Source organism: Oncorhynchus gorbuscha, linkage group LG25, assembly GCF_021184085.1.
Source record: "Oncorhynchus gorbuscha isolate QuinsamMale2020 ecotype Even-year linkage group LG25, OgorEven_v1.0, whole genome shotgun sequence".
Lineage (NCBI taxonomy): Eukaryota > Metazoa > Chordata > Actinopteri > Salmoniformes > Salmonidae > Oncorhynchus > Oncorhynchus gorbuscha.
In genome coordinates this window covers 29,899,101-30,014,841 of record NC_060197.1, presented here as the reverse complement: position 1 = coordinate 30,014,841, position 115,741 = coordinate 29,899,101, and the positions used below count along the sequence as shown (strand labels likewise).

Here is a 115,741-nt window from a genome sequence, read left to right as displayed (position 1 = left end):
CTTAAGATGCTTTAGGGAAACCGGACCCTGGTCACTTTTCCACCAAGTGTAAATGTGTGGGTGGTTTGAGAGGCATTTGACAATAACGGTGATGTGAGACAGAGACACTGATCAGCTGTAACTTGTAACTTTCCACTGCATTAGGCCTAATGCATCATTCTCTTTCTCTGCTTAAGACGAGCACCCAGCACTACACTTCTCTTCATCTGTTCATCTGGACGATAAATACCAGACCAATGCCCCTCAGTTAGATGTGAAAAGTATGTGAAGAATATAAACAAGCTAAAATGATTTCTCATACTCTAAGCATTCAACAAGATTACAACATCCAGATTCTCTCTCACTTTTCGTGAAATAAAAAACTATTTTCCTTCATGATAACCTCTGGCACCTCTGACCAATGCGCTCAATACATACTGTAACAACTTTAATCAGTATCAATGTGCAGAGTGATGTTTATTCATGTTTACATACAATAGCTGCATATACACAGGGATATGGCAAAAGCAAGTAGCATATTACATAAATCTACTGACGTTTGTCTTATATGTATCTATTTCCTGGTGGTGTGGATGATGATGAAGATGGTCAGACAGCAGAGGAGAACTCCAGTTATTGTGATGTTGAGAAGGATAAGGATTCCCAAGTCACCTTTTAAAATAAAATAACTTACTCAGTCACAGGCTGTTGAATAAGATGCTGGGTCCTGGAATCTGCACCTTTTCCAGAGCAATAAAATGTCAATTCAAGACCTCAATCTCAATCTAGTTCAGGTACTATACTGTAAAATACAGTAGATACAAAGTGTATTGTCAGAAAGAATATGTTTAAATCTTAAATACATAGGCATGATCCTCCCTTTCGTTTGAATAGTAAGTTTTACATTAATACAGCTGGCTCTACTGCTGCAAATAACTGAGAGTTGGCCAGGCAGAGTTTTGTCATTGCCCTCCTCTGTAGATAGAGCCCCATGATGTGTATACTGGTCGTGTATACTGGTCTGTCAGATGAGAGTGAGAGTCAGGGGGTTGGCGGTCTTACATGAATGGAGTGATGATCCACAGGCCTGATTGGGGTCCTCTATAAGTGTCAGTTAACGCCCATATCCTGCAGTTTGTTCTTCGTGGTCTAATTGACAATATAAAAGTTTACAGTGCCTCAACCACAGCGTGAGGTGACAGGAACGTGAAGACTGGAGCCAGTGGTGGCCTGATATTATTGGTTAGTAGCCATGACACCCAGACTTATCTGAAGGCTCTGATCATGAGCCAAAAGCCCTGTTTCTGAAAAAAATCAGTCTACTTTTGTAGCTGTAGCTACAGCCAGGCAAGGGTTAGGGTTAAGGTTAAGGTTAGGCTAGGTCTTTGGTTGGGGCTGGGGTTAGGGGTTATGGAATCGCTTTAGGGTAAGTGGATAACTAGTTGAACATCTATAAACCATCTGTAGGGGACTATCTAAATAATGCATAACCAGCACTAACTCTGATAGGCTGTAGCCTTGTGGTCTCCTATGAACTCAACCGAACCCAAACGCTTCCTCAAACATGTTAAACCTTGTGGTGTGTTTAACTGTTGGTCACTTACTTTGATGTGCACATATATTTAAGCACTTATCTTTTGATATTCCACATAAAATGCCTTTAAATGTGTCAGTTCAGCTTTCTGTAAATTTACATTGCTGTCCAATAACAAGAACCACACCCCCTACCAATGAAATCCCTCACTGTGATCTCAGAGTGAATGAAGAGGTGTTCTCTGATTCACAACCAGACAGATCAGAATAGATCTACACACAGAATGGCCAGTATAGGCCTACTATTTATTTATTTATTTTATCTTATACTTTTATAGCCTACTGGACTCATAGAGTCGGCAGGTAGCCTAGTGGTTAGAACGTTTGACTTGTAACCGAAAGGTTGTCATTCTGCCCCTGAACAAGGCAGTTAACCCACTGTTCCTAGGCCATCATTGAAAATAAGAATTTGTTCTTAACTGACTTGCCTAGTTAAATAGAGGTATTTTTTTTAAATAAACAGGGATCTTGTTGGCGCGAGTGACTCTTTGAACTTACAATGGCTAGCCCCAAGTCATTATATTTTTTTCTTGTGCTTTATGCTATTTGCCTCATGCTTTGTTGACTAACTTGCTTGTTTATCCAACCGTGGGACAGACTATGTTTGTTCCCACACTCGGGACTCTGACTCTTTATTGGTTACAAGGACTCTTGGCCTTCCATCCTTCCATTTGAGGCAAAAAGTACTGTTTGCATCCCAGGAGTCAGAATCAGGGCTTAACTATGACCCTGCTCTAGTCCAGAGCATGTGTTTTCACACAGTCCTTACGGGTCTCCAGAGTGACAGTATCAGGATAGACATGCAGCCTCTCCTGCTAGAGAGCAAAACATCAGATGAGGTTTTGCTAGAGAAGCTTAACATTGCTTGTGCTAATGAGATAGAAAGACGAAACAAAAAGCGGTTTAATGCCCCACAGCCTGCTACAAGTGTAAGTGTAGTCCAGTTAGAAGATACGCCATCTGCAAAGTGTCCTGTGAAGGAAGCCAAAGCTAAGATACCTGCAGAACTGTTAACATAGTTAGCTGAACTTAAGACAGGTGTAGCTTCTCTACAAGGTCTCAGTGCAGAGATTGCTCAGATTATGGAGACATTACAGCAGCCTATGTTTCAGTCACCGCCTTGTGCCTATGCCCCACCCCCAGTTAGGAGGCCAGATAGGGACCCCCAACCACCTGTTTCCCAGCAGCAGTATTACAGCAACTACAGTCGGTCCCAAGCACCTGACCCTGCGCAGCATCAATATGCACCTAACCGGTATACCAACCACTCTGCTCAAGCTCCAAGGAGGTGTTTTGTCTGCCAGCAGGCCAGAACAGATGCACGCTGCACACACTGCTTCCGATGTGGGAGTGGGGAACATTTTCAAGCTGGATGTAAAATCCGGGGAGCCAGACCATCAAGGGAGGCCCCTTTAAACGGAAACGGGTTACCGCTGAGGGACGAGTGTTAACCGTAGCTACCAAAAAGTCCCAGAAATGTGCAAATTGTGCCAGAGAAGATTCATTTGAGAACCTGAAACAATGTTCATCATGTAAAGAGACACTGTACTGTTCCAAAGTATGTCAAAACCAACATTGGACTAAACATAAGGAAAAATGCACTCACCTGAAAATTGACTCTACCAGTGAAAGGTTTTCCTGCACAGAGGAAAATGCCCACTCCTTACCATCCCTAGCTCAAGGTTGCCACCCCCGTAAGGTCACCTCGCTAGTCGGCAGACAGTGCCTTATTGAGTGTCACCTGAATCGCCACCACCTCCAAGCTCTATGGGACACAGGCTCTCAGGTATCGGTCATTGATGAACGATGGAAAGAGGAATCTCTCCCAAACGCAAGGCTGAGAGATGTTTCAGAAATCCTGGACTCACCTGATAATCTAAGGTTGACTGCAGCAAATGGGACTGAAATGCCGTACCTGGGATGGATTGAAACAACTTTTCGGCTAGCCTCTGAAACTGACCAAACAAAGGAACTAATCATCCCGGTGCTGGTAATGAAAGGCTGTCACCTATCTCATCCCATCAAAGACTAAACGATACAGTACAGTAAAAACAGCTTTCCCAAGCCTCAAAAGAAACAAGGTGAGAGCTTTTATACAGGCTGTTAGCGCAGAACAGACAGATGAATACACAGTGAAAACCAAGAAAGAGAAGGTTGCTGTACCAAAACACAGTAGCATTCAGATTGAGTGCCGTGTAGCTTCCCAGCCTTTCAAAGATGACATGACAATGCTTTTCCAGCCAGACCTGAACCCGCAGTGGCCAGATGACCTTGAGTTCTTTGACACACTAGTCAGAGTCAGGAAAGGTGTTTTTCCAGTTATCCTGCTTGATGTCTCTAACCCCACTGACCACGACATTGCCCTGCCAGGACGCACAATAATCGGTACAGTACAAACCATTATGACTGTGTTACCTGCCCAAGTCTTTGAAAAAACTGTCACCTCAGCCACAGTGAATCACACCAGTGTTCGAACCCCATGTACTGCTACTGAACAGTGGGATCCACCAGTAGGTTTAACTCACCTAACCGAAGAGCAGAGAGAGGTTGTTTGGCAAATGCTTAGAGAAGAGTGTCACTCCTTCTCCAGATCAGACAATGACATTGGCTGCATTGAACGATTGAAAATGACTATTTCTCTAAAGGACTCTGAACCAGTAAAGCGCACATACATGTCAGTGCCCAGACCACTGTATCAGGAGATGAAGGGTTATATTTATGACCTCATAGTCCGGGGCTGGGTTAGGAAGTCAAACTCTTCATATTCTTCACCTGTCGTGTGCGTTCGTAAGAAGGACGGGACCCTCCGGGTTGTGTATAGATTACAGAGACCTGAACAGATAGACACATCCCGACCGCCAGCCCATCCCTCGGGTCCAAGACATCATGGACAGTTTAGGTGGTAATTCCTGGTTCTCCCTCTTAGATCAGGGAAAAGCGTTTCACCAGGGGTTCATCTCTGAAGAAAGCAGACCACTGACAACATTTGTGACACCGTGGGGACTCTATGAGTGGATACGTATGCCATTCGGCCTCATGAACGCTCCTGCAGCTTTTCAGCGGTGTATGGAGGAGTGTTTGGAAGGGCTCCGGGATAACATCTGCATTCCTTATCTGGACGACACGCTAGTTTTCAGTAAAACATTCAACAGCCATGTGAATGATGTGCAAAAAGTTTTGCAGCGTCTCAGAGAGTCTGGCATTAAACTCAAACCAAGTAAGTGTGATCTCTTTAAACCCCAGGTCCGTTATTTGGGCAGAATAGTGTCTGCAGAGGGCAGCCGAGTTGACCCAGCCGATTTTGAAGCAGTAAGAGCATTGAAAGAAATCAGACCAGAGACTGTGGGCCAGCTCAGAAAAATGCTTGGTTTACTCACTTACTACAGACAGTACATCAAAGACTTTTCTAGGAGTGCCAGCTGCCTGTATGACCTCCTGAAAGCAGATTCAGAGAAATTACCTGACCACCCATGGAAAACAAAAACAAAGAAAGTAAGTCATGTGGTGCCCTCAAACAAGCCAATCCTGTGGACTGACCAGCATCAACAGGCACTTGAACAGCTGATTGAGTGTTTGCTTCACCCACCAGTTTTAGGTTTCCCTGATTTCACTCAGCCATTTGTTGTACACACTGATGCGTCACACCAAGGCTTGGGAGCAGTTCTTTATCAAAAGCAAGATGGGAAGCTTAGGGTCATTGCTTATGGCTCTCGAACCTTAACAGCAGCTGAGAAGAACTATCACTACCACTCAAGCAAGATAGAATTTCTAGCTCTAAAATGGGCAATCACTGATAAGTTCCATGACTATTTGTACTATGCTCCGACCTTCACTGTATACAGCGATAACAACCCGCTCTGCTACATTCTGTCTACTGCAAAACTGAACACAACCACTTCCTCTCTGATTTGGTCCTGCCGTACATACCTACACGTACGCTACGGTCACAAGACGCAGGCCTCCTAATTGTCCCTAGAATTTCTAAGCAAACAGCTGGAGGCAGGGCTTTCTCCTATAGAGCTCCATTTTTATGGAACGGTCTGCCTACCCATGTCAGAGACGCAAACTCGGTCTCAACCTTTAAGTCTTTACTGAAGACTCATCTCTTCAGTGGGTCATATGATTGAGTGTAGTCTGGCCCAGGAGTGGGAAGGTGAACGGAAAGGCTCTGGAGCAACGAACCGCCCTTGCTGTCTCTGCCTGGCCGGTTCCCCTTTTTCCACTGGGATTCTCTGCCTCTAACCCTGTTACGGGGGGCTGAGTCACTGGCTTGCTGGGGCTCTCTCGTGCCATCCCTGGGGGGGGTGCGTCACTTGGGTGGGTTGATACACTGTTGTGGTCGGCCTGTCTGGGTTTCCTCCCCCCCCCCCTTGGGTTGTACCGTGTCGGAGATCTTTGTGGGCTATACTCGGCCTTGTCTCAGGATGGTAAGTTGGTGGTTGAAGATTTCCCTCTAGTGGTGTGGGGGCTGTGCTTTGGCAAAGTGGGTGGGGTTATATCCTTCCTGTTTGGCCCTGTCCGGGGGTGTCCTCGGATGGGGCCACAGTGTCTCCTGACCCCTCCTGTCTCAGCCTCCAGTATTTATGCTGCAGTAGTTTATGTGTCGGGGGTCTAGGGTCAGTTTGTTTATCTGGAGTACTTCTCCTGTCCTATTCGGTGTCCTGTGTAAATCTAAGTGTGCGTTCTCTAATTCTCTCCTTCTCTCTTTCTTTCTCTCTCTCGGAGGACCTGAGCCCTAGGACCATGCCCCAGGACTACCTGACATGATGACTCCTTGCTGTCCCCAGTCCACCTGGCCATGCTGCTGCTCCAGTTTCAACTGGCCTGGGCCCTAGGACCATGTCCCAGGACTACCTGACATGAGGACTCCTTGCTGTCCCCAGTCCACCTGGCCATGCTCCTGCTCCAGTTTCAACTGTTCTGCCTTACTATTATTCAACCATGCTGGTCATTTATGAACATTTGAACATCTTGGCCACGTTCTGTTATAATCTCCACCCGGCACAGCCAGAAGAGGACTGGCCACCCCACATATGCTCTCTCTAATTCTCTCTTTCTTTCTCTCTCTTGGAGGACCTGAGCCCTAGGACCGTGCCCCGGGACTACCTGACATGATGGCTCCTTGCTGTCCCCAGTCCACCTGACTGTGCTGCTGCTCCAGTTTCAACTGTTCTGCCTTATTATTATTTGACCATGCTGGTCATTTATGAACATTTGAACATCTTGGTCATGTTCTGTTATAATCTCTACCCGGCACAGCCAGAAGAGGACTGGCCACCCCACATAGCCCGGTTCCTCTCTAGGTTTCTTCCTAGGTTTTGGCCTTTCTAGGGAGTTTTTCCTAGCCACCGTGCTTTTACACCTGCATTGTTTGCTGTTTGGGGTTTTAGGCTGGGTTTCTGTACAGCACTTTGAGATATCAGCTGATGTACGAAGGGCTATATAAATAAATTTGATTTGATTTGATTTGATTCCAGGTGGGTTGCAGACTTGGCTGATTTCCACTTTACAATAAAGTACAGGCTAGGCAGAGAGAACGGTGATGCAGATGCTTTGTCAAGGATGCCACTGGATGTAGTCACTGATGAGAGAATGTTCTGAGGAGCTTCCACCAGACACCATAGCCGCCACGATACAAGCAGTTCATGTACAGAAAGAGGCTGTTGTACCTTGGTCATTTTCAGCTGCATCTATGTCAGTATCAGCTGAAGGTGAGACAACCACTGCAACAACCAGCTCGTTCCCAAAAGATGGGATAAGAGAAGCACAAAAATGTGATCCGGTCATCCGTCCTGTGCTCAATTTCAAACTGTCGGGTTCCAAACCGCCAGTTAAAGAGAAAAAGAAATTCAGTCCAAAGACATTTACATTTACATTTAAGTCATTTAGCAGACGCTCTTATCCAGAGCGACAAAGACAAAATGCCTATTCAGAGAATGGGACAAATTGACAATAGACAGTGATGGCATTCTGTACAGAATCACTACAGCCCGCAAGCAGTTAGTTCTACCAGAGCAGTACAAAGGTAAAGTGATGGAAGAGTTGCACAATAACATGGGACACCAAGGTACTGACCGCACTGTATCACTAGTATGTGACCGCTTCTTCTGGCCATATATGCAATCTGACATCGAGCACTATGTGACTAAAACTTGTAGCTGTGTCAAGCAGAAAAAGCCAGCCCATGCAACAAGAGCTCCTCTGACAAACATTGTGACAACACAGCCATTTGAACTGGTATGTATAGACTTCCTTCATCTCGACAGATGCAAAGGGGGATATGAGTACATCCTCGTGATTGTTGATCATTTTACACGTTTCACTCAAGTCTACGCCACCACATCAAAGTCAGGTAAAACTGCTGCAAATCTCATCTTTAATGACTTTGCCCTGAAGTTTGGGTTCCCGTCCCGCATCCACCATGACCAAGGGGGAGAATTTGAAAATCAGTTGTTCCATCAGTTAACCTCTTCAGTCGACCCTCTACTTTTTCGAACATTCTGTTAAAAATCGCGCAACATTTCAGCGCCCTGCTACTCAGGCCAGGAATATAGTATATGTATATGATTAGTATGTGTGGATAGAAAACACTCAGACGTTTATAAAACTGGTTAAATCACGGCTGTGACTATAACAGAACGTGCGTTTCATCGAAAAGTGCAAGAAAATCTGATCACTGAAAATGGAAATAAATATCCTTGCGCCACTTCCAGGAATTGTTCAAAGTGAACCGAATTACATGAGGCCGAGGTTTCAGTGCCTACAGCTTCCACACGATGTCTAGAGTCTTGTCATTTGATTCAGCTTTGATTCTTGGTCAAACTGAATCAAGGGAATCGATTCCCTCCGGTCTCCGACCGGATGTTTTGGTCGAGCTCTCTCCAGACATCTTTTCAAAACCGAAAGCTATAGAAGTTACATCGCCTCCTGATTACTTTTATCGCTTATTAACGTGTACTAATACCTAAAGTTACATTACAAAAGTATTTCGAAGTGTTTTGTGAAAGTTTATCGTCGACTTTTTGAATTTAAAAAAATGACGTCACGTTATGAAACGCTATTTTTTTCAGTTTATCACACAGTCTTCATAGATCGATATCTAGGCTATATATGGACCTACAAAATAAAAAACGAAAAAAAGACCCAATAGTGATTATGGGACATCTAGGAGTGCCAACAAAGAAGATGGTCAAAGGTAATGAATGTTTTATATTTTATTTGTGCGGTTTGTGTAGCGACGACTATGCTAATTATTTTGTTTACGTCCCCTGCGGGTCTTTTGGGGTGTTACATGCTATCAGATAATAGCTTCTCATGCTTTCGCCGAAAAGCAATTAAAAAATCTGACTTGTTGCCTGGATTCACAACGAGTGTAGCTTTAATTCAATACCCTGCATGTGTATTTTAATGAACGTTTGAATTTTAACTAATACTATTAGCATTTAGCGTAGCGCATTTGCATTTCCAGAGCTCTAGATGGGACACCTGCGTGCCAGGTAGGAGCAAGAGGTTAAAGAAACTCAGTGGCATGGCGGGGTCCAGGACAACACCCTATCACCCGATGGGAAACGGTCAAGCGGAACGCATGAACAGAACATTGTTGCAAATGTTAAAGACACTAACTGAGACACAAAAGACAAATTGGAAGGAGTCTCTGAACAAACTGGTTACGCCTATAACTGCACCCGTTGCGAAGTGACTGGCTATTCACCATTTTATCTTCTGTTTGGGAGATCACCCAGGCTTCCAGTTGATATGCTCTTTGGATTGTGCACAGAGGCAGGTTCCAGTAACCAGCGAGAATATGTGGAGAACTGGAAACGAGGGATGGAAGAAGCATACACCATTGCAAATGAAAATGCTCAGAAATCCGCTGAAAGAAGTAAGAAGTTCTATGACTCTAAAGTTTGGAGTTCAGTGCTACAGCCTGCCGAGCGAGTTCTGATTAAAAACCTGACACCAAGAGGAGGACCAGGAAAACTCTGTAACTATTGGGAAGATACAATTCACACAGTGGTGAGACAAATGGGTTCAGACCTGCCGATTTATGAATTGAGACCAGAAAAGGGGACGCTCCAGGGTCTGCACAGAAACCTGCTCATGTCCTGTGACCACTTACCTTTTGAGACACAACCAGAAATGACCAAAGTGGACAAAAGTCAGAAAACGAGGAGACACCAGCCTGCATCACAGACTCTAGATTCTGATGAAGACAGTGGGGATGAATATGACCTTCATCATGAGCCGCTACAGGTTCCCACATCTCCTACAGTACCTGAGGAGAGGAATGCTGAACCAGCGAGAGAGTGAGAACACAGGCCCCCAACAGTGAAACAGACAGTTGCAGTGCCAGTCCCTGATACGCTACCAGCACAACCTCTTGTTGAAAAGCGTCTGGAGGAGACAACAACAGTTAAAGACCTGCCTGCTGAGGAGATTAACTTGCCTTAAGGAGATTAAGTGCCTTTCCTTCATATACTGATGCTGCTGAACCTGAGGAACCAGCCTACCAGATGCCACAAAGAGAGAGACACCCTCCAAGACGTATCACCTATGATCAGCTTGGTATCCCTTCCTGCTACAGTATACAGCCACAGTTGTTCCCTGTCTACTCTGCACCAGGACTGGTTCCATGGCTGCCATCACTACAGCAATGTTACTTTCAGCCACCTTACATGTATGGGTTTCAGCAAACATGAGGCTACAGAGTTGACATGTTTGACCATGGACTACTGTCTGATTTCACAGACTGTCGAAAGAGACCATTTGCAGACTATGCATATAGATCATTAAAATTGATGGACTGTTCATCAATAGTATGAGAAAATACTGCTTATGTTATATAGCTGGTCAACAGATATGGACTGTGAATATAACTTGTTAGTTATATTTGAACTGTGACCCTTGACCTCTGCTCAAGTACTACCTTACAGAAGAGGATTTTCTAGGTCCAGTGCATATGGACTTTTGAAGAAGACAATGTTGGTAATGTTGGGACAACATTTATTTTGTCGGGGAGAGTGTTACAGGTTAAAGGAAATATTCATAGCCTGTTATACATTAAAAAGTATTAGTAAGTTCATAGTATGTGAGGATCTTAAAACATCTAAGGTTAAAAAGATGCATTCAGTATTAGTTGATAGAGATTGATAACATTCATATAATTGTGTTAAAGTTAAAATCTGTCAAAGGGTACGAATTGTGAGAGTAATGTGTAAACGTTATATTGATTACTTTATTTTGTAGTGCCTAAAAGTGTTAATCTGTGATCTACGAAATGCTCTTAATCTATGAGCCGGAGATCGATTGCTCTGGTCTCCACCCATATTCCTGGGGAAAATCACGGTCTTTTCTCATTGAACTAAACGTTGAATTGAGAATACACCATATCACTCTCGTGATTATTTCTCCCCTGTTTTCAGGTACTTGATGATAAAAATAGTAATTTAAATGTTATAACTCGCTAACATGTCAAGAGTGTTTAAGATGTGTCTTAGTAACGTCTTGAGGAAGTCAGAGTTAAGTTTGAAGAGAGTAATATTAGCCCTGCTCGGTTGAAGTGAAGAATAGCATCGTACTGAGAGTAGCTGCCATCTTATGTCGATTGTGAATGAACATGTGCGTTGTTAGTAAGATATTTTGCTGTGTTATTTGTATAATGGTTTTTCTGTTGTTTTGTAATGTGTTACTTTTGTGAAATGATTGAAAAACGTTGAATTGAGAATACACCATATCACTCTCGTGATTATAACTCCCCTGTTTTCTCCCCTGCGTAACATAAACAGGTCAACATTTACAAGGCTGTAGGGCCAGACAGATTGCAAGGACTAGTACTCGAAGCATGCGCTGACCAACTGGCAAGTGTCTTCACTGACATTTTCAACCTGTCTCTGAATGAGTCTGTAATACCAACATGTTTCAAGCAGACCACCTTAGTCCCTGTGCCCAAGAACACTACGGTAACCTGCCTAAATGACTACCGACCCATAGCACTCACGTCTGTAGCCATGAAGTGCTTTGAAAGGCTGGTCATGGCTCACATCAACACAATTATCCCAGAAACCCTAGACCCACTCCAATTTGCATACCGCACCAACAGATCCACAGATTATGCAAGATCTATTGCACTCCACACTGCCCTTTCCCACCTTGACAAAAGGAACACATATGTGAGAATACTCTTCATTGACTACAGCTCAGCATTCAACACCATAGTGCCCTCAAAGCTCATCACCAAGCTAAGGACTCTGGGACTAAACACCTCCCTCTGCAACTGGATCCTGGACTTCCTGATGGCTGCCCCCAGGTGGTAAGGGTAGGTAACAACACGTCTGCCACGCTGATCCTCAACACAGGGGCCCCTCAGGGATGCGTGCTTAGCCCCCTCCTGTACTCCCTGTTTACTCTTGACTGCACGGCCAGGCACGACTCCAATACCATCATTACATTTTCCGATGACACAACAGTGTAAGCCTGATCACCGACAATTATGAGACAGCCAATTGGGAGGAGGTCAGAGCCCTGGCAGCGTGGTGCCAGGACAACAATCTCGCCCTCAATGTGAGCAAGACAAAGGAGCTGATCGTGGACTACAGGAAAAGGCGGGCCGAACAGGCCCCCATTAATATCGACGGGGCTGTAGTGGAGCGGGTCGAGAGTTTCAAGTTCCTTGGTGTCCACATCACCAACGAACTATCATGGTCCAAACACACCAAGACAGTTGTGAAGAGGGCACGACAACACTTTTTACCCCTCAGTAGACTGAAAAGATTTGGCATGGGTCCCCAGATCCTCAAAAAGTTCTACAGCTGCACCATCGAGAACATACTGACCAGTTGCATCACCGCCTGGTATGGCAACTGCTCGGCATCTGACCGTAAGGCGCTACAGAGGGTAGTGCGTACGGCCCAGTACATCACTGGGATTCTATACTAGGCGGTGTCAGAGGAAAGCCCACAAAATGGTCAAAGACTCTAATCACCCAAGTCATGGACTGTTTCTCTGCTACCGCATGGCAAGCGGTACCAGAACGCCAAGTCTAAGACCAAAAGGGTCCTTAACATCCTGAACAATTAATCAAATGGCCACCGAACTATTTACATTGATTTGTTATCTGCATAATGAATGTATTTGTTATGTGTCAATTAATGGGGAGGATGAGCTTTGTGTATGGAAAGTTACTGTGAGCGAAAAGGGGAACATAATGTATGTCCAAATTCTGTTGAGTATGGTGAACAGAAGGTCACTAAGCATCATGGAGAAGGTGGGTGTGACTTTTCTTCACAGATCAGAATCCTGGTCCTTCTCTCCATCATAAGAATTGCAGTTCTCCTCTGCTGTCTGACCATATTCATCATCATCTACACCACCAGGAAATAGAGTATTCACTGTCTGGCCAAGTTTCAAAGTCAAAAGACCCGCCAAGTTCTCCAATTTATCTTCGAAAATCAAATTTGAAAAGTTTAAATGAAGACCAAAAGGCTCCGTTTTGTTTTCATAAATGTTTAGAACATAGACCATTTTGATTTTGCAGTAGGAAATAGATAAAGCTAAGGCCAATGTCAGAAGAGGTTTTTATCACTATTAAAATTAAATTAAATTTAAAAAAAATAATATACACAATAAATCTAATGTTCTATTTCCTGTTGTTGTTAATATTGTCTGACCTTAGGCACCTTTTCTGAGATGTCGTGTCATTTCAAACATATTGGGACCTTGTGTAGAGGAGTGGCCAGTAAGAAACACATCACTTCCTGTTGTGACAGGAAGGAGCGGCTCAGTGTTGAGTGAGACCTGCTGAGGTGAAAATTACATGGTTCTCGATGACTATCACGGGGTGATGAAATGGCCTTTGTATGTTACACTCTGAAGGAGAGTATCTCTCTTATAGAAGTGCCATAAAATAAATGAATGCTTAGCACCTATGCATTTATATTTACTATCAATTTACTTATTGCTTTCTCTTTTTCAGTAATGATTAGTCTTGTCCCAGTAATAGTATGTTTCACCAGTCGTAATGTGCCTGCCAACAGATGCTATGGATGGTGAAGCACTTGTGGGGTTGGGGCTGAGGGACACCACCAGTAACTTTCCACTGTGCGTCATTATCTCCCTATTGAAAATGAACAACCTGGGCCACAGGATGTCTGGCATTCAGCTCTCACCACACCACTCAGTGCATCAAAACCACACATTTGCTTTTCACACCTCTCTTCATCTGTTCATCTGGTCGAAACACCAGACCCCGCTGCTCAATAAGATTAGTGTGTAAAGAAAACAAACAAGGCCATTTTCATTCTCAAGCATTCAGCAAGTGTACAAAGCCCACCTCTGACTCATTAACTCAATACATAATGACTTCAGTTTACAATGCTATTTATTCATGCTTACAATAGGTGCAAACACAGGGATTTGGCAAAAGCATATACAAAAAACGTACAAGCAATATGCTAGGTAATATATGCTAGGAAGACATATTCCCCTCCAGTCACTGTCCTTTGCTTTATCTATTTATTTGTGTTGTAGAGGAGGATGTAAATGATGAGGCAGCATAGGAGAACTCCATTTCTTATGATGGAGAGAGGGAACAGGATTCCTATCTGGGATGCAAAGTCACCACCCTCAAAGTCCAATGTGATCCCGTTCCCAAACAGTATCTCCCCACATGAGGTCACTGCCTAGTTTACATTTACATTTAAGTCATTTAGCAGACGCTCTTATCCAGAGCGACTTACAAATTGGTGCATTCACCTTATGACATCCAGTAGAACAGTCACTTCACAATAGTGCATCTAAATCTTAAAGGGGGGGGGGTGAGAAGGATAACTTATCCTATCCTAGGTATTCCTTAAAGAGGTGGGGTTTCAGGTGTCTCCGGAAGGTGGTGATTGACTCCGCTGTCCTGGCGTCGTGAGGGAGTTTGTTCCACCATTGGGGGGCCAGAGCAGCGAACAGTTTTGACTGGGCTGAGCGGGAACTGTACTAGTAGTAAGTCCCAGCATCAGAAAGGCTGAGGTTCCTCTTGGGGAGGTTGTAGACACAGCTCTGTGTAGGAGACCCAGCCTCAGGGCTCTTCTCACACTGATCACTCCTGCCTCCATGGGTGTAAATGATTCCTGGATGTGATTCACCTGTGTTCTCCTGCACAGGTCTCAGTGTGTATTGTACAGTTCAGAGTCACAGAGTCTCCTGGCTGGACTGTCTCAAACACAGCCTCCTGAACAACATGCTGGGTCTTGGTATGTGCACCGTTCATTGCACATAAAAACAGAAAGGTTCTACTGACTAAAAATATTGAATTAAATATTCATTATAAGATTATCATAAACAAAGATTCTGACAAGGCCACGTAATTGAACTTCTGAAATACTTATCCTCAAGAATCAGAAATATACCAGTCCCGGAATTCGTGGGGACATTGTCGCGTTCACGACAGTAATATATCCCCACGTCTGACACCATGGCATCTGAAATAGTCCTCACCGCAGCAAACCGAGGTTATTAAACTCCCAATTGAATGTAACTGTGTTGGAGGAAGCATAAAGACTTAGCATTAACATTGGAGCTTGTTCAACTGTCAGCTTACACCATTAGCGGTAGACTGTGGTTAGCATTTCAGAAATGAAGCGTTCTAAATGAACTGTTCCAGGGATGAAGGTCTTCCAAACATCAGTCTCAGTGACATCAGTATTACAGTTTTTTTCTGATTGCATAGGCATTATCTTTGAAACTATAGGCTATTTTTGCAAAACTCTACACAATAACCACAAAGCCTTACACCAAACCGGCAAATCATTGTACATCTCTTGCAAAAGCAAACAATTCATGCAAAACTCTTCAAACTCTTTTAAAAAATGTTGTTTTTGCGTCAGTACAGTACACACAAACAATCATTTGAATAAGCACACGAAGCACCAACTACTCACTGATAGTATAAATGAAAACACTTTAGCTTTTTCTGAGTGCAGGGCATAGCAGTTTCCCCATCCTCTCCTTCTCCCCCGTCCTATTTCAACTCTTTCTTATCCTCCTCTTCCTCCTCCTTGTCCTCCTCTAGTTCTCACCCCTCTGACTCTCTGTCCAACATTGGCCACCATTGTTGTCCAAACCAAATGTTTACATGTGGCCTATTTATAGTGGTCAAGCTCTGATTTGTAAGTGACTTCATTATCTAAAAGTGTTTTCACGTCAATGTGGAAAGGCAATATGCGAAATAGTGTAGCAATGTAGAGATCAATGTTTACAGTTTTGCTAGAAGTGTGTTATTAAACTGCACACTGGGTGTAAAGCAATCAGTTGTGTTTACAGTCTTGCAAAAAGTGTGTTATAGAATTGCAAACTGAGTGTAAAGCAGAGAACGAATGCATTGGCTACAAGTGTTAATGGTTTCAGGGATAGTGCTTCAAGAGTCACTGTTAGTGTTTAAGCATTCAGAAAAAAACTGTAATAAAGAATACACATATCATAGTTCAAGCATGTACTGTAACAAGTCCATAATAGTTACACGGTGAACACCATGAACACACAATATAAACAACATGACCAAAAGTATGTAGACACCTGCTCATCAAACATTTCCCAGCTAGCAATGAGGAATCGGCCCAGAAGCGGCCCTCTTCCGGGAGGCCGGAACTGATTGAATCGGCCCAGAATCGGGTGTCAACTCAGCCCGGAATCAAAATGAACAACTGCCCAGAATCAGCCCAAGTGCATCGGACTGTTTCTGTCTACCAGAATTCAGCCGACTTTTAAATAAATGTATACAAAATTACCCGATTCAGTCATTTTAAATATTACTATTATACATACAAATTATACCCATCCACAAAAAAAATTGTGTCGGAGGAAACACCATACACCTGGTGACCGTGCATGCGCCTAGCCTGCCACAGAAGTCTCTACAGCGCGATGGGACAAGGACAATTGTGCGTAACCTCATGGGTCTCCCAGTCACAGCCCGCAAGTGTCTTGAACCAGGATCTGTAGAAACGCAGTTTGCACTGTGAGGCAGTGTCTTAGACCGCTGGGCCCCTTGGGAGGTTCCATCCACAAAGTTGTAATGCTTATCAATTGACTTGCACAAAGTATAAAAATACTAAAAATACTAAATATGACTCAAAGAATTTCATTTAAATGTTAATTCTATTTTTTGATCACAGAAACAATGAGAAAAATATGGAAAAATAAATAATGAAATGTTAATTATATAAAACAGTCCGTGTAATCATCTGCCAGAGAGTAGCCCCAATCGGCCCGAGCCCCAAGTAATATATACATTTGGGCCAGATAACTCTCACCAGAATCGGCCCGAGCCCCTAGTAATATATACATTTGGGCCAGATAACTCTCACCGGAATCGGTCGTTGCACCAATTCATCCCAAAGGTGTTCGATGGGATTGTGGTCAAAGCTCTGTGCAGGCCAGTCAAGTTCTTCCACACCGATCTTGAGAAATAATTTTGGTGTGGACCTCGTTTTGTGCACAGGGGCATTGTCAGATGTTAATTTGAGCTGTATCCTGCACCTCTCAGATTTGACTTTGTTTGTTCCGGCACCTATTTGCCCGGATACCTCTCGCGGCATTAATTATTAATTCTTTCACTATTCGCACTGTAGACGTTCTAATAAAAGCGATCCGCGTTAAATCAAATTGCCCCCCAGAAAGACCATTATGTAAAAGTGCTGTAAATATTCTGTGTAATCATCCTATCCTGTCACACTGATTCCAGACCTGCTCTCTTCTTTGTACATAAGTTATGGGGAGGGCCAGCGTTGTAAGTAACTGATCTTGACACAGGTCTTGGTAGTGGTGGTCAGCTAGTGAAGAGGTCCCTACATAATCACATCACTTAGCGTAGGCTTAGTCGTCTCACTACTGAATTTGAATCGTGGGAAAACCCCCCCAAAAAATGGATAAGAAAAGACAATCGAGTTTGATGACAATTTTCAAGTAAAAAAATCCAGAGAAAGATGGTGAATCGAACCCAGAATGAGCCAGAGAACTGTTATTGCCGGAGGAGAGGAGTGAGGAGCAAACTGTTCCTGATGGTGATGCCTTAGCTAGCAGCACTGCTAATCTTGCCAGTTCAGCATCACCACTGGCACCTCCACTAGCTAGTAGGGCTGCTAGCGAGTCAGACTCAGCGGGAGATGGAGATGTGGGGGGGGGGTGGTCAGTGCATCCCCTGGTGAAGTGCTCGGAGCAGGTGTAATTTGCAATTCAAGTACAAGCAAACGTATAGTCCAGAAAAAAAGTTTTTAAAAAGTACAATAAAAGTTGGTAGAAACATGCCAAACGATGTTTAAAATCAATCCTCCGGTTGTTTTTGTTATAAATAATAAATCATATTTCAACCGGACAAAAGCTTTGTCAGTAGGAAAAGAGAAACAAGAAAGCCGTGTTCCCAATCAGGCGCATGGCTGATGAATGGAAATTTCCACTGGCCACTGATTGAAAGTGCTGTAACTCCCTCATTTTTCAGAGTAAAAGCCTGAAACAATGACTAAAGACTGGCCACATGTAGAGGAAGCCACAGAGCTTGTGAACTGGGTCCTAAGTCTTTGTATGCTGGATAGGCTTTCTATGGAAAAACAGCCTTTCAAAATAATAGTACTTCCTGGTTGGATTGTCCTCAGGTTTTCGCCTGCCATATCAGTTCTGTTATACTCACAGACATGATTCTAACAGTTCCGGAAGCTATAGAGTGTTGTCTATCCAAATATACTAATTATATGCATGTCCTATCATCTGGGCCTGAGTAGCATGCAGTTTAATATGGGCACGCTTTTCATCCAAAATTCTGAATGCTGCCCCCTACACTAGTGAAGTTAAATAATGGCATGTTAATAATGTTTACATATCTTAGATTACTCATATCACATGTATATACTGTATTTTACACCATCTATTGCACCTAGCCTATGCCACTCGGCCATCGCTCATCCATATGTACATATTCTCATTCACCCCTTTAGATTTGTGTGTATTAGGTTGTTGTTGGGGAATTGTTAGATATTACTGCACTGTCAGAACTAGAAGCACAAGCATTTCGCTACACTCGCATTAACATCTGCTGACCATGTGTATGTGACCAATAGAATTGGATTAATTTGATTTGAAGGTGGACTCCAATCAAGTTGTAGAAACATCTCAAGGATGATCAGTGGAAACAGGATGCACCTGAGCTCAATTTCAAGTCTCATAGCAAGGGGTCTGAATAAATTAGGTATTTCTGTTTTAAATTTGTAATACATTTGCAAAAAACTGTTTTTGCTTTGTCATTATCGAGCATTGTGTGTAGATTGATGAGGGGAAAGAATGAATAATCAATTTTAGAATAATAAAATGTGGGAAAGGGAAAGGGTCTTAATACTTTGTTAATGCACTTTATGTAAGTGTCACTTCTGCTTCCTGTAAATCGACATTGTGGTCCAATACCAACTACTACGCCCCCTACTACTTCCCCTACATTTTGACCTCACTGTGTTCTCAGGGTGAATTAAGAGATGTTTTCTGATTCTCAGCCAGACAGCGCAGAATAGATCTACAAACAGAATGACCAGAACCTTCCTACAAGCTTTACTGCTCTATGGATTGAGTAAGTAAGCTACTGCTAATTAACATCGAGACTAAAATTGATTGTATCATCTGTCCTAGAACCAAAGATGAGGTGATCAGAGTACATTGCATGATAACGTTTAGTGCACCACTTTTTTCTAACATGTACATGTGATATCACCGATTATAGTCAATAACGTAGGACTTTGTTCTTTGTGTTTCAGGTTTGGTCTCTGTTTTCGATTCTCAGTCTCAGACTATGGTGGTCCGTATTGGGGATACCATCTCCTTGCAGTGCTCCAATGTTACAAGGGTTGTGGGTAACACAGCCTGGTTCAAGCAAGTCAACGGATCAGAGCCTGTGTGTATCTCGTCTATGTACTTCTTTAATTCAACACCTGATCTCCACAATGCTTTTCAAAGGAGCCATTTGGAAATGTTCAGCAACAACACCACTATCTTTCTCAAAATCACACAAGTGGGAGTAGCTGACTGTGGTCTGTATTTCTGTGGATTGTTTCCACAGAGCCACATGTTCTTTGTCAACGCAACATATCTAAAAATTCAAGGTACGTTTTGAACAATTTATTTGGCTTTCGATACATTAGAAAATGTTTAGCAAGCTAATCACGAGTTATCATGAAACAAAGGCAAACCATTGCTGGTCATATTTTGTAGAATTCTATTTAGAAAAAAATACTTCTCTATTCTTACACATCTCAATGTTACAGGGCACAATGGAGGTGAGGAAAACCCAGAGTCATCTAAAGATGGTGAGTTTCTTTTTCTTTCTCATGCAGATTCAAAGCCATGTTTCAAAAAGGAATCAAAAAACACAAACATGTTTTTGCTCTGTCACAGACTGATTTGATTCCATTTAATGTATTAGGAGAGTGTAATGGAACTATCAGTCCTGTAGCAGAGGGTGATGACATAGCAGAGGATGATGATGGAACCATGTGCCTCCTTCCCCTGGTTGTGATCCTAGGTGTTGTGACTGCTGTTCTACTGATAGTCATCCTCATCCTGGTCCTCAAGATCAGACGAGACTCAAAAACACACAACACAGGTACAATGGAGGACCATAAACGTTTTCAACAAGGCGCATGTGTCAGATTTTAGATTCTAAATTGTGAAAAAACCACATGCACAGGATATTTCTCTCTGACCAAATGTACGGTAACACAGAGTAAAATGTATGTTTCAACAACTGTTTGTGTCCTGACCCAAAATATGATGTTCTTATTCAGATATCGGGGCTCAACTGCAGCCACAAAATAGCCAGGTAATAGAAACTGTTTTCGTTTTCATTAACAGTACTTGATTAGAGTTGTGTGTTTTGTTGAGATTTGTTTGACATGTGTAGTCTTATTATATGTTTTCTACACGTTCCGGATCAGGACCCAGATTCTCTGAACTACACAGCACTGAGTTTCTGTCAGAAGAGGTCCAGAAATAAGAAGACACCTAAAGGTCAAATGATGGAGATGGAGCCAAATGTTGTTTGTGCTGCGACAAGATAATGTCAAATGTTTTAATGTTGATATCAGTGTAGCACTGATGAAGAACGAATATAAACTTTAGAATATTTTTTTCCCTTGTAATATAGAATTTACTGATTGTTGTTGTGGTGCTCTGTAACCCAATAGAGCCCGCCAGCTTTTAGTCCTAAAAAACAGAAATGAGTTAGCAATGGCTCGTTGGTCAAAGCCTATGGGAAGATTAATGGGGTTTTTGGAGAGTTTTTGGATAAACAACAGAAATAAGGTCTGAGGTTAACTTAGGAGATTAGGAGATCTGATACATTTTGTTTAGTCAGTTAACATGACCTTTATGAATTATGAAGCCTTTATGTGCTTTTTTGGTTACATAAATGCTTCAAAATTCTTAAAGTGACGTAAGCTAATGACGATGATCTCACAGAACACAATCATATAAGATTTCCTAAACCTGTGTTATCCACAGACCTTATTTGCAGCGTTTATCCAAAACACTTACCAAACCCCATTTATTTCCCCATAAACTTTGATCCTCTTGAGACAGCAGCTATGGTTGGGGCTAGAGGTGCTACTACCGTGTTGTGCTGCTGCCATGTTCTTTCACTACCATGTTGTCGTCATGTTGTGTTGCTACCATGCTGTGTTGTTGTCTTTATGTATCTTTGTGTAGTGTTGTGGTGTCTCTCTTGTCATGATGTGTGTTTTGTCCAACATTTATTTTTAATCCCAGCCCTCGTCCCCTCAGGAAGCCTTTTGCCTCTAGGTAGGCCGTCATTGTAAATAAGAATTTGTTCTTAATTAAAACTTCTTACGGCTGAAATCCCGTTAACCTGTTGAGTGTAGGGGGCGGTATTTTGATGTTTGGATGAAAAACGTACCCAAATGAAACTGCCTATTTCTCAGGCCCAGAAGCTAGAATATGCATATAATTGTCGGATTAGGATAGAAAACACTCTAACGTTTCCAAAACTGTCAAAATATTGTCTGTGGGTATAACAGAACTGATATTGCAGGCGAAAACCTGAGGAAAATCCAACAAGGAAGAACCTAAGAGAAACAAATATTTTCCTTTCCCTATGGCTTACACATGGTGTGAACAGTCTTTAGACATAGTTTCAGCCTTTTATTTGGAAAAATGAGCGAGAATGATCACATTGCATCAGTGGGTGGCTTGGTGTCACCAGAGTTTTGCATGCTCAACAGCTTAGAGCAGACATTTTCTCTCTCTCTCCTATTGAAAAAGCTATGGTCCGGTTGAAATATTATCGATTATTTATTGTAAAAACAACCTGAGGATTGAATACTAAAAAATGTTTGACATGTTTCTACGAACTTTACGGATACTATTTGGAATTTTCGTCTGCCCCGTCGTGACTGCTCGAGCATGTGGATTTCTGAACAAAACGCACCAACCAAATAGAGGTATTTTGGATCTTTATCGAACAAAATGAACATTTATTGTGTAACTGGGAGTCTCGTGAGTGCAAACATCCTCAAAGGTAAGCGATTCATTTTATTACTTTTCTGACTTTCGTGACCAATCTACTTTGCTGCTAGCTGTTTGTAATATTTTGTCTGCTGAGAGAGATGTCCTTACATAAACTCTTGGTTTGCTTTCGCTGTAAAGCTTTTTTGAAATCTGACACACCAGGTGGATTAACAACAAGCTAAACTGTGTTTTGCTATATTGCACTTGTGATTTCATGAAAATTAAATATTTTTAGTAATTTCATTTGAATTTGGAGCTCTGCAATTTAGCGGATGTTGACTAAAATGATCCCGCTAACGGGATGGGTGCGCCAAGAAGTTTTAACGGGATCGATTTGACAACAGCCAGTGAAAGTACAGGGCGCCAAATTCAAACAACAGAAATCTCTTAATTAAAATTCCTCAATCATACAAGTATTATACACCATTTTAAAGATAAACATCTTGTTAATCCCACCACAGTGTCCGACTTCAAAAAGGCTTTACAACAAAAGCATACCATGCGATTATGTTAGGTCAGTGCCTAGTCACAGAAAAACACAGCCATTTTTCCAGCCAAAGAGAGAAGTCACAAAAAGCAGAAATAGAGATAAAATTAAACACTAAACACCTTTGATGGTCTTCATCAGATGACACTCATAGGACTTCATGTTACACAATACATGTATGTTTTGTTCGATAAAGTTCATATTTATATCCAAAAATCTCAGTTTACATTGACGCATTATGTTCAGTAATGTTTTGCTTCCAAAACATCTGGTAATTTTGCAGAGAGCCACATCAATTTACAGAAATACTCATCATAAATGTTGATGAAAATACAAGTGTTATGCATGGAATTAAAGATATACTTCTTCTTAATGCAACCGCTGTGTCAGATTTTTAAAAAGCTTTACAGTGAAAGCACAACATGGACTAATCTGAGTACAGTGCTCAGAGACCAAAACAAGCCATACAGATACCCGCCATGTTATGGAGTCAACAGAAGTCAGAAATAGCATTATAAATATTCACTTACTTACACTACTGACGATGCGCTCCCCAAATTTCACCACGCTCACTGTTCATTAACTCTTGGAAGTGCTTGCACAAAGGATAGTAACATCTCATCCTGTGTTCTTGGAATCTAACCTTAATGATCTTTATCGGAATGCACTCCCAGGAATCCCAGTTCCACAATAAATGTTTGTTTTGTTCAATAAAGTCCATAATTTATGTCCAAATACCTCCTTTTTTTTCACGCGTTTAGTTCACAAATCCAAATTCACAAGGCGCGAGCACTAGGTCCAGACGAAAAGTCAAAACAGTTCCATTACAGTTCGTAGAAACATGTCAAACGTTGTATAGAATCAATCTTTAGGATGTTTTTATCATAAATCTTCAATAATATTCCAACCGGACAATTCCTTTGTCTTTAGAAAGGAAAGGGAATGCAGCTCGCTCTCACGGCCGCGCGCGACTTAGCTCATGGCATTCCAGCCAGACCCCTTAGTCAAACAGCTCTTATTCGCTACCCGTTCACAGGAGAAGCCTGAAACATGGTTCTAAAGACTGTTGACAACTAGTGGAAGTCTTAGGAAGTGCAATCGGACTAAATTTACACTGTATATTGGATAGGCAAAGACTTGAAAACCTACAAACCTCAGATTTCCCACTTCCTGGTTGATTTTTTTCTCAGGTTTTTGCCTGCCATATGAGTTATGTTATACTCACAGACATCATTCAAAGAGTTTTAGAAACTTCAGAGTGTTTTCTATCCAAATGTACTAATAATATGCATATCTTAGCTTTTGGGCCTGAGTAGCACGCAGTTTACTCTGGGCACCTTATTCATCCAAGCTACTCAATACTGCCCCCCCATCCTGACTTGCCTAGTTAAATAAAGGTTAAATATATATCTATATATTTGTTTTAAATAGAGGAGGAGGGGAGCATTACTTCCTGTGCTGTGAATGACAGAAAGTAGCAGCTCAGTGTAGAGCGAGACCTGCTGAGGTGAACATCACTGGGTCTCTTCTAGTCTTGACAGAAAGATAGCAATCAATCTTAAAAACTATTATTTTGAATTTATCCTAAAACGTTTAACTTTAACTTTTTTTTAAATTAAAGATGACTTTGACATGGGTGAATATCTCTAAATCGGTATAAATAAGATTTTGGATGCGAACTGCAACAAAACTGGGTCCCTTTTGACCAAACTCATAATACCTGTAATGTATCTTGAAGGTGAAATAAACAATAAAATACATATTGTTTGTATAAAATTATTTTATTTGATGTTGTGTGTATAATGGTGACATTATATACACTGTGGTAAACACGCTTTCTCTGCTGAAGAAAGACAAGCAACCTGAACCGCTGGAAGACAGAGACAGACACTATGATATTTCAAAACATTATCTGCTGTTATCACCATTTTTATGGTTTAATTTATATGAACGCATGATGTACAATGCTATGTATGGTGGACACCTGGGGTTTGGGACACCTGTACACCGCCATCTGCTGCTTAGTAAAATAACCACACATTTAATGTGTTTTATTCCACATCTTTAACACTTGTAGGCATACTTCAACCATAGTGCATCCATGATGTGTTTGAATACATGGGGAATGGATCCATTACCATTAGGCCTACTGCACTAATGTTGAATGTGCTGAGGCAGATGTCAATACTCTCAGCAGACTCATCTCATGCATTCGCTGCAGACTCAGCATCTTCAAACTGTGGTCAGTGTCACCTTGCTGGTGTGAACCTCGATGGAAGAAAAAACGCATACATCTTTGTGGTCAGAAGTTTCCACGGAACAATAAAACAATCAGACATCAAGCCATCACAAATTTGGCATCAACATTTTTTTCTTCAGTGCTTTTGAGATCACACCTCATCTTTTCTGAGACATTGAGTTATATTTGTTATGGTTAGTTACCAAGGCAGTTTGATTTGCATACTAGATAATGATGTTGCTAATTGTGCTCCTAGGGCCTGTGATAAGCCGTGTGGTAACTTTGGTCAACATGCACTTTTAGGAAATCTGTATTTCTTCTGGACACAGGGATTCTGATAACCCACAAATAATACTTTTGACCTTATTTGACCTCCAACACTTTCTGTTCATAGTTTCATATTGCCGCCAATCAAAGCCTTGTTTACACTTACCTGACAAACTGACAAAAATATCTACCTATAACATCAATCAAACAAGGTCTGCATCCGAAATGGCACACTATTCCTTATACAGTGCCTTCAGAAAGTATTCACACCCCTAGATTTTTTAAACATTTTGTTGTGTTAACAAATTGGGATTCAAATTGATTTAATTGTCATTTTTTCCTCAACGATCGACACAAGATACTATTTTAATGTCAAAGTTGAAGACATATTCTAATGTGTAAAACATTAATGAAAAACTAAACACTAACATAACTTGATGAGATAAATATTCAACCCCTGAATCAAAACATGTTAGAATCACCTTTGGCAGCAATTACAACTGTAAGTCTTTCTGGGTAAGTCTCTAAGAGCTTTCCACACCTGGATTGTGCAAGATTTGCCCATTATTCTTTTCGAAATTCTTCAAACTCTGTCAAATTGGTTGTTGATCATTGCTAGACACCCATTTTCAGGTCTTGCCATAGATATTCAAGCCGATTTAAGTCAAAACAGGAACATTCACTCTCTTCTTGTTCAACAACTCCAGTGTAGATTTGACCTTGTGTTTTAGGTTATTGTCCTGCTGAAAGGTGAATTAATCTACCAGTGTCTGGTGTAAAGCAGACTGAACCAGGTTTTCCTCTATGATTTTACCTGTGCTTAGCTCCATTCCATTTACACTTTGTATTCAGGAAAGAAAGTGAATTGCTTTGCCACATTTTTTGCGATATTACTTTAGTGCCTTGCTGCAAACTGGATGCATGTTTCGGTATATTTTTATTCTGTACAGGCTTCCTCTTTTCACTCTGTCAATTAGGTTAGTATTGTGGAGTAACTACAATGTTGTTGATCCATTCTCAGTTTTCTCCTATTTCAGGCATTCAATTCTGTAACTGTTTTAAAACTTCTTAGGGATCAGCATAGTTTTTTCAATTTTCGCCTAAAATGGCATACCCAAATCTAACTGCCTGTAGCTTAGGCCCTGAAGCAAGGATATGCATATTCTTGGTACCATTTGAATGGAAACACTTTGACGTTTGTGAAAATGTGAAATGAATGTAGGAAAATATAACACAATAGCTCTGGTAGAAGAAAATACAAAGAAGAAAAAAACATGTTTTTGTATTTTTGTTGTACTGATAACTTGAAGAATGAGCAAGCTACATGGCATTTAGTATGAAGTCACCCAGGTGTCCTTCACAAATTGCCCAAATGTAACCAAGTAGCCAAATTGGTAAATTGATACATTTTCAAGAACATAACTACATAGAAAACATACAAAAATTCTATGCTAATAAAAAATACAAGTTTACACACTCCCAGGAATGTCAAACATTATGGATCATTAGCTTCCCTACATAAAATGTACTAACAGGAGACCCAACAAAAATGCTGATACAATGTCTCCCAAACACAGAGGTGAAATATTTAAGATAAGGGCCAAGTTAGCAGCCAACACTGATCTATTGTCTTAAGTGAAGACACTACAAACACAAAGTAAAAAAATATATAAATAAATGCATAAATTAATGTACACGTTAAGTCCCTTTCAGCTGTAAAGCACTTACCATCCTCTACTTGTAGGCTGGCTGGGTATTCAGGCGGGGGTTTATTGTGGAGCCACAGGGAGCAGAAGTTAGGCTGAGTGGGGGGTGGAAAGTTTGAATGAGGTCTGTTTGAAGTCAGTCTTTACCACTAGAAAAATCAGTAAGAACTCAAGTTTATTACTTATTATATTGAACCTTTATTTTAGCAATACATCAAATAAACAACAGCATATCTATAAACATATATTATATTACTGTGGTGAAGGTTGTGTACCAATCATTTTTTTGTTTTTTTAATTAACCTTTATTTAACTAGGCAAGTCAGTACAAATTCTGATTTACAATGACGCTTATAATTGTGCGCCTCCCTATGGGAGGAGGTGCAGCCTGGATTCGAACCTGCTACTGCAGTGTGTTAGACGACTGTGCCAGTCGGGTGCCCAATGTGTATTGTATGTTGACTTTGACATGTTGTGGCTTTCGGATTGACAATATAAAATCATTTAAATATAAAGACTCGTATTTTACTTACCAGTCTAAGGTAACGTTAGCAGGTAACGTTAGCGTTCTCTCCTTTAGCTGTTATCTATTACATTTTTCTGCAAGAATATCGTCCAAAATCTGTATACTTGGACTTTGAGATAGCTTTTCCAGTATTAGTAGCCATATTGTTCAACATTTGCAAAACACTTAGTGTTCATAACTTCATACCTCACAGATATGTGTAACCACACGCGCTTCGCCATATTCTTGCATGAATGTCCAAAAGGAAGAAGCCCTCTGGTGCACAAGATTAGCTGGACGATTGTGTGATGGATACAGGGTTTCCACATACTCTTGTAAAGCCCAGCTCATTGGCTATCTAGCTAGCTTTGTTTGAACATGATTGGTGCTCATTTGACAAAGTTACAGTCGATCAAGTGAACACTGCCCGTGTCATCGGCACGCCATGACTACTAAAATACTACAATTGGTGTCCTATAGGATATACTACATGTCAAACGACATAGTGAAGTCTGGTTACATTCTAGGGTGTCTGAGGAATAAATACGAACATAATGTGACTGGTTGAAACAACATTTCACAGATTCCTTTCTTTGCAAGTTGAATGTGTGTAAATACAAAATCGATTGTGAATGCTATATGGACCTTTTTAGGATATGGAAAAGGATTTTATCTAAGAAAACAATACTAAATGTTATCTCTGGGACCCTTAAGATGACATATCAGAGAAAGATTTCAGAATGTAAGTCCACATTTCACCTTTAGATGTGAATGTATCAAACCTATCCCTGTGAAAAAGTGTTTTGTTGTTTTGTGCTCTCCTCAAACAATAGCATGGCATTTTTTCGCAGTAATAGCTACTGTAAATTGGACAATGCAGTTAGATTAACAAGAATTTAAGCTTTGAACCGATATAAGACACTTATATGTACCGACATTTTTTGTTTCGCTAAAATCTGCGTATATGACACACGATTTACAACTGTCCAATTGACAGGACACCGATCCCGAAGAATTTTTAAAGTCACAATTGCCCTCATGGTGAAATCCCTGAACTGTTTCCTTTCTCTCCGGCAACTTAGTTAGGAAAGATGCCTGTATTTTTGTAGTCATTGGGTGTATTGTCCAAAGTATACTTAATAACTTCACCATGCTCAAACGGATATTCAATGTCTGCTTTTTTTTTACCCATCTACCAATAGGGGCCCTTCTTTGCAAGGCATTGGAAAACCTCATGTTAAACATTATTATTATGTGACTTGTTAAGCAAAGTTTTGCTCCTGAACTCATTTAGGCTTGCCATAACAAAGGGATTGAAAACATAATGAATACTTAATTAAGACATTTCAGCTTTTAATGTTTAATTTGAATTAATTTGTAAAAATTCCACTTTGACATTATGGGGTATTATGTGTAGGCCAGTGACAAGAAATCTAAACGTAATAAATGTTTTATTAAGGCTGTAACACAACAAAATGTGGAAAAGTCAAGGGGTGTGAATACTTTCTGGGGTGTGCACTACGTTTGACCATGCAGGACCCATTGTTGACCAGAGCCCTATGGACCCTTGCAAAAAGTAGTACACTATGTAAGGAATACAGGGTGCCCTTTTGGATGAAACCACCCCCACCTTCTACAAACTCTCTGTCTCTCCGAACCACACTTGTACCACATTTATGCAGACCACAACCTGTTGTTGTCATGATGATCATCTCGCAGAGGAAATAGTGTGTTATAAATGACATAACGCAAAAGCTTTCAATGACTTGAGAATGTTTGGGGAGTATACAAAAATGAAGGAGTATCTTTTTAGGTGTGAGCTCTTTCTGACATTTGTTATGGTTTGTTACCATGGCAGTTTGATTTGCATGCAAATAATGATGTTGCTCATTGTGTTGATAATGCCTTTGAAAAGCCTTGTGATGTCTTTGTTCAACATGCACTCGATTTCACTATTTGTGCCGCACTGAGGGATTCTGAGGAGGTTGATAACCTGCCCTCAGATCCAACACTTTCAGCCCATAGTTTTCATGTTGTTATTTTCAGGGAGGCAGGAATGTGGACCGTGCACTCATCAAGGCTTGGTTTGCTTTTAGCTGACAAAAACACACTGTGGCAAAGAAGGGGGCAGAGTGATAAATGGCAGATATGTGACGGCAGAACTAATAAACAGGCTCTGCCCTCTCACTCAAATGGCCACCCCGGCCAGAACTACAGATCACAAAATGGCCAGCCTCCAAAAACTACAATCTCCAGAAGCAAGGGTGCTCGGAAGGTGGGGCCGACTCACAGATAACGGGTCAAGACAAACCAGGAAGAGAGAGAAGAAGGGGATGGGGGAAAAAGAGACAATATATATCATCTGGATTAACCGTATATGACCTGGACTGTTTGGACTTACCTGTTGGCATTTGAACCTGGACCGACTGAGAACCCGATTCGTGTACCAAACCCTGCTATTCTTGACCATGCCTGAGGCCTGGGTGGACTAGGACACAGAAACCAACATACAGGTACTGTCCTGTTCGAAAGAACTCTCATTCTGGGGTGATTTTGGTGACGGTCTCCTGCTAAACGTGTGACAAACTCTCCTAACCTTGAAGAGGTTTGTCACACTACCTACAGCATCAACCAAATGACAAGTGTGCTTCTGAAATGGCACCCTGTGGGCTCTGCTCAAAAGAAGTGCCTCTGGCCAAAGGCAGTGCACTATATAGGGAATATGGTGCAATTTTGGATGCAACCAAGGTCTCAGCCCCCACCATCACACCAAAACTCCTTCCTGAACCACACTCATACCACATGTTTATATGCAGACCAAAACCTGATGCTGTTACGTCCTCTGACAAAGGAAACAAAATACTTTAGCACATTTGATGCCTGATATCTATCAGAATGCTTTCGGTGACTTGAGAAAGTATTGAGAGGATATACAACTAGTATAGATACAATCTCTTTGTGTGAGCACGATAGAGATGTAGTGAAAGTAGGTATGAGGAAGTACAGAGCAACCTTCCCCCTGCAGGTCAGGGCCTATATTGGTCATTTTGAGATCCATCAGAATTAGACAATATGTAAACGTAAAAGCAGTCTTCAGTGTATACATTCAATAGTCATATATATATATATATATAAGTGCACCAATAGTATTCTGTCTGATGTAAAATGATTTGCCACAATGTCCAAGATTCCTGAATTAAACTGCTGGAGAAAGCATGTGATACCAATGAATAATGTTAATGATAATGTTAATGCTACTAATACCTTTTATGAGCAGTTGTGTAAAGTATTTAAGTAAAAACATTTTAAAGTACTATTCAAGTAGTTTTTTGTGGTATCTGTACTTTACTTTAATATTTATATTTTTGACAACTTTTACTTCACTACATTCCTGAAGAAAAGAATGTACTTTTTACTCCATACATTTTCCCTGACACCCAAAAGTACTAGTTACTGAATTCACACACTTATCAAGAGAACATCCCTGGTCACCCCTACTGCCTCTGACGTGGCGGACTCACTAAACACAAATGCTTTGTTTGTAAATGATGTCTGAGTGTTGGAGTGTGCTCCTGGCTATCTGTAAATGATGTCTGAGTGTTGGAGTGTGCTCCTGGCTATCTGTACATTTAAAAAAGAAAAAGGGTGCTGTCTGGTTTGCTTAGTATAAGGAATTTGAAATTATTTTTTTCACTTTTGATACTTGACTATAGTTTAGTATTTACATTTATTTTTGATACATAAGTATATTTCAAACCAAATACTTTTACTCAAGTAGCATTTTACTGGGTGACTTTCACTTTTACGTGAGGCATTTTCTATTAAGGTATCGTTACTTTTACTCAAGTATGACAATCGGGTTATTTTTCCACCACTGTTTGAGTGTGTAAATATGAGCTTTCCAATAATAATCATGCCGTATTACCATAAACATTCAAATTCAAGATCTAAAATGAGGGCAAGCATTTTTGCATATGTTCCATAGGGTGTGCTTCTCTCTCGATAGCTTTTTGAAGACATGTAGCATGAGGACAGAAAAAGGTCAGAGGGGAGGGTACGGCTGTCCTGTTCTGTCTGTTTACTGATGTCACAGCAGCCAATCAGGCCTGTGGACCCACACTCCAGTAGTGTATAAAAAGACACCCATAACCTCTTGACTCTCACTCCCATCTGTAACACAGGACGACTAGTCTACGCATGAGAAGATGCCGTCATCAGAGGTGGAATTATACAATTATACAATGACCCAACTACGTTTATTTTCTTTGCTGACATTTAGTACAGGTAGGTTTAAGGAATCCAATACGTATGAAAACTAACTGCATTAGAAAATGCTGACAGAATAGAGGGATGAGAAGAGACGAAAAACATGTGAAGATATTCAAGTCATGTAAATCTTTGTTTTTGTCCTTTCTAAAGGGTGGTCTACTACCACCAGACAGTCTAATGTCCTAAATACATTCATCTCTGGATACACAGTTGGTTTGAGATGTTTCATCTCAGAAACCGAAGGAAGTTACTTCAACTGGTTCAAGATGACAGTGGGACAAGCTTCAGTCTGCATGCTATCACTTTACATTCACTCCAACATTCTATGGGGAGTTTAACAACAGCACCTGGTTTGTAGCAAGGAAAGTGGAGCTAGTTTTGTGCTGACTATTGAAGACGCCAGACCATCAGATAAGGGGATGTGTTACTGTGCCACACGAGATTGATGCCATGATCTTCAAAGGGTGTGTTTCTTTTGCATTAGGGTAAGTAACAAACACATGTATTATCATGTGCCTATCAGGCTCTTTTAAGCAGTTATATTAAAACTAAAACAATTATGAGAACCTTGGTTTTACTGTGTTATAAAGGGTGCAGATTCCAGGAACCAGCATCTTACTCAGCAGCCTATGTCTTAGTCAGTCCAGCCAGGAGACTCTGTGATTCTGAACTGTACAATACACACTGAGATCTGTGCAGGAGAACACAGTGTCTATTGGTTCAGACATGGCACAGGAGAATCCCATCCAGAATAATTTACCCACACGAAAATAGGAGTGATGAATGTGTCTACAACCTCCCCAAGAGGAACCTCAGCCTGTCTGATGCTGGAACTTACTACTGTGCTGTGGCTTTGTGGGGAGATCCTGTTTGGAAACGGGACAAAGCTGGACATTGAAGGTATTTTGCTTTGAACCTCTAAATTTAGATTTGATTCTGTAATAATTCATCTCTGATCTGTAACAATTCAAGACAAATCAAACTCTAAAATCAATTTGCTGATGCAACTCTGAATTGTAAAAGGGTCAAAGACGAAGCTTACAAAATTTGACATGTATTCCTGTGTTTCTAAGAAAGAATAACAACAACTTCCTTTAAACCCCAAACTCCTAGCTTTAATTGTGTCCAACATCTTGAGTTTGATCGCCATCGTTGTCCTTACAGGGTAAAACTCTTTTACTAGTGATTTGTGTTTCTACTTAAATGGCTCCTGCCATTTTGTGTGGTCATACACATGTGACCAGGGGCGTCATGCACCCAAAGAATCTGAGGGCACACAGAGTACGTGAGAATGTCTGAGTGGTGGTCCGTAGGGGGGCTAGGCCCCGTCCGTACATTAATTTTTTCAAACACATTAAAACGTTTTTCCTGCAATCGAGAGCCATAATCATTGTGCTTAATTCTATATATAAATATATATATATATAAAAAACGGTCTATTTTTATTTTTCTGCATGTCTAAGCATACTTCTCTGCATCTCTGTTAAAATCTGGGTAAAGGATTGAAGGGAATGTGAGACTTATTCAGTACATTTAGTTATTGCTTGCTTTTCTAAAGTCTACCAACCTTGTCAGCAGGCATGCCAGCTAAGATCGTAAGACACGCTAGCTACTCTAACATGATTGAGAGCCTGAAATGGCTTCTTGGTAGCTAGTTATGAGGTTCTGTGTGTGATTGGGAATCTGGGCTAGCCAGGACCGAGTTTGGAAAACCCTGCTCTTCGGCGATGTCTTGACTTCCCTGAGCTGTGTATACACCACCTATCCAGCAGAGGGCAGTAAACTTCCACAAAGGGAACAGACTACAGGCAAAGGAAGGATCTCATCATTCACGTTTTTTTTTTTTACATTTTAGTAATTTAGCATACTCTTATCCAGAGCGATTTACATTAGTGAGTGCATTACATGTTCATACTTTTTCGTTACCAGTCATATGATGATGGTTTATAGAAAAGGATAGATTATCTGTAGTTTGGCCTGGCTAGCCTTCCAACATTATGTACAGTACCGTTGTTTGGAAAGGACACTATCAAACCAGAGTGAAGAAACAAGATTATGGTTTTAATTATTTTATTATGAGTGCATGACATATCAGGGGAAAAAAGTTAATTAGGACTATATACTTTTAAATCCAAGTATTCAAGTAGTACAGCTGTAAAAACCACTACAACTATTCACAGTATAGGCTGCAATATACCGTTGATGTCGGAAGTTTACATACACCTTAGCCAAATACATTTAATCTCAGTTTTAAACCATTCCTGACATTTGAATCCTAGTACAAATTCCCTGTCTTAGGTCAGTTAGGATCACCACTTATTTTAAGAATGTGAAATGTCTGAATAATAGTAGAGTGATTTATTTTCAGTTATGTCTTTCATCACTTTCCCAGTGGGTCAGAAGTTTACACACACTCAATTAGTATTTGGTAGCATTGCCTTTAAATTGTTTAACTTGGGTCAAATGTTTCAGGTAGCCTTCCACAAGCTTCCCACAATAAGTTGGGTGAATTTTGGCCCATTCCTCCTGACAGAGCTGGTGTAACTGAGTCAGGAATGTAGGCCTCCTTGCTCGCATACACTTTTTCAGTTCTGCCCACAAATTTTCTGTAGGATTGAGGTCAGGGCTTTGTGATGGCCACTCCGATACCTTGACTTTGTTGTCCTTAAGCCATTTTGCCACAACTTTGGAAGTATGCTTGTGGTCATTGTCCATTTGGAAGACCCATTTGCGACCAAACTTTAACTTCCTGACTGATGTCTTGAGATGTTGCTTCAATATATCCACATAACTTCCCTCCCTCATGATGCCATCTATATGTGAAGTGTACCAGTTCCTCCTGCAGCAAAGCACCCCCACAACATGATGCTGCCACCCCCATGCTTCACGGTTTGGATAGTGTTCTTCGGCTTGCAAGCCTCCCCCTTTTTCTCCAAACATAACAATGGCCATTATGGCCAAACAGTTCTCTTGTTGTTTCATCAGACCAGAGGACACTTCTCCAAAAAGTACGATTTTTGTCCCCATGTGCAGTTGCAAACCGTAGTCTGGCTTATTTATGGCGGTTTTGGAGCAGAGGCTTCTTCCTTGCTGAGCGGCCTAAAAGAGCGAATAAATAAGGCCATCTTAACCATCTTAATCAGTAGACCTTCTCTCCACATAGTGTCATAAGCCTTTTCAATGTAAAAAAAGACAGTAGCCATTACTTCTTTCATGACCAGAGTATATATTATTTTTTTACTTCATTGCTCACCTTTATTAATGCATCCAAAGTTGATCTACCTTTACGCAATCCACTTTGACATTGACTCTATAAACCTCTATGTTCCAGGAAATATGACAATTTATTGACTATCATCTTTTCCAACAGCTTACACAAGTTAGAGGTCAGTGCTATTGGTCTATAACTAATCAGCACATGAAGGGTTCTTACCAGGCTTTACAAAAGTTAACATTACTGCACGTTTCAAACCAGAAGGTATAACTCCCTCACTCCAAATTGTATTAAATAATCCCAGGAAAACATGTATGACCTCATCGGGTAGATGCTTAAACATTACATGGCACAACTGATCATGACCTGGGGCTGGAAATCTACAGCCTATCAAGGCTGAATGCATGTCATGTATGGTAAAAACAGCATCCAAAGAAAATTCAACAGTATCCCTGTTCTTATACACATTAACATGAGCATTTAAAATCGCACACCTGCGTTGCTTATATACTTCATCCAAAGTAACCCCACTATGTACCCTAGAAAATGTCTTTCCCAACAAGTCAGCTTTTTCTTTATCAGTTACGTCTATTTTCTGACCCACAACCAAAATGGAATTTGAGATGCTTGCTTCTTCCAGTCATCTTCTTCAACATAGACCATACATCCCCCAGCTCAGTAATCCTGCCTATTGTAGAGCAGATCTGTCTCCATACATTTCTTGACAGACTTAATGACCCTATGTACTAAAGCTCTCTTCCTTTGGAAATCTACTAGATTCTCAGGAGTCATATTCCTACGCAACACTCTGTAAGCCCTATTTGTTTCTCAAATAGCCACAGTGCCCTCTTCAGTCCACCAATGAGCCACCTTCCTTTTCTCACCCACTTCACTCACTGGCACATATACATTTGCAGCACTCAAAACCAGAGAGGTCACAGAGGCAGCACATACATCAACTGTCCAACAGACTTTAAGCAATGATCACCAAACTTTTCCCAGTCTGCTTTTTGAAAGCCCCATCTTCTGACTGTTATCCCAGCTGGAATAGTAACATCCAAGTTCATGGTGCATGAAATCGGGAAATGATCACTTCCAACAGTAGAATAATTTTATCAGGTTTCAGGTAAGACCCAAGTGCAGACTGTGTTGAAGTAACAATGTTTATTGCAAAAACAGGGGCAGGCAAATGACAGGTCAAGGCAGGTAGGGATCGATAATCCAGAGTAGTGGGGCCCGAGGTACAGGGCGGCAGGCAGGCCCAGGGTCAGGTCAGGCAGAGGTCGGTAATCCATAGTAGGGGCAAAGGCACAGGACAGCAGGCAGGCTCAGTCAGGAAAGGCAAGGGTCAAAACCAGGAGGGCGAGAAAAAGAGAGACTGGGGAAAAGCAGGAGCTGAGACAAAACGCTGGTTGACTTGAACAAACAAGACGAACTGGCAACAGACAAACAGAGAACCCAGGTATAAGTACCCAGGGGATAATGGGGAAGATGGGCCACACCTGGAGGGGGATAGAGACAAGCACAAGGACAGGTGAAACAGATCAGGGCGTGACACATACATTATATTCCATTCATACATAAATGCAATAGAGTTAGAAGCCATTGTGAGGTCCAGGCAGGATGTAACACCTCTAACATCAACTCTTGTACCACATCCATCGTTAAGACATACTAATGCTCATATCTTCCACAATAGTACCATTAGCATCTGTATGTGTGCTTTCCAATAAACTACTATGTGCATTAAAGTCAGGAACAACATTGTTCTAGTGCCCAATTTCCCTGATATTTCATGAAACATCACTACAGATAGTTGACGACGAGGGTTGTAAAAATTCTGTCACTTAATATTACTACCTGAAATGTAGATTTCCACAATCACACATTCATATACAGATGGCACAGTTAAATGACGATATACAATACCTTCTCTTATGAACTTAACACACCCACCACCCTGTCCAGTTGATCTATCAGGTCTGATTGAGCAATAACCAGAAATAATCAAATCAAGATGTAAAAGCCATGTTTCTAGAACACATATTACTTCAGGTTTGATCTCTAAATCAATGACATATTTGTTAAACTCCTGACTGTTAGAAATAAGGCTCCTAGCATTACACTGATGGATAACAAAAACAATAACACTAATTATAATCATACTGAGACATTCCATCATTAGGATTATTAGGAGTCAACATATCAACAATCATGGCGACAGTAACATCTGTTACCCCTAAAAACTCTGTAGCTGCTTCCACAATCTTCAACTTGGCAGTTCTTCTTCCCACAAACGCGGGCAGGTTGATAACCTTTCCAATGAAGGCTACAAAAGTCAATCTGATTAACTATTAAGGTGTCCTTTGAAACAACACATATTTGTGAGCGCAAGATTTCTGAACATGTATTCTATCCGTGTCTGGACCAACATAAGTAACATTTCTTACAGTAGGTCCACTAATTCCAGCAGTAGCCCTATTATCTCCATCATTCTGCCTAATAGTTAAACCAATCTGCCTTGATGCCTCTGCATAAGAGACATTATGAGTGATTTTATATCTTTGGGCATCTCTAGCCTCTTTCTGGCATCCACCAACTGCTGTTACTGTGTGCCCCCCCCCCTCCCCATTTCATAATCATGTTCCCCTACACACTTGGCACATCTTTTCTTTCCTTTGCACAGAGCCGCTACATGTCCCATTCTTTGGCATTTTAAAACACATGAATTGAGGTGGGGCAAACTCTTTGTAACAGTGAAAGCCAGGAAGCCCATCTGTTCTGTCTTTGGTTCAACCTTCTCGAACATGAATAACACTGACAGGCTTTCACTTCTCTGCCTCTCTTTCTTACTGAACAGCGTTTTTGGCTTCAACCACTATGACCCCTCTACATTTTATTTTATATCATCTATGGTGGAACCCCAGAAACGACCATCCTCAGGCTAGCCAAAGCTCTAGGGACATGACCTGTGATTTTCTTCCCATTGAGAGTTTTCAGAATCTTCCCTTGCTGATATATAAAGGCCATATATTACTTTTCCATATGGGGTTACTGAAATTTGTAAGGAAGTTGCATGGAGCCTGCAAAATGGAAATCATAAACAGACATTCCCTAAAGAGATAGAGCTATTGGGGAATTCTGGAATTTCCCAAGGCAAGCAGCAATTCACTGTCTACGGTGGTGCGATGTAATATGGTCAATGCTAGAAGGTATACGGCTTTTGTCAAATGAACGTCAAAATGTTGACCTTTTGTGCATTTTAGCTAACACTAACCATTTTCCTAACCTTAACCTAATTATTCTAACCTGCTACGTTAACTCTCATAAACTGTTGCATAAATTATCATAGCCTTCAAATTCTCCTAACCTGTTACAAAAAGTCAAATCTGACAAAAACTGTATCCCATCTAGTCATAACCATGAATGGTGGAGCGCGTGCTTGCTGACTCAACGGTTATCCCCTTCCTGTTGTTTTGCTCTCGGCAGTACTATCACAGTACAGTATGGTTTAGAAACTCTGTTGTACTATCATAGATGGAACATATCTTTGTTACTATCCTCCGACACCCATTATAGTTCGCACAAAGGTTGGTGCGCCAGTAGGCAGGCAATAGTTGTTGTACCCTTTCAAGTAAGCAAGTCAACAGTCGGAGACGCATACTGACTGTATGTAGCCTGATCTTTGCAGACGCTGCGTGTACAATTGCTACAACGACCTAATTTTACAGGTAAGATATAGCCTAGCAAGTTTGGTAGTGAACATTCAGAATGATTTTGTTGTTTGATTGAATGTCATGACATTTCAATATCAGTAAAATCTTCGACAAGTCTAGTCATGTTATTAGAGCTATAGAAAAACATGTGTGCAAGAATGTTGCAGATCGAACATGTTCTTCACTTCTGACAATATAGTACATTTACATTTAAGTCATTTAGCAGACGCTCTTATCCAGAGCGACTTACAAATAGACTGGCTGATGTGAAAAACTGTTTCCTATACTGGCGGAGTATGGGTTGTTCCACCAATTAGGTGTATTTTGAGTAGTGTAACTTCTATATATATATATATATTATAGTCATTCTAACAACATCACAATACAATTCGTTGAAATAAAACGTTATTTCACATATGTATATATATATACATATATATAAAACATATATATATATATATATATCTACATATATATATACATATGTGAAATAACGTTTTATACATATATATATGAATAATATATATAAAATAAAATGTTATTTCACATATGTATATATGTGAAATAACGTTTTATTTCAACGAATTGTATTGTCATGTTTTTAGAATGACTATAATATGGTAGACTGAACTTCTGCTAAAATGAACAGACCAATTTGCCCTATTTTTGGGAGAAATAATGCACACGACGGACCTGATATCGCCCATAATTCGACAACCATGAGTGCCTATTAAATCACCCATAAATCCCCACGAGGGAACTTTTTGTGACAATAACAATTATTATTCGAGAAATGACCGTGGAAACGCCTTTATGAGCAAATATTGATTTAATAACCATCATATCGACGTAAACTTGGGAGTCACGCGATGATATGTTGTGTGGTCCTCCCATTACTATTCGGAAAACCATGCAGTTTATTGAACTACCAATGAAATAAATTAGGATGAATTGCACAGAGTGGTGAATGTGCACGGTCATGAGCTTGTTGCTCCTTTCCATTTCCAATAAATATCGAGGGGCTTACTCTGGTGACATGATGATCAATGCTTGACTGCTGTATGACAAATACTAATATTCTCTCTCTCATCCAAAATAATCTCATCATGTAGACTAGACAACCCGCACTGTATCTGCGAGCTGTTGGCTAGAGAGTACATGCCAAGGCCAGAGTAAGCACATTTCATTTAACATAACAGTTTTTGAGACAAAACTATTGATATAGTTGAAAATGTGATGGAACCACATTGAACTTTAGATTATTATTCAGTACATGAAAATTAGCTAAAAAGTATATTTTGTGTGTGCTAATTGTAACCGGAGAGGGACGTAAGCAACACTGTTACACTGTCATCAAGCAGTGATTATTATCTGCAGAACGTCTTTTTGGTGGAAGCACACCACCAGTGGGAAAATTCACAAACAATATTGTCTTTATGCAGATTTTAGAATATTTGCATTAAAATATGTCGCCAATTGGATGGAAAACTAGCCAATGATGGTGAAAACATAAATGTTGGGGTTGAGTGGGTTCCAAAAGGGTTCTTCGGCTGTCCCCGTCAAATAACCCTTTTTGGTTCCTGGAAGAAGCCTTTTTGGTTCCATGTAGAACTCTGTGTAAAGGGGTCTACCTGGAACTCAAATGGGTTCTACCTGGAACCAAATGGGCTTTACCTGGAACCAAAAAGGGGTCTACAACGGGTTCTCCTGTGGGGACAGCCAAATAACCCTTTTTAGGATCTATATAGAGGATGCAGTGGAACATGTCAAAATGCTGAATACTGACACTTTAGCAAGTCTTTATTCATACATTTGTTTTTGATGTATTGCGTTTTCCATGTGGTCTATAGTAAAGAGCACGTCATTTAATATAACAGGCTTTTAAAATTCAACATTGGTGCACAATTTCTACTTAAAATATCTGAGGCAAAAGGCACTCATTTCATGGAACGACCCATATAAAATAGGCTACATTCATAGCACCGTGAAATTACTTTCATCAAGTGAAAGTTTTAGAGGAAATGCTGAATGAGGCTGGGTGTGTGGAATGATGCAATTCTGACAGGTCTTCCTTAAAATGAGAACTAAAAGTGTTAACAAAACAAGAGATTTTCTACTGCTTTATGGAAATACCCTGACATTTCTCCCTATGGAGTTGTGCAATAGAATGAAATGTTTTTAATTTCAGTACCCTCTGTCTGAGCTGTTATTCTATTTCTAGTAATAAGACTTGTTTAAGTGCCAGAATAACAAAAAATAGTCAATTTAATAATTATCTCTGTTTTTCTTTCAGACCAATTGAAACTGAAAGTCAGCATCCTTTCAATTGCAAAAGCTATCATAACACACATCATGGAGCTGCCTCACACCATGGAAACAGAGGAGCTGATGACCTACCTCCAGATCCAGCTCTACCACCCCCAGCAGGCCTCTAAGGCTCTTTACCGCCTGCTGCCCCTGGACGCCAGGCACAAGCACCCAGCCGAGGACCCCCTGAGGCTGGGCCGGGACGCCCACGGATGCACCTTTGCCCTGGCCGACCCACGGGTCTCCCGCAAGCAGCTGGCCTTGCAGGCCTACCTCACCGCCAACAGCCCTGACATGCTGTTCTCTGTGCAGAACCTGAGCCAGAAGGGACACGTGACGGTCAACGGGTCAGAGTTGGGGTACCTGGAGAGGGCAGAGCTGCCGAATAAGGCCCTGGTCCGGTTCGGGGAGTATGAGCTGCTGATACGTCGTGAGAATGGAGAGGCAAAGGGGAGCTTCGAGGTGGAGTTTGGGGTGCTGGCAGTGCCTCCTTCCAGAGAGGTGGGCGTGCCAAGTATTGTTCCCGTCATGGATACAGGCTCAGACCATTCAAACAATGGCATCCCACCACTCATGAGCCATGGGCCGATAGAGATGGATGAGACAATCATGTACCAATCATGCAGTATGTTTCTCTCATAGACAATGATTTTCTCTTTACCTAGTAGCAGTTGTCTTTAAAGAATATTGATGTTAATCATTGTATAATCTCGTGGACAGGAAGTGACAAACCTTAACAATAATCTTACTTCTGGGTAACCGAGATTAAACATTCTGTAAACTTAATCATACTGTTGACTGAATGTAGGGCCAAGCCATTGGGACCTCAAGTGTAGTTTTTCTTATCACTCCGCAAGTGTTACTAAGACTGTTACGTTATTAAATCAAATGTGAAACTAAAGCTTCTGAATATTGACCTTTTTCATGTAGTTCAAGTATCAGTGTTAAATGAAAGATGGGGAAGGATCATATGGTTTTGTAACTGTTTTGTAAATGTTGACTATAATAATAAAACTGTTTTTATTATTGTGTTACACGTCGTATACTTACCAAAGCCTTTAACAAGTAATTCAACTTTTATTTGCAAGGCACCAAGGTTTCTGAACCAATCAGACGGCCCTGAATGTGTTTGCATTTGGTGAAGGGTCAGGGAGGTACATACAGTGGTATTCAGACCCCTTGACTTTTCCCACATTTTGTTAAGTTACAGCCTTATTCTAAAATTGATTGCTGAGAATTGTTATTTATTTAATCTACACACAATATCCCATAATGACAAAGCAAAAACAGGTATTTTTGTTTTGCTATTACAAATAATAAAGAGATACATAACATAAGTATTCAGACCCATTGCTATGAGACTTGACATTGAGCTCAGGTGCATCCTGCTTCTATTTATCATCCTTGAGATGTTTCTACAACTTAAATGGAGTCCACCTGTGGTAAATTAAATTGATCGGACATGATTTGGAAAGGCACACACCTGTCTATATAAATGTCCCACAGTTGACAGTGCATGTCAGAGCAAAAACCAAGCCATGAGTTCGAAGGAATTGTCCGTAGAGCTCCGAGACAAGATTGTGTCGAGGCACAGATCTGGGGAAGGGTACCACAAAATGTCTGCAGCATTGAAGGTCCCCAAGAACACAGTGGCCTCCATCATTCTTAAATGGAAGAAGTTCGGACCCACCAAGACTCTTCTTAGAGCTGGGTGCCCGGCCAAACAGCAATCGGGGGAGAAGGGCCTTGGAGAAGGGCCCCAAGACGACTCAAGGCTGTAATCACTGCCAACGGTGCTTCAACAAAGTACTGAGTAAAGGGTCTGAATACTTATGTAAATGTAATATTTCAGTTTTGTATTTTTAATCCATTTGCAAACATTTCTAAAAACCTGTTTTTGCTTTGTCATTATGGGGTATTGTATGTAGATTGATAAGGGGGAAAAAAAAACAATTTAATCCATTTAGAATATGGCTGTAACGTAACATTTGGAAGAAGTCAAGGGGTCTGAATACTTTCCGGATGCACTGTGATCCAGAAATCTGTGGAGAAGTAGCGTGCCGTTTGGCCTGAGCAAGGCGTCTGGGTAGCCAGGCAAAGGGCCACTAGCTCTGAGGAAGGTATGGCTCATCTGGACTTGGGCTTGCTCCTGTCAGTTCTCTTTTGCTCATCCATCCGCAGGAGGTAACCCCCTGTCAGCTGCCCCTCCTGGAAACAGCAATAAACCCCAGAGTCGGACGGAGAGGACCGGTGGATGAGGTAGCCGTTTCCCCCATGTGAGTGATCCAGGAAGTGGGTTCTGTTCTTTTGGAGAAGGTCCAACTGGGTTAGAGGCTATGCGTCTCGTTCCCCGTATACAGGGATGTGGACAGAAATGTAAAAAAGAGTGAGTTATAACAAGTGGCTAGTGGGCTCGGAAATATCCAGTTATACATTTTAATGTTCACGAATAAGCCATTATAGATGTGTTGATTGGTATGTTGACGGCGCTCCCTTAATATGACCTTACTAAAGAGCCCCTGAAGTGGAAAGGGTCCATCAGCTCACCTGTACACAGACGGAGGGACACGTGAGCAATGTACAAGGAGGTGGTGATTTCAACAGGCTTCAGGAGTGACAGGTGGAGCATCCGTTGTAGAGTGGGAACGTCATGGTCGTCAAGCTGACGAGAGGTCGGGCAGTCCTGCCGACATGTCACTATGAGCTCTGGGCCCTGACAATGGAGAAAACTTGCAACCTCCTCTCTAGATGTCTCTGAACCATCCCACATGGAGAGCTTCCCCGGGCTTCCCCTCTCCTGTGCTCACATAGTGTGTATAGCACAACCTAGGTAAAGGATAGACGAAACTAGGAAATAGCACTTCTCAGAGGGTATAACATGACACTACAACTCTGTCACAGGGAGTAGCAAAATCGAAACAAAGTGGTATCAATGTATTATTAATATCATAGTATCTTTTCTTAACAGCATTTATGCAACTACACACTGAATCACTCAATCCTCTCTCAAAGTTCCCCACAGCGATTGCAACCCTGCCAGGCACCCCTGATGTAAACACCTCCACCTCCCCTAGCCTCACTGTCAAGTTCTCCCTGCACCCCAGCTCCAAACAAGCCAGGGTTACATCACCTGACTGGCAGGAATAAATAAGACTCCAGAGTCATGAACCCAGATCTCAAAGGATGTAGTGCGGAACCAGGGCAAACCAGTGGCAGGATTGAGGGCTGAGTAGAGCCACAGTGCAAGTATTGCCAGTGCCACACTCAACCAATGGGGCTTCAGCAAAACAGTAAGCCACACCCCAGACAGGAGCATGACCAATAAGCTCACAGTAACAAAATCCATTGTCCTCCAGGACTAGCCTAGAGTATTTTTATGTCTGGAAAGCACCTACTCAGGGATCATTTGCAGTTCTTTACCATTGAGTGTTGCATTTCAATGCCTCTGTACTTCCCCAGAGTTATATTAGGAAGTCCTTTACCATTCTGTGATCTCAAACAGCTGTGATAGTGTGAACGGTGCCTCAAAAAGACAGAATATTTTGTCCATACTCAAGAAATAAAGTAATCAATTATACATAAAATAATTTATTCATTTTTGGTAGTTAGATTAGTAAATAAATACATTAGAAAATCAGTGCTTTCAAGTAATATTTCTATAGTTGAGCATGCAAGCAAAACTGATGGCAACAGTAAAAATTGTTCACAATTTATGACTTTAATGGTGACAGTACATAGAAATGGTTAGCATCAAGGACAACAGTATGCTGATGCCACTTCAACACAAGGAGTCTCATCTGGTCAGCAAATGATTAGGCAACAATCAGACAGTATTCTTTCTTCAAGCTGGTCCTGCCCAAGTCCCTCCTGAAGAAAGAAGAGATTATTTAAAATAAAAGTGTATTCCCCCCCCCCCCCCCTTCTCCCCAATTTCATGATATCCAATTGCGATCTTGTCTCGTTGCTGCAAATCCCCAACAGGCTTGGGAGAGACAAAAGTAGAGTACTCAGAAATATGACCTGCCAAGCCACGCTTCTCAACACCTGCTCGCTTAACCCGGAAGCCAGCTGCACCAATGTGTCGGAGGAAACACCGTTCAACTGACGACCGAAGTCAGCTTGCAGGCGCCTGGCCCGCCACAAGGAGTTGCTAGAGCGCAATGAGCCAAGTAAAGCCTTGCCCCCAAACCCTCCCCTAAGCCAGACGACGCTGGGCCAATTGTGCGCCGTCATATGGGACTTCCGGTCACGGCCGGTTGTGACACAGCCTGGGATTCGAGCCCAGGCTGTAGTGATGCCGCCACTCAGGAGGCCTGAAGAGATGCATTTTTTTTTACCTCACTGAAATATTAAACCTAAGGCACAAAATGGCACAGAGAGATGTCTGACCATGATGGGCCATTGCACTTCCTGCATAAGGACCGTTCTGGTAGTGGTGGCACCCATTCACAGCATACATAACCCTGAAGAGCAGTGTCAGAATATCAAGAGGAGCTGAAGTCCACTTCTGTACCAACCACTGGAAAGAAGACCATGGCCTAGAGAGGAAGAGATGGGAGAAATAGGATGGAAGGCAAGTATCATTAAAAAGGACATACTAAGCATTGGGGAAGTCTGTTCATCCATACAATTACAAAAATAAATTTAGTATATCCAACATGACATTTATTCCAACATTTCATTACGGATAGCTACATGGTTACAGTATCCTGCTAAATTAATTTCACAATACCTTCCCTAGCAGAATTCCAAGTCCGTACCAACCTCTTGTGCAAGACAAGAACAAGAGGCCGAGATACGGGGTATTGGAGCAATAAGATGGGAGAATCAGTTGGATAGAAAAGGATACTAAGCATGGGCAAAGTGTCAAACCCCTACTAAGCATGGGCAAATGGGAATTAAAAAAGGTACTAAACATAAGATTTTTATTTGTGTTGCATTGTCATTTCAGAATTTCCATAATATATCTGCCACTAATAGTGGAATGATACTCTGAAACACTTACCCGCTAATGTTGGCTGTGATATTTGCCTATCATTTGGGAAAGCTGTTTGACTTTGACCATCTAAATCGCTGCAAAATATATTTTCAAAAACAAAAATAGTTTGTACAGCTGTTTGAAGCTGAACCTTTGTTTCACTGAAAAGATTTTTCACAGCGATTAAGATTGTACAATGAGTCGCTTCATTATTCAGGGCTTATTTTCACAAACTGAAATTGAGCGAACAGTGTAGAATTTTACCAACCAGGAAATGACAGAGGGATTTCCACTAGGAAAACAGCCAGTCAGAACAGCTTTCCCATTTTGACAAGTGTCGCTTCAGCGGGGAAACCAATAGACGAATAGCACAGCAAATCACACTGGTGGGTATGTAATACTGTGAAACACTATCATTCCACTATTACTGCAGATAATGAAAACCTGAAATTTACAATGCAAAAAAAAAAAATCTATCCTTTGTAGCACCTTTAAAGTACAATAAATCTTAGTTCTGTATAAATGACCTTAATTGAACATTACCTCCACATGTCCATATCGTAGGATACAGCAAAAGACAGCACGACCGTCTCCTACATTGTGTCCACAACACCTATCCAGAGATCATGGTTCTAACAACCTACAAAAAGCAGAAGTGCTAAGCATACCAGGGCTTATTGTCCTATGTATCATGGGAGAGGGCATTAGTTAGATCACTAAGCCAAAATATTACATTTATTTAAGAGAATGATGGTGAAGAACATGGTAGGGTAGGCAGTGGTTGAAAGATGGAAACTTGACATTGTAAAATTAAGCACCTTCAGAGATCGCAAGAGATAATACATTTGCCAGCGCAAAGAAAGAGGGTAATTTCCATACTACTTTGAATATAAATTAAACATTGAAAAGCGTATTTTTCAGAATGGACCGAAATGCCATAGATTAAGTTAGTGCTGCTGCATATTGGCTTTCACTGACTGCAATGAGCATCGTCATGAAGCGCCTATAATAACGAGGAAAGATGGGGAAGTTCAGTGACGATAGTTCAAATCTGTTTATTAAAAAGCTTTGAAATCAAAAATGGCATCTGTAAAGAAAAGAAAACCATACATAAAACGCAGCTTTGGGGTATCTAGGTATGTAAAATCGGCATATAATTGAACACAAAATGTCTAACAAATCAAATTTGCATAGGTAGTTAAATCACTACGCTAACAGTTGCGTCGCAAAACGTCTTGAATACTGGTAAGTACCACCCAAAACCAAGATCACACCAGTTAAAGCGATATTACACTAACACGTTGTTGGACTAATTATGCAAATGAGTGTGTGGTTTATTAATCAAACTGAAGCTAGGTACAGCTCTGAAAAAGACATCTGCAGAATCTTCGTAACATTCATGTTTACCAAAATTACATGGATTGCTATTTAATTAACATTCAAATAGTCCCTTCATGAATATCACAGTTTAGAGGGTTTGTATCCATGAAAATTATTTTATGAAGGAAGAAATTTTATGTTAGGTCTTAGGCCAACATAGAGCCCTTAGGAGTACTGCGTCATTTCAAAATAGAATAACACCTCAAATACAGTAACCCCCTCTGCCTTTATCCTTTGCCCCAAAACAGCTTATGAACCTCGAACAATAAAATCAAGCAGAACAAATGTAAAACAGTTCAAGAAAGAGGACGAAACCGTAGACAAAAGCGTATTTTTTTGTATGGGTGGCCGCAAGCAATAGAGTATCTTCCAGTAAGTCGCAGGTGAACGCAACGCCACAGACGAAGGGGGGGTATAGTGCCACGTGCATCAGGAGACGACGATCTTGTCGGATAATTTAACCCTGGAAAGAGAGCAAACCACACAAGTCAAGCGCATTTTACTCATGGAGGAACGCGCTGAGGTTCAGTAAAACTTCCAGCATTCTTTAAAAGGCATATTACGATTTTACACTGTTCAGTTGAAGCAGATTTGGAGAGTTTGTAAAAAGCTAAGGATATGGTGAAACAATGCATTTGGAGCTTTTCTAGTCTGGTATTTTAAGCGAGACACTGAACGTCAATGCGAGGAGTCACCCCTAATTCAATCCTTCCACTCCCCATTGTTTTAAGTGAGCTAGATATGGAGTGTAATTGCATAGTGTACCATCCTGTTTCTGATATCTCACCTTGAGTCAAGCACCAGTGTGCTTTCAATACGAGTAGCGGGCAGGAGGGGGCAGAGGCACCCTCTCAGCATAGGGGTCTCTGGTACGTGGTACGCTGTACATCGCTGGCCTGGACAGAGGAGAGAGCCGAGAGCGCTCATAGGAGTAGCCGTTACCTGCGGGGGGGCATGGGGGGAGGGGGTCTTCTGATGGGACTGCGATCACGGGCATAGTAGGAGGACGGAGGAGGGAGGGGGCGGCGCTCGTATGGGTTGAGGGAGGAGGCCCCAAGGCGCTCCCTAACCATGGCAGAAGGGGGTGGTGGTGGAGGGGGTATGGCACCAACACGCCTTTCATCTCCATAGCCTGAAAGGCCACCGTAAGGGGCAGGGCGCGCTCTGTACTTCTCATAGTAATCGACCACCCCGTAGCTTTCCCTCTCACGCTCATAAGCACGCTCTGGGGGGTAAGGGACTCGTCTAGGGGGAGGTGGAGGGGGGGCCAGGGTAACCCCCTGACATGCGACCTCTGTAATGAGGGGGCTCACGCAGACCCCTGTCCCCAGGGTAGCCACGGGATGGTGGCCAGTATCCACCCCTATCTGGTGGAGGGCCGTAATCCTCTTCCTCCCCTCTGGGACGGCTTTTTGACATCTGAACGTGAATCCGTTTGCCTAAAGAGAAAAACCATGGTCAACAGTCAGACAGTGACAGGCAAGTCCATATTTAACGTCAGGACTTTCCAACAGTTCAATCATAAATCTTAATGAGGGTAATTTTCTTACCTTGGAAGTCAGTGTTGTCTAATCCCTTTATGGCATCCTTGGCCTCATCTGAGTTGGACATGTGAATGAATGCGAAATTTTTTATGATGGCACATTCTGTCACTGTTCCATACTCCTCGAACAGAGTGCGGAGCTCATCACCGTTGCCTTTCTCCACATTGGCCACATGAAGTTTCACTGGACCCTGGTTCTTTCCCCTGCTCGGCTCCACATTGATTGGCCTGCCATGAAGCTTGAAGAGGTGCAGGCTGCGGATGGCTTTGGTTGCAGACTTGCGGTCATCCATGTGGACAAAGGCATAGTTTTTGAACTTTGCACATTCTGTCACTGTGCCATGTTCAGTAAACAGGGCCTCAATCTCATCCTTTTCGACCTCGTTAGGGAGGTTTCCAATAAAGATCTTCACCATCTCTATGTTAACGCAGAGCCTGTGAGATAGGAGAGGCATGTCAATATACCAGTTAGGCTGCAAATAAAACCGTGATGTCAAGTGAGTGGGCGGCATGGACAGGAAGTGCAATGGTTAACGTTATGTTAGCTAGCTAACTAGTGCAATTGAATTCAAACTGGCCGAACAATTGCTGAATACTAATTAAACAAACTATCTTCAATGTCTAAGTTCACATTTCTAAAGTCTGGCAAGCTGTGGTCTGGTAAGCAAAGTTGGAAAGCGGAGTTAGCTGTGGAATATCGAAAGTAGGCAAGACTTCCTCCATCACAGCGTCGACTGGGTGGCTAACAACGTTAGCAAGCCAACTTAGCTAATGTTAGCTAGCTAGCTAAGGACGTTAGCTATGATAGTTAACTAGCTAGCTCAATATAACGACCAAAATAGAAATGTCAAATTCATGCAATACAATTATCGTAAAGCAAGTTCAGACAGTTAATTTGGCATAAAAAGATAGAAATAAAGAACACATTATTGCCGTAGTAAGATTCCACAAACTCACCTCACTGCTACTAGGACGACGACGACACACGTTAACGTTACACCAACCCTTCCTTCTGTGCGTATAATGGCGGTCCACAAACAAACGTTTGAGGTGCATGAAGCGGATATAACACCACACGTCCGTTTTTTTTAAACAATGCAACAAGTCCCGCCCACTAACAAGTTTGATTGGTGAATGGCCATACCAGTAAAGTCTTCATTGTCATATACACAGCGTGATTGGACAAACTGCCAAAAAACATTTTTTATGGAGGACAAAAAGGGATGAATTCGTTTTATAAGGCCCGGTACTCCGGGTATGTAAGCGTTTGCATTTTTTAGACCATTCCATTGGCCCTTTAGTGAAATTTCCACTTAGACCGGGGAACCGGCCCATATGAAACGAATTGCCCAATCACAACAAAGTGATTTTCAAATTAATCTTCCGGTAAATTGACTCAACTTTGGTCTTCTTTTTTCAACCCATGTGCTGCTCAGTGCTAACCAATGTAAATAGGTGCTCACACATCTCGGTATACCTACACCCAAATAATTCATTTTCAGACAATTAAAGTTAAAATATTTTATTAATTACATTAATATTCTCTACAAAAGTACAAAATGGATGTGTTACATGAATCAGATACCGTAGTTGCATGGTTGTGTTAATCGTGTCAATTTAAGTGTTAGCGTCTAACAAGCTATATAAAACACTAAGGAAGTTTTTAAATTAATTCATAGCAATCAATGTCATTCTGATAGTGTTATGATTTCTCTAAAAGTGTTTGCTTTCCTATAATTTTTTTAACAAGCTATATAAAACACCAAGGACGTTTATTTGTTTAATTAATTCACTGCAATCAATGTCATTCTGATAGTGTTATGATTTCTTGATCGTGTTATGATTTCTCTAAAAGTGTTTGCTTTCCTACAATAAAAAAAACAGATATCTATGTGATGCATTGTTTGCTGGCTTTGCTGCCTGTTTCACATTCTAGAATGGCACTCATCGACAACCCCCTAATTTGTCTCATGCTTATGCTGACTCTATTGTGGCGCGGAGGGGTAGAGTCCTACATGCATAGGCTGTAGATGCATAGAGGGGTTAGAAAAGGCTTGAGGGGGATGCATGTTGATCTGGACAGGGGATGGGACATTGACGAGGAGGAGTTGGCGCTGACGTAACTTCAGCTCTCGGGCCATCTGGCACCAGGCACAGGGGGTGCAGCAGGTGACCAAGAGGCAGTCGTCGCATATGGACCCCTACAGGCGGTGGTGGTAGGTGGGGAGGATATGAGACAGATATTAATTAGACAGATGGGTTGTCAGATCATGTTAATACAGTGGCTTTCATTCCCATGATCACATCTCTTCTACTGACCCTATTCCATTATATAATATACGCCATTGGCCCTATTATTGCAGTCATTATGATTATGTATTTATTGATCTTGTCTAGCATCACCTGACAGCTCTGTGTGTATGAGGCACTAGTTAATTGTATAATAGGAGATGTTACGATATCAGCAAAGAGTAATGTCAAGGGTGTTTCACTCTACCTGGATGCGGTATCTCTCCCTCATGGTGCTCCGGAGGGCCAGAGAAGCAGCTGGGAGCCAGCTGGTGGAAATGTCCAACAAGGGGAGACAGAAACACTCCCCAAAGTCTGTACTCGTCTGACATCTCAGACAGCATGGGCACCAGAACCCAAAGCAACCTGACAGGAGACAGACAGACCAAGTTACTCACACACACATGCACACACACGGCCACACACACACACACATTAAATACACTCACAGATCTTCATGTCATCACAGCAGTCACAGATGCTGCTGCTCCACACCTCAGTCTTTATGTCAGCAGGGGACCGAAAAATGCCTGGCTGTATGTTCACTACAGGCATCGGCTGGGGCTGGACTGCCATCACTATGGATATACAGAGGACAATGCAAATCAAAAGCACTGCCAGAGATCTGCCCAGGTAATATGGAGTTGAGTTGTATGAGGAACTGAAAATAATATACATGAATATATATATATCATGAGTCATGCTGATTCAATACACAATTATTAAATTGTATTTTTGTTATCAGGTTGTTCTGCTATTCAGCTAAGATACTCCTGGAATTTAAACACTTGAGGTCACAAAGAATACATCTCCTTTCACTATTGCCAGAGGGAGCAGGTCAGTAGCTAATACAACAGTGTTTATTGGTTGGTATGACGAGCAAAAACTGTAGTAGCAGGCTGGTTGTCAGGAAGTATGTGTATACTCGGCTCAGAGGGGCGGGCCTGGTCTTTTCACAGTAAACAGAAGAACAGAAGCAAGTCTCCTCCCCTTCAATTCATCTCTAGGGAACTGGTAATCTTGTTAGTCAGTTGCCGGGTTGCCTCCCACATTAACAATGTTCCAGGATTCACTAGTGCTGTTGCCTATGTGTTGCTCTAGGTCTGGGATTTTAGAGACTACGGAACTGGTCTCTCAGAGCACTCAAAACAATTGAAGCTGTGGTTCAATTGTGGTGTGGTTATAAACTGGTTTAGGTACTCACAGCAATGGGTCAACTTTGTGTGCAGTTAATGTTCTGATCTATTGTAAATGTCACAGATTATCTGCTATGATAACTTTAGCATTTACTTTGGCGTATTACTATATGCAATGACAGCGTTCCGTCTCTTATTAATAACTTATCAACAGCTCTACAGCCGAATATAAAATTATTATTTCAAAAGCAAAAACACCATCCATCATTTATTTCACATACAAATTACCGGATATACTATATTGACTATGATATAACCACATTAATGGTACTGATATTGCGTTTAACCCATTATATTTCTGTAAACAATTTTCCTTTCCAAATTGCTTGAAAGATACCTCACATTGCACATCAACATTAATATTGTCTGTTTTCAGTTATGACATAAAAATTAAAGTTGACTTATCATCGAAGAACCACAAAATACATCTCAGCCTACCTACTTCTGGAGGTGATGGTGATGGTCAGGTCTACGGCGTGTCTCGGAGGGGTGGAGATGCAGAAAACAAGGCTGGATGCACAGAATCCAATTCACATGGACGGATGGGTCGACGCACAGCTAATGATATCTCAGGTGAGCACAGGTTAGTGTATACCTGAGGTTCTCTCTGGCAACCAAATGTATCGGTGTGGTGGGTGGAACCTGTGTGTGTGTGTGTGTGTGTGTGTGTGTGTGTGTGTGTGTGTGTGTGTGTGTGTGTGTGTGTGTGTGTGTGTGTGTGTGTGTGTGTGTGTGTGTGTGTGTGTGTGTGTGTGTGTGTGTGTGTGTGTGTGTCACTATCACTTGTGAAATTTGCATTGTCATAGGGGAGAGTGGGGTAAGAGTTCATATTTTACATTTAGAATCGCTACATCAAGGGAAATACAGTATTCTTTCTAACAAAGATGTTTACATTGAACAAAAATATAAACGCAACATGCAACAATTTCAAAGATTTTACTGAGTTACAGTTCATATATGGAAATCAGTCAATTCAAATAAATAAATTAGGTCATAATCTAAGGCTTGCACATGAATGACTGGGAAAACAGATATGCATCTGTATCTTTAAAAAAAAGTTGGATCTGAAAACCAGTCAGTATCTGGTGTGACCATCATTTGCCTTATGCAGCACAACACATCTCCTCCACTTAGATTTGATCAAGCTGTTGATTGGGGTCTGTAGAATCCTTTCCCAATCCTCTTCAATGGCTGTGCAAAGTTGCTGGATATCGGACGAGAACTGGAACACGCTGTCGTACACATCAATCCGAAGCATCCCACCCACGTTCAATGGGTGACATGTCTGATGAGTATGCAGGCCATGGAAGAACTGGGACGTTTTCAGCTTCCAGGAATTGTGTACAGATTCTTGCAACATGGGGCTCTGCATTATCATACTGAAATATGAGGTGATGGCAGTGGATGAATGACACAACAATGGGCTTCAGGATCTCGTCATGGTATCTATGTCCATTAAAATTTCCATTAATAAAATGCAGCTTATGCCTGCCCATACCATAACCCCACCGACACCATGGGGCACTCTGTTCACAAGGTTGACATCAGCAAACCACTCACCCACACGATGCCATGCACGCTGTCTGTCATCTGCCCGGTACAGTTGAAACCAGGATTCATCCAATTCTCCAGGCCATCGAAGGTGAGCATTTGCCCACTGAAGTCGGTTACGACGCCAAACTGGTCAAGACCCTGGTGAGGACGACTGGTCTCAGACGATCCTGCAGGTGAAGAAGTCGGATGTGGAGGTCCTGGGCTGGAGTGGGTACACGTGTCCTGAGGTTGTGAGGCCAGCTGGACGTAATGCCAAATTCTGTAAAATGATGGAGGTGGATTATGATAGGGAAATTAACGTTCAATTCTCTGGCAACAGCTCTGGTGGACATTCCTGCAGTCAGCATGCCAATGGCACACTCCCTCAAAACTTTAGACCTCTGTGGCACTGTGTTATGTGACAAAACTGCACATTTTTAGAGTAGCTCCTTATTTTCCCCAGCACAAGGTTCACTTGTTTAATGATCATGCTGTTTTAATCAGCTTCTTGATATGCCACACCTGTTAGGTGGATGGATTATCTTGACAAAGGAGAAATGCTCACGAAGAGGGATGTAAACAAATTTGTGCACAAAATTTGAGAGAAATAACCTTTTTGTGCGTATGGAAAATGTATTTTATTTCAGCTCATGAAACATGGGACCAACACTTTACATGTCGAATTCATATTTTTTGTTCAGTTTTCATATATATTTCAGAATGTTGTGTACATGTGGGGAAAAAAATCAGAATTCATGTAAACACAACAGTTTTGAAAACATAGCTTGTCCAAAAAAAGTGGTCTCTTGGCACAAAACATTAAGGACACCTGCTCTTTTGATGACATAGACTGACCAGATAAGCCTTGAGACAATTGAAACAAGCATTGTGTATGTGTGCCATTCAGAGTGTGAATGGGCAAGACAAAAGATTGAAGTGCCTTCGAACGGGGTATGATAGTAGGTGCCAGGCGCACTGGGTTTGTGTCAAGAACTGCAACGCTGCTTTATTGTTCATGCTCCACATTTTCCCATATGTATCAAGAATGGTCCACCATCAAAAGAACATCCGGCCAATTTGACACAACTGTGGGAAGCATTGGAGTCAACATGGGCCAGCATCCCTGTGGAATGCCTTTGACACCTTGTAGAGTTAGTCCATACCTATACAAATTGAAGCTGTTCCGAGGACAAAATATTAGCAATGTGTTCCAAATTAAGGTGTTCCTAATGTTTGGTATACTCAGTCTCGATCTCTCTGTTCAATATCACTTACCCTTCCATTTCTTGACCAGTTGTTTGGGACAGGGATGTTGTTTAAATATGCCAATTCATAGGCAAGTTCTCAGCGTTCTAGGCTAGTAAGCCGATTGATCTTTTGTATTTTTTTGTATTTATTATGGATCCCCAAGGCAGCAGCTACTCTTCCTGGGGTCCAGCAAAATTAAGGCATTTATAAAATTGTAAAAACATTACAATACATTCACAACTGATTTCACGACACGTTTAGTGCACCGAGCTGTCTGTTTGAACTACTGGCACACAGTTCGGACACCCATGCATACCCCACAAGACATGCCACCAGAGGTCTCTTCACATTCCCCGCTGTTCCATAAGGTGTATTTTTATCTGTTTTTTAAATCAAATTTTACTGCTTGCTTGAGTTACTTGATGTGGAATAGAGTTCCATGTAGTCATGGCTCTATGTAGTACTGTGCGCCTCCCATAGTCTGTTCTGGACTTGGGGACTGTGAAGAAACCTCTTGTTGTCACGGATCCCCCTGGTACTGCTGCTCATTCCATTCACCAGCTCCAGAGGTCTACGTCACCGGCCTTCTCGGCGTCACTGATCTGGATTCATTACCACCAACCCCCGACTGTCTTGTCTCAATTCGCACACCTGGTTCCCATTGCCACTGATTAGTATGTGGATATACAGTGCCTTGCGAAAGTATTCGGCCCCCTTGAACTTTGCGACCTTTTGCCACATTTCAGGCTTCAAACATAAAGATATAAAACTGGATTTTTTTGTGAAGAATCAACAACAAGTGGGACACAATCATGAAGTGGAACAACATTTATTGGATATTTCAAACTTTTTTAACATATCAAAAACTGAAAAAGTGGGCGTTCAAAATTATTCAGCCCCTTTACTTTCAGTGCAGCAAACTCTCCAGAAGTTCAGTGAGGATCTCTGAATGATCCAATGTTGACCTAAATGACTAATGATGATAAATACAATCCACCTGTGTGTAATCAAGTCTCCGTATAAATGCAGCTGCACTGTGATAGCCTCAGAGGTCCGTTAAAAGCTCAGAGCGCATCATGAAGAACAAGGAACACACCAGGCAGGTCCGAGATACTGCTGTGAAGAAGTTTAAAGCCGGATTTGGATACAAAAATATTTCCCAAGCTTTAAACATCCCAAGGAGCACTGTGCAAGTGATAATATTGAAATGGAAGGAGTATCAGACCACTGCAAATCTACCAAGACTTGGCCGTCCCTCTAAACTTTCAGCTCATACAAGGAGAAGACTGATCAGAGATGCAGCCAAGAGGCCCATGATCACTCTGGATGAACTGCAGAGATCTACAGCTGAGGTGGGACACTCTGTCCATAGGACAACAATCAGTCGTATATTGCACAAATCTGGCCTTTATGGAAGAGTGGCAAGAAGAAAGCCATTTCTTAAAGATATCCATAAAAAGTGTCGTTTAAAGTTTGCCACAAGCCACCTGGGAGACACACCAAACACGTGGAAGAAGGTGCTCTGGTCAGATGAAACCAAAATTGAACTTTTTGGCAACAATGCAAAACGTTATGTTTGGCGTAAAAGCAACACAGCTCATCACCCTGAATACACCATCCCCACTGTCAAACATGGTGATGACAGCATCATGGTTTGGGCCTGCTTTTCTTCAGCAGGGACAGGGGAGATGGTTAAAATTGATGGGAAGATGGATGGAGCCAAATACAGGACCATTCTGGAAGAAAACCTGATGGAGTCTGCAAAAGACCTGAGACTGGGACGGAGATTTGTCTTCCAACAAGACAATGATCCAAAACATAAAGCAAAATCTACAATGGAATGGTTCAAAAATAAACATATCCAGGTGTTAGAATGGCCAAGCCAAAGTACAGACCTGAATCCAATCGAGAATCTGTGGAAAGAACTGAAAACTGCTGTTCACAAATGCTCTCCATCCAACCTCACTGAGCTTGAGCTGTTTTTTGAAATTTCAGTCTCTCGATGTGCAAAACTGATAGAGACATACCCCAAGCGACTTACAGCTGTAATCGCAGCAAAAGGTGGCGCTACAAAGTATTAACTTAAGGGGGCTGAATAATTTTGCACACCCAATTTTTCAGTTTTTGATTTGTTAAAAAAGTTTGAAATATCCAATAAATGTTGTTCCACTTCATGATTGTGTCACACTTGTTGATTCTTCACAAAAAAATACAGTTTTATATCTTTATGTTTGAAGCCTGAAATGTGGCAAAAGGTCGCAAAGTTCAAGGGGGCCGAATACTTTCGCAAGGCACTGTATGTGCCCTCTGTTCCCCATTGTCCTTGTCGGTTATTGTTACCATGTCCGTTGGTCTTGTGAGCACCTGTGCTGGTGTACTGGCTTCCATGCAACGTGTTATTGTGCATTTATTTATGGGTCTCGTCCTGTGCATTATTTAGAGGTTTACACCTCGCTCTTTTGTTTGGGTAGGGAAAATAAAAAACCCTGTTACCTATTCCGGCACTTGTCTCCTAGCATTATACAACGTGACACTTGTTGCATGTCTCGGCGCATTCAACACAAATACAAGTAGTGATGAAGTCAATCTCTCCTATACTTTGAGCCAGGAGAGATCCCCATCTTAGCTACTGTTGAATCAATATGTCTTGACCATGACCGTTTACACTCCAGGGTTACTCCAAGCAGTTTAGTCACCTCAACTTGCTCAATTTCCACATAATTCATTACAAGGTTTGGTTGAAGTTTAGTGATTTGTCCCAATTAGAATGCTTTTAGTTTTGAAATATTTAGGACTCACTTATTCCTTGCCACCCATTCTGAAACTAACTGCAGCTCTTTGTTAAGTGTTGCAGTCATTTCAGTTGCTGTTGTAGCTGACGTGTATATTGCTGAGTCATCCATATGCACAGACACACTGGCTTTACTAAAAAACAGTAGTAACATGTCATTTAGTAAAGATTTTAAAAAGTACCATGAAACTGATCTGTGAGATTCTTGATATATTTTGCGAGCTCAGACCCAATGTCATCAGATAAGACCTTGAGTGCCTCTGCTACTCTATCATAGCCTATCTTTCGCACCAGTACATTTACATTTTTTTGTCAATGTACCTCTTCAGCGTCATGCTTTATTTTTCATCCCTTGCTGCTGCTAGAATGGACTTCTTCCCTTCTCTCACTACCGTGGTTGCTCTCTCAAGAACCTCAAGAGGGGCTAAACCCCTTGTTGTTTTGTGTTTGTATACACGGGAGATGCATGACGATGTCTGCTCTGAAAGAATAAAAATGCACTATCTTGAGTTTATACGCATGACACTGCAAAAACACTATGCATATTATGCATAAAACTGACAAAATGTAATCATAATTTGTATTGGGTATGGCGGCCATTGGCTCAATTTAACCCAAGGCAAACATTTTGACTCTATTAGCCAACACCGCTACAAGGATGTACTGTACTTTCATACTAGGTTTAGGACCTGATATTGTAACTTATAGAGACCCCAACTGATGTACAAAACAATCTACTTTGGTTTAAATACAATCACCATGAACCATATAACCCAAATTAATTTGACTTTGTGAAAATCCGATGTGTCTTCAGCTCCCGAGACATCTGACACGAGGCACAAAGCCTGCAGAATGTGACCACTAGGCAGTTATCACACATTGACCCCTATAGGGAAGAGAGAGAGAAATTCAGGAACAGGTCAGGGACCTGTCTGTAATGGACAGTTGTGATGACATTCAGTCCACTACCCACCCAATAGGGCAGCGCAGAATTGGCCCAGCGTCGTCCGGGTTAGTGTTTGGCCGGGGTAGGCCAATTTTGAAAATTGTCTGCCGGTCTTACAGAGAGAGAATTTAAAACTAGGACTAGAGCTAACTCAAGGTTTTCCCGGTCAGGTGACTTGGTCAGGAAAAACACTTGGCTGTAGTTGTCATGACACCTGTTGTATTTATCTGGATGTGGTAACTCTCCCTCATTGAGCTACTCACAGATAGAGCAACAGATGGGACTGGGGCACAGCAGAACACGTCCAGCAGGGGGAGACATGCACACTGGCCAAGCTCACTGTCTGTGAGACACCACAGACAACAAGAGCACCAGGAGCCACAGCATCCCGTAGGAGGGATTGGGTGTGTATGAGATTATATATAGTTCAACAGAGTAAATAGTGCTGATGAAGGCTTGTATACGAAATGTATACGAAATGCTTCAGTCTGGTTTTAGACCCCATCATAGCACTGAGACGGCACTTGTGAAGGTGGTAAATGACATTTTGATGGCATCGGACCGAGGCTCTGCATCTGTCCTCGTGCTCCTAGACCTTAGTGCTGCTTTTGATACCATCGATCTCCACATTCTTTTGGAGAGATTGGAAACCCAAATTGGTCTACACGGACATGTTCTGGCCTGGTTTAGGTCTTATCTGTCGGAAAGATATCAGTTTGTCTCTGTGAATGGTTTGTCCTCTGACAAATCAACTGTACATTTCGGTGTTCCTCAAGGTTCTGTTTTAGGACCACTATTGTTTTCACTATATATTTTACCTCTTGGGGATGTTATTCGAAAACATAATGTAAACTTTCACTGCTATGCGGATGACACACAGCTGTACATTTCAATGAAACATGGTGAAGCCCCAAAATTGCCCTCGCTAGAAGCATGTGTTTCAGACATAAGGAAGTGGATGGCTGCAAACTTTCTACTATTAAACTCGGACAAAACAGAGATGCTTGTTCTAGGTCCCAAGAAACAAAGAGATCTTCTGTTGAATCTGACAATTAATCTTAATGGTTGTACAGTCGTCTCAAATAAAACTGTGAAGGACCTCGGCGTTACTCTGGACCCTGATCTCTCTTTTGAAGAACATATCAAGACCATTTCGAGGACAGCTTTTTTCCATCTACGTAACATTGCAAAAATCAGAAACTTTCTGTCCAAAAATGATGCAGAAAAATTAATCCATGCTTTTGTCACTTCTAGGTTAGACTACTGCAATGCTCTATTTTCCGGCTACCCGGATAAAGCACTAAATAAACTTCAGTTAGTGCTAAATACGGCTGCTAGAATCCTGACTAGAACCAAAAAATTTGATCATATTACTCCAGTGCTAGCCTCTCTACACTGGCTTCCTGTCAAAGCAAGGGCTGATTTCAAGGTTTTACTGCTAACCTACAAAGCATTACATGGGCTTGCTCCTACCTACCTCTCTGATTTGGTCCTGCCGTACATACCTACACGTACGCTACGGTCACAAGACGCAGGCCTCCTAATTGTCCCTAGAATTTCTAAGCAAACAGCTGGAGGCAGGGCTTTCTCCTATAGAGCTCCATTTTTATGGAACGGTCTGCCTACCCATGTCAGAGACGCAAACTCGGTCTCAACCTTTAAGTCTTTACTGAAGACTCATCTCTTCAGTGGGTCATATGATTGAGTGTAGTCTGGCCCAGGAATGGGAAGGTGAACGGAAAGGCTCTGGAGCAACGAACCGCCCTTGTTGTCTCTGCCTGGCCGGTTCCCCTTTTTCCACTGGGATTCTCTGCCTCTAACCCTGTTACGGGGGCTGAGTCACTGGCTTGCTGGGGCTCTCTCGTGCCATCCCTGGGGGGGGTGCGTCACCTGGGTGGGTTGATTCACTGTTGTGGTCGGCCTGTCTGGGTTTCCTCCCCCCCCCTTGGGTTGTACCGTGTCGGAGATCTTTGTGGGCTATACTCGGCCTTGTCTCAGGATGGTAAGTTGGTGGTTGAAGATTTCCCTCTAGTGGTGTGGGGGCTGTGCTTTGGCAAAGTGGGTGGGGTTATATCCTTCCTGTTTGGCCCTGTCCGGGGGTGTCCTCGGATGGGGCCACAGTGTCTCCTGACCCCTCCTGTCTCAGCCTCCAGTATTTATGCTGCAGTAGTTTATGTGTCGGGGGGCTAGGGTCAGTTTGTTTATCTGGAGTACTTCTCCTGTCCTATTCGGTGTCCTGTGTAAATCTAAGTGTGCGTTCTCTAATTCTCTCCTTCTCTCTTTCTTTCTCTCTCTCGGAGGACCTGAGCCCTAGGACCATGCTCCAGGACTACCTGACATGATGACTCCTTGCTGTCCCCAGTCCACCTGGCCATGCTGCTGCTCCAGTTTCAACTGGCCTGGGCCCTAGGACCATGTCCCAGGACTACCTGACATGAGGACTCCTTGCTGTCCCCAGTCCACCTGGCCATGCTGCTGCTCCAGTTTCAACTGGCCTGGGCCCTAGGACCATGTCCCAGGACTACCTGACATGAGGACTCCTTGCTGTCCCCAGTCCACCTGGCCATGCTCCTGCTCCAGTTTCAACTGTTCTGCCTTACTATTATTCAACCATGCTGGTCATTTATGAACATTTGAACATCTTGGCCACGTTCTGTTATAATCTCCACCCGGCACAGCCAGAAGAGGACTGGCCACCCCACATATGCTCTCTCTAATTCTCTCTTTCTTTCTCTCTCTCGGAGGACCTGAGCCCTAGGACCGTGCCCCAGGACTACCTGACATGATGGCTCCTTGCTGTCCCCAGTCCACCTGACTGTGCTGCTGCTCCAGTTTCAACTGTTCTGCCTTATTATTATTTGACCATGCTGGTCATTTATGAACATTTGAACATCTTGGTCATGTTCTGTTATAATCTCTACCCGGCACAGCCAGAAGAGGACTGGCCACCCACATAGCCCGGTTCCTCTCTAGGTTTCTTCCTAGGTTTTGGCCTTTCTAGGGAGTTTTTCCTAGCCACCATGCTTTTACACCTGCATTGTTTGCTGTTTGGGGTTTTAGGCTGGGTTTCTGTACAGCACTTTGAGATATCAGCTGATGTACAAAGGGCTATATAAATAAATTTGATTTGATTTGATTTGACTTATATGATCATAATTTGAGTTAATTTCAAGATGGAATTGAGATAGGACTGTCCCTCAGAGAGACAGATGACAGACAGACAGACAGACAGACAGACAGACAGACAGACAGACAGACAGACAGACAGACAGACAGACAGACAGACAGACAGACAGACAGACAGACAGACAGACAGACAGACAGACAGACAGACAGACAGACAGACAGACAGACAGACAGACAGACAGACAGACAGACAGACAGACAGACAGACAGACAGACAGGTTTGTGCTCTTACAGCTGCCCATGTCTTCACAGCAGGCAAAGAGACCACTGCTCCAACGTCTCTCATCTCTGCTAAGACCACAAAATGTCTAGAAGTAAAATACCACTTTTTGAGTGTTATGCAGGCTATTAAATTCGATGTTGTGATCACAGGAGGTTGATGGCACCATAATTGGGGAGGGCGGCTTGTGGTAAAGGCTGGAGCAGAATTAGTGGAATGGTATCAAATACTGTACATCAACACATGGTTTCCATGTGCTTGATGCCATTCCATTTGCTCCGTCCCAGACAAGATTACGAGCCATCCTCCCCTCAGCTGCCTCCACTGGTTATGATCCAATACCATAATCATGACATTGTTGTACACTGTACATTAACTTCTAACAGCCAAAACACTATTGTACATCAATCAATTGAATTCAAATGTATTTATAAGGCTCTTTTTACATCAGCAGATGTCACAAAGTGGTAGATTTATATGAACTGAAATGGCACCTTGGCATAAACCAAACACAGAATCGTTAATCAATCTTGATTTCTAGCACACGGTGTCAATTTTGTGTAACCCAGTAATGTCTTTGCTGTCATATGTATGTGGCAAAAGCAGTCCATGTAACAACATCAGAGAGTTAACAAGGAAAAATGACCCACCTATTGAGAGGTCGGAGCTGGTCTTGACTTGGTGACTGTCAGGTGTTAATATGGAGGTGATTGCGAGGGATCAAAAGTGCCTTGTTACATACTACGTTACTGTTATGGGCAGCCCATTTACTATTGTCTGTGTATGTCACCCTTTACTAATGTATTTGCTAATATTTACTGACCCTGAAAGCCATGGCAGCAAGCCTACGCCCTGAGATTGAGCAAATATCAGCAATATGGTATTATGCCTTATGTGGTTCTGGGTGGAGACTATTGGTGGGGGAAGGGGGAGTTTGCCCCATGCTATATGAAGTGTTTGGGTTTAAGAAAAGCTTTCTCTAAGCCTATATGTGAATGACTAAATTATCAATCATACTATGGGAATATACTCTTACATACTGTAAGAGTAAAATGGGCCCAAATCTATCATTTGATGCTTGTTGAGCTTGCTCAACCAACCATGGAGAAGCATTGAGGAAATCTGAGAGCAGACCCCTTTAGTTGACTGAGCTGATGTCTGAAATGGCTGAACTTGACATGCAGTACACCACTGGACACAAAATGGTTGAATCAATGTTGTGATGAGGAATCTGTCGAAAATACATTGAATTTGAAAAAGTTAACTGTTGTTTTGTTTTGAGGGTGACATTTCAACTGCTATTGTTATTTACGGCTGCACTTTGTTATTCTTATCTCTTACTTTTTGGGGGGTATTTTCTTAAAACTGCATTGTTGGTGAAGGGCTTGTAAGTAAGCATTTCACTGTTGTTTTCGTCACATGTGACAAATACAATTTGATCATTGTAACAAATTTCCAACGTAGACAAACCTTGAATAAAATATGCTTATTTTTGTATGAAATGGAGACATGAATCCAACTGTCACAGTTGTCATATGGAGGGGACCAAAGCACAGCGTGGTGTGAATACATTCTTTATTGAAGAACACAAAGAACACAATAAGACGACCATGACTGCTAACGAAACACTGCACTAACGTATAACATAGGTAATAACCCACAAAATACCCAAAGAGGATGGCTGCCTATAAATGGTTCCCAATCAGAGACAACGATAAAGACCTGCCTCTAATTGAGAACCATTCTAGGCAACCATTGACCTACATAAACACTTAGATGGTTAACAACCCCATAAACCTACAAAAACCCTAGAAAGTACGAAACCCTAGATGAGACAAAAACACATACCACACCCTTGTCGCACCCTAACCTAGCCAAAATATATAAAGACAACAAATACTCAGGTCAGGGTGTGACACCAACATATCAATTATTAATTTATAACCAGACTGGATTTTTAAGTGTTTGCTTTTCAATGCAACCAAATGTCAACATTTAAGGTGATCTTCTGCTTGGTTAATTCCATCTGTGCCACTGACTTTGTAAGGGTTTTCCTCTCCCTCCTCTGAAGAGGAGAGGCGAGAAGGATCGGAGGACAAATGCACAGCATGGTAAGTATCATTGGCTCTTTAATAAGAGGAAATCAACCATGAACACACGACAAAACAATAAACATGGCAAACCCCAAAACAGTCCCATTTTGTGCAGAGAACACAAAGACAGGAAACATCCATCCCCAACACAAAACAGGCTACCTAAATATGGTTCCCAATCAGGGACAATGACTAACACCTGCCTCTGATTGAGAACCATATCAGGCCAAACATAGAAATAAATAAACTAGACACACAACATAGAATGCCCACCCAGCTCACGTCCTGACCAACACTAAAACAAGGACAACTCACAAGACCTATGGTCAGAACGTGACAGATTTAGTCTGGCTTTAGTTTGTCTACAAATTAATAATTTATATGTTGGATTCATGTCTCCATCTCAACCAAAAATCGAAATTAAAAATTAATTGAATCTAATCAAACGTTAAATGCACTTTAAGTAATGTTTAATTTTATTTTGTTCTTTAACTTTGATTCTTGGTTGAGATGTGAATCCAACATATAAATTATTATTATTTTTTAATTTTACCTTTATTTAACCAGGCAAGTCAGTTAAGAACACATTCTTATTTTCAATGACAGCCTGGGAACAGTGGGTTAACTGCCTGTTCAGGGGCAGAACGACAGATTTGTACCTTGTCAGCTCGGGGGTTTGAACTCACAACCTTCCGGTTACTAGTCCAACGCTCTAACCACTAGGCTACGCTTCCGCCCCAAATTGCAGACAAACTGGAATTAAAGCCAGACAAAATCAGTGGCACAAAAGATACATCTTCTTCAAATGTTGAAAACCAAACACAATTCAATTACACTTTTACAGTAAATAGCCTACTAAAGTGTTGACAAGTTCACAAATTATATATTGGCTTCACGTCTCCATCTAAACCAAAAATAAAAGTTCAAGAATAGAATTAAGCCAGTGGCTCAGATGAAACTATTCAAGTATTAGATATCCTTTAAATGTTGATGTTTGTCTGCGTTGTCAACCAAGCACAATTCATTAATGCTTTTGTAAAACAGTAAATAGCCTAAAGTTAAGGCTACCTTACAAACGAATGTAACTGTATTTATTCAACCTTGAAATTAGTAACACACCCATAGCCATATTTTGAGGTTTGTTTACTGTAACTATAAATGTCTTCTTATGTAATCATAGAAAGCATGCATGTTCAAGATAGCATGCAAAGGTCGCAGGTCTGTGGAGATGTTCACAATTGCTATAATAATCCATCATAATCTTGAACAGCATTGATCACTTGCGCTGTGTAATTTTAATGTAATCTCAACTATAATCCAGGTCATTTAGTTGTGATATTAGATGAAGCACAGTGATAACACATTAAGTTGTATAAATATAAAATATCTGACATGGTATTCCCATTTGAACTTTGTTGTGCTTTTAAGCTTTTAAATGGTTGAAAGCACAGTGATAACACATTTAGATGGCAACTTAACCAAAAAGCACACATTGTTTTTCCATAGTAATAACACATTGAGAATTCAATAAACTTCAGACTGTCTTTTTGAGTGGGTGAATAAAGGTTGAAATCTCTCGCCAAATATTACCCACATTTACATGGTAAAATGACATGTGCCCAGTGGGACCTGTCTTCCTCCTGCATGGAGCAAAGCAAATGCAATGACATCTCCATACTTGCTCTTTTTCAACCAAAGGATGTATTTAATCATAGGTCTGTCAGACCCATGTGACAAAGTTGTTATAGCTGTCACTCTTTTTGACCTGTGACCCCTCATGTTCGGTTACCACAGCTTGCCCCTCAGGCCGGACGAGCCTTCCCCCTAGTACTTCCTATCCCTTAATTAATGTCATCTTAAGTAACTCAGACTAGGAGTGCTGATCTTTGAGATTATAATGAATAATATAATATGGGCGGAGGGGGACTTGATCCTAGATCAGCACTACTACAGTGAGATGCTTTTTGAATACAGGCCCTGGTCCATATGTAAGGGATTTCTTCCATTGACGGAGAGGCGGACCAAAGCGCAGCGTGGTTATTTTGATTCATGTTTTAATAAATCACTTCACATGAACAAACTAACAAAAATGTGAAAACCCAAAACAGCCCTATCTGGTGCAAACCACAGAGACAGGAACAAGGACAATCACCCACCAAAACACAACACCAAACAGGCTACCTAAATATGGTTCCCAATCAGAGACAATGACGAACACCTGCCTCTGATTGAGAACCATATCAGGCCAAACATAGAACTAGACAAACTAGACATGTAACATAGAATGCCCACCCAGCTCACACCCTGACCAACCAAAACATAGAAAAACAAACATAGACTGCCCAACCCAACTCACGCCCTGACCATACTAAACAATGACAAAACAAAGGAAATAAAGGTCAGAACTTGACACCATAATTAGTATTTTGTATTTTTAGCTGTTGCCAAGGCAGCAGGTACTCTTCCTGGGGTCCAAACAGAGATACAACATTAGATCATACAAAACATTGCGCATTATACAAAGTGACATTGCTCTATTGTTACATTACAATATTACAATACTACATTTCATTACTAAGAATAGTGCGTGGGTGTGTGTAGAGTGTGAGTTTTAGAGTGTGTGTCTCTTCAAAGTCTGCGTCGTGCAATGAGGTGTTGTTTTATCTGGGTTTTTTTATCTGATTTTAATGCTAGCTTGAGTTACTTGAGGTGGAAGAGAGATCCATGTAGTCATGGCTCTGTATAGTACTGTGTGTAATCTAGCATCTGTTCTGGACTTGGGGACTGTGAAGAGACCTCTGGTGGCATGTCTTGTGTGGTATGTATGAGTGTCTGAGGTGTGTGTTAGCCGATTGAACAGACAGTTATGTACTTTTAACACGTCAATACCTCTCACAAAGACCAGCAGTGATGCAGTCAATCTTTCCTCTACTTTGAGCCAGGAGAGATTGATATGCATGTTATTGATATTAGCACTCCGAGTACATATAAGGGCCAGATGTTGCTGCTTTGTTCTGGGCCAACTGTAATTTGCCTATGTCCCTCTTTGCAGCACTTGACCATATAACTGGGCACTAGTCCAGGTATGATAAAACTAGGGCCTGTAGGACTTGTTTGGTCTATTATGATGTCAAGAAAGCAAAGCAGCACTTTATCACAGACACACCATAACATTGTGCTGAAACCATAACATTGTGCTTAAGAAACCCTTATTCTTGTCATGGCCATCCATGGTCCCTCAGATAGGGTTTTTGTAAGGTTGGTCCTTTCATAACGACCAACCAGGGTAGAATAGGAGGAATCTGTGGTTCCTTCTGTAGCTCAGTTGGTAGAGCATGGCGCTTGTAACGCCAGGGTAGTGGGTTCGATCCCCGGGACCACCCATACGTAGAATGTATGCACACATGACTGTAAGTCGCTTTGGATAAAAGCGTCTGCTAAATGGCATATATTATTATTATTATATTACAAGCTTTTGTTTTTATTTCTTCAACTAGGACTAGAAATTGAAATGATTTTACATGTTGCAAAATGTATATAAATACCTGCATTTCCTAACTGAATTCTACCTGATATTCTAATAATGCATAGATTATTTTGTTTTTCCACCAAATAGATTTTAGAGCAGTAAGAAGTGTCATACCGATTTATTGCATATTTCATTCAATAACATTTCACTGAGAAACTGCAGACCACCCATAGACTAATGGTGGCATGTAGTTGTCCACAAAATTGGCTAGCCATAATGCTATGTTCATAACCACGTAGGTAGGTGGTAATTTCCAGTTGTGAAGTAGTAAATCTGAATGTATTTTTTATTTTTATACCTTTATTTAACTAGGCAAATCAGTTAAGATATTTTTTTATTTACAACGACAGCCTATTGGGGAACAGTGGGTTAACTGCCTTGTTCCGGGGCAGAGGGACAGATTTTTACCTTGTCAACTCGGGGATTCAATCCAGCAACCTTTCGGTTACTGGCCCAACGCTCTAACCACTAGGCTACCTGCGGCCCCAGTTAGATGCATTTACGTGCTTTGAACTCATTGAGAAAAAGTGAGTGGCTAATAGCAAACAAACGTTGTCAACCATACACTAAAAGTACAGCAATCATGCTAGGAAACAAATTATAGTTTTCAAAAACCATATTAAGAGATTGCTTTTTATAAATAATGTTTTGTTGTTGCATTTAACTGCCGAAAATGCTGTTATAGTGGTAATTTCCTTAGTAGGTGGCGTCAGAGAACAGAATGTGGGAGAAGTGGGAGCTCAGGATGATACATTTGTTTCCTACTGGTAATTATGAGTTGGAGGCCAGTTCAAGTAGAGTTCTCAGTTTATGTGGTAAATTCCCACTTGGTTACGAACGCAGCATAAGAGCACGTTAATTTGGCCAACATAATTGATAGGAATCATCTCCAATAGATATGACAAAAATTGATATTTGGTTCATTTATTGGATAATACACTGACCAACCTCTAACTATTGAACCAATAAAAACACACCTAGAGTTGATTGACGATTATTTTAACCAATGATCATTCAGGATGTCGGTTTGGGTGGATCTTTCAAGAGGGGTGGGATTTCCGAGGTCATTCCGTAACACGGCGTGCGTTTGAGGGGACGGGCGGTTGGAGTAAAAGGAGTTGCCGGGCGATAGTGCATCACATACGTTTTTATCGGGAGGAGTCTTCCTAGCAAAATTGTACTTCAATATAAAATAAAGGAATTCCTTTGACGACTTTATACAAAAACATTACATCGACTGCTGCCTTTATGTCTGTTTTAACATCCCCGCAAGTGACGGAATCAAGGTGTTGGTGATAGGTAACTTAATTATTTTACTAGCTTTGAAGCACATTGCAACTTGACCACGGCGGTCCCCGTCTCAACGCAGGACAGCACCTTGATTGTGCCGTTGCACGCCAGCTAACAAAGCTATCGATAGTTTGCTAACTAGTGTGAGCAAACGTCAAGTTGCCCGCTGGAGACGGTATCTACCTAACGGTATCTGTTGATCCCATCAACACCCAAATCCCCAGCCCCTTCACCCCTCTCCCTCCACCACCCGAAACACTGGAAATCCACAAACGGTTGGAGAGCGGCGACGGGCCAGCGGCAGGGAAGCTGGGGGTGGTACCGGAACCGCACGGAGTCGTAGCGGCTTCAGAAAAGACCAGCCGTGGGGACCTACCGACTACTATGGACGGGTTGGCGGTGGAGGTTCGCGGCTCGAACGGGGCCTTCTACAAGGTAAAGGAAATGACTGGTGTAATTAGGTTAGTCATGCCTTAACGTTAAACAACCACAAATGAATCAGTCGACATTGTTTTGTTTTAACTAGAGTAGCTAGCTAGGTAGTGAGTTCATCTTCGTTGTTAGTTGGCAGATTCGGTTCGCATCATTCATTGAGTAGGCCCAACATCAAATGATAAGGTCGCTATTCATAGATTTCTACTTCGTCAGGGTTTGCCATTGTGGTGAACGCTTGTCGTGGCCTGTTTTTGTTAGCTAAATTCCAAATGTCTTAACTATGTTTTCTGTTTGGGCTGTTCAGTTAGCCAGTTAGCTACCTAGTCTGGCATCACCTAACCTCACCTAACCTATCTTCCCGGGCACTCCTTTCTTTGGTTGGAGTTGCTAGCTAACCTCTCAAATTGGCGAGAATGTGGGTTGGAGAATGATGCCACATCTGAAATGGTGATACCTAATGAAATATCGATCTGTTTGTTTGCTCTCCCGGTTTATCCCGAGCAATAACCCCCCCCCCTTCAATTCTCTTTCCAAGGAGTGGGCTGAGTCAGCCTTCATTATTTCAGTGAATCAAATGACTTACTTAGTTTGTCAGGCAGTCAGTCACATGACTGTTTCCAAAAAAACATCACACCACAATGGCTTAATAACCATACGTGCACAACAAGGGGAAATCAACGATTTCAGTCATTTTATTTAGTGACCCCTCAAATTGAGTCAAATTACTTCATTCAATGTCTGTGCCAAATGGTTGCTGTAGTGTAAGAGTGTGTGTACTGGCAGACAGTTGAATAGGCCCTAGTGATTTGCTATGGGTTGAATGGCCCAGGGCTACAATGACTGAGGGACTGAATCAGGTGTTGGTAGAGCAGATTATCCTAATCTCAACACTCCGCCCGTCAGTCAACACCATAGTCCTCCCCCTTTCCATGCTCTCTTCCTATCCCTCTTTTCCTCATCTTTCCATTCTGTCATTCTCTACCTCTTTCGTTTAGCCCCGTCTCATTTGTTTCCTCACTTTTTCCGGTCTCTTCTCTAGCTCCACTCTCCCCTCATTGACTCGTGGTTTAGACTATTTTTACACTCCTCTCCCTCTCACCTGTTCTGTTTACTGGCTGACAGTTTTGCACTCTGGCCATTCACGCTTATTTCTCTCCTCACTCTTGTTCAGATTTTATTTATTTATATTTCACCTTTTTAACCAGGTAAGCTAGTTGAGAACAAGTTATCCCTGTGTATTCTAAAGGTGTGATTATGACGACATGCCTGATGTCTTGCACACGCGTAACACACACAAACTACAATCCCCTTCAGCACTGCCCTTTCTGCACAGTTACAGTAACCCATACACAGATGCCAAAAGGAATATCCTGCTGTACCAGTAATGTCAGGGGTGTAGACCTGGCGCCCCCACTCTACGCAGACCTGGCACCCCCAGAGGAGACCCTCTTTGGGCATGTGGGGAGTTCTAGTCCTCCTGGAACAGCACATGGCTGGAGAAGGAGTGACATCACTGTACGGCCGTGAATGACCACTCTAACCTCTGTGCTCTCCCGGGGTCATGTGACCACGACTGCCATGCCAAATGGCTTGCCTGACCCTTGACCTGATAGTACAATGGAACACTGTTCACTACATCACTCAACATGTGGCTACTGTGATGGAATATAGCCATTAGGCCTACCTCCTTTCTTCCAACACAGCAGCTATCAGGACAGTGTTTTTCCTCTGTGGTAGGTACTACCTCTGTGGTAGGTACTACCTATCCAGTCTGTGCCCATGCCTGCAGTTTTGTGTGACAGCGACACAAATGGTGGCTGTTTGTGTTGTAATATTGCAGTTCAATCTGGCTTCCATCTGGCTATTTTGCCATCTCTCTGGGGCCTGAGAAAGTGGCAGCAGAGCTGTGAAGTTACTGTGAGATTGTGTAATATGAGGGAATCTAATGCTAAGGGCTTTCATACATAGCCTAATGCTCGCTGCTCGCTCAGACTGCCTCCTGAAATCTAAGCAGGTTTTCCTGGGAAGTGCCGGCCCTTTCATTTCCAGCAGGTGAAACTCCCTCACCTCAGCTCTGACACTCCCTCTCAGGCCCGAGTGCCACTGCCAGCGACATCGGCCCCATATAAGGCAGTGTAACACTGAGCACCGTGGCAACCCCCCCCCCCCATGTCTCCGCTCTACTCCCACCCTGATGGAGAGTTCATGCCACTGTGATAGATCTGTTAATGGCTGACTGTGATGGATGAGGAACAGATTTGGGCGAGGGGGGTCTCGTAATGGTTGTTGATCAAGGATATGGTATCGCATTACTTTCTCCAGTGGGCACGGTCGTATGCACTTTTGATACCCATGTAGTCAGACCTGTTTTTACCCTCTGACAACACGCAAAGCCACATTTATTACATTGAAATGAGAGATGTCCAGCACAACAGGACTGTCTACTGCTGTCAAGATAATTCTGTTTTTTTGCCACTTCCCCAGAGCTCTCACACATCCAGAGTTTCGGTTATATTTCCCTGTCCCCAAGATGGCTACAGTCTTCAGTAACAGTCATAGTTCTTTCATGGGTTATGAGTCTACCCATTAGTCCCTCTGCCCTCCCATCAGTCAGTGGCGTAGACGTTTGCCTAACATAATGTTGGGGTTTCTCTCTTCTTTTTCAGGGGTTCATCAAAGATGTCCACGAAGACTCACTCACAATAGTATTCGAAAACAAGTAAGTTTTCATTCTCTCTCGTGACATAACGTGTAGAGTTGACCCTCTGCTTGTGTGGTTACTTACTCATGGAAGATCTGTCCGAGTTGCACACTATCACCAGTCTAGCCACTCTGCTCAAGTCATCACTCTCCCCCAGTTCTTTGGCCTAGTTTTACTGTCCTGAAATCCCCGTTTCAGAACCACCTGTGGTCCGGACACAGCTGTCCACAAAACCTTTATAGTCCCCCCCCCCCTTCTTTCTGGAACTCCTATCCCCCTGTCCTGTTCCATCCCATCTCGCTAGCCACCCTCCTCCTACCCCCTGTTCCTCTTTCTCTAGTTGACTCTGTAAATAAATATAGTCCCCTGCTAAATATAGTTCCCTATGGTATGCAGGCAGGGGGGCTGGACAGTGGCCCCTGCCATTCTTGGGATGGCTCTGCCGTTCCAACAACCTCCCTCCCTCCTGTCCTCTTGCCTTGTGGAAGTGTAGGAGTAGCTGGTTGTGAGATACTACGTGAATGAATGAAAAGCCATGCTTTCTATGAGACTGCTGGCTACTGCTCCTTGACACCATTCTCCTTCATATTTGAACCACTGATTTCAAAATAGGGTTGACCTTTATATTATATTGACTAGCTAGCCTATATTACAACTAGAGATGAAACCGTGTTTAAATTTCATATCACGATTATAGTGACAATATTGAAAGACATCCATTCAAATTAGAATCACTATGCACTTTTTTTGTGTGTAAACATTAAAATAATAACTTTAAAGATGGCACCATGTGGCCATGAGAGGTAAAAGTTTCCCAAGTGCAGATTTTTAATGAACACAACCTTAAGTTGGGGCGGCAGGTAGCCTAGTGTTCAGAGCGTAGGACAAGTAACCGGAAGGTTGCAAGATCAAATCCCCGAGTTGACAAGGTAAAAATGTCGTTCTGCCCCTGAACAAGGCAGTTAACCCATTGTTCCTAGGCCGCCATTGAAAATAAGAAGTTGTTCTTAACTGACTTGTCTGGTTAAATAAAGGTAAAATAAAAAAGTAAGCCAATCAAATGTGCATATAAAAACAACACAGGTAAAGCCATGTGCATGTGAGAACAATACAACCATATGTAAACAAATCCAATGTGCGGTGTTGACATTTAAAATAACAACACAAATTGCAATGAGCCCAACAATTGACATAAATACAGGAGTCTAGAGTGTTTCTCCTGTTGGAACACTTTAAAACCAAGTCGACGTCTGCCAGATATTAAATGAACAAAATATGTTAGGTAGGGGGACCGAACTACCATAACGTGTTATCGTGTGCAGACACACGACACATACAGCAGCAGAACGTGTAGTGTTTTTACAGGAGTAGGTAACTCTGAAAGCTTAAATTTACATTATAGACAAACTATTAGTAAGTTACAGACAAACCATAACATTTTCCCCCTTTCCAAAGTCCCCACATCATGCAATGAGCTAAAAGTTACTTTATAGCGAATGCAAGGTAATTTATTAGGTGGTGGTCATGAAAATGACTCAAGAGATTTGAAGTGTTGGCCCCTTTCAGCAGCTATTTATTTTATCAATAAAAACGTATTTATTTTGCATGTTCTGTAGACTGGGAACCATCTTCGATTTCAGTTTCCCTCAGCACGCTTATAAAACCCACAATACGACCACACTTCAGATTTGTTCCTGTCACTGCCTTCCTCGAAGTTTTCACACAAAACATGGCGGACTGTTGCTAACTTTGGTTGATGCTGGACAGTTTTTACCATGAGTTTTTCCAACCTCGCTAATCAAACATGGTTTTGATTATTAAAAATTGAAACGGTAATGATAACCGTCAGGATTTTTTGTTGTTGTGAAAACTGTAACCGTTTCATCCCTAAATACAACTATGATGAACCCCCCTCACATTTTACATAAATATCGTTCTGTGAATCTGAAGCCAGTAGGTTGAACTGTTTTTTTTTTTTAGACTGAGCTCTCATTTGGAGTGTTTTATGTAAAAGGACACGCTACTACCTACCGGATAGCCTAGTTTTATATGATGCTTGATTCTCACCCACAGTCTTCCTGTAGATAAATGATCTAATGTACATTATAGGTGGTGTCTTAGGATCATTACCATATGTAATCCAGTAACTCTTATTAGGTTTATGGCTTTCCCCTTGTAAACGCTCATTCATCTCACTTCCTGGCCCCCACTGACTGCCTGTCACCAAGTGATTTGTCTGTCAGCTAGAGAACACCGCTTCAGGCAGAATGACTATTAAGCTTTAGTTATGTTCGGGGTTGACACGCTTTTGGGTCTCGCTCCTGTGTCTTGATGGTACTTTCATTAGGGTCTGTGTTCCGGGAAGTTTCTGCTACACATGCGCACACACCAGAGGCGGCTGGTGGAAGGAGCTATAGGAGGACTTGCTCATTGTAATGGCTGGAATGGAATCAATGGAACAAACACATTGTTTCCATGTGTTTGTTTGGTATCATTCCAGCCATTGCGATGAGCTCGTCCTCCTATAGCTAATCCATCAGCCTGATCTATCACACACCCAGACTTTATTCTGGACCGAACTGGTGTGGCGATGTCTGTCAATGTAATATAAAGTGTTGGACAGGAGGTGAACTTTCATAAATCACATGACAGGAAGAGGGGGGGGGGGTCTGCTGATGTTCCTCCTACTGTTGTAACTGAAAGGTGTTTGTTTCCCCTTTCCCTATCTGTCTCCCTCGCTCTCTCCACCTCGCTGCCATCTGTCTCTCTCTCCCCCCAAAAAGCTGGCAACCAGAGAGACAGCTGCCCTTCAGTGACGTTCGGCTGCCGCCCCCAGCCGACTACCACAAGGACATCGGTGAGGGAGAGGAGGTGGAGGTACGACTGCCCGCTCATGTTATTTCCCCAAATTCTCCAGATCCCACTATCTCCCACTAGGGTTGCAAAACAGATTCCAGAAACATTCCAGGAATCTTCCACCTGGGATTTCTGAAAGAACCTGGGAATTTTGGGAATGTTTCTGGAATTTTGCAACCTAATTCCCCTCATTATTTTGAGGGCCAGGAGTTTTTCCTCACTGTGTGACCTGACCAGAAAAACAGTGGAAACTCCTTCCTTGGTTGGTTTCTACCTCCTGTTTAGTCCATTGCCCACATGCTCCGTGCTATTCGGATACTTGGGATGTCCCTACTGCATTAAAGTTGACATTTTTAAAATAGTTAAGTTTAAGTAATGGTAGGGATGTCTCAAGGATCCCGGATAGCACTGACCCTACCCACATGTGATGTCATAAAGCATTCCATACCACACATTAATCCATATCGCTATCAGTGGTTTAGTTTGCTTCCTCCGTCGTGATTCCATTCATAGCTGGAGATTACTACCCATGAGCCCGGGACCCAGCCAGTCCAGAGATTACCCAGAGTCCTGTTCACTACGGCAGAGCGATGTGGAGACGGATTAACCACAGTCCAATTTAGACATGATTAGCCAGCTAGGATTCCATTCTTCAGCACAGCAGCACTCTAATCATCATCGCCATGGAGAGACACTCAATCTCACTGTTTATCATATCATTACATAATCACTTTACTAAATATTCTGCCTGACCTGTTTGGTTAATGTTACATGGTAGATTTCAGAAAGTTTCCCCTCTTCTTGTAATTGTTCTGGTATCATTGCCCTGGGGCATCCCTAAGCAGGATGAAATGATCAGGAAATCCAGAATTTCAGTAAAAATCTGCAAATTACTGGTATTTTGCAACCCGAGCAGGTATAAACACCTGTATGTCCCTTTATAATCATATCCTGTCTACCCCTCCAACAGGTGTACTCGAGGGCCAATGAGCAGGAGCCATGTGGCTGGTGGCTGGCCCGGGTGAGAATGATGAAGGGAGAGGTGAGTCAGGGACTGGTGAGTTAGGGGTCGGGTGCACGCTGGGGCCGGCATGGGGTCGGTAGGGGGGGGCACTGTGCGTGTGATTTAAAAACAATTCTGTGTGCTTGCATGCAACATGGTCGGGTCTCACTCTTTTGTGTGAAGAGGTGATCAACATCCCCGTATCTCAACCAAGACTTTGGTGTATTGTTGCTACATAGTCCCCTTTTTTAATTTTCTTGATCAGTCCAATTTGTCATTTGTGCAATGTCGCGTGCATGTTGTGTGATGCATCAGCGTTTTACACACACGCTCCGTCCACTACGGGATACCCCTCAGTCATCCCTTGTATAGACCCACACACAGTACTCTAATGTAGGCTAATTGGGATAACTAATGCAGCAGGGAGCACATAGCTTGTTTAAAGCAGGCAGGCACGTACTGTAGGGTCACCTAGACTACACACAGATTCTACATTCCATATTGACCCCTAGCACTTCTGTAGATCCCACCTAGTCTTTGAGAAGGAAAGCTGAAGCAACTACCTTAAAAATAGAGTCACAGTTCACTAAGTTTTAACCAGCAGAGCCCTATGGGCTTTTCTCAAAAGTAGTGCACTATTGGGACGCAACCACTTTGTCTTCCAGACAGGCAGACTGATCCTGGGTCAGTAGAATGTGACTGAGGGGGTGTTAAGGCTTCCGCATGCTTCAGTTTGGCTGACGCTGTACCGAACTCGGCTAGGCCAACAGAACGAGTGCACTCGCATTTTTAAAAAAAACAACCTTTGCTTGGAAAACGAGAAGGCGGCAATGGAAATGTTTGTTCATCTTAAGAAGCCGTAGCCAGTCTATGCTTATTCAAAGTAGATGATTTAAGAAATCTGTGGTACATTTTTATAATTTTTCAGAGGGGATCTAAGTCGTGCAATGTTGCGTCCAAGATGTTTGGCGCTGTAGCCTATTTGTCAATGTGCATGAAAACGAGTATCGTTGAATGACAACAAACACTTAATTGAAGAATCCCTACTAATGACCAATGGAGTGTGGACTTTGGCTCCGAACTTCCGCTTGGCTCGAGAAAAATGTTTCTGTTTTTCATTTTAGTTAAAGTAGTGCCATATTGTTTAAGTTCGTTTATAAAGTGAATAAAGTTTGGTTTTGAATTAGACCATTTGCATTTGTGAATATGAAATTTACCTAGTATTATTAGCAGTTCCCCAAAAAACCTTGCCGGCGACCAAAACGAACAGAAATGTCACATTGTCGTCATAATATATGCACAAACTGTTTCGAATGGGAAGCATGCGGACGGCGTTGGTGAGGCTTGATGCTGGATTTGACCACACTTTTGATCAGTGATAAAGGTTTGGAATGTCAGCTTTGTGTGGTTTGTGCTTTGTGTGGAGTTCCATCTCTCGCGCTCTGTCAGAAGGGACTAAGAAAATGACTATTGGTTAATTTATCACATGAATAAAACCTTAGCTGAATTACAGAGAGAAGTGAAGTGCCATTTCTGATTAACCTTGACCCAAAGCCCTATGAATATTCAATGTCAGTTGTCTTGTGTGGAATGAATAATTTACGTCTTTGGCTGTTTGATTGTTTGCTCTGTTTGCTCCCTAGGTAGTTTGGTAGAAGTACCTCATCTAGCCCTACACACTATATATAGTCCCCATTATTATTATTCTGCACACATTATTTCTCTTGCCATTTCTCAATCTCTGAAAACCCTTGTTATTTGAAATGATCTGACGAAGATCCTTGCAGGATTGAAACGTTGTTTATTAATAAAGGTTTATGGTGGAGCTCTGTGTAAAATATACTCTTTTTTTTAATGATCCTTGTTATTTTACCCATATTTATATTAATCTGGGTCTATTTCTATTCATTAAATATTTTCCTTCTCTTGCAATTTCGCCATCTCTGAGAACCTTTGTCTCTCTATTTGAACCCTTTAGTTCTACGTTATCGAGTACGCAGCGTGCGACGCCACATACAACGAGATCGTCACGCACGAACGCATCCGGCCCGTCAACCCCAACAGCCCTTCCTCCCGAAACTCCTTCCACAAGGTCCCCATCGCCATCCCAGAAGACCTACGGAACATGTGAGTGTTTGACCTCTGATCCCGGCAGTGCACTACACCATCCTCACCACTGGGGCGGCGCTGTAGTACTGTACTCAGATTGAACAACCAGAGGCAACATGTTACTCCACTAGTCATTGGAGTACATTGGCTGCACCTGAAATGGCTCCCTATTTATTGAAAGGCTACTTCCGTAACGTGGTGCACTATGTAGGGAATAGGGTGCTATTTGTGAAGGGTTTCTTGTTTAGACAGTTATACACATTGAAATGTTGTCATTGGAGCTTTGTCTTAGAGCTGTCTTTTGGGCAGGCCATCAGCCTCTCACAGTAGCAACCTAGTGCACTGTTGTGAATAACTGTGGTTTGACCCAAGTTATTTTTTCTTTTTTTTAACCAACAGCTGTGCGAACGACAACATCCATAAAGACTTCAGGAAAGCCATTGGAGCCAACTGCATCTTCTACAGTGCAGCCTCACACGAGCTCATCGTGCTGGTCAGTATCACAGCCACTACTGCTTTCAGGGCCTGTATTCAGCACTCCTACTCTGAGAAGCTTAGTGATCTAGGATCAGTTTGCCTTTTTTAGTTCATTATTATGCAATTATATGGACTGGGGGGACCTGATCCTAGATCAGCTCTCCTACTCTGAGAGCAGTGCTACAAGGCTAGCGTTTTTACTAATGTCCCTTTTTCTTCTTTAACCAGCTTTCTCAGACTAACACTTCTGCTTTCTCTAGTCAACAAATGAGACAACAGTGAAGCGTGCTGCTCTCCTGAGCGACATGCACTTCCGCAGCATCCGTACCAAGCTCATGCTCATGTCCCGCAACGAAGAAGCCACTAAACACCTTGAGGTACACACACACACTTCTCCTCCCATGTTCATTCAGTTAGAATCAAACACGCATGAGAATGTAACTTGGAGACTGGCCATCAACATGTAGACAGACACCCTATTGTCCTTGTCCCCCAGACAAGTAAGCAGCTGGCGTCCGCGTACCAGGAAGAGGTGAAGGTAAGCGAAGACCTGATGGGTCTGGCCATTGGCTCCCACGGTGCCAACATCCAGCAGGCCAGGAAGGTGCCTGGTGTCACCGCCATCGAACTGGAGGAGGAGAGCTGCACCTTCAGGATCTACGGAGAGGTGGGTGGGTATGTTGTGGTGAGAGTGGGGTCTTGGTGTGTGTCAGCGTGTGTGTGGCAGGCTGTCAGCCTTTATCTCTCTCTGTATGTGTTTAATGGCAGGTTGGATTTATGTTGTGTTTGCGTTGCAGACCCCAGAAGCGGTGAAGCTGGCCAGGGTTTTCCTGGAGTTCAAAGAAGACTACTTCCAGGTGCCCAGGAACCTCGTAGGTGAGTGACGCCCCACCCCCATGATTTAGTCAATCGGGAAAGTTCCTGCATACACATGTACTGAGAAACAAAGATTGTCTGAATTGTGGCATCTTTTATAATTTGATATAAACTAGAGGGCAAGTTGGACAGGATATCTGAGGGTGCCCATGTTTACAGATTCATCCAGCTAATCCTTGGTCTCCAAATGCCCCCTCTTCTTCCTCTCTCTCCTCTCCCAGGAAAAGTGATCGGCAAGAACGGCAAAGTCATCCAGGAGATTGTGGACAAGTCGGGGGTGGTGCGGGTCCGGATCGAGGGGGACAATGACAAAAAGCTTCCCCGTGAGGAGGTAGGCAAGCAGGGGGCTGGCAGAGAAGACACTGCCCCTAAAGAAGAGGTGAATGGAATTTTGCAATCCATAGGCTTGGTCTGTTGACGCTGTCAGTTGTCCCATTTCAGTTACCGCTGCATGTCTGTACTGTACCTATTCTAGGAGGGGTTGCTTGGGCCCACTCCATCGGTTGGTGTATATCACTGTTGTTCAGTGTGCTTTCCCCCACTTTATTAAAAAAAAAAATGTCCCTTCAAAGAGAAACCTCTATGTATTTCTACATCAATTTAAAGACACCAGTTATTTGGCCCTTATGGAAATGCACAAATGTGTCCAAATGTCCATGACTAAACATCAGGACTCGTCCACCTCCAAATGTATAATGAAGCGTAACAGTCTACCAGTCCACTCTCTTACACTGTCCTTCTCTCCAGGGCATGGTCCCCTTTGTCTTTGTGGGGACTAAAGAGAACATCAGCAACGCCCAGGCCCTACTGGAGTACCATGTGGCCTACCTACAGGTGAGGCGCGCACACACACACACACAGAGGGGAGAGATCACTGCCACTCTCAGGCCTGACCTCTGCTCATGTCAATTAAACATTGGACCCCTCTCTGTTACGACACGTTAAGATGTATATTGACCCTATATGCCTATGTATTTTTTATACATGCTTACATGCGTACTGTGGGCCAATGGCCAGAATATAGACGCATGGTAGGAGTTCCCATTACCCACAGATTTAGGATCAGATTACCCAACCCCCCCTAACCATAACCGTTAAAGGGAATGGAAAAAATATCTGACCCTGATTCCGGGGCAAGTTCTAGTCTAGCTACTCTTGTGTGGACATTCATGGAAGACGTTGTCTTACACTGGTTGGTGTTCTTCTGTGTATTCTACACACCACCACTTCTGTATGGGGAGAGGGGAGTAGATGTAGTGTGTAGAAGGTGGTGTCAGATCATTCCAAATTGGTCACCTGTCCCGCCCTCCTCCACCTACCTCATGTGAAAGCTGCTGAGAGCGGCTCCATTTTGCCCTTACCCTGTGCTTTTAAAAATAGCCCCCTACTCAGGGTTGGGACGAGGGGTAGGGGTGTAGATTACAGGATATCTGGACCCTAGCCTCCAAAAATAACGCACCCTCTACTCATTCTTGCACCCCCTCACCCATCGTCAGCCACCTCACACAAGGCTCAGTGGCGACAGCTGTCGCATTCTGAAGTGACACCCTCCAACCCTTCCACCCTCAACCACCTCACCTAACCAAAAGTTTCCAGTAAACTGCTGTCTGTACTTTAGCCCAATCCCTAAAACGCCTAAACTGACCACCCCCTTGTACACACTGCAGAACGTAGTGTTTGGCTCTTACATGGCTTATTTCACAAAACCACTGGGAAATCACATCAAACTGCTGCACATGGTAAAGTCACATGACTTAAGGCTGTGTTAACTCTGCAGTGATGGGGTTTTCCCCACCAAATGTGCATCCCAAATGACACCCTATTCCCTTTTTATAGTGTACTACTTTTGAGCAGGGCCCATAAGTATGGGTGGGTCCCATTATGTTGCTAAATAAATAATCAAATCGTATAAATGTTTGCCAGTCCACATAGTCTAATTCAGAAGTTTACATACACCTTAGCCAAATACATTTAAACTCAGTTTTTCACAATTCCTGACAATTAGAGTTAAAATTCCCTGTTTTAGGTCAGTTAGGATCACCACTTATTTTAAGAATGTGGAATGTCAGAAAAATAGTAGAGTGATTTATTTCAGCTTTTATTTCTTTCATTTCCAGTGGGTCAGAAGTTTACATATACACTCAATTAGTATTTGGAAGCATTCCCTTTAAATTGTTTAACTTGGGTCAAAGGTTTTGGGTAACCTTCCACAAGCTTCCCACAATAAGTTTGGTGAATTTTTGGCCCATTCCTCCTGACAGAGCTGGTGTAACTGAGTCAGGAATGTAGGCCTCCTTGCTCCATACGCTTTTTCAGATCTGCCCACAAATTTTCTATAGGATTTAAGTCGGGGCTTTGTGACGGCCACTCCAATATCTTGACTTTGTTGTCCTTAAGCCATTTAGCCACAACTTTGGAAGTATGTTTGGGGTCATTGTCCATTTGGAAGACCCATTTGCGACCAAGTTTTAATTTTCTGACTGATGTCTTGATGTTGCTTCAATATATCCACAATTTTCCTACCTCATGATTCCATCTATTTTGTGAAGTGCACCAGTCCCTCCTGCAGCAAAGCACCCCCACAACATGATGCTGCCAACCCCGTGCTTCACGGTTGCGATTATAGAGGTCGACAGAATATGATTTTTCAACACCGATACCAATACTGATTATTGGAGGACCAAAAATGCCAATACCGATTAATCGGCAGATTTTTATTTTATTTTTTAAATGTATTTGTAAAAATGACAATTATAACAATACTGAATGATCTCAAATGTATTTATTTATATAGCCCTTCGTACATCAGCTGATATCTCAAAGTCCTGTACAGAAACCCAGCCTAAAACCCCAAACGGCAAGCAATGCAGGTGTAGAAGCATGGTGGCTAGGAAAAACTCCCTAGAAAGGCCAAAACCTAGGAAGAAACCTAGAGGCACCAGGCTATGTGGGGTGGCCAGTCCTCTTCTGGCTGTGCCGGGTGGAGATTATAACAGAACATGGCCAAGATGTTCAAATGTTCATAAATGACCAGCATGGTTGAATAATAATAAGGCAGAACAGTTGAAACTGGAGCAGCAACACGGCCAGGTGGACTGGGGACAGCAAGGAGTCATCATGTCAGGTAGTCCTGGGGCATGGTCCTAGGGCTCAGGTCCTCCGAGAGAGAGAGAAGGAGAGAATTAGAGAACGCACACTTAGATTCACACAGGACAACGAATAGGACAGGAGAAGTACTCCAGATATAACAAACTGACCCTAGCCCCCCGACACATAAACTACTGCAGCATAAATACTGGAGGCTGAGACAGGGCCAAACAGGAAGGATATAACCCCACCCACTTTGCCAAAGCACAGCCCCCACACCACTAGAGGGATATCTTCAACCACCAACTTACCATCCTGAGACAAGGCTGAGTATGGCCCACAAAGATCTACACCACGGCACAACCCAAGGGGGGGGTTAGGGTTAATCAACCCACTCAGGTGACGCACCCCTTCCAGGGACGGCATGAGAGAGCCCCAGTAAGCCAGTGACTCAGCCAATGTAATAGGGTTAGAGGCAGAGAATCCCAGTGGAAAGAGGGGAACCGGCCAGGCCGAGACAGCAAGGGCGGTTCGTTGCTCCAGAGCCTTTCCGTTCACCTTCCCGAGTTTGAGACAGAGTTTGCGTCTCTGACATGGGTAGGCAGACCATTCCATAAAAATGGAGCTGTATAGGAGAAAGCCCTGCCTCCAGCTGTTTGCTTAGAAATTCTAGGGACAATTAGGAGGCCTGCGTCTTGTGACCGTCACTTATTTTAACTTAATATAATACATCAATAAAATCAATTTAGCCTCAAGTAAATAATGAAACATGTTCAATTTGGTTTAAATAATGCAAAAACAAAGTTTTGGAGAAGAAAGTAGAAGTGCCATATGTGCTATGTAAGAAAGCTAACGTTTAAGTTCCTTGCTCAGAACATGAGAACATATGAAAGCTGGTGGTTCCTTTTAACATAAGTCTTCAATATTCCCAGGTAAGAAGTTTTAGGGTGTAGTTATTATAGGAATTATAGGACTATTTCCCTCTTTTCCATTTGTATTTCATATACCTTTGACTATTAGATGTTCTTATAGGCACTTTAGTATTGCCAGTGTAACAGTATAGCTTCCGTCCCTCTACTCGCTCCTCCCTGGGCTCAAACCAGCAACACAACGACAACAGCCATCATCGAAGCAGCGTTACCCATGCAGAGCAAGGGAAACAACCACCCCAAGGCTCAGAGCGGGTGACGTTTGAAACGCTATTAGTGCGCGCTAACTAGCTAGCCATTTCACTTCGGTTACACCAGCCTCATCTCAGGTGTTGATAGGCTTGAAATAATAAACAGCGCAATGCTTGACGCACAACGAAGAGCTGCTGGCAGAACTCACGAAAGTGCTGTTTGAATGAATGTTTACGCGCCTGCATCTGCTTACCACTGCTCAGTCAGATACTTGTATGCTTGTATGCTCAGTCAGATTATATGCAACGCAGGACACGCTAGATAATATCAAGTAATATCATCAACCATGTGTAGTTAACTAGTGATTATGATTGATTGTTTTTTATAAGATAAGTTTAATGCTAGCTAGCAACTTACTTTGGCTTACTGCATTCGCGTAACAGGCAGTCTCCTTGTGGAGTGCAACGAGAGAGAGGCAGGTCGTGATTGCATTGGACTAGTTAACTGTAAGGTTGCAAGATTGGATCCCCCGAGCTGACAAGGTGAAACTCTGTCGTTCTGCCTCCGAACAAGGCAGTTTAACCCACCGTTCCTAGGCCGTCATTGAAAATAAGAGTGTTCTTAACTAACTTGCCTAGTTATATATATATATATTAATATAAATAAAAATTGGTAAAATCGGTGTCTAAAAATACCGATTTCCGATTGTTATGACAACTTGAAATCGGCCCCAATTAATTTACCATTCCGATGATTCGGTCGACCTCTAGTTGGGATGGTGTTCTTCGGCTTGCAAGCCTCCCCCTATTTTCTCCAAACATAACTATGGTCATTATGTCCAAACTGTTCTGTTTTTGTTTCATCAGACCAGAGGACATTTCTCCAAAAAGTACAATCTTTGTCCCCATGTGCAGTTGCAAACTGTAGTCTGGCTTTTTTATGGCAGTTTTGGAGCGTGGCTTCTTCCTTGCTGAGCGGCTTCTCAGGTTGTCGATGTAGGACTCGTTTTACTGTGGATATAGATACTTTTGTACCTGTTTCCCCCAGCATCTTCACAAGGTCCTTTGCTGTTCTGGGATTGATTTGCACTTTTCGCACCAAAGTACGTTCATCTCTATGAGACAGAACTCGTCTCCTACCCGAGCGGTATGACGGCTGCGTGGTCCCATGTTGTTTATACTTGCGTGCTATTGTTTGTACAGATGCACGTGGTACGTTCAGCCGTTTGGAAATTGCTCCCAAGGATGAACTAGACTTGTGGAGGTCTCCAATTTTTTTTCTGAGGTCTTGGCTGATTTCTTTAGATTTTCCCATGATGTCAAGCAAAAGAGGCACTAAGTTTGAAAGAAATAATTTATCTGTAAACAATTGTTGGAAAAATAACTTGTCATGCACAAAGTAGATGTCCTGACCGACTATAGTTTGTTAAGAAGAAATTTGTCGAGTGATTGAAAATAAGTTAATGATTCCAACCTCAGTGTATGTAAACTTCTGACTCCACTTCTAGCTACACATATGCTTTTTAACTTAACATGTACCTTGGCCTCTGCCCTATAGGAATCTTACACACAATGCCTATAGAAAGACTACACCCCCACCCCCTGGATTTATTCACATTTTATTGTTACAAAGTGGAATTGAAATGGATTTCATTGTGATTTTGTCAACAATCTTCACAATACTCTGTAATGTCAAGTGGAATACAATTCCAAATGTGTTAAAGGATTCATGAAAAATAAAACTAATATACCTTTAGTAGATAAATATTCACCCCTGAGGCAATGCATGTGTTAACACAGTTGGCAGCGATTTGACGTGAGTTTTCTTGAGTTAGTCTGAGCTTTGCACACCTGTATTGTGCGATATTTGCCCATTTTAAATTTTTGTGTGAAATTCTTTGAGCTCTGTAAAGTTGTTAGATCAATGGCTAGAAAGCCATTTTCATGTCTTGAAATAGATTTTCAGTCTAATTTGGGTCAAAACTGTAACTCAACCACTCAGGAACGTTCATTGTGTTGTAAAGCAATTGCAGTATAGATTTGGCTTTGTTGTAGGTTATTGTCCTGCTGAAAGGTGAATTCCTCTCCCAGTGTCTGGTGTAAAGCAAACTGAAGCAGTTTTTCCTGTAGAATCTTGCCTGTTCGAAGCTTCATCCTGCTTATTTTCTTCCTGAGAAACTATCCTGTCTTTGCTGATATTAGGCATACAATGATGCAGCCACCACTGTGCTGGAAAATAAGGAGGTATTTACTCAGTGACATGTTGGATTTTCCCCAAACATAAGACTTTGCATTTAGGCCAAAAAGTGTAGGAATTTGCTGTGTTTCACAGACAACAATCATGTGTTGTTGCATACATATGCATGTCTCACATGTGGCTCAATTGGTAGAATATTGCATTTGCAACACCAGGGTTGTGGGTTCGATTCCCATGGGGGACCAATACTTGACAGTACAAAAATGTATGCACACTAAATCGCTCTGGATTAGAGCGTCTGCAAAATTACAAAAAAAATGTAAAACGTCTCAGACAAACCATCACAGGTAAAGTGTCTATGGGACTAATATTGAATCCTGCTACACCGGCTGAGACGTTCATCGTATGTGCAGGGCTTGCAAACTTCTACGGATAACAAAGGGAAACCCAGCTGCGATCTGTCCAGTGATGTGAGCCTACCAGACGGGCATAATTCTTTCTATGCTTTCTTCAAGGCAAGCAACACTGAACCTTGCATTAGAGCACCAGCTGTCCAGGACGACTGTGTGATCACACTCTCCGTAGCCGATGTACAGTGGTTCGTTCTTTAAAAGTTGCAGCGTAGGGAGTAGGCTACAGTACTGGGCTATTTAGCTAAAGAATGCTGTGTCGTGCAGGCACGTGGGAGACCAGGGTTCAATTCCCCAACTCGGAGGAAGGAGTAGGCTGTCCTTGTAAATAAGAATTTGTTCTTAACTGACTTGCCTAGTTAAATAAAGGTTACACTAAGAGCATAACATTTCTACACCATAATTTTTGTCTAACCAATACCCAAACGGAGATTCAGTGAAAATAAAAATATCTCATTGATTTATCAAGACCAGTGCCCATGCTTGCCCCAGCGCAGTGTGAAACTGTGCTAAAATAGTTGTGGGCTATTGCTTCAAACTTCAATATGCTCTTTAAATGAGACGTACACCACTTTTAACAGCACATTACTCAACACTAGTGGGACTCATGTCACCTACGGTAGGCCTACAGTATATTGGAAAATATGGTGTGACTCGCAGCCAATAATTACATATAGAGGATTCTAAATTAAAACCAAAAGCTGCCTCATGGGTCTCCCGTTGGTGGCCGGCACGGGTATCGAACCTGCATCTGTAGCAATGCATTTTGCGCTGCGCCACTCGGGAGGCCCCATCCACAAAGTAACAAAATACAGAGAGCTGTTGGTAAAGGTATATTGTCCTGCTTATAACCCATAATGGGCTATTATAATACTGTACATGGTGTCCAGGTCAGGATAACCAAAACATTTATTTATTAAAGACTACCAGAAAGAATGTTGGTACTTATTTTGATCCAAAGCCATGAATGAGTGAGTCACTCAGCTTTATGTAGGTGCTGGGCTATAGGACTGTGCCATCAACTTAATAATATATAACAATACTTTGGAGGTTATTTTGTTTGGGGGGGGTTAAAGTGAGTGATTGTAATCTGAGTAAAGGCCAAATATTTATTTATGTTTTTAGAGGGAGAGAAATGCTGGGCAAGTTGTGCACTGCATTATGGGACTCCCAATCACAGTCAGATGTGATGCATAATACTTTTTTTGTTTGATCTTTTCTGGTGGTTGCAATTTCAGTTTAATCCAATCACGCCTAGTTGTAGTACAGCCAACCTAACTAAGAAATACATTTGATGATAGAATTCTCACCCTTACCCTCCTAGGCAAGTCTATTGTCCAGCTACCTGCCAATAGCCATAATGGCGCTGTACAACGTGACCGAGTGTGTTTGAAAGAGTATTTGCCAGTAAACTGAAATTAGTTTACCTTCATTAGACATCTTTGTTCCAATATTTCTGTCGTTCTGTGATATTTATTCCCATAGTAATTTTATGGATTCATAACAAATAAACATCTGCATTTTGAATGAGTATTTATCATTTTATTATAAAGATGCTGATGAAGAAATACAGTATTGTACAGTATATGCTTTTACATTTGGATAATAAAGTATTTAAACAAATTCTGGTGGCTTACATCTTATCAGGCTACTGTGCAGTCTCACAAGTAAACATAGTAGAACAGCATAATGCTCCGGATGGCCCTTGCTCTGCCCAGTGAGCAGTTGGTCAAGTTCTGTTGTCAGAAGAGGAATGGAAATATCAGGATGACCTGATGAACCCGCCAGGTATGTTGACTCTGCCTGTCGGAGGTGGAGTTCCAGAGCTCACAGGTGTGCCTGGCATGGATTGTAACTTTCTCGTTCCTCGCCCTCTTCAACGCGTCATTCTCCACCAATGCTGCCTCGCTCTGGACCAATGCATCAGCTGTCGCCCGTATCTCTTCCCTCAGATAATGTTTCTCTTTCTGCTGGTCTGCCTTCAATGACTTGATCTCATCTTCAAAGTTTGAATCTGATCCATGTGCCCCTTCATCAGATGAGCAGAATGGTACCACCCTGAGCCCCATTGATTACAGTGGCTTATGATAGAAACGGTAGATCAATGAAGACTTAAAAGTGATTCCAACACACACATGCTGCGTACACATTTTAAGAATCTAGCAAAACTAACCGCTTTCTTGGCAACCTTGTGTTTTGTCTCGGTGCGGCTTGTTGTCCGGCCCTTTGTCCACTGATCTCCACGGATGGTTGTCGGCATGGTTGTATTCTCTGCAAAAACACATTCACATTTTTTATTTGAACCTTTTTTATTTAATTTATTTTTATTACACAGTATGCCTCCACATTGATAGGCAATATACATGTTTTTTTTTGTATAGAAAATGCTTTTAAACAAAAATTCCTTTTTTAGTTCTGGTGATCATCTCAGTTCTGGCTCATTTTCAAGTCCTCTTGAAAATCCTAACCCTGGAACGGGTAGCACCATAGAAAGAAGCTGGCTTGATGAAAATGATGTCTGTTCTCTTTGGTCACAATGTCCTTTTTTGGGGGGTAAACAGCTAGTTTTTGAATGGTAACTGTTATGGGTGCAGTTTGTGCCGGGGTGAAGAGTACTGGAAAGGTGACTTTCACACTTACATTAGCCGGGCTATAAAGAGTAGTGTCCTGCTAATCTGGCTACAAGTGTTTGAAAATCTGTTTTCAAAATGACACCAGCTGCCCCTCGCTATTGTAAATAAAACACAGCATCTTGTTTACATTCTGTTTGCTTTCTTTATTGTAACCACAATGTCAGCATCATTTGTATCTACCTTTCCAATTACTTTCAGAGTTTGGGATTTACAAATGTGTGCATTTCATGTCATTTTTTAAAATAACTTGTCTTATGCCTTTTGTGAGAGGTCTAATGCTTTTAATATTTAACCATATCTGCCCTCTGAATAAATATCTAAGGAGCATTTTTCACGCCATTATTAGTTACATTGTTTTAGTTTGAACATGCAAACTGGCACTAAGAACAGCAGGAACGTTTCCCTAGTCAGCACCATGATTAGTGCAATGCCCCTCAAGTGTTGCTCTGTGCTACCCAGTGGGGTGGAGTGGGGGTCTACCCCCACCCCTTCCTCATGGGCTAGGTTTGTCTTCTGTGCGTGGCTCTGCGGCCCATCCCCTGCCCCCATGCCTTGAACCTCGCGCGCGCCCACCGCTATTTCAGTGGATACGGCTGGAGATCTGCCAAGCAATCCCATTTTGCGCAATTTGGGTGCCATTACCAATATTTTATATATATATTGTCCTGCTAATAACAGGGGTAATAATAGATCTGTGAAAATATCCAAGGGGCTTTTATATAATTCAAAATAATAATAATCACTGTTTACAAAATATATAACTTGAGGGGGGGTATTTCTTGACATTGTTCAATTTGTATATAAAGCCAGCTTTTATTTAGAATTGTGTTTTCTTTTGAGGGTGAGAAACCAAAAACCTGCAGTCATCTCATGGGTCTCCCAGTCGAGGCCAGCACAGGTATTGAACCAGCTTCTGTAGCAACACAGCTTGCACTGCGATTCGGTGTCTTAGACTGCCGCGCCACTAAGGCGCTGTACAAAGTGACCTGTCAGGAGTAGGCTACAGTACTACAGAGACACAGTTGCGCCTCGGGACCCAAAAGCATAATCGGTGCTCTAACTCCCGCTTGCGCTGGTCTGGAGCAATGAAGTTGTGATGCAGGGTACCGCACTAAACCACCAATCACCTCTAAGTACCGCAGCATAATCGCAACACTTTTTTTAGTGGAGCAACCACTTTAAGACCTTTTTATAAACAGGTTAATATTCACAAGGCTGTAGGGCCAGACGGATTACCAGGATGCTTACTCAGAGCATGCGCTGACCAACTGACATTTTCCACCTCTCCCTTACCATCTGTCATGCCTACTTGTTTCAAGCAGACCACCATTGTCCCTGTGCCCAAGAACACTAAGGTAACCTGCCTAAATGACTACCACCCTGTAGTGCTCACATCTGTAGCGGTGAAATGCTTTGAAAGGCTGGTCATGGCTCACATCAACACCAGCATCCCAGAAATCCTGGACCTACTCCAATTTGCATACCACCCCAACAGATCTACAGATGATGCCATCTCTACTACACTGCCCTTGGGCAGAGTTTCCTGCCATTCAGGACCTCTATACCAGGCGGTGTCAGAGGAAGGCCCTAAAAATAGTCAGGCTCCAGCCACTGAAGTCCAACTGCTCTGTTTCCACACGGCAAGCGGTACCAGACCGCCACGTCTGGGACAAAAAGGCTCCTGAACAGCTTATAGCCCCCCCCAGCCATAAGACTACTGAACAGTTAATCAAATGGCAACCTGGACTATTTGCCTTGAGCCCCTTGTTTTTTGCACTGACACTCTTGCACAGGCTCGATGAACACTCACTGAACTCTAACCGCACACTCGCACAAAATGCACTGACACTCTTGCACAGGCTCGATGAACACTCACTGAACTCTAACCGCACACTCGCACAAAATGCACTGACACTCTTGCACAGGCTCGATGAACACTCACTGAACTCTAACCACACACTCGCACAAATTGCACTGACACTCCAACACACACACACACACACACACACATATTGATGCCACACACTCATACATTCTCATTCCTTCACACTCTTCACATACACTGCTGCTACCCTCTTATCAATGCATAGCCACTTTACCCCTACCTACATATTACCGTAATTACCCTGGCTAACCTGTCTCCCTGCAATTTGACTACCTGTATCCCTTGTATATATCCTCATTATTGTTCCTCTTTTTCCTTTTAGAATATTTAGCAAATTTCTTAATTACTGCATTGTTGGTTATGGGCTCATAAGAATTTTACGGTGTGTGTGAGATTTTTATATATAACTCACACTGGTCAAAAGTTTGGGGTCACTTAGAAATTTCCTTGTTTTTAAAAGAAAAGCTCTTTTTTTTTATGGATCCAGTTGATCCGAAATACAGTGTAGACATTAATGTTGTAAATGACTACTGTAGCTGGAAACTGCAGATTTTCTTATAGAATATCTACATAGGTGTACCGAGGCCCATTATCAATTAGCCTTTTAAAATGATAAACTTGGATTAGCTAACACAACGTGCCATTGGAACACAGAAGTGATGGTTGCTGATAATGGGCCTAATGTAGATATTCCATTTAAATCTGCTGTTTCCAGCTACAATAGTCATTAACAACATCTACACTGTATTCCTGATGAGCTTGATCCTCCTTTCCAACAAATATCGAGGGTCTTATTCTGGTGACATGATGATCAATGCTTGGCTGCTGTTTGACAAATGCAAATAATATCGCCCTTCTCTATAATCTCAATGTAGTTAGCCTACCCGCACTGCTTCTGCAAGCTATTGGCTAGAGGTAATTTGCCAAGACCAGAGTTGGCACATTGGCAATGCAACCGGCAGTGTTGAAAAGGTGATGGAAACCCGTTTAACTTTTATTTTTCATTCAGTACATGGGAATTGAATGGCAAAAGTTATTTGTGTGCACTGTCATTACGCACAGCCCTTTACGCAGATTTGAGAATATACGCACGAAAATCTGCCAAATTGGATGGAAGCCTAGCGACTGATATAACGATTAAATCTATTTAATTCCCACTTCATGATGCAACAAAATGTGGAAAGTTTAAGGGGGTGTAGACTTTTAATAGGCACTATGTCCTAACATGTATCGCTGTCTCTCTGCCCTATAGGAATATACCTAATGATATATGTCCTAACATGTATCGCTGTCTCTCTGCCCTATAGGAATATACCTAATGATATATGTCCTAACATGTATCGCTGTCTCTCTGCCCTATAGGAATATACCTAATGATATATGTCCTAACATGTATCGCTGTCTCTCTGCCCTATAGGAATATACCTAATGATATATGTCCTAACATGTATCGCTGTCTCTCTGCCCTATAGGAATATACCTAATGATATATGTCCTAACATGTATCGCTGTCTCTCTGCCCTATAGGAATATACCTAATGATATATGTCCTAACATGTCCGTCTCTAACAGGAAGTGGAGCAGCTGCGTCTGGAGCGGCTGCAGATTGATGAGCAGCTCCGTCAGATCGGGGTGGGGTACCGTGCCCCCCCTAGTCGGGTCGGGGGCACCGGCCCCGGGGACAGGGAGAAGGGCTACCTCACAGACGAGAGCAGCAACTCCACCAACCCCCACACCTCCCGCACCTACGGAGGCCGCGGACGAGGACGCCGGCCCTCCAACAGCCAGTACTCTGGATATGGTGAGACGAGATTACAACTCCCAAGATCCCTTACTGCTAACTGCATTCTATCATCTGATAAGACCAATATCTCAATATACAAACATATATCATAAACGAGGCTAAACTTTGAGTGACGTTTCAAATGTTTACTAAGCGACTGTGTACAGCTGTGTACATACCTTTTTAATAGTGTCTGCTTGTACCCTGAACTCTCGCCCCCTCCCTTCCACGAAGATGTAGTTCTCCATCACTCACGATTTCTCCATGCTCCTTCATCCATATCAACCTACTTCATATCAGTCAGGAGAGGCCTATCTATTCATGTTAAGAAAATGTAAATATATATTTAAGTCATTTACAATCAACCCAACAATCCTTACATGCTTCCATCTAAAACGGAAAATTATTATTTTGACTACAAGTGGATAGTTTGGTTCTGTGTGAATTTGGTGTTTGCAGGCTACACTCCGTCAGTCGACATGACGATTTGGTAACGTGCTTTGCTGCAGTGAACACCAACTGGTCTGACTATTTATTTGGTATTCTCTCTCATGGGTTTTCTGCTGAGACAACTGGTACACCACACACACTTGGGACTAAAAACTACAGTTTTGTACAAAACACTCCACATTCCATCATTCCTGCCTTCATCCCCCTCTCGCCATTTGTTCATTTCACTCCATTTCTCTGTCAGAACAAAACAGCTGCTAACTTACTATCATAATCTATACTATTGTCAGTTGAAGTTTAGTTTCTAGCTGCCCCTTACTCTGTTTTCCAGGTACTAACTCTGAGCAGTCCAATGCTTCTGAGTCAGAGGACCTCAACGAGCGTGACCAGCGGCCCCGAGGCGTGGGCGGAGATGAGAGGGGTTCCCGTCGGGGTGGCAGGGGCCGTGGATCCAACACCGGACGGGGTCGCGGAGGACCCGCCTCAAGGACTACCAACTCTATCAGCTCAGGTGCAATACAGCAGGCTTATTAATGGTGCAATACAGCAGGCTTATTAATAGTCCAAATGGGGTACAGGGTTGTATTCATTGTGCACCAAATATAGAAGGAAACAAACTGAAATTGGGAGGGACTTTGTGACCTTGTCCAATGAGAAATGCTCTTTTGAGTGTTCTGTAACAATGTTGTGTTCCGGTGTGCTCTAATGAATCAAATTGGTTCTTGGTGATACTGGGATCTTTTGGGTCAAACCTAATGACCAAGTTTTCCTTCATTTCGACTGGAAGGTGATACAGTTTGATATGCTAGGCCTCTCTTTCTTTCTCTCCTCTCTCCTGGCCAGTGCTGAGGGACCCAGACAGCAATCCGTTCTCCCTGCTGGAGGGTGAGAGTGAGCAGGGCGACACGGACACCAGCGAGGGAGTGGGAGGAGTAGACCGCAGGAGACGCTCCCGCCGTCGCCGTAATGACCAGGAGCCAAGCGTGATGGACGCCGCTGCCACAGAGTCAGACAGCCAGGTCGGACCCAACGAGAACGGACTAGGTAGGAAGTCTGGAGAGTACCAGTGTTAGTTATGCTGTGTGACTAGTTTGAAGTTGGAAGTGTTAAAGTTACGTCTCTCATACTTCCTCTTTTTTTTCCTCTCCTTTATCAGATGAGGAGGGCCGACCCCAGCGCCGCAACAGGAGCCGCCGCCGTCGTAACCGCGGCAACCACCCCGAGGGAGGATCCCCCAGCCATGACAGACAGCCAGCCGAGGGTGAGCAGTGTGTCAGACGTCCCAAACCTCCCTCCCTGTTGTCAGTCTAGACCTTAGAGGAAAATGGTAGTCTGATCTAGTCTACCGTATCCTTCCTTAGTCTCATTCGTCACTGTGTTGTGCTGGATTTGTCATTAAACAGTATATCCTGTTTAAATCACTGTTCTCTGGGTTCTTGTCTGTAGTGACCGTGGCAGACTACATATCCCGCGCCGAGTCGCAGAGCCGACAGAGCCTTCCCCAGGAGACACTTGCTGCTTCCGAGCCTAAAGTACAAACACACACACACATACACAGTAGAAAATACCGGCTTATAGCAACTTGTTAAACTGACAGTTTCCCCTCTGCTGTTCCCCCAGGAGAACGGAAGCAGCGCCAAGAAGGACGAGCGCATGGTGCCCTCCAAGCGTTCCCCTAGCAACGGCATGGCCACGCCCAGCGAGACCCTGGTCAACGGCGTCTCGTAGAGGACTAGGTCCCGCCCCCTAAAAACCCAGGTCTAGAGCAAGACTTCATGGCAAACTCTGTCCCTGCTTGCATTTACTTAAACCTTAAAACAGATGAGTGAAAAACAACAAAATACCGGATTCATACTTTGAGTGAGAGGGGGGAGAGAAAAAGTACAAAAAAACGACAGTCGCATCTTACTTAAACACACGTAACGGTGTATGTTATCCTATCTATCAGTACTTAGAGCTTATTTTAAAAAACAACTAGGTTGCCAAAAGGGCTGGTGGATATGACTTGATTTATAAGAGAACTGAATCTCAGAAAACAGGACGAGACAATTTTTTTTTTTTTATGTTATTACTGGTTTGGACTTGTGGTCGCTCTCCCATTCAACCAGAAGCGTCTCTAAAAGTTGAGAGGAGAATAGATGCCAGCTGGAGAAAGGGAGGGATAGGCGGATGAGTCCAAGCGGTGAAGAACAAGTGTCAGGAGTGCTACGTACCCTGGCCTAAATGTCGGTTGGTGATGACGGACAGACCGATGTGATTATTGATAGACATTGTGCCTTGAATTTGAAAAAGTTCATTGTTGAGTTTTGTGTCACAGGAAAGAGGTTTTTATTTTATTTTTGCTCAGAGAACAGACCAGTAGTGAGGGAATGGGAGTTAAGAGTGTAGAGGTGTTAACTGTGGTAGGACAGAAAACAAGGGAACGAGTGACTGGCCAGAAAGTCTGGTGCCAAACAAAAAAATTCAAGGCGCTTGTCCTCAGTGAGAGTGGACTGGACAGCGTGTGTGTGTGTGTGTGTGTGTGTGTGTGTGTGTGTGTGTGTGTGTGTGTGTGTGTGTGTGTGTGTGTGTGTGTGTGTGTGTGTGTGTGTGTGTGTGTGTGTGTGTGTGTGTGTGTGTGTGTGAGAGAGATTGTGTTTGTACGTACGTGTGCACAGTTGAGAGAGCTGGCAACCACAGGATTAAAATCGGGTGGGGGGGGGGGAGAACACAGAATTCTTGGAACATTGCCCTGGGTCGGTGGTGAGGTCACAAAGGCAGGCGAGGCCGCTCTTTTGGCCGGGCGGGGTAGGAGGAAGTGTTGCATCACTTCCCGTCTCCCATGCTCGACACTAGTGTCCAGGGCTGTCCCTATACATCCTGACAGACCGACTGACCGACAAACAATGAGAGGTTAAGGACTTGATGATATATGGATCGATTTAGACTTTAAACAAATGAGAATTTTAGTGCCTCTTTTTCTCATGGCCCACTAGCAGTGTGGAATAGAGAGGTAGGGTAGCACGGCGCTCTAGCTTCCAGCCACACTTACTAATGCCTGGGTGAACTGCAGAATCGCGGTCTGAACGCACATGCCACGACGACCATGAGGGAAGGGAGGTAGACGGGTTGAAGGTGAGCCACGTTGTTTCACCCTTCTAGAATGGTCCGTGTGGTCGTGGCTGGGGGAGGAGACAGGCAGACTAGACTGACTGTGATGCTCACAGCTTCAAAAGGGATGAGTAGAGCCATACACACACTGGCTTACACAGATGCACGACCGCACCACGACACTGTTGCAATTCAGTCACGGGCGGAGGGCTTCAGTCAGTGTGGTCGACTGTGCGTTGTGGTCAAAGGAGAAATTACAGTGTTTTGAGATGGAACTATAAGCGACATGGTTGTCCGGTTCCTAAAGGTGGCGGTCGACAGGCGAGGGAGGGGGGTGGGGGGTGGCTCATGTTACTGTCTTGGTTACCTCTCTCAACTGCGTTTTGTTCTTTCCACATAGAAAATATGAAATAAAATGGAAATGAAATCAACTGTCTTTTGAGATGAACTGGTTGATTTCTTCTGAGTTTGCACTATTTTTCTAAAACGATCAACAAACCAACTGCATGATCATTCAGCAGTAGCTTTGCACGAGGCAGAGGGTTCACGTTTCAGTTTCACCATTTTATCCGCTACTAGAACTGCTGCTAATGTCCACCTTGAATGTGTTTTAGAATCCATACCGTAGACACTTGAGTACTGTTGTGGCTTCGGAATACCTTTCCACCACTCAAATTCACCCACAATATGGCTGCCTTTTTACAAGGATGACTAAGAATAAAAGAAACCCCATTTCCTTAGTGTAATTGTTTTCTTACCCTCATTAAATACTTATTGTAATACTCAGTGTAACATTGAGCATGATAGATGTTCACACAAGTATTGAGGCTAGTTAGGGATTGTGTTTACTGAATTACAATCACCCAGATTGATTGACCCCTTTTTTTCTTTTCAACTGTCTGCGTGTTAATGCGTCAGCAGTGCACTGAGTATTTCTATATTTGGTTCATGTGTGCATGCCTGCATGTAGGATTGAGAAAGATGGATCACTTTTGTCTTGTTATAGTGTGAAATGTGTACCTCGCTCCGTTGTCTTTAATACTATCTGCCGCTTGTGGCTCACTATCCCCATGTCTTTCTGGGTGGAGAGAATGTTGACCTTTCTGTGCGTGTATGCTAGTAGTACTGTTCAGGTACTGTCAACTCCTCAGTGTCAGGTAGGCTGGTCTTCACACATGTTCTGATGGCAATAAAGGACTTCATTGTTTGATAAGCATTTGTCCCTTTGGCTAAATCAAGAACATTTGACACACAAACCTTGGGACTGATAACTGAAAACCCCGTTATCACTCACCTGATGACATGTAAAATTGAATAGGTTAGTCTAATGCCAACCTTTACAATTGATAGCCTTCAGCAGAATTTCGCTAAACTCTGTCCTGGGTTGGTTTTTGCCCTAGCACCTACACAGCTGATTGAAAATAATTCAAGTTTGATGAGTTGGTTTTGAGTCAGCTGTGTCGCGTTAGGGCAAAAACCTAAATGTGCTCCCGGTGGGCCCTAGGAAACCCTGTTGTACAGCAGCTTACATTGATAATGTCTACATACAGAAAGGAGCTTTATGTTAATAAGGGGGAAAAAAGCAGTCGCTGAGCATTTAGATCTGGTCCATTATCGCTGAGGCAGCACGTCACCCTGGCTCTTGTTAGTCTTATGGCATTATATATACACTTAACAAAAATAAGCGCAGCATGCAACAATTTCTGAGTTAAGGAAATGTCAATTGAAATAAATTTAAGTCCTAATCTATGGATTTCACATGACTGGAATACAGAACTTTTTTTTTAAAGGTAGGGGCGTGGATCAGAACACCAGTCGGTATCTGGTGTGACCACCATTTGCCTCATGCAGTGCAACATCTTCAGAGTTGATTAGGATGTTAATTTGTGGTCTGTGGAATCTTGTCCCAATTCAATGGCTGTGTAAAGTTGTTGGATATTGAAGGGAACTGGAGCACACATCGATCCAGAGCATCCAAAACATGCTCAATGGGGGACATGTCTGGTGAGTATACAGGCCAAGGAGGAACTGAGACATTTTCAGCTTCCAGGAATTGTGTACAGATCCTTGCGACATAGGGATGTGCATTATCATGCTGAAACATAAGGTGCTGGTGGCGGATGAACGGCACGACAATGGGCCTCAGGAGCTTGTCAGGTACCTATGCACTCAAATTGCCATCGATAAAATGCAATTGTGTCCATTGTATATGCCTGCCCATACCATAACCCTACCACCACAGGGCACTCTTAACAATTTTGACGTCAAACAGCTCACCCACACAACTCCGTGGTTGTGAGGCCGGTTGAACAACCTGACATTCTCTAAATCAATGCAATTGGCTTATGGTAGATAATTAACATTAAATTCTCTGGCAATCGCTCTGGTGGACATTCCTGCAGTCAGCATGCCAAGTGCACTCTCCCTCAACTGTGGCATTGGGTTGTGCAAAACTGCGCATTTTAGTTGCCTTGTCCCCAGCACAAGGTGCACCTGTGTAAACATGCTGTTTATTCAGCTTCTTACTATGCCACACCTGTCAGGTGGATGGATCATCTTGGCAAAGGAGAAATGCTCACTAACAGGGATGTAAAAAAAAGTGCAAAATTTGAGAGCTAAGATTTGTGCGTATGGAACATTTCTGGGATGTTTTATTTCAGCTCATGAAAAAACACTACATGTCGCAATTATATTTTGTTCAGTGTTTATATAGGGAAAGGCGTTCCATTAAGGATGCAGAATGTCTAAACAGCCTGTTCTGTGGATTAAGGAACCCAGGAGGGATGTGATGCTGTAGCCAGAAGACTGCCAGCAATGGGACGGATGAATTCTATAAATGGCCAGGTGACTATGACACCAGTACAGGCTCCGTTTAGACATGAAGCCCAATTTATATTTTTCCACTAATTTGTCTTTTGGCCAATCAGATCAGCTCTGAAAAAGATCTGATGCCAATACCAAGTAGTGGAAAAAAATAAACCCAGCGATAGTCACTCCCCAAGGTTAATCATGTCCCAGATTTGAGTAAAGTAAATTGTGTAGGCTGCCTCAAGTTTTTTACAGCAGTTAGGTGGCAGATCCGAATTAGTCCAACAAGGGGCAGCAGTGTACACCTGCCCAAGAAGGAATCGGTGGTGTATTCATTAGTCGGATTCTGTTGCAAGACTTTTGGCAGTTTACTCCAAATGTTCTTAAACTGAAATTGTAGTTCAATTGAGTCTTCCAAAAAATAAAATGTCTGGGAGAAGTTGGAAGGAACCCTGTGGACTTCACTCCACTTTAGAGCGTGGAAGAATCGATAATGTATAGATGTGCAGCTGAGCTTGTCCCAAACACATTGCCGACTATTCGGATTGGAATGGCAACGTGTGGAAACTACAACTTCATTTAAGAACCTAACAGCTTTTACATCACGTTGAAGAGCGTTTGGAGTAAACGATTTCTGTTGCAGAACGTTTTGCAACAGACGTTTTAAAATGGAATCCGACTATAATGAATGTGACAGAGTTGTAATACCACTGGCCCGGCTGTGTGGTAGTATTGGATGTTGGATGCAGCTGGGTCGGGCGGGGCACATAATATGCAATTAGAGCATGTATTGTATTGTCAACAATTAGGAGTCACACTGACACAGTGGCGACCTGTCATTCAGGGCAGGTGGTGCTCTAGATTATTTTTTGCATGTTATTTTGGAATTAATACGTGTCACATCAGTTTGCAACCAATAAAAAAAAGAGTTAATAAAGCCGCATACAAACATGATCTCTTTTTTGCTTATTATTTGAGCAAGTGCCAAAATGCAGGTGTTTCAGCCTAGCTCAATGCTTCCTGTGGTGGGGCAGCCAGCGGAAATACAGAGTGTAGGGGTTGGTAATGTTCTCTAGATGCGCCGTGATTGGTGCAGCACCTTGGGTGCTGCCATAGATTTACATCAGACGTTCCCATCCAAGAAGGCTCAAGGTCATTGGCCACAGATACAATGACGTCAAAGCACGTTATTTCTACCATAGCTTTGATTGGGCTGTAGTATAAAAATGTATGCATCACTACTGTAAGTCGCTATGGATAAGAGCGTCTAATAAATGACTAAAATTTAAAATAAAATACAAATACAAATGGCGGATCATGTCAACATCATACTTTAAAAATCTTAGCTAGCAAGCTAGACATGTTTTCATCATCATGAATTAAGACTACAATCTACTGGCAAATCCTTTTCAATTCTTCATATGAAGAGAAATGATAGATAAAACGTATCTGCTCATCGGCCATTGGACATAAATATTACACAAGTTGGAAATCGCAAATTCAATGAGTGGTTTGGAAATTCCAAGTCTGAGTTCAAGGGTCTCTTTTCCAAACTTAAAAGTTAAACATTCACATTCAACACCATGGGCCGGAAAAGGTTAAATACATTGGCCATGCTGTCAATCCAGCATGACTTCTGCCCATTCAAAGCAACTGGAAACTGGGAAATCCCAGACTTCAGTGAATTCTACACAACTGGGATCTCAGGAAAGAAATGAGCTATTTTTGAGTTCGGACCTATAAAATGTGTGTGTGTGAATAATTTCTAAGGTACATACATTCAGCAGGGCTGGCAACTTTTGAAGAAACTTGAAGTGAGATTTGCTATGTGAATTTCATTGCCCCCCTTGCACAATCCCTAGAAGGGGAACTTGGAAAATGTTACTGTTTTAAAGCTCATTTCCAGCAATGCTATGTATTTTGCCATGGTTTATGCCCAGTTGCAATTTTATCATGTAAATCTTGGTGGGGCAAACTAGCCCACATTTTTTGGGGGGGATGCATGCCAGCAAAGTCACTACATAACACAACATGAAACAATACATTAATTGCACTATAACGGTGACAAACTGTGCCCACAAACTGTTAGGGCCATCATAAAGCTGTCCCAACAGCAGAGTCCCACAACAGCAGTCCCAACACCTTACCACTTCCACACCTGGCAATCAGTGGAGCCTTGTCTGGCATCGAAACAGTTCATTCAGCTTAATTTACTGTCTTAAAAAACATAACTGATATGGCTAACTTGCTTAAACAAATGTGGTTTCTACTGACAATTGAGATGTACAAAATATGGCATAAGGGGACGACAAGCGGAGGAGAGGGAATCCGTAATTTCGATTAAGACATAAATGAGCGAGCTAGGACGGACATAGTCAATGTAACTATTTATTCAGCACTTTTAAAATGTACAGCAACAGAATTCAGAACATGGCCCGTTCTTACATTATTCTCCATGTACACCAAGTCAGAACTGTAGGATAAGAAAGGGGAGCATATAAGCAGAATGCTCTTACAATATTCAATGATTACATTTCTCTAAAAACAGGCTATTTTATTTCTTTTTTATTTCACCTTTGTTTAACCAGGTAGGCAAGTTGAGAACAAGTTCTCATTTACAATTGCGTCCTGGCCAAGACAAAGCAAAGCAGTTCGATGCATACAACAACACAGAGTTACACATGGAGTAAAAAAAACATACAGTCAATAATACAATAGAAAAAAAAGTCTATATACAATGTGAGCAAATGAGGTGAGATAAGCGAGGTAAATGCAAAAAAAAGGCCATGGTGGCGAAGTAAATACAATATAGCAAGTAAAACACTGGAATGGTAGATTTGCAGTGGAAGAATGTGCAAAGTAGAGTTATATATATAATGGGGTGCAAAGGAGCAAAATAAATAAATACAGTAGGGGGAGAGGTAGTTGTTTGGGCTAAATTATAGATGGGCTATGTACAGGTGCAGTAATCTGTGAGTTGCTCTGACAGCTGGTGCTTAAAGCTAGTGAGGGAGATGCGTTTCCAGTTTCAGAGATTTTTGTAGTTCATTCCAGTCATTGGCAGCAGAGAACTGGAAGGAGAGGCGGAATTGGTTTTGGGGGTGATCAGAGAGATCTACCTGCTGGCGCGTGCGTGCTACAGGTGGGTGTGGCTATGGCTATGGTGACCAGCAAGCTGAGATAAGGGGAGACTTTACCTAGCAGGGTCTTGTAGATTACCTGGAGCCAGTGGGTTTGGCGACAAGTATGAAGCGAGGGCCAGCCAACAAGAGCGTACAGGTCGCAATGGTGGGTAGTATATGGGGCTTTGGTGACAAAACAGATGGCACTGTGAAAGACCGCATCCAATTTATTGAGTAGTGTATTGGAGGCTATTTTGTAAATGACATCGCCAAAGTCGAGGATCGGTAGGATGGTCAGTTTTACAAGGGTATGTTTGGCAGCATGAGTGAAGGATGCTTTGTTGCGAAATAGGAAGACAATTCTAGATTTAACTTTGGATTGGAGATGTTTGATGTGGGTCTGGAAGGAGAGTTTACAGTCTAACCAGTCACCTAGGTATTTGTAGTTGTCCACATATTCTAAGTCAGAACCATCCAGAGTAGTGATGTTGAACGGGCAGGCAGGTGCAGGCAGAGATTGGTTGTAGAGCATGCATTTAGGTTTACTTGTATTTAAGAGCAATTGGAGGCCACGGAAGGAGAGTTGTATGGCATTGAAGCTCGTCTGGCGGGTTGTTAACACAGTGTCAAAAGAAGGGCCAGAAGTATACAGAATGGTGTCGTCTACGTAGAGGTGGATCAGAGACTCACCAGCAGCAAGAGCGACATCATTGATGTATACAGAGAAGAGAGTCGGTCCAAGAATTGAACCCTGTGGCACCCCCATAGAGACAACAGGCCCTCCAATTTGACACACTGAACTCTATCAGAGAAGTAGTTGGTGAACCAGGCAAGGCAATCATTTGAGAAACCAAGGCTATCGAGTCTGCCGATGAGGATGTGGTGATTGACAGAGTCGAACGCCTTGGCCAGGTCAATGAATACGGCTGAACAGTATTGTTTCTTATCGATGGCGGTTAAGATATCGTTTAGGACCTTGAGCGTGGCTGAGGTGCACCCATGACCAGCTCTGAAACCAGATTGCATAGCGGAGAAGGTATGGTGGGATTCGAAATGGTCGGTAATCTGTTTGTTTGTTGACTTGGCTTTCGAAGACCTTAGAAAGGCAGGGTAGGATAGATATAGGTCTGTAGCAGTTTGGGTCAAGAGTGTCCCCCCATTTGAAGAGGGGGATGACCGCAGCTGCTTTCCAATCTTTGGGAATCTCAGACGACACGAAAGAGAGGTTGAACAGGCAAGTAATAGGGGTTGCAACAATTTCGGCAGATAATTTTTGAAAGGGTCCAGATTGTCTAGCCCCGCTGATTTGTAGGGGTCCAGATTTTTCAGCTCTTTCAGAACATCAGCTGACTGGATTTGGGAGAAGGAGAAATGGGGAAGGCTTGGGTGAGTTGCTGTGGGGGCTGCAGTGCTGTTGACCGGGGTAGGGGTAACCAGGTGGCAAGCATGGCCAGTCGTAGAAAAATGCTTATTGAAATTCTCAATTATAGTGGATTTATCGGTGGTGACAGTGTTTCCTATCCTCAGTGCAGTGGGCAGCTGGAAGGAGGTGTTCTTATTCTCCATGGACTTTACAGTGTCCCAGAACTTTTTTGAGTTTGTGTTGCAGGACTTAAATTTCTGCTTGAAAAAGCTCGCCTTGGCTTTTCTAACTACCTGTGTATAATGGTTTCTAGCTTCCCTGAAAAGTTGCATATCACGGGGGCTGTTTGATGCTAATGCAGAATGCCATAGGATGTTATAGGATGCTATAGGCTACATGTGCACCACCAAGTCAGAACAGTAGGCTAAATTATGAGGGGAAAATTGACAAAATTATTATGGTGAGGCACATGGGCTACTAACAGCTTACTACACAACATACACTTAGTATTACTTTCTTAGCTACAGTATACATGTCTCCCTGGCATATTACAGAATTTATGCAACAGCACAAAATTCATTTTTGGTCTCACCTTGTTATGCTGTGCTCACTTGAACAGGAAGGTGGCGCGGTGGACCTTTATCCTTATACTTTGTCATCAAAGTCTGGCATTCCCTGGATTTCTGGTGGTTTCAAGACACCTTGGAACTTGGGAAAAAAACTAAGTTGAATCATGATGACGTCAGTCATTTTCATGTTGGAGTTCTAGAAAGAGGCCTGAGTTCCCAACTTGCAAAAACGTATTTTCCTAGTCGGAGCTTGTTTTTTTCAGAGTTCCCAGTTTTTTTTTTAACTCACCGAAGTCTGAGATTTCCCAGTTCTGAGTTTCCAGGTGTTTTCAGCTTGGCTGAGCTCAACATAAATCATGCTGGATTGACAGCATGGCCAATGTTGAATGTTTATCCTTTTAAGCTTGTAAAAAGAGACCCTTAAACCCAGACTTGGACCACACACCCACTTCACTGAATAGCAGGCTAGGGATTGCTTTGCAATGCTTGCAGTTAGCCACTGATTCATTTCAAACTACTCAGTGTTGCATTTGCTGTGTGTTGTTGTGTAATGTGTCCAATGAGCACCAATTAACACTGATATGTTTTATCTATAATTTGACAAGTATGGAAAAGGATTTGCCAGTAGATTGTCGACATAATTCGTCATGATGACTGCTAGCTTGCTAGCTAAGATTTTGAAAGTATGATGTTGACATGATCAGTCCAATGTAGATGTATATCGTGATTTGACCAAATTTTATCTATGGCCAATGACCTTGAGCATCCTTGGATGAGCACTTCTAATGTACCTCTATGGCAGCACCCAAGGGGGTTGAATTTTCAAGCTCTATCTGTAGATTTTGCGGTAATGTAGTGTCCCCATGAGTGACAGAACACTGAGCCAATCACGGTGCAACTAGAGAACATTACCAAACCCACCACCACAGAAAGCGCTGAGCTAGGCTGAAACACCTGCATTTTGGAGCTGCCTTACTCAAGAAAACAAAAAAGAGACCATGTTTGTATGCAGCTTTATTAACTCCATTATGATATTTTTGACATTGTTTGCAAACTGATATGTGACACATATTAATGCCAAAATAACATGCAAAACAAGCAACAACAACAAAAATATACACATTACCAGAAAAAGTTTGGACACACCTACTCATTCCAGGGTTTTCTTTATTTGGACTATTTTCTACATTGTAGATTAATAGTGAAGACATCAAAAGTATGAAATAACACATATGGAATCATGTAGTAACCAAAAAAGTGTTAAACAAATCAAAATATATTTTATATTTGAGATTCTTCAAAGTAGCCCCCTTTTTGCACACTTCCCACTGAGATAAGGAGACACCAGATACTGACTGTTACTTCTGATTTTGACCCTCCCCCTTTGTTCAGGGACACAGACATAAAGAGAATCTTTATTGAACAAAACAAACATTTATTATGTAACTGGGAGTCTCGTGAGTGCAAACATACCAAGATCAAATGTAAGTGATTAATTTGATTGCTTTTCTGAAATTTGAAAAGCAATCTACTTTGCTTCTAGCTGTTTGTAATTTTTTGTCTGCTGAGAGCTGTCCTCAATAATCACATGGTTTGCTTTCACCATAAAGCCTTTTTGAAATCTGACACGGCAGCTGGATTAACAACAGGTTAAACTGTGTTTTGGTGTATTGCACTTGTGATTTCATGAAAATTTTTTTGTAATTTGATTTGAATTTGGAGCTCTGCAATTCACCGAATGTAGACAAAAATGATCCCGCTAAAGGGATCTGAGCGGGAAGAGTTTTTAAGTTTGCTGAAAATAAACGCAGTTGACAGTGAGAGGACGTTTATGTGACTCGTACCATGGAGTGTTGCCACTACATCAAGGCTCTGCACAAGAATGTTTTATATTCATGGTTGATGGCAGAGGGGAACGAAATCATAGACCACGATCTCCTTGTCCATAGACTGCTTTCAAGGTTAGGACACAAACATTTTGTAATTTGGGTAAACTATCTCTTTAAAATAGATCTGGAAGAAAATCCTGTTTGCTCTCCAGGATGGTTTGCCCCCCCTAATCTATGTTTCCAAAGTGCTGGGTGTTTGAAAATGTTCTTGTTTAGCAATTAATTTCTCAAAATCACCCAAACTTCAAGAACAATCTAATGAATATATGAATGTGGTTTACGCCTACTAGTTGAAGATCCTTTCCATCATTTTACTCTACATAGACACAATATGATGTGTTTATGAGTTGTGAGTCATCATCTCTGCCTAGCATGTGCACAATACTAAAATGTCAAAAATTATATTTAATTCCTGGAGTATTTAATATCCAATGCTTATTTGTATGGCTGCAAAAATATATAGCCTCCTATCATTAATTTTCAAATACATGAGTAGGCATATCAGATTTAAAATATGTGATTACACTGGCAAAATTTGAATAATAATAAAATACGTTTGGGGAATAACAGTACTATTCTTGCTGACAAGCACAGTAAATACCCTATATTTTAAACCATTGTTAAGAATGAGAATTGTTCTACTGATCAGACTAAATAAAGTAAATAGACAATAACATCTCCTGTAGACATGATGACATAAATCTGCCCCTACACCCTAACAAAATGTTTTTTCTATTTGTTTTCCCACTCTAGAATCAAACAAACTTTTGGGATTCCCAATCTGTTTAAAAAATATATTTTCATAGTTACAAATTAGGTCACTCTACAGTACCAAACTTCCATGCTAAAACATACTGTAGGTCTGTCTGTTGCATTTTTGTTGTCACGGCCTAAATCCCAATCACCAAACGAGTGGACTAATGAGAGGACTAAACCTTTTAGTCCCCTCATTAGATCTAACGAGGGGACTAAACCTTTCCCCCTCAGGAGACTGAAAAGATTTGGCATGAGCCCCTAGATCCTCAAAAGATTCTACAGCTGCACCATCGAGAGCATCCTGACCGGTTGCATCACCACCTGGTATGGCAACTGCTCGGCCTCTGACCGTAAGGCGCTACAGAGGTTAGTGCGAATGGACCAGTACATCACTGGGGCCAAACTTCCTGCCATTCAGAGACTACAGTCACCCAAATTATAGACTGTTTTCTCTGCTACTGCACGGCAAGCGGTACTGGAGCGCCAAGTCTCGGACCAATAGGCTCCTCAACAGCTTCTACCCCCAAGCCATTAGACTGCTGAACAATTCATAAAAATCGCCACCGGACAATTTACATGACCTCAACTAGCTTGTACCCCTGCACACTGACTCATACTGGTGCCCCCTGTATAGAGCCTCGTTATTGTTATTCTTGTGTTACGTTTTATTATGACTTTTTATTTTAGCCTACTTGGTCAATATTTTCTTCTTCTTGAACTGCACTGTTGGTTAAGGGCCTGTCAGTAAGCATTTCATGGTAAAGTCTACACTGTCGGTTAAGGGCTTGTAAGTAAGCATTTCATGGTAAAGTCTACACTGTCGGTTAAGGGCTTGTAAGTAAGCATTTCATGGTAAAGTCTACACTGTTGGTTAAGGGCTTGTCAGTCAGCATTTCATGGTAAAGTCTACACTGTCGGTTAAGGGCTTGTAAGTAAGCATTTCATGGTAAAGTCTACACTGTTGGTTAAGGGCTTGTCAGTAAGCATTTCATGGTAAAGTCTACACTGCTGGTTAAGGGCTTGTCAGTAAGCATTTCATGGTAAAGTCTACACTGTTGGTTAAGGGCTTGTCAGTCAGCTTTTCATGGTAAAGTCTACACTGTTGGTTAAGGGCTTGTCAGTCAGCATTTCATGGTAAAGTCTACACTGTTGGTTAAGGGCTTGTAAGTCAGCATTTCATGGTAAAGTCTACACTGTTGGTTAAGGGCTTGTCAGTAAGCATTTCATGGTAAAGTCTACACTGTTGGTTAAGGGCTTGTCAGTCAGCTTTTCATGGTAAAGTCTACACTGTTGGTTAAGGGCCTGTCAGTCAGCTTTTCATGGTAAAGTCTACACTGTTGGTTAAGGGCTTGTCAGTCAGCATTTCATGGTAAAGTCTACAGGTGTTGTATTCAGTGCATGTGGCAAAGAAAGTTTGATTTGATTTAATGAATGTGTGGATTAAATATGCTTTACTGCATGCTGTCAAAAGGCTGCATTCTGCAATAGATTTATGGAAGGGAGTAACAGCAACCAAATTTAGTTGACATTTTACATAAAACACCACTACCATGCTGTTCTTTAAAGTTTTATCAAATCAGCAGAGAACACCGTCTCTCCATTCCATGAGTGAGCCCCAGAAAAACTACTGTTGAAACACATTCTGCAATTACCTGGGTTGTATTTGTCATAAGTGCCACTGACTCTAGCGAGACTAGACTGCCATTCTGCCTTATATGATCAGCATGTCTTGTTATTTTGCCATCATCCCTATTTACAAGTACCTTTCACTCAAGTGTGCTGTGTGTTATTGACAATGAGTACGTTTACATGCACAATATTATTATTGATTGTGCCAGTAGGCAGATTACGCAACAGTCACATAACCACTTTACCTGTTGATCTTAAATCGGCGTAAAAGCAATCGAAATAAATTCCCACCGATTAAAATACATGGGTTTTCTGCGCAATATGTCGAATTATTAGGAAAAGGCGTTCCTGCGGTGTATTTGATCTGCTCGTCTGCTAGCACGAGCCGAGCGGAGCCTCTTTAGCGCGAGGGAAGTGAGTTCGGAACATCTGAATGCAGAGCTGCCAACAGTTCAGTTACGCATCTGACCCTATTCCCACAGAACACCTCTTATATCTCGCGCGTCGTAAACTACTGCATCTATTTATCTAATTAGTCCATTAGCGCGTTAACTTTTCAACTAGGATCCAAATCGTTTTGAAATCGGAGGATCTGCGCCTGCAATGTAACATCACGAGCAGAACCTCTATCACTGTCCTGTCTTGCCACATCTGTTTCAACCGCGGCACATTGAAGCATATGATTGGTCTAGTTATGTGAGGGATCAAGAGGGATTGGATACATGTTTTAAAGAAATGCCTCTCAAGATTAGTGGAACTGGGGGAGGATGTATACCACAGTGCCAGAACATACATTTTGCAACTCCTATACCTCGAAGATTGACAAAAACAACACAATGACTGCTTGGATAGGATTTGCCGTTTTTGATAGTAGTTGTCCTTTAATTATCCTTTACACATATAAATTGTATAAGAAAACAGAGTACACACATATTTGTGCTACAAATGGGTGGCACGGGATCTGATTGGCAGGATTATTTGAAGAAGAGCACAGGTGCAACCCTCAGATCACAGTGTGCATTGTGGGGCTACATACCAAATGACACCCAATTCTCTATATCAGGGCTCTCCAACCCTAGAGTCAGGTGCGCTAGATTAGGGTTGGAGTGAAAACCAACAGGACTGTTGCTCTCCAGGAACAGGGTTGGGTAGTCCTGCTCTATATAGTGCACTTCCATTGACCAGGGTCCATAGGAGTCTATGGGAGGTTTTTTGTTGTTCTATCTTATGTTATTTTTAGTGATCCGCTGATTTTGATTACTGGATTGTTGGGTTTGGAGCTTTGCTGAAAGGCATTTAAAGTTTCCACACCAAACATAGCGACCAACAAAGCCAGCAGAAAAACATGATTATTGCAGTACATTGTCTTGCTGTGGTCTTCAGCAATCTCTTCATCAACATTTCCAAGAGAGTGTGTGTTTGTGTGTGTGTGTTTGAGAGAGAGAGAGAGAGAGAGAGAGAGAAGAGAGAGAGAGATTTTGAATGCATCAAAAGATTGAATGCATCAAAAGATTCATAGAGCGTATCAGAACGACAAGGTTACAGTGAGGAATGAAAAATTAAGATTTTTGTCTTCAATCTGTCAAAAGCTTATCATCCCCTTGTTCAACTGACTAGCAGGTGTGACTGTAGGTGTGTCAGTGCGTTTGAATGCACACCCATCATAACTACACTCATCACAGCCAGCGCAACAAGTCTCCCAACGTGGACTCAGCACAAGAAACACTGTTGCATCTCACAGTGGAGACAAAATTCTCAGGTAACATGTGCTTTTATTTGTAATCCATTCATTTTAAATGTTTCATTAAAATGTACTGGGAAAAAAATAAACGCAACATGTAAAGTGATATGAGCTGAAATAAAAGATCATAGAAATGTTAGATACGCACAAATATTTCTCTCAAATGTGCACAAATTTGTTTTACATCCCTGATGGTAAGCATTTCTCCGTTGCCAAGTTAATCCCATCCACCTGACAGGTGTGGTATATCAAGAAGCTTATGCTGGGGACAATAAAAAGGCCACTCTAAAATGTGCAGTTTTGTCACTCAACACAATGCCACAGATGTCTCAAGCTTTGACGGACGTGCATGCACGTCGTCCTTAGCAGGGTCTTAACCTGACTGCAGTTCGATGTCGTAACCAAATTCAGTGGGCAAATGCTCGCCTTCGATGGCCACTGGCATGGTGGAGAAGTGTAATCTTCATGGATGAATCCCGGTTTCAACTGTACCGGGAAGATGGCAGGAAGTATTTATGTCATCATGTGGGTGAACGGTTTGTTGATGTCAACGTTGTGAACAGAGTACCCCATGGTGGCGGTGGGGTTATGGTATGGCCAGGCATAAGCTGCAGACAATAAACATAGTTTCATTTTATTGATGGCAATTTGAATGCAGAGATACTGTGAGATGGCCATTCATCCACCACTATCACCTCATGTTTTAGCGTGATAATGCACAACCCCATGTCACAAGTTCTTCCATGGCCTGCATACTCACCCATTGAGTACATTTGGTATGCTCTGGATCAACTTGTAGGACAGTGTGTTCCAGGTCCCGCCAATATCCGTCAACTTCGCACAGCCATTGAAGAGGTGTGGGACAACATACCACGGCCACAATCAACAGCCTTGTTATGTTCTGTTAATTACTGATGTCCCCTTTAAGGCGGGAGCACCCTTGGTCATGCGCAGGTTGTTCTATGTTATTCTGGTACTAACTCGTTTGAGTAAATGTGAAGCTCCAGTTCAATTGCTTGTATTCAGAGTCTTTCTTATTACATTAATAAGTACTAAGTGTTAAGACACTACAAGCCTGATCAACGCTATGCGATGTAGATGTGTCACGCTGCATGAGGCAAATGGTGGTCATACCAGATACGGACTGGTTTCCTAACCTCACCCTTGCCTTTTTTTTAAAGGTATCTGTGACCAACAGATGCATATCTGTATTCCCAGTCATGTGAAATCTATAGATTAGGGCCTAATTAATGTATTTCAATTGACTGATTTCCTTATATGAACTGTAACTCAGTAAAATCTTATAAAATGTTACATGTTGCATTTATATTTATGTTCAGTGTAGCTGAATTCCAGAATAAAGACTCGTTTTTGGATCTGGATCCATTTAACTTGAAATGTAGGCTTACACAAAAGCTCTCAATTTGATATTAAAGATTGGAAAAGGTCTACTATAGACTACATTTTCATCAGCACATGAAAGGTAGAATGTCATTTTGTACGATGGCTTTCAACTTTACAGGCAAAGCCAGCCTACCAAGTGTTTACAATGAGAACAGAGGATGTGGAGAGGGTGAGATGGAGAGATAAACCACATCTCTCTCTCTTATTAGTTTGAGATGGCAGGGAAATGTTTTCAAGCTAACTTTTTGCACAGAAACCACAATGACTAATAATATGTTCAACAGTTGCACAACAGTGTCACCTGCCAAGTTCGTGATCGCCATGACTACCAACAACATTACAATCCTTAATGCCTCTTTGTGTTTTCTTTGCAATGTTGGGCACAGGAATTCAGAGCCAAAGTGGACAAGGTGTCAGAACCAGAATCTGAAAGATGACCACTTCCAGCAGCCCTGTCTACTGCCCTCTCATCCAGGCCATGGTGAACGTAAGCATGCCATCCAACTCCTCGGCCAGGGTGGGGGCTTTGAGCCTGGTTACGGTGTGTCTCCACGGCCTGGTCTCCGCCTTCAGTATCCTAGAGAACCTCCTCATCCTGGGGGTGGTGGGCTTCCGCGTCCGCCGCACAGTCATCAGTGTTTGGATCCTCAACCTGGCTGCCTCGGACCTCCTTTCCACAGCCTCCCTCCCCTTCTTCACCATCTTCCTGGCCCGTGGAGGCACTTGGACCCTGGGTACCACCTTCTGCAAGACCCACTCCTCCGTCTTCTTCCTCAACATGTTCGCCAGCGCCTTCCTGCTGGCAGCCATCTCCCTCGACCGCTGTCTGGTGGTGCTGAAGCCCGTCTGGGCCCAGAACCGGAGGAATGTACGCCTGGTCGGAAGAGTGTGCGGGGTCATCTGGGCCCTGGCAATACTCTGTACACTACCGTACTATCTGTTCCGGGATACTATTCGCCGACATGACGGGCGGGTCATGTGTTACTATAACTACGCCCAGTACCTGGGAGTGAGGGAGTTTGACCTAAGAGAGCTGTGTGAGGCTCGCCAGGATGCCCTGGCCTTCTCTAAGCTCCTCCTGGCCTTCATACTTCCCCTGGTGGTCATTGTGGGGAGCTACGTGTTGGTGAACATTGGTATCACGCGGCGTGGCCGCAGAAGGCGCTCTTTCCGCTTTGTGCGGCTAGTGGTAGCTGTGGTAGTGAGTTTTGTGGTCTGCTGGGCTCCGTACCACATCTTCAGCGTACTGGAGGCTGCAGCCCAGTACCAACCCTCCCTCCGGGGCCTCGTGGCCCACGGCCTGCCCCCTGCCGCCAGTCTAGCCTTCCTCAACAGTGTGCTAAACCCCATCCTCTATGTGTTCAGCTGCCCGGATTTGTGTGGTAAGATCAGACAGTCTCTGGGAGCGGTGCTTGAGAGCGTGCTGGCGGAAGACCTAGGTGAGTTCTCACGGCAACGCAGCACCCGACACACCTCTATCGGTGCTTCATAGCTGCTGCTGAAGGGGATGAGGTCCCACAACAACGCCCCCGCCTGAGAGGAGAAGACTCCAGGGCGGAGGAGGAGCTGGAGCCGAAGTAGGAGAAGACACACCCTGCTGACTGAGAGGTCTGTCAAATTTGGTTCCGGTCCAGGTCCTGCATCTGTGGGATACATAATGATCGACTGATATGTCATGGAATTTTGAATCAGTATCATGTACAGCATACACCCAGAAGTACTGAGGGACATGTTTTGTGTGTTTTTGCAACGCTTCTCATGGCGTGTTTAATCTACTGATATGTAGAGCAATGTGAACTGTGAACTGTGACAAGGCTCAGCTGTACTCTAGTATGCTTTTATATTTGCTTGCTGATATGTTTTTGACGGTACTCATTCCGAATAGGCTAAAGACATCTGCTATATTTTCGATGGTCTTGTAGTACAGCCTTGACAGACAATCAGGACCATTAAAATGATCCACGAAACTGCACGACGGTCACTCGGTTTCAGCTCTACCAGTGAACTGAGAATACACTCTGGCATCCCGTTATTCAAACCTCTGCTCTGAAGCTGGACCACCTTTACTGTACTGATTTAAGAGAGAACAGCAGCGAGGAATGGTTTGATTCTGTATATCTACAATGAATAAATCATGTATTTCAATTGACGTTATTTACTGCGACAAGCAAATTGAAAGTGTAAAAATCATGCCAAGCAAACAGTCAAGACATTATGACATTATTATTATAGTGCATTCATATGACAGTAGTAACTGAGGCAGCTGTGGCAGTGCATCAACAGGTAGAGAGGACGGGCACAGCAGAAAAGTGAAGTAGATGGAACGCTATTTCCAATTTCAGCTAGCAACATGCATGCTCTCCCCACTGGGTGGCACAATTGCTGCTTTTTTCCATCGCTAATGCTCAGCAGTCAAACCAGTGGAGTCAGTTCCTTGAGCAAGTCCAAGAAAACACTGTAATATACTGTCTGTATGTCCAGTCTCGCTACACAATGTGTCCTCCTGCTGAATTCAAACTCATCAAAGAACAGGAAACAGGAAACACAACACAGATTATCCAGGTTTTCGTCATTCAAAAACAGTTTGTCCAATCCAGTGTTTTTACACATTGTCACTAGGATCAGGATTCCCTCTGAGACTGAGTCTGACCTGTTTGGGGGCTGTGTGCCCCCGTCCCAGACAGGGCGTTAGGGACCTGCGGAGCTCCAGGCGGGCGTTGTGACACAGGAAGATGTAGAACAGAGGGTCCAGCAGAGTGTTGAGGCTGGTCAGACCGTAGCACAGCCGGTAGCACAGGAAAATGGACCGTTCCAACTCGCAGGGGTTGTCTATAAGGAGGAGGGAGACAAAACGGTACCCCCCAACCAGATGGTAGGGTCCGAAGACGACAATGAAGATGAGGGTGATAACGACAAGGATGCCTGTGATTTTGTGGCGGTCCTGGTTGGAGACGGAGGGTGACTGTTGGAGGGTCACCCCAATGCGGGCAGAGGTGTAACTGAAGAAAGTGAGAAAAATACAAAGGTCAAGGGTCATGTCCGTATCAGATAAATATGTTAGATGTTGACCATTTGACAAGACTTTTCTGATAGCCATACAAACCTTTCCATGCAAGAAAATGTTATTATGGTGGTGTTTCTAGTTTCTATAGTTACTACATGTATATAACAGTAACTTAATGTTGGGTGTCTAATATCAACAAATATAGACAAATTGTTATTAAAAAACATTAAAGGGACATTTTGTGGAGTACAGGCAACATTCCTCCTTTTCCTCATGAAACCATACATTCAGGCAACCAATCATTCCTCATACTCAGTTTCCCACTCACCCCAGTATACCACAGGGCAGAAGGAACCCCATGATGACTGTAGCAATCTTAAAGTGGGCATATCTGAGGCTGACAGGGTACTGCTCCAGACACAGCAGCCTCTCTGCGTCGAACACCGATGGAAGCAACCCGCCTAAACAGAACAGGAAGGTCAGCGTCCAGACCGCCACTCCAGACACTGCCGCCACCCGCACCGTCCGCACGCCACGACTACTCAACGGGTGTACTATAGCCAGGCAACGGTCCAACGCTATCAAACAGAGGAACACCACGCTAGCGTAGACATTGACGTAGAAGACATAGCCCACAAACTCGCAGGCGGGGCGGCCGTAGGGCCAGCGGTGAGCCCCCTGGAGGTACAGGATCCATAGGGGGAGGGTGAGCAGCTGGAGGAGGTCAGAAAGCAGCAGGTTGAGGATGTAGACCAGCTGGCAGCCACCCCCACCGGAGCGGCCCAGTTGGTACAGTCCCCAGAGGGACAGCAGGTTGCAAGGGAGACCCAGTGAGAAGGCCAGGCTGTAGATGTAGGTGAGACCAATTGTGTCAGTGTTCAGGGGGAGGTTGCAGCTGTCACTGTTGTTGGACATGGTCTCTGACAGTCTCTGGGTGAGGGCCGGAACCCTCAAAGTCCTTTTAGAAGAAACCAGGTGCTACAGTACACAGGTGCTTACATCACCCTCTGATACAGATCTATATTCCCAGAGAGAGACGGTGGTGTGAGAGTCTCTGCATTTTATATCCATTAAATTAATTCACAAATGCAATGGTAGAATGGTAGAAAAGGTGAAAATAGATGTTTGACCAATGAAGTTGTCTCTAATCGAAGTCATCCATAAATGCATATGCTTGTGATCTGTCCATATTGTTTCTATTAGCTCCCAGAGTCAGGTGTCCAGCACCAATATATTGCTCTGCTTAGGATCTATTGATTGGGTGTCTCTAGTCCTTGTGGAAAACCTGAGGAGAGT

General features: G+C 42.5%; 6 protein-coding genes and 1 pseudogene across 13 annotated transcripts in view; 4 read left to right on the top strand and 3 right to left on the bottom strand.

The window, feature by feature from the left end:
* Window positions 1-19,137: 19,137 nt before the first annotated feature.
* On the top strand, window positions 19,138-20,651 carry LOC124013847. The gene is made up of 6 exons (XM_046328406.1): window positions 19,138-19,168; window positions 19,353-19,697; window positions 19,860-19,901; window positions 20,018-20,197; window positions 20,379-20,413; window positions 20,529-20,651. The coding sequence occupies exons 2-6, from the start codon at window positions 19,388-19,390 to the stop codon at window positions 20,649-20,651; spliced, it is 690 nt and encodes a 229-aa protein (XP_046184362.1). The 5' UTR covers window positions 19,138-19,168; window positions 19,353-19,387.
* An 8,984-nt stretch (window positions 20,652-29,635) lies between these two features.
* Window positions 29,636-41,857, top strand: LOC124013690 (TRAF-interacting protein with FHA domain-containing protein A-like). 3 transcript variants are annotated; one of them, XM_046328107.1, is made up of 3 exons: window positions 38,235-38,534; window positions 39,632-39,691; window positions 40,813-41,857. In XM_046328107.1, exon 3 carries the CDS (start codon window positions 40,872-40,874, stop codon window positions 41,466-41,468), a length of 597 nt encoding a protein of 198 aa, XP_046184063.1. In that variant the 5' UTR covers window positions 38,235-38,534; window positions 39,632-39,691; window positions 40,813-40,871; the 3' UTR covers window positions 41,469-41,857. The 3 variants fall into 3 exon arrangements, with proteins under 3 accessions (XP_046184064.1, XP_046184063.1, XP_046184062.1); XM_046328108.1 differs by lacking the exons at window positions 38,235-38,534; window positions 39,632-39,691 and adding an exon at window positions 29,636-29,833; XM_046328106.1 differs by lacking the exon at window positions 39,632-39,691 and having other exon boundaries at window positions 38,238-38,534.
* A 4,977-nt stretch (window positions 41,858-46,834) lies between these two features.
* LOC124013686 lies at window positions 46,835-49,841 on the bottom strand (annotated as a pseudogene). The gene is made up of 4 exons (XR_006834915.1): window positions 49,685-49,841; window positions 48,735-49,162; window positions 47,972-48,623; window positions 46,835-47,647 (listed from the first exon to the last, which is right to left on the bottom strand). The product of XR_006834915.1 is annotated as an RNA-binding protein 4.1-like (transcript).
* A 387-nt stretch (window positions 49,842-50,228) lies between these two features.
* On the bottom strand, window positions 50,229-62,811 carry LOC124013692 (cornifelin-like). Of its 2 annotated transcripts, none has more exons than XM_046328112.1 (5): window positions 62,787-62,811; window positions 52,651-52,770; window positions 51,466-51,594; window positions 51,225-51,382; window positions 50,229-50,928 (listed from the first exon to the last, which is right to left on the bottom strand). In XM_046328112.1, exons 3-5 carry the CDS (start codon window positions 51,590-51,592, stop codon window positions 50,713-50,715), a joined length of 501 nt encoding a protein of 166 aa, XP_046184068.1. In that variant the 5' UTR covers window positions 51,593-51,594; window positions 52,651-52,770; window positions 62,787-62,811; the 3' UTR covers window positions 50,229-50,712. The 2 variants fall into 2 exon arrangements, with proteins under 2 accessions (XP_046184068.1, XP_046184065.1); XM_046328109.1 differs by having other exon boundaries at window positions 52,655-52,770.
* A 6,028-nt stretch (window positions 62,812-68,839) lies between these two features.
* Window positions 68,840-97,373, top strand: LOC124013685 (fragile X mental retardation syndrome-related protein 1-like). 4 transcript variants are annotated; one of them, XM_046328100.1, is made up of 17 exons: window positions 68,840-69,483; window positions 72,150-72,202; window positions 74,968-75,061; window positions 76,011-76,082; window positions 78,022-78,170; window positions 78,552-78,645; window positions 78,890-79,006; window positions 79,126-79,296; window positions 79,427-79,505; window positions 79,727-79,836; window positions 80,253-80,339; window positions 92,410-92,638; window positions 93,402-93,581; window positions 93,914-94,114; window positions 94,227-94,331; window positions 94,517-94,602; window positions 94,691-97,373. In XM_046328100.1, the coding sequence occupies exons 1-17, from the start codon at window positions 69,433-69,435 to the stop codon at window positions 94,796-94,798; spliced, it is 1,986 nt and encodes a 661-aa protein (XP_046184056.1). In that variant the 5' UTR covers window positions 68,840-69,432; the 3' UTR covers window positions 94,799-97,373. The 4 variants fall into 4 exon arrangements, with proteins under 4 accessions (XP_046184056.1, XP_046184054.1, XP_046184055.1 ...); XM_046328098.1 differs by having other exon boundaries at window positions 79,727-79,884; XM_046328099.1 differs by having other exon boundaries at window positions 76,011-76,097.
* Window positions 97,374-109,741: 12,368 nt separating this feature from the next.
* LOC124013846 (prostaglandin D2 receptor 2-like) lies at window positions 109,742-112,933 on the top strand. The gene is made up of 2 exons (XM_046328405.1): window positions 109,742-110,055; window positions 111,828-112,933. The coding sequence occupies exon 2, from the start codon at window positions 111,875-111,877 to the stop codon at window positions 112,931-112,933; it is 1,059 nt and encodes a 352-aa protein (XP_046184361.1). The 5' UTR covers window positions 109,742-110,055; window positions 111,828-111,874.
* A 554-nt stretch (window positions 112,934-113,487) lies between these two features.
* Window positions 113,488-115,741, bottom strand: part of LOC124013687 (probable G-protein coupled receptor 132) — a 2,576-nt gene continuing 322 nt past the window's right edge. The window contains exons 2-3 of the mRNA XM_046328101.1: window positions 114,774-115,730; window positions 113,488-114,440 (exon numbers count right to left, since the gene is read on the bottom strand). Coding sequence (XP_046184057.1) covers window positions 114,044-114,440; window positions 114,774-115,360 — 984 coding nt within the window. The 5' untranslated portion in view covers window positions 115,361-115,730 and the 3' untranslated portion in view covers window positions 113,488-114,043. The remainder of the gene's footprint in view (window positions 114,441-114,773; window positions 115,731-115,741) is intronic.

What these genes read in the sequence shown, in the direction of transcription:
- LOC124013847 (XM_046328406.1), top strand. Translation starts at nt 19,388, where the DNA reads ATGGTGGTCCGTATTGGGGATACCATCTCCTTGCAGTGCTCCAATGTT. An exon ending in AACATATCTAAAAATTCAAG is followed by an intron (nt 19,698 to 19,859) that starts GTACGTTTTGAA and finishes TCAATGTTACAG; the next exon opens with GGCACAATGGAGGTGAGGAA. An exon ending in CTCAAAAACACACAACACAG is followed by an intron (nt 20,198 to 20,378) that starts GTACAATGGAGG and finishes GTTCTTATTCAG; the next exon opens with ATATCGGGGCTCAACTGCAG.
- LOC124013690 (XM_046328108.1), top strand. Translation starts at nt 40,872, where the DNA reads ATGGAGCTGCCTCACACCATGGAAACAGAGGAGCTGATGACCTACCTC.
- LOC124013692 (XM_046328109.1), bottom strand. An exon ending in CTGTGATGACATGAAGATCT is followed by an intron (nt 51,383 to 51,465) that starts GTGAGTGTATTT and finishes GTCTCCTGTCAG; the next exon opens with GTTGCTTTGGGTTCTGGTGC. An exon ending in GGGAGAGATACCGCATCCAG is followed by an intron (nt 50,929 to 51,224) that starts GTAGAGTGAAAC and finishes CACCGCCTGTAG; the next exon opens with GGGTCCATATGCGACGACTG.
- LOC124013685 (XM_046328097.1), top strand. Translation starts at nt 69,433, where the DNA reads ATGGACGGGTTGGCGGTGGAGGTTCGCGGCTCGAACGGGGCCTTCTAC. An exon ending in CCTTCAGGATCTACGGAGAG is followed by an intron (nt 79,297 to 79,426) that starts GTGGGTGGGTAT and finishes TTTGCGTTGCAG; the next exon opens with ACCCCAGAAGCGGTGAAGCT. An exon ending in CAGCCAGTACTCTGGATATG is followed by an intron (nt 92,639 to 93,401) that starts GTGAGACGAGAT and finishes TCTGTTTTCCAG; the next exon opens with GTACTAACTCTGAGCAGTCC.
- LOC124013846 (XM_046328405.1), top strand. Translation starts at nt 111,875, where the DNA reads ATGACCACTTCCAGCAGCCCTGTCTACTGCCCTCTCATCCAGGCCATG.